The sequence below is a fragment of the Mus musculus genome, chromosome 13 (assembly GCF_000001635.26).
Source record: "Mus musculus strain C57BL/6J chromosome 13, GRCm38.p6 C57BL/6J".
In the NCBI taxonomy this organism is placed as follows: domain Eukaryota; kingdom Metazoa; phylum Chordata; class Mammalia; order Rodentia; family Muridae; genus Mus; species Mus musculus.
This window is the reverse complement of record NC_000079.6, coordinates 41,749,477-41,865,694: the sequence shown is the minus strand read 5'-3', so window position 1 is coordinate 41,865,694 and position 116,218 is coordinate 41,749,477. Positions and strand designations below refer to the sequence as shown.

Genomic DNA, 116,218 nt, shown 5'->3' with positions numbered 1-116,218 from the left:
TTAACCTATTTTGCAAAGACTTCAAAACGCAAGGTTATGCAATCTTGGTTCTAGCAAGGCCTTTCTCTCCTTTAGAAGTTTTTACTTCCTCAAACCTTTGGTTTTCTTTTTTTTAAATGCTCCTGAGTACTTTCCTTTAAAAGAAAAAATTATTTGAGGTTCCCCCACTACAGTATACTTTGACCGTAGTCCCCTCCCCACTTCTGGTCCCCACATTGGTTTCTCCACAAACTTTCCATGCTTCAGTAACTGCTATTGTTTTAACATTTTTACCCAGGGATTTTATATGCTCAATGTCAACTGCAGTCTGAAAGGCTTTCTTTTTATTTATTGATGGAACAACTTATTTAAGTGTTTGTCTTGGACAGCGTCTGTGCTGGGTGCTGTTGGAAATGCTTGCCGTTGACAGAGATCCCCAGGCAACACAGGACATGCTGCGCTTGATCCAGCTCGGCCCTGTTCCCATGGGTTGGTTTAACTCCCACATTGTTGACAACACGGAGAAAGAACAGGAGTCAGGCTGTCTCTGCCTTGGTCTTTTCTTTGGGGAAAGATGAGAGTAAGGAAACCTTTCCTAATAGCTTCCAGAACTTTCCCATCCTTTTTTGTTGTTGTTGTTCTAGGATTAGCTAACAAGTATTTTTATTACAATGTTTGGTCTAGGCTAACCATTACTGATAGAATAGATGTTGGGAAAATAGCCATCATGACTACAACGAGCATGCACAAAAAGTCATAAAATTCCAGGGTGGTGATGAACCAGAAGGCAGACATAACTGACATGATTTGGGCGAATAACTTAGTCTTTAAGAACGTGTTAACTGTTGACTTAGTGACCAGTCTTGAGTGGAGAAAGAGGGGAAAGACACTTTAATTTGCCAAAGAAGCAATAACAATGGGAGAGAATGAGACACATATAAGGTTACAGGCTACATTCTTTGGCTGAGATAAAGGTAATGTGAAGCAAGTAGGCTTTGCTTGTTTGTTTCTGCAAGAATAAAACACTCAGACCCATACTTGTAAAGCCTTGCTCACAGGTGTCCTACAGCCTAGGTAGATGTCTTCTTATTCCTGAACCCAGGCTGACAGACTAACACCATACTTAGGACATAATTTTTCATGGCAGAGAATAGAAATCAAGCATATGAGGTTTCTAGGTGTCCAGTGGACTAGAGAATACTGAGTGTCCCATTTAATATCGAGCCAGATTACTCCATCTTAGCCTTTAAAAAGCAAAGCAGCCCTAGCACCTGGGGGCATGCTTGGGTCCTGGAGGCAGCAGATGTCATCACCAGGTGTGCTGTTGTCTACCAGGCTTTGAGGTACCAAATCATCTTGGAACCAGGAAGTTTTGCAAAGGTCCAAGGGAAAAAGAGCTCAACAACCACTCCCCCCCCCCCCACACACACACACACTGCTTTACAGCATGGGAGATTTGATTTGTGGTGGCTCAAGTGCCTGAGACTTTAAATGGGGCCTCCATTTTGATCCTGCTGTAGATCACTGGAATATAAATGCTTAGCTAAGGTTCTCTCCTGCAATTACTGTCTCTGTTTGTGCCACACAGTTGTTGGCCTGCTATGGATGGAGACTAAATGTGCGAGCATGAGAACCCATTGTCAATGGTCAGAGCACAGCTCATCTCCATACAATCCCGGTCTTTGGTTTTCTGTTCCAAGCCCTGAGTGATGGTTCACATTAAAAAATTCTAACCTAGAGCAAAACAATGTAATCTGTGTTTTCAGCGCAAGGTAGAGGAGGTTCTGGAGAGAGATGGTGGTGAGGCCAAGTTGTCAAGGCAACCGGTACAGAAAAAAAGAGGACCTAAGAGTATGGAAAGAGATCAGGACAGGACTTCCTTATGCTGTGTTTGTCTGATTTCTGGGAAAATAAAAAAATACTGCAGACAATTGGCGTAGGAAAGATATATACGGTGATCAGCTTCAGAGATTTAGTCTCCCCATCGCTCCATGCATTGCTTGGGGCTGTAGCGAAGATGGTACACTACACAGCAGGGGTATGTAGCCAAGAAAAAACACTTTTCTCGTGACCAATAATCAAAAGAAGAGAAGGAAGGGTTGTGGCTGTGGTTCCATTAGCCTCCAGAGACCCAAGGACAGTCCATTAGGTCCCAACCTTCAAAACCTCTAGTTTCTCAAGAGTATTGCCCTGGAAACCAACACTTTAATGCATGTATCCAGCTTTAACAGGAGTCCTACGTGCTATTATTTAAAGAAGATAAGTAGAAAACTTTAAAGCCTTAAATATGAGGTCTTGAGTGATGGGCTCTATGGTTAAAAGCACTGTTGCCCTGGCAAAGAACCCTGAGTTCATTTCCCAGTGCCCACATGAAGGCAAACAACCTGAAGAGAATCTGATGCCTTCTTTTGGCCTCTATGGGCACTGCACATACATGGTACACAGACATATGTGCAGGCAAATAAATAAATATTGAAAATAAATATTTAAAAAAATTAAATGTGCACAAAGTGCTGTGATCATGGGTCAGCTTTGAGCTTTTTCTCATTTTCTGTAGGCAAGAAAGTGAGAGAGACCCAACAGAACCATAATAACACTTCGCCTCTGTGTTTCTTAAAGCTCAGAATGGAAATGCATCTTATTTAATCCTCATTCCTAAGTCCTTTAAACCCCCCCCCCCCTTTTTTTATACTGACCAGGTAGATTTTTAAGAGAAGGAAACTGAGACTCTAAAAGACTATCAAACTGGCTCAGCCTCCCTGCTGCTACTATGTACGGTAACTGGCATCTAATTAGGTTCTCTGGATTCCAGAATCCTAACACTTCCCATTACCTTAGGCCATTTCTCTTTATGAACTAAGGCACAGAAATGGAGTCTTATACCCTGAGGTGGTCCAAGAGGCAAGCAAGTCAGAGGAGATAGCTTCTCCTTTCTTGTACTTGTTCCTTTAGGAGTTCCTTCGCTCAACAAAGGACCTACTTAATACCCAGCAATGTGCCAGCCTCCAAAAGGGATGCTCTTGCTGTAAAAACAGGAGAAGGATTAAGATCATACAGCTCACAGGAAATTCAAAGAGCACTATGTTAGCCTGCCTTTACTTGTGGAATTTGAAGAGTTATATTTAACTTGGATCCAGGTAAATTATATCCAGTCGTAATTACTGATGTGACTCTCACCCACCGCCAATTGCAACCCAGACTCTAAGAGGACAGTGCTAAGTCTGCTTTTGCATTCCTATTGCTTATTTTATGATTATTTCTCAACAAAGATCTGGTGAGCAAATTATCCTGTGACTGAGTAACTTGACTGAGAGAATGGGAAGGATGGCCCTGGAGTAAGAATTAAGTGCTAAGCTTTCCTTTGCCTTGGTACTGGCCCTTTAAACTAGGGACCTCTCCCTTCACTAACTAGATCTGCCAATAGTAGCCTAGTGACCCTCTAACCCTCTTCCGGCCTAACTCTCCCTAATCACTTACCACAGGGTACAGTATCTGAAGCAAAGGCCTCATTCATCATACTAGTCTTCTGATGACAAATCTCCAAAGTTCTTCCATTTGATTCAGAGTTTGATGGTACATCTGAGACCTCAGTGAGAGTGTGTGCACAGCCCAAACTAGAGGTCTATCGCTTAAAAGCCAAACAGGCAACTAGGTGGCCTTGATTGCATACTCTGCCCATAGGGAACCATCTGCAATTTCTCAACTACTTCAAGATCTCCTCCCCTTCAGGACCTTCCCAAATTATCCTTCATGACACAATTCAAATGTCTTGACTGTCCCACCAGTGTGGAGTCACTTGTTCCTTCTTCTGAGATAAAAGGCACTTTGTTACCCTGCTCCCATCTGATTGTAGGTTTTTGTTTTGTTTGTTATGGGGCTTCTTTTTACTCTGTCTTCCCAGACACTGAACTCAGTGGTGTCTGGCTACTCATCTTTGCATGGGTTGTTCCTAGAACAGTACTGTGCAGATCATAGGTCTTCAACACATGGTGGCTGGACAAAGGAAACTGTCAACAAGATATAACGAGGCTGCCACTCATCAGTAAGGCTTTAATCCAGGCTTCTTTTTCGGAGTCTCCACGTGGGTTTCAGATCACTGTTTGGTTCCACTGTCACTGCTGATGAAACAAATCTTCCATGAATGTGGGATGTACAGGTCATGTCTTGCAGTCACAAGACCTCTCCCGAGAGGAGCAGTACATGAAGGTGGTGTCTGAGGCCAGGGAAGTCCTCACAGGCTGTCTGGTATAAATTCTGATAGATTTACGTCTAAGATGGCTCCGCTTGGATCAGCCTAATCCACATTCACCCTGGCTCTGCTACTCTAATCTCCTCATAATAAAAGCTACTTTGTGAACTCAGCACAGAGTTGATCATTATGTGAAACAGGCGCTTGCGCAGTGAGTTGCTCATTGCTGGTATATCAAAGCATGGTCTCAATAGGGAACAGCTACATTTTTTTTTTTTTTTTTTTTTTTTTTTTTTGGTAAAGCCCGGAATGTCAAGAGTCTGACCAGATCTGCTCGATTACAGCTGAGAGCTGTTCCCCTCTCCTTTGTGGCAAGGATGGGGATGACAGCAAACTTTCATCTTCCCCGACAGGATAACTTAGACATTTTCCCCCAGGGAAAGGCGATTGATCATTAGCTTCTTCTCAAAAATAACGGGGAGCACATGAAAGCTCTCACAGAGGTGCGTCCTTTGTAGCCACCTCCTTTGAAAACATATGAGACCCCACAGGATACCCATCATTAGACAAGGAGGCCACTTGTGGTTTTCTTTTTTTTTTTTTTTCCTTTTTTTCTAAAGGCTTTCGGGTAGTTGGTCCTATGACCGAAGGCCCCTTCTTCTTTACAACGAAGCCTGGCAAAGCTCTCCTCGCCCTCCCCCCCCTGCACCCCAGAGCAAGGCTACCCAATCCACTCTGCTTATCACTGATCACCCTTCTCTCTGACATCTGAAAGACTCTTTCTGCTTGCCGCTTACTCTGAGATAGTCATTACTTCTAATATATCAGACCGTGTCCGCTCCTCTTATGTTCCCAGTCAATCAAAGATTTCTCAGGGACAAGGGACTTACAAGATTCTCTATGGAGGTTCTGTAGTGTCCACTGCAAAGCTGAGTGGATAAACATCTTCAATAAATGCAATTGTGCAAGGAGTAAAAGGCACAAGAGATATTAATCATATGAAGGCAACTTCTTGTCAGTCAACTGTGTAAAAAGCAGCCACTGGTTCATAACTGAGTGCTATTTCTTTGAGGCAACCTAAATAACAGAAAATTCTCTATATAGCCATTGACACACTAATTTCCTGGCAACCTGAAGCTGGTCCCTAATTTGTGCTAACAAATTCTATTTTCTGGCTATAAGAAAGAAAGAGATACAGAACTTTAAAAACAAAGATCAATAATAATAATAATAATAATAATAATAATAATAATGTGACCACAGCATTACAAGTCCCAGAATCAATAACCTAAAGCTACTTGGGAAACAACAGAATTTCCTGGAAGATGGCCTCCTGAGCATGCCCAGTAGGTGACTATCTTGATTATCTGATACGGGAAGAGCTATTTTAATGGTGGGAGAGACCATTTCCTGGTCAGAAAGAAGAACCTGACTATATAAGCTGATGGAAGGGGCTAAGCATTATGTGTGTGGATTGATTGCTCCACAAGTAATATGACCAGCTACTTCAAGTTCTTGCTGCCTTGGTTTGTGGTGGTGGACAGCATTTTGAACTATGAGTAAAACTCAGAACAGAGAGTATGATGGCTATTCCTTGTTGTCAACTTGATGACATCTGGGACGAACTACAATCCAAAAGTGGAGAACACATCTGTGATCCAGATCTTGAGGCATAATGGCCATGAAAAGCTTAGGCCCAGGCAAGGTAGTATATGCCTTAAATCTCAAGAGACAGAGGCAACCAGATCTCTGAGTTCAAGGACAGCCTGGGACAGAACAAATTCCAAATCCAAGCATGGTGGTACACACCTTTAACCTGGTCTATACCTTCTGCTGGAGGCCTACATAAAGAAAATGAAAATGGGAAAGGGAAGTGTTTCGTCTCCATCTGCTTGCACTTACTTGCCAGAACATCTGTTGGATTCCAGCTTATATAGATGACCAGCTGAAACACCTAGCCTTGCGGGACTGAGTTGCCCATTGTTGGATTAGTTGGACTGCAGCCTGTAAGTCATTCCAATGATTTGCCTTAATGTATAGAGGCATTCTATAAGTTCTGTGACTCTAGAGAACCCTGACTAATACAGATGGTTAGAGTCAGTGTCTTATAAAGGAAGTCAGGACCATGTGGTATTCTTTCTAAAATAATCTTAGTACATTTTTTTAATGAGTGCACCCATAGGTGTGCTTGTGTGCCACCGTGCACATGTGGAAGTGAGAGGACAATTTGTGGGAATCAATTCTCTCATCCTGTCATGTGGGTTCTGGGGATTGAACTCAGGTTATCAATTTTAGTGGCAACTGCCCTTACTCATTGTTGTTGTTTGTTTGTTTTGTCAGCTTGACACACATGAGAGTCAACCTCGACTGAGAAAATGTCTCTATCAGACTGGCATGTAGAAGAGCCTAGAAGGGCATTTTCTCCATCAGTGATTGATGTGGGAGGGCCCAATCCATAGCAGGCAGCACCATTCCTAGGCAGCACCATTCCTAGGCAGCTGGCCGTGGGCTGGAATAAGAAAGGAAACTGAACAAGCCATGGGGACCAAGCCAAGAAAGCAGTGTTCCATGGTCTCTGCTGCCGTTCCTGCCTGCAGTTCCTTCTTCAGTTTCTGCCCTGAATTCCCTTCGAGATGGACTGTAATTGAGATGTGTCAGCCAAATAAGTCCTCTCCTCCTCAAGGTGTTTTTGGGTCATGGCGTTTTGTTGCAGCAACAGGCAGCACACTAAAACACCCACTGAGCCACATCACTTGGCCTCTGCTGGATATGGTGTGCAAATATAGAGCTTACAAAACTCATATGCAGTGCCTTTTTCAGACTGGCAGTGATGAGGGGCTGAGGAGCTCTGTTATTCCATTATTATATGCCTTCAATTTTTTTTCTCAGAAATTGCACTTTCTTTCTTCTATGGAAAAAAAAATTCACTATAGCTACAATACCAAGCTATTAACTTTGTATATATTAGCATCTATTAACGTTATATAACGGGTTTCATTATGAGGTTTTCATCTATATGTCTGCGAAATATTTCGTTCCTGTTTGCTTTCAGTTACCCTATTTTATTTCCTCTCATGCCCACATATCCCCCTCCTTTCCAACTTATCCCTCTAGAACTTCCATGTCTCTTGTTTCTTGAATGACCTAGTCAGAAACATTATGGCTGCTTACAGGAGCATTGGTAAGAGCTATTTACCACCTTACGCGCACCACCCATAAACTGAATTTAAGTCCCCAGGAAGCAGGGTTAGGGTCTTAAGTCCCCAGGAAGCAGGGTTAGGGTCTTGAGGGCCCCTCACATTCCATGACAGGTTGTTGTCTGGCTCAGTCTCTCCAAGCTTTTGCACAGATGATGGCGGCTATTATGAGCTCTGGACTGTTCGTGTTCATGTCCATGCTGTGGACTTCCCTGTGGTCAGCCTTCCACATGTCTTCTCTGACTCCTGAATCCTTTGTGACCCTTCTTCCTAGCTAGTGCCAGAGCCTTCATGGGGCAGCATGTGATGCAGAAATCATTTACAGCTGAGCATCTGATTCATTTATTCTCATCACACACCAGCTATGAGCCACTAGAACGACTGCTGTTCTCTTCAGAGAACACTGCTTTAGCCAAGCTGGAAGCTGCAACAACATATGAGTATAGAGGCATATTAAAAAGCACACAGTGTACAAATCATGGCCTACAGAACAGTTTTGGATTAATAATATACTATCCATTTTCTGTGTCTTTAAGTTTAATAGAATAACGGAGTTGTTTATCTTATTATGCTTAGAAGCCTTTTCTTTCGAAATCAGTAAGGATGAAAAGGATGATATGGAAGACAAAAACGATGCTAGTGGCTAATATTTATGTTAACCAGCCTTCTGTTGTCTGTGATAGAATTCTTGGGGATAATCAACCTAGAAAGAGAAAGGATTTTATTTGGCTTAAGATTTAGGAGATTCCAGTCTTGGCCCGGATCCTTTATTCTTGTGTGTGTATATGATGAAGTCTGTGGCCGAGGGCTCTGTTTAGTTCATGCTGGCCAGAACAAGAGAGATGGGAAGGAAGCAGGGTCCCAATATCCCTTTCAATGGCTCTGATGGTCTAATTTCTTTCCCACAGACCTCATCACCTGAATATTCAGTCACTTCTTAATCAAGCCTCAGGCTGCTGACCACACCTTTACTATGAGGGTCTTTGGGGAACATATTCAAGATCCAAACTTGAATATATTATGCTCTCACTGTAAACAATTATTTATTAGGCTTTACTGATTTAGACCCATTTAATTTTCATTACATCTGGGTTTGGATGTTGGGTCCACTAACACTAGCCATAACATTATTTGAGAAGTTAGCAGTGATGGGCAACTTCAGTGGTTCGTTTTCCTTTGGGTTAACCCAGGAACATGGGTGGGTCTGAGGGTGATTCAGACACAGCCTTAGTTTATCTTTTCCTTTAATTTTCATGAGCCTGTTTGACCAGTTGGGGAGTGTCAGCTCTTCTGGTGATGTCTTTCTCTCCAGGTCTCTGTGCAGGGATGGCTACCTGTTAGATTCACAGCATGCTCCCTTTCACTTATATATTTTACATTTTCCACAGCCCTGATTGTGAATCAGTGACTTGACATGGCAGTGAGGTTGGGTGAGGGCCACCAAGAGGAAAATGTAAACGTGATGAATGTGTATTCCTTCAAGACCTATAAGGGAACCCACACCACCACCACCACCACCACCACCACCACCACCACCACCATTATCAAAATGAGAAAACCCCCATGCAGTGAGCATGTCCCCAATGAGATTCTTAATGAGTCTGGGAGGTCCTTGATTATTTCCCACTATTTTGTCTATAGCTGTTGTAGGCAGGCATTGTTCTAAGATGCTTGAGTTTGAAATCTCTGAACACTGTAGAAATAGTAAAAGAGAAACTGTGCCACTCCAGTTAATGGCTTCAAAATAAATCCCAGACGTCCTCAAGAAACTCCCCCTTCTAGGGGAATTATTAACTTGTGAATATTGTGCAGGCATTCTCAGCAGACTCCGTCATGTCTCCCAGTGCCCACTGTTCACTTTTTAGAATGAGTCTCTCATATTTCTCGTGGACTCCCAAACACACAGAGTGGACAGAGTGGCCCAACCAAAACAGCTGCTCTCCCTACCATTGTTTTTTGTACTAATCCCCATCTTCCTGATTTCCTCTGGGCTGTCAGCTTCTCAGAGAGCTCACCATTGGCCTGTGGTTATTGGAAGGAAATGATCGAAGGCAATGTGCGTTTAGGGAACCAGAGTACACGGTCTTTGATGTTCATCACACCTTGAGAAATTCTAAAACAGACTAGTTTTCTGGAAAATCATGACATTTCCTCCAAAGACAGCACTGAACTCTGTAGAATTCCTCCCCCTTCTCTGATTAGCACAGGAATCTTAGCTGCTGGCTTGCAGGGTTAGAAGAGTTTCCTGTGGTTGGTGGGCGGGGTAAGCCAAGATGGCTAAATTCCCAAGCTCTCTGGATGTGTGTGAAAGTTCTCGGCCTCTACCCAAGCTTTTTTTTTTTGTCTGCCAAGTGGTATGATAAAACTTGTGAGAACAGGTTTTCCTGAGGTACCTGATGTATTTGCATCCATTCCTGGCAGGAAACCAAAGGGAAAGGGGATTGATTCAAAGCCTTCTAGAACACTAGAGAGGACTTAATCTGAACTTCCAGGTTATTGATTATTCCAAGGAGTGCTATTTATTTTGAGTTTACCTAAGAATTCCTCATGGCAGTTGCATGCAACTCCACCAACTTCAACCGGCTGAGGCTTGCACCAGCCTTGTCCGTCTGGATAGACTGCAAGATTTATTTTTCCCGGTTGAGCATGAGGAGTCCGTGACCCGAAAGGTCCCTTTCAACAATGAAGCTGTTGTAGGAACTCAGCCATCCTGATAGCCATAGATCTTTAGGTGGCCAAGTCCTTTGACCTGAGTGCTTTCCGTCATCTTAGGGAGAAAGACTCCATCTGTTGTAGAAGCATTGATGTGAATATCTTAGTTAAAGCGCATCTTCTCTCCAATAAGAAACAAGAGTTACAAGAGAAATCTGTGTTGTTGGCTTCCTGCAGGAATGAGCTCACTGTCCCACTTTCCAGGGAATGCAGAAAAGTCTTAGTGGCAATACTATGCTAGGCTTTAATCTTTGTTAATCCGTCTACTTAGACCCACGGGAGCCCCGATGAAGGCCGTTCTGCATGAGGAAGCACCAGTCCCCTTATCTTCCCCTTCTCAGTTCTGCTTAGAAAAGCTCACCAGAGTCCAACTGTCCAAAACATATTTTGTGGAGAGCAAGGACTTTTATAGCCCAAACCTTGTCTTTTTGAAAGCCTCCAAGTTACCTTCTAGTACAGATATGTGTATTGTTATGGCAATTGCCTCTCTAAACAATACATTGGTTGGGGGGGGGTTGTATAATTCCTTGATAACAATAACAACATTTCAATGACATTAACTTGACTTTGGATTGCGACCCATATATGTTAGCTCACTTAGAAAGGGGTAAACCTAGCATATCTTTGCTAGTCCAAGCAACATCTGTGAATGTTGGCATTATATGAAGGTTGGTCAATGATTTAGAACCTGGACATATGTCAGAACCAGGTCCCTAATGTCCCACGTGTACATGAAAGTATGTGGGGTCAAGTATTGTTCCTCCACAACACTGCCTCCAGCCAAGGGGAAGCTCTGCTGAGGCCTCAAACACAGTGTGATCCAGTGAGATGGGTCTATCCCCAGACGGGAATACCAGGCAGGCTCAGTTTAATTTTGTATTATCCACCTTCGGTTAATCTCAAGATTCAAATTTCCCCAACTTTTCCAAGTCTAGTGAAAGAAAAACTCAGTCTGTGCTCAGTATATCTCAGGAGAGAATGTTTGTGTGACTATTTTGAAGGTTTCTAATGAAAACAAAGCCGGCCATTATTTCTGTTAATGCAGGAATCCTAGACGACCAAGTTTGGAGGGAGTCCATTTAACTGGAGTGCTATTGGAGATACTCATGAATAAGAGGTTTTTTTGTTGAGGTTGGAGAGATGGCTCAGTGGCTAGGAGCACTGACTGCTCTTCTGAAGATTCTGAGTTCAAATCCCAGCAACCACATGGTGGCTCACAGCCATCCCTAGTGAGATCTGATGCCCTCTTCTGGTGTATCTGAAGACAGCTACAGTGTACTTACATATAATAATAAAGAAACCCTTGGGCCAGAGTGAGCATGAGTGGGCTGGATCGAGCGATCCTGAGTTCGATTCCCAGCAACCACATGATGGCTCACAACCAACTGCACAGCTACTACAGTGTACTCATGTACATAAAATAAATAAATAAATCTTTAGAAAAAAACTGTTGTTGTTGTTGAGCAAAATCTCCTTTTGGTAATTGGTAGTTATAAGGGACCAAGAAAGGGGGAAGAGAGACTGGTGAAAACCCTCTGGGAAAAGGACTGTGTTCTGCTCACTTGCCTGCCTCCACAATAAACAGCCTCTCCCGTTTGGTTTGGTTTGGTTCAGTTTGGTTTGGTTTGGGTTGGGTTGGGTTTTTTTTTTTTTTCTTTAACACATTATTATTTCAATAAAATTGTGTCTGGGATCGTCTTCCCTTTCTGCCTTACAAGTTTCACATAGGTTTCATTCGGAAACCAAATGGCAAGATTTCAGAGACTGGAGAGTCCCACACCCCTGCCATCACCTGCCTTCCTGTAGCAAGCTTTCCATGGGGTCCAGGAATACTGTGACGTTTGAGGAATCTCTTTGTACTTGGTGAAGAGCCACAGGTGCTCCTGGATGTGGGTGCTGTCTTTGGGGGGGAAAATGTAGTCTGGTCCTCAAGTTTAACTTATTTAGCCTAGGCCCCAGAACTTAGAAGTTCAGAATGTACAAGACAAAATGATCCCCCAGGGGTCTTGTGTCCACCTTCCATTGTGAGGGCTCAGGATCCACATAAAATATGATCTGGGGCAAAGGTCAGATTCTTCTCTTCTATGTAGGTTGCTACATCGTGACTCAGAGGCTTGCCTCTGGATGCTAAGCTGACTCTCCTTAAGTGAGTGGGTAATTTTAAGAAATAATAATATCGTTATTTTAATTCTGTGTGTGTGTATGTGTGTGTGTGTGAATGAGGACACGTGCGTGCCATGACCCACATGTGGAGGTCAGAGACAAAGCTCTCATGAGTTGCTTCCCTCCTTCTACTGTGGGATTTTGGATAAAACTCAAATCATCAGGTTTACCCACCAAGCCCCTTTACAGTTCAACCATCTTGCTAGCTCACTTGTAATGCATACAAGATACTTCTCACTAAGTTTGGACTCCTGGAATAATTTTGGTCCATTTTTGTTCGGTATCTCTGACTCTGGTCTTTCTTAGTGTTCAACTTGGTCCTTTTATAAACCCAAATTCAATGAACTCCATTCCTTAGCTCATAATTCATCCTTAATACATTGACTCTCCCTTATGAACCTCTAGGTAGTCTCTAAATATCTTCTAGTCCAAATCTTACGTGTCAGTATAAACATAAATCCCACCATTCCATTTGTTATTCCCAGGCAAGTTAAACACCACCCTGGCTGATCATTCCTTCAGACTGGAAAGGTCATTTAATAGATTCCTATAATGGAATCTGAAGATAGCCAAAATTCTACGTGACACAGAAATCCCATCCAGAAAGCTGGAGACATTTAACATTTCCTTGTCTCAGAATAACATTTACCACAACACACACACACACACACACACACACACACACACATACACACACATGCACGCGTGTGTGTGTGTGTGTGTGTGTGTGTGTGTGTGTGTGTGTCCAAGGCTGGACTTGAACTCTTTGTGTAGCCCTCGTTGTCATAGAACTCAAGCTCCTTCTGCCTCACTCCCCTGTGTGCTAAGAGTACACACTCACAACACTTACAGTCTGCTATCAGTATTTTTTTTACATAATAAAAATAATTCCATAGTTTCTCCTTATCTAAAGTTTGACTTTCTACACATTCAGTTAGCCATGGACAGTGGTAACATGATGAAAACTCATGACATCCTATTCTGTCCTGCCTGAGACATGGATCCATGATGTGTATCCACCCAGGTATTACTTAAAAGCCATCTCAGTTGTTAGATCAATTTCCAGAAGGTACAAGTGCTCATGTCAAATAACTCTTTTATTTCTTACTTGGGCTCCACAAAGCACATGAGTAGGGTTGTTGACAGTTCAAATATGCCTAAAAAAGAAACTGTAAGTTATTTTAGTTTATTTATTTAGGTGCCTTCTCACTATGGAACCAAGGCTAGCCCTGAACTTTCACTGTGTAGCTTCTGATGGCATGAAATGATACCACCACATATGGCTTTGAAGTGCTTCCTTAAAGAGAAAAACTAAAATATGTACATATAGCCAAAATCTCACATATATGTAAGAACTGATACAACCCATGGCTTCAGAGCCTCACTGGGGGTCTTAGGGTATATTCTCTGGGGCTTAAGGGGGGGTGATTATTCTCTGCAAACAGACAAATGATATATTATTCAATTGAATTACATCTCCAGATTTAACTGTTATGGAGGCCTGGTTGATTACCAGCTGGAGTTCACTGTAGTAAGCACCCTACTTGGTCTGAATGGTCACCAACTTGCCAGGGAACACACAGTTGTAGGCATTCAGCAATTATGATTGAATGACTAATTATGTCCCTCTGCTCCTGCCTTACAAGGGTGTGTCTACTAGCTGAGTTGTCTTCCAAAAGTCTCCAAGAAGCCCCAAATGATGAAGAGTTTCAGACCTGAGTCCTAGCAGATGGACCCTAAATTAAACAATCGGGCTGAGTTCATTCTGTCTGCTACCTTGCAACGACTGCTGTCCACAGCGAGATGCTCAGCAGTTCTAAGAGATGAGGCTTGAGCAGAAAATACTTTCAAAGGGAACAAAAACACATAGCATATTTGCCATCAACAACTTGGAGAACCCGTGGGCATTAAACAGAAAACAAAGAGTGTGCATATTATAATATGCCCTTCATTCAAGTACACATGTACATATACCAAAACAAGGCAAACCCCTTTTAGGGGGAATATTTGTGGTAGAAATAATTACTGTATACTTATTGCTGCTGGAGTTGTGGATCAACAGGGAAATAGGGCAGAGCTGTCGGGGAGCCAATGGGCATTAAGCAATTTACAAAGGTCTCAGTGTGTTCTACCTGGAGAGAGGGGTGTATATTTTAAAATATCACATTTAATTAACACTTGAGGAGAGGAAAGAAATGGCTCACACCAGTAATCCTAGGCAGCCTTTGTGTGGAACAGATGAAGGAGAAAATAATCTGATTAGCCGCTGGCCTTAAGTACAGTTTCTGCAGTTGCCTGTTCTCCTCTTTACCATATAATAACATGGCTTAAAATTAGTTCTGACAGCTAATCAGAGTGAGTGGCCTTTTCTTTTCCTGGAGTGGTTAACAAGTGCTGTGCATTGTGCCAACAAACTATACTGCAGCATAGATGTAGGAAGGGAAGAGGGTTGATTTATTCTTTCATGGCAGGAAGCTCTATGGCTCCTTTGTTAGAATCAGAGCCTTCTGTGTTACGAGAGTCTGCTCTGTAACCCAAGGCAGTCTGGAGTTATCAGCACCCTCATCACTGAATAGGACAGCTCTTCCTTCTCCACTGGCTTTTACATTCCACCTCATCCTTCTCCACTGTCTCTCACTCAATTACTTCTGTCTCTGATGGCTCCCTGGCAATCTGGGCTATAGGAACAGAGTGATGGGCTGTTCAGTGACAGAGAGGGAAGAAAAAATATATATATAACCAACTATCTTTTTAAGCAAGGACTTAGGAGCCAAGAGGGTATCTGAGACTGAGCACAGACACCTGTGTTTAACTGGGTTAGGCAGAGATGGGGCGAGGTCAACCAGGAAGCCTCTCTTTCCCCAAGGGATGTCTATCTTTATGTGGATCTGAAGACAGATGTTTGCTTCCCCAAATTGCAGTTCTCCTTCCTGATTTGGGATTTTCATGAGAATACCCTATGCTCAACAAGAAGTGACAGTCTGTAATAGAGAACTATCAGATTTCCCATATAATAAACGTTGGACAAAGAGGTACAAAAATTTCCCCTCGATTTAAGGTAATAGCAATAGCAAAGGTGGCTTTGGGGGTGGCGTCTTTGGGGGTGGCATCTGGGCCCAACATAGTCCACAAGATCCCAAGCCTATGCCAGAGCTAGGTCACATACAAAATCCCAAGCATTTGTGGGAGTAGCTCCTGATACCTCCCCTCTAAGAAAAGGAGCAGGGGAAAGGTTCTGAGCTTAAGATTCAAACAAGGCAAGCTCAGGCCTGAAGTGTGGGCAGGGCTCCTAAGCCAAGAGTAGGTAGGTCAAAGTGAAGAAGCTTAAGGGCACAGCCAAGCCCTAAAAGGTTCCTGGCTGGGCTCATAGAATAGCTCTCCTTAAAGTGAAGCTTCAGTGTGCCACTTAGTACAAACACTCTGACTTCTCAAGATTGGCTGTTACCATGTCCATGGAGAAAGAAAGAAAGAAAGAAAGAAAGAAAGAAAGAAAGAAAGAAAGAAAGAAAGAAAGAAAGAAGGGAGGGAGGGAAGGGAGGAAGGAAGGAAGGAAGGAAGGAAGGAAGGAAGGAAGGAAGGAAGGAAGGAAGAGAGAGAGAGAAAGGCTTTAAATCACTTTTAGAAATGCACGTCTAATATTAATTATAACCAGATAGAATGGTACACACACCTTTAATCCCAGCTCTTGGGAGACAGAGACAGACAAATCTCTTCGAACTTACAGCAAGGCTAACCTCCATAACAAGTTCCAGGCCATCCAGGATTACGAGGTACAAAGTTGTCCCAAGTCAAAACAAACAAGCAGCATCAAAGTTGATCTTGGTGATTCGAGGCCTCAGCAATGCAGGTGCTGGAGTAAGAAGATCTTGAGTTACACATCAGCCTAGACTATTGTATAAGACTATTTTGAAACAAAAGAAAACAAATGAAACCGAAAGTGTAAGTTTTGTCTTAGTTAAATTGATACTTGCCATTTTTTGTTGCATAAAAATGTACATAAAACATATTTCAGTCATCTTCAGTGTGCAGCTTAGTGGCATCAAATGTGTCTGCAAGACCATAAACTGCCATTGCTGTCTTTTTTTCCAGGACAATTTCAATACTCCACAAGAAAACTGTGCTCAGTTCCTCCTCATTCTGTCACTGCCTTCTGGTCCCTGGACCGGACCCATCTGTTCTCTGTGTCTAGTTGTCTGTGCTGGACATTTTGTTGACATGGGCTTCTTGGGTGTATGTTGTTTCCTGTCTTTATTCACAAAGCACCATGTCTTCAAGGTCATTGATGTTATAGAATGTTATCATGAGCCTCACTCCAGTACATGCTGAGAACTATTTAGTTTATATGAGCATCATTCAGTGAGGGTTTGAAGTGGCTTGATTCTGTGAACACTCTTATGAGCATTTGTGAGTAACTTTTATAAAACTATTTCATTTTATGTGTACAGGTGTTTTGGCTGCGTGTATGTCTATGTACCACACATGTGCATGATGTCCTTGGAGGTTAGCAGAGGACATCAGATCCCATGGAACTGGACTGATAGATAGTTGTGAGCCTTCTGTGGGTGCTTGGGTATCAAACCCAGGTCATCTGGAGAGCAGTTGGTGCTCTTATCTTCTGAGCCATCACTTTTTCTGGGCAACTTTGTGCCTAGATTCCTAGTATCAATTCTCTAGGTCATTCCTAGGAGTGGAACTGCTTAGTCATAGGATAACTCTATGTTTAACATTTATAAATGGCCAAACGGTTTTCCATAGAGGCTGGTGTACTCTGAGCATTGGTGTGCGAAGGTGTCAGCTTTTAAGCTCATGCTTGCTCATTTGCATTATTGGTGTCATTTTTTTATCATGCCAGTGGAGCCCATGACTCGGGGCTTCGCTGCCTATAGCAGCAGAGTAAGGATCTAAACCTAGTTCTGACTGATTTGCCAACTCGACCAGTCCATCCAGAGTTTGTTCAGTGTTGTTCTTGGGCACTAAAGTACCTTCATGTGCTGTGAAGCATTTCTGCTCATAGGAAGGAGGGTCAGAAGAGGGTTCAGGTCTCGGGAGCCATCCACACTCCAACCTTGGCAGCTTTGCTGTGATTTCTTTGTATGTGTGGATAGGATGCTGGATTTTGTTTGAGAGACAATAGAAGATAATGGTGCTTTTTAAAAAAGCATTTGGAAAAAAAATGACAATATGACAATGGACTCATGTGATTTTGTGGAACAAATTCCAAAGGCCTTGTAACTTCTCGTTAAGCAGAGGTTTCAAATAAAGGACACTCAGTTCTAAGCTTAGAGACCGAAAGGTAGGATTTATTCACACTCACACCTACACACGTGCTCTCGTGTGGTCAGACATTCCTGTGCCCTATCTTGATCCCCCAATTAATGACCGTTTCTGGTCCAGGACAGTGGCAGCCTTAGAAGGAGTTGCCTCTAAACGCCTATTCACTAAAAGAAAAAAAAAAAAAAAAAGTGGCCACACCCACATTTCCCAGCAGTCCTAGCTGCCACATCATCAGTCAGCAATGCTGTCTGCTCACCTTTGAAAGAAGCAGCCAAGCAACTCTCTAAACCAGGGCTGCCCATCTCTTGCTTTGCCTTTCCATTAGCGAAATGAGTTCCCACCAGCCCCTGAGGGAGGCCTTGGCCTTTCATCATTCCTAGTCATGAGGCTGAAATCCACCAAGAGCCATCCCAAGGAACCCCGGCAAGGTCAAGCCAGGTCTTAAGAGAAATAGCTTGCACGTGAGAGTGTCTCCTCCCTGCTTGGCCTCGGGCCAGGACAGAGAGGGTTGGGTGAGTTCAGGGGAGGGGCCCCTTGATCATCCACTCCCACCGAACACTTCTTATCTTTCAGACAGAGCGTGTCTTAGTAAGGTGGCGATCTGGGCCAGGAAATTTTTCTGGCCACTAGAAATCTGGCTTGATCTCAAGCTCCCTGCGTTTTCCTTGGTAGAAGACCCAGGTAGCTAAGGTGAGTTCTCCGTGTCAGCGCCACGTGTGAGATTCAGAAGTCCATGCAGGTGAACAGTCGCTGGGGGTGGGGGTGGGGGGTGGGGGGGTGAGACTTTGAAGAGAGTGGGGAGGGAGGTAGATTTTGTGTAGCTTCCTAAGACACTATCTTGATTTTTCTGAACGTTCCGATGTGCCAATAAATCACTACCAGATGTCTGCTCAGATATAGTTCAAGTGTGAGATTCCATGAGAAGATTTAATGCAACTAACTGCTTTGGGAAGATTGGGAAAAGGTGCCGGAGTATGTTCCTGCCCACTAGATAAGTTGGATGGAAGGGCAGAATTTCTTTCATCTTCTGTTCCCTACCTTCAATTAAGCATTACATCAGGAATCTTTTCGGCTCATTATCCCAAAGATTCTCCAGCTGGCTACAGGTATCAAGTAACAAACCTCTGGCTAGATGATGCTTCCTGGTTCCTTTAAGAAAGAGCCAAGGCAGACTGGGATTCACAAGTGGAAGATTAAAAACTGTAGAGTCACAGGTGGCAGTGGGGTGCTTTCAAAACCCTCTCCAATGTCCTGCCTGGGCACCACTCCTTTCCTCGTCCACCTAAACTTTCTCCAACCCCCCACTTGAAGTCAGCAGCTCAGTAGCCAACCAACATTGAACTTGTGGTACTGAAGAGGGCCCTGGAAAAATATCCCTTGTATGGCAGGCTCGGCTGCAAAGTGACCAACCGTTCTGGAAGACCTAACTCATGCTGATCAAAGCACTTGGGGTGTGTCCTTCCTTTCACAAGCAGCCTTGGCATGCACCCATACTAGCTGTGCTTGAGAGCAACTGGCCCATCCAGAGTTGCAACTCCAGTCCCCAGGCACACAGAATGAGTTACCCATGGAAAGTCGGATGCTCAGAAGTACAGAAAATGCCCTTTCCTCGTCTTCCTTCTGTGCAAAGCCTAGAGATGCAACTGTAATGTATGTCCTTCCTTCTGATGGGAAGATTCTGAGACAGAGTTAAATGTGCAGCCAAGTCTGCCTGATTTCCAAGACCTCAGGTCGTCTTATATGCTGTGATGTTTGGTCTTTTAGTGATGTGTGATCCATCTGGGAGCATAGAGCAGGGTAGAGAAGGTCACACTGCCCCTCCCCCCGCCCCCAATGGTAAACTGCCTTTGGCTCTATCATGACAGTTAGACATGCTTGGTGCCTATCTGCCACACGCATAACAATTCTTTGGGTTCTTCACTGGGGATGGAATTAGCCCATAGATACCTGCAGAGCACCGGGAGAATGTGCTTGGATCAGAGTCTATGCTCCTAGCCTCAGAAGGAGTGAGATTGCTTCTGAGATGGAGGGATATGGGAGAACAGCCGGAGGCAGGACCAAGAGGCGCCATCATGACATGATGTTTAAGACTGCCCTTGCTTTTAGGATTTCTTATGGAAGGTACACAGCAGACCTCGGGGATGCTGGGTTAGGTGCCCTGTGGATATGGTTTAGTTAGGACCATCTCCCGGATCCTTTGCCAGGTTTCAATAAAAAGCAAATACAGATTTATACTCGAGGATATGTATTATTAAAATTAAGAGAGAAGATCTTCTGTTCACATGAAAGCAGCCTCCTGACGCCCTGTTCTTGATGCTGGGACCTTCATAGCACAGGCTGCAGGCAGTGTGTGGGAGAGAAACAGCACACAGTTGTGCATGTGCTAGATGTTCACAATGTGGTCAGAAGAAACCAACTCACTCTATTGGTTACAGCACACAAATGACTGAGAACAACGAGAAAGAACCTGAACTCACTGACCAATTACACACGTGAACTCTGTAAAAGATCATTTCTCTCAGGAGAAATGAAGCTGGTGGGTGCTTAAAAATTGCTGTAGGATGCCGGGCATAGTGGCCCACGCCTTTAATCCCAGCACTCGGGAGGCAGAGGCAGGTGGATCTCTGAGTTCGAGGCCAGCCTGGTCTACAAAGTGAGTTCCAGGACAGCCAGGGCTATACAGAGAAACCCTGTCTCGAAAAACCAAAAAAAAAAAAAAAAAAAAAATTGCTGTAGGTTTTTGAGACATCTGAGATATTACTTTATTGCTAGTTCATAAAATAATTCTTTGTTTCATCAGTGCAGCATCTGGGGTCCTATTTCTAGGAGCACGTGTTGACATTCGAGTGTAAGCAGGGAGAAATATGTCCTCACTGTGTTTGGAGACCAGTCCTGTTGCCCTCAAAGCAACCTGGCTGTAGAAATCAGCGGAGTAGGCACTTCGAAAAGTGTGATTTCAACATAACAGCACAATCTGCTCCACTAATCGTTCAAATTGTTATCTGGGGAGGGATAAGCAAATCTCTGTGAAAATAAACAAAGTATTTAAGATAATAATTTCTCAGAGACTCTTTCAGAGAAACCCACACTGGTGTTTTCTGAGAGTCATCCTGTATGTCTCTTCTTATGTTAAAAATCTATATTAAAACATGTTTATTAATCATATCTATATATAATATATATTAAAAATATTAACATTAGCTGCAGTGTTTGCCATTGGGGAAGGAAGATTTAATGCTGAGCTGAAGGGTTGGGGGGAGGGTTTCATTTTAATGTAAATACTTTTACATATTTTAAATCACTAAACAACATTTCTTGGGTCCATATCCAAAGGGAAAAATGATTCCTTACTCTTTGTTTCAAGTCACCCTCTTTAGCACAGGCTGCCCTGCAACTTGTTACACGGTTGGTCTGGGTATGTTTCATATCTGGGAAGTAGGGTCAGTTATGTAGGGTCTGTTGCTAAGCCTTAAAAGCTTTAAAAAAAAAAAGTTAACCAAGCCCTGGTCCCCTTGAATGACTTACTTGTGGCAAGTAGCACATCTAAGCATCATATGGTATTTGTACTCTTGGCTTGGTACTTCAGTAAATGTGTCTTGGGATAAAGATTCACACTTGACCTAAGTCTCATTATTAGCCATGAACCAAAATGTCCATCTGAAACATATTTGATATTTAAAGATGAATTCAGAAATAACTCTTGGTAGGTATAACGTTTAAATGATAGTTTCTAAAGGGCTACTTAGTTTACTTAGGATAGGTTCTTCTTTAAGAGAGAGAAGAAAAATTAAGTGTCGCTTTTGAATTTCATGGTTGGAAACACAAGTTTAAACCCTCCACCAATGACCTCATTCGCTCCTGTCAATTCTGGGGCAAAGTTCATACTGTGTTGTAAAGTTCAAATTGTTTTGTTTTAACCAGTGCCAGGGATCACTATATTAGTGACCTGCTAATCTTATTTCTCCCACTCTGCTGGAGTATACAAGGACAGTGTTCATGAGGTGAGGTCAAAATCTCCAGGCAAAGACTAATTCTCCACCCTTTCTCAGACAAGTTAAAGCAGACTTTCAGGTGTGGGATTCGGAATCCTATTTTAAGACAACACTCTCATGTACTTTTTATGCACCATGTGAGGAAGTTTGCTAACCAAGGTCAAAGAGGGAGATTTGTTTGTTAAAATGAACAAAAACCTAGAGCCCCACCCCCACCCCCAACACAGTGAGGTATGCTTGTAATCATAGCATGAAGGAGGCCAAAACAAGGGAAGAAGATTGTTCATTTGAGGCCAATATGGAATTGAAAGCCAGCATGCTGCACAGAGAGAGAGAGAGAGAGAGAGACGATAGATGATGCCTTGAAAGGAAAACAACAAACTAAAGACTTTTGTAACTATGTCAGTGATCATGACTCTGGTCTTCACAACTACCCTCCAGTGACCAAAACCAGAGACTGATTTAGTGTGACCCACACAACACTGCAAGAGATAAATATCTAAGCAATAAAGGCTTTTAAATACAATGTTACCAATCTCTCCTCGGTGGCTCAAAGAGACCCAAGACATCATTACTGATTGGGACCACCGTGCTTCAGGTGACAACTATTGGATTCAGTTAGAAATTCCCTAAACTGTGACATATTTTTTGAGCACACCGGCAGCATGGGCAGAAAGTTTCTGGTTCCAGGTTTTCATGTTAGAAGTTCCCCAGCAGGAAAGTCCAAGTCACATTCCCAAATTGGGAAGAATCCAAAATGCTTCTGGTCCCAAGCATTTCAGAACAGCAAACAAAGAAACACATGGGAAACTTTCAAAGTAATTGGTTCTTCTTCACAATATAGAAAAGGGTGGCTTATTAAAATATGGATTGGTCATAGTTACCCATAACAGTGGGTTTTTGGCTACTCCACTTTAGGCCCCCAGTAAGTTGCATGCTTCCAGCTACCCGCCCAGCAGTTCTTTGGATCTGAGAATGAAAGACACACACACACATTAACTTATTTTTGAAATGCCTTGGCTAGTTCAATGACTGGGCACTTCTAATCCTCTGCCTGCCACCCTAGGCCCAATCGGGGAAGTGGCCAGTGGTCACTTACCCAAGATCTCACATGGCTGGTTGGCTTTATCTCCTGCAGCTCCTGTGTCCATCCATCTGGCAATCCTTCTTTCTCCTCCCCTCTCGCATCCTAGCCCAAGCAACTCTAAGGGTTCCACCCCATCTCCCTTTGCCCAGCCTTTGGCCGCTGGCATCTTTATTGATCAATCAAAAACCAATTGGGAAAAAAGACCTTTAGTGTCTGGACTTGCAGATTCCCAATTGAATCAAAGCATTAGAACCAATCTCCTACAGTTACCAATCAATATACATTTACAAAGAGCAGTGATAGAATGTGAAATCAGAGTTCCTTTTTTCGGGACCCTGATAGTTGGATTCAATGAAAGCAATAAGACATAGTCGCAATATCATACCAGGGCACAGTCACATGGGACCCCTCTTAAACTTATTTGTTATTTAATTGGACAAAGTACTAAAAGGGGTCCATTTCTAGAGGGAGAATTCGAGCTGGTGTTGGGGGGTAGGTTAAGTGTTAGAATGCATTAGCCTCTTGCAAGAAAAAGAAATTCAATTAAAAAAAAACTTGTAGGGGGTTAGAAATTGCCTAGGATCAGGAACACAAAGCTGTTATAATATTTTAATGAGGCAACCAATAGCCTTCTATCCTCCGATGAGCTGAAAAATGACATAATGACAAGCCTGAAGAAAGATTTACTTTTAGCTCCTGGTTTCAAGAGAGTTCAGTCTGTGGCCACTGGTCCCACATGTTCAAGCATCACGGTGATGGACTATGTGGTAGGGTAGGCTCTTGATTTCTAAACAGACAGACACTAGACAGAAGAAAGAAAAAAGGACAGTGGCAGAGAATACAGGTCTGAAAGATGAGCCCTCAGGGCCTACTTTCTACAGCATCTCGCCCTCTGACACTTACTTTTGTTTTCTACTTACCAATAACATCATTGTGAGTTTATCAGGGTATTAGTCCTGTCACTTAGTCAGAGCCTTAAAATCTAATCTCTTTGGCAGAGATTGTCACAGAACGTATAGAGGTGTGATTTCCTGACATCCTGGATATTTCTTCATCTACCAAGTTGGCCAACAAGATTGGCTATCACAAACGCAGTTTACCCAACTGACTTAGTTTGCCTGAGGCGGCTCCCGAATTAGTGAGTCCTGGGTAAACTTGGATTGTTCAGTCACCCTAGTGTTGTACTAGCCAATAAGAAAGATCAGGCACATGGGATTATTTAAATAAAAATTAGTTTTACTTTAAGGTACTGGTCACATTTCAAGGGCCCCAGGACAACCTTGTAGCTAGTGGCAATGTTGATGATCAATGAAAAATACGAAATCTTTACCATTACAGAAAATTCTGCAGGGTAGTGCTGAGCTTGGAGGTTACCTCTTGCAGTTTCCTCCAACTAGCATCCCTGAAAACAGCACACTGGTCAAAGGTTGCGCATGCTCATATGATGAGGATACTGCCCCTGTGAGCACACGGAGCCTGCTGTATCAGGAAACCTGCAGCAAACTGTTTCTCAGAGTTTGGATCAGGTTTTTGTCTCTGTGCCCTCAATCTGCTTAGCTCCCAGGAATGTATGAATACCTACTGGTGCTTAGTGGAAATAGGGGCATGACATTACAAACATTTAATGTATAGGCAAACCAAAACCACTTGACCCTTTTTAAATTGTCCACTAAGCATGAGCGTCCCATTCATTTCCTTCCATTATAGCATCTCCCTTGATGTGCTGCACTGTGGGGCTAATGGCTGATGTAGCTTGCAGCTGAGGATGGCCATTCATGAGGGAAACTGCCCTTTGCAATGGGATGACTTGAAAGTCCATTGCAGTCGTATCCCAAACGTCATTTGGATGATGGGGATGTAGTGGCGATAATCATAGAGAGGATAGCCCTCTTTCCTAGGGCAGAGGCAAATTAGCATCAGAAACAGAGACAAACTGCCTGTCTGTTTGAAGATCCACTCCTGAAGGAGCTGAAGTGTGAGCACAAGGGTTTGTTCCTTTCAGAACGTTTTATTGACCGCTGCTCCAGTTCTTGTTCCTGTGGCATTCAGACCAGGGAGAGAGAGAGAGAGAGAGAGAGAGAGAGAGAGAGACTAACACATTGACTGATTTTAAAGGTATAATGGAAATGAAGATTTGTGGAGGCTGTGTTTGCAATGATAATGGTGGTTATGATGATATCTTATTGTTTGTTAGGAACTTCCCATAAGACAGGCTCTAATCTGCTTTACATGGGAAAGTATAGGGCAATTCTTTGGAAATCAAGTTGCTGAAAGGAGCCTTGGATGAAAATGTGATATCTTATTTCTCAATATTTCTAATAAAACTATCATTTAAGCAAAGACAAACTCTTGTAAATTATTTGGAGAAAAATAATCTTAGACTAATGAAGATGATGGATTTTATTTAATTTCTTAAAATGATCATTTCGGCCAGGCAGTGGCGGGACCTTTAGTCCCTCAGCACTCAGGAGACAGAAGCAGGGAGATCTCTTTGAGTTGAAGTCAGCCTGGTCTACAGAGCTAGTTCATTTTGGAAAATCTACCTCAACAGTAGTATACAGAGTTCCAATGGGATAACAGGGTTCTGAGTTGAGATTTAAAAATTATTTTTATAATAAATATAATAATTTTAAAAATTACAGCTGGCATTTCTGCCAATTGTTCACCCTGTGTGCTTTGATAACTTATTTAGCTCCAGTGTATAATCAGGTGGGCTTCTTCAGTTGTCAAATGATCTAATAATGTGTACTTTAGTGTTATAAAAAAGAAAGGCATGAGACACTTCTTTTAAGTGCTTAGCATGCTTGGGCCATTGGTATGCTTAATAAACATTTCTCTTTATTTATACAAATGGCATATTTGCCTTAATAATTTTATAAAAATAAGACATTAAATAAACATTTATTTAATTCCCTGTCTTGTTCATCCAGGTTGTTTTAACAAATATATTGTAGACCAAGTAGCTTAAACAACAAAAACTTATTTCATGGGTAGTCCAAGGTCATGGTGCCTGTCCACTCAGTTACTTGTGAGGGTGCCAATCCTGGCTACCTCCTCACATGAGGCAGAGAAGGACAAAGCTTCCTATGGTCTCTTCTGATAAGGGCATCAAGCCGATGGTGAGAGCTTCCCAAAGACCCCCATCTCCAAGTACCATCTCACTGGTGAGTGGAGTTCCAACATAGGGATTTGGGAACAAGGAGCACAGATAGCCCCTAGCTCTCATGTCATGTTCTGTTCAGGGGCTCACAGGCAAGGGATGGGAATTGTGTAGCACTGTCTTAGGACTCTGAGCATGGGAACAGTGGCTTTCTTTTTTGTGGAGCTACTAAATGCCCACCATCCAGTTTCCTATTGTCTACTTCTGAGCTAGAGAAAACAGTGGTGTGGAACTAGAGTACCAAGCAACTTCCACAGCACCTGTTTTTCTTATCATCATTAGTTTACTGAAGTCATTAGAACTAATTCCATCTATAAATGGGGAAAAAAATCCCAAGCTTTCCAATCTTTCATGGGGTCTATTTACTTAATGTGTATTTCCTTCATCATTGATTTAACATCATGCCTACTACCCAGTTTCTTAAGAGCAAGAGGAGAATCTGGGAAGAAAGAAAAGCACACATGAGTACAAGTGTGGTCTCCTCAAAGAAGAGTCACTAAGAAGGAAAGACCTTTAACTGATCATATTTTGGGCTATATATTCAAAACTGGTTTATTGAGTTCTGAGAATATGATAGGTTGTTGAATAGATTTTAATTTCCCGTCTTTCTTTCTCTTCCACTGAAAATACTTCTGATTATAATTTGATCTCTGTTTTACCTAAAACAGACGATAAATCAACACTGCTGATTTTTGTACCCTACCCCTTAGTTTTATAACCCCTGCTCACTAGCATGTTAGTTCCTTCTGTCTCTCAGACTTGATGATAATTCGCCAACCTTAGATTTCAGGTCAATTTCAGATGCCCTTTCCAATTCCTGAGAAATGTAGTGGAGACTAGTGGGAAGTTCTGGGTCGTGGAGGTCTTAATGGAAATCCCCAAATTAAGAATGAAGTTTTCCTTCAGTTTGAAAGTTAATGTTGGCCTTAAGACAACATTTACAATATTCTTGGAAATTGTTCCCGCTGAATATTTTCTGGAAAACAATCATAATGCTAATAGTGAGCAGCCTCATGGCAGAACTGTTACCTTCTGCAGAAAACACATCTCTAACTTGTTCCCATAGATGCGCCTCCCAAAGCCAGACACTTCTTGTAAATCACTAGAATGTTCTCCTTAGTTGATAGCCACAAGAGATAACATTCTCGTTCTCAGCCTGTGGATCCCAGCTCCTCGGGGGGTCTAATGGTCCCTTTCACAGAGGTCACCTAAGACCATTGAAAAGCACAGATATTTACAGTATATTTCATAACAATAGAAAAATTACAGTTATGAAGTAACAACAAAAATAATTTTATGGCTGGTGGGGGGTCACCGCAACATGAGCAGCTGTATTAAAGGGTCACAGCACTAGGAAGGTTGAGATGCACTGCTCTAGAAGCTGTTCTTATCATATTGGATATTTACAATATTATTATAATACCATGTTGAATATTTACAATCCTGTGGGTTGTGTACAGCACCAGTATGGTCTAATCTCATCTAATGAGCCCTGCAGAGCTGTGAAAGGGGAGTTATATTACTGCCTTCATTTCACAGTCAAGGAAACACGTGTAAAGTTTTACTGCCTCACACATGACCACACAAGTGGCAAAAGCTGAATCCACGATTTGAAGTCAAGAACTTGACTTCGGAGCATACACTGTTGACTGCTTGTGAAAATGGTTTTTCTCTTTGGAGCCCACACACTTTCAGAAGTCAACACAAAACTGCAAGGCAGCAGTCTGGCCATGCTAACAGACTGGTGTGGTCCAGCTGTTGCAAGCATTCGCTTAGTCCTCGTCTCAGACCTAGAATCTTAGCAGCACTCTCACTGGTTATAAACAGCTTTGACCAGCAGTAGGACAGTAGGCCGAGGGTTAGAGTATCCTAATTGGTGCTTTGACTGCTTGGTCCAGTGTATTCTCCCTTAGCTTCTAGTAAATATCTACTTTGAAAAGATAGCCAGCCTGATAAAAACATGGATGCTCATGTGAATGCCACTAAAAACCCAAAAGACTATATAAAATCTACTTCCTGCTAACACAGTGTTGGCAAAAGTATCTTTGGCAAGAGCAGTAGGACATTGTCACTGAACATAGTAGAGACACGGTTACATCTCAGAACAGAAAAGAAATCATCACGTCAGCTCTTCAACTAAGTGTGCAAGAAAAGCGTCCTCTGGGGAAGGCAACTTGGAAGAGCTTTATCTTTTCCCCATCTGCACCTTTTTCATATCCTTTTTGGCATGACTCCTTTTGAAACCTTAAGAAATAGACAGAGAGGGAAAGGCAGAAAGAAGGTGACGGCAGGGATTTTGATATCATTTGAGACAAGGAATGCAAGGGCTGAGTCAGAGTTATGGGACAAATGTTGCTCTGAACATCTAAGAACTAGCTAAAACTCAATTCTTCTGCTCAAGGAATCCACAGCTCACAAAACATCCTCATGCCCAGGAGGCCACATTTTCAAAAAGCTTACTTTTATTAGAAATAATAAAAGAGAGTTGGATTTGATTTCGTCTAATTGGGGGGGGTGGTACCTAGGAAACAAATTGGAATCACTCAGAGTGCCCTCAGATACCTTGAGCATTCTAGAGGATGTTGGTGGAAAATGGCCAGTGACCATGGGTGCATCCGAGTCAATCAGAAAGCACCTCCATAGAAGTTGAGTATGGCCTCCTATGTCCGTGACCCCAGCACTGGGGGACAGGGGCAGGCAGATTCTGGGAGGTTGCTGGTCAACCATTGGCATCAAAACAGCAAGCTTCGAGTTCAATGAAGATTCTGTCTTAAGGGAATAAGGCAGCAAATGATAGAAGAGAATACTCATTTTCCTTTTCTGGCCTCTGTGTGCATGCTCAATGGAATACACAAGTGCACACACATGCACACATAGCAGAGTCTTCTGATACCCAAATTTTGCATAATATAAGTGCAGTGAAGCAGTCATTCCAAGAATCAGAAAAAAATTACGTCTAGAATAAAAACAAACAACAGTTCAATCAGATACTACACTCATCTGACAATGACTTTAAGACAACTGCTATTTAAAAAAAAAAAATCTTCCATGAGTAATTGAACACTCTTGAAACAAATGAAAATAGAAAATGTCATTGAAGAAGTACAAATTACAAAACAGAATCAGTTAGAAGCAGAGAACTGAGAAACATATTGACAGGAATAAATATAATGACAGCAATAAAATACTGCTCTCACTGCATGAGAGCAACCATGAAGACAAGAGGACCGGCTGCAGAACCAGAGAGGTGTGTGGCACAGCCAAAGAAGCTAGCCAGTCTGAAAACCAGAGAGACAAAGGAGACAGACAGAACAAATGGGAAATCAGCTGGACTGTCAGACAATGATAGACTTTTAAAACATCTCATTGAAAAAAAATAAAGGCTAAACATTTTCCAAATTAAATGAAAAATAGAAACCTACAGACTTAAAAAAAAATGAAAAATCCAACAGGATTAGACCAGACAAATTCATATCTCCGCACATCATCATTAAGTTTCAGAATGCTTTTGACAATGTCTCTAAAAGCAGCAAAAGAAAAGAGACATGCCAACCACACAGGAATGAAAATTAAGTAACTGCACATTTTTTTCCTGCAGCCACAGGGGCCGAAAGGAAGGGGCACACAGCCTTTACCATGTGTTGTAACAATGGCCAAAGATACCTTCAACATCAGAAGTGAATTACTCTGACATGAAATACAGAGAACCCACTCCCATGAGCTGTCTTTTGGCCTCCAGATATGTACCATGGCACCAGAAAGACACACATGCACACACACGCACACACACACTCACACACGTACATACACACACACATACACATAAGTATAATAAAACCTGTACTAAAAATAAAGTAATTGTAGTGGCTATTCCTGGTTGTCAACTTGACTATATTTGGAATGAACTACAATCCAGAGTTGGAAGGCTCACCAGTGACCCTTATCTGGAGGCTTGGAGATAGAAGTTTCTGATCTGGATCATGGTATGGAAATCTTGAGCCATAGTGGCTATGGATTCCAGAAGATTAAATCTCTGAGTTCAAGGAACACACCTTTAATCTGGGCTACATCTTCTGCTGGAGACAATATAAGGACATTGGAAGAAGGGAGTCTTGCTCTTGCTCCTTCGCCTGCTTGCTGTGTGAGACTGAGTAACTGCTAGATCCTTGGACTTCCATTCACAGCTGCGACTGAACCATTATTGGGAATTGGGCTGCCGACTGTAAGTCATCAATAAATTCTTTTACTATATAGAGACTATCCATAAGTTCTGTGACTCTAGAGAACCCTGACTAATACAGTAATGCAAACTGAAAAACATGATGATAAAAGAAGGAATTCAAAGCATCAGGAAAGACAACAAATGAGACGCATGAAAATCAGAGATAACTGAGAGGAGTTGGAGGGATACTGGATGCTGGGTTTCCCGCTCACTGCCCAGCTCCCGGAGTACCAGGAATGGCCTGCTTACAGCCATTAACTCAGCAGCAGCATCCACAAAAAGATTGAAGTGGGGATGGGGACAGGGAGATAGGGGGCAGCATGGGGGATGAGTAGGTTATCTAAAACTATGGGTGAATGAAGCCTTACAGAAATGACTAGTTTATAAGTTAGTTAAGCATTATAATATGAAGGATGTTGAACAGAAATTGACTCCAAGGGTAGACAGTGTTGCTCCCCAAGACTGAGTGAGCACTGCATGGAAAAGCTCAGTGGCAGGCACAGGGTGCCTCCCTATGACTTATTGGTCAGAGAGGCCCAGAGGAACCCAAAGCAACACAGGCTATTGCCCTTGATCTTGGTTGCCCAAGTTAACCAGATCGTAGGACCCTACCGCTGAAGATATCACTAACTTGGGATGCAGGATGTAGAGATTAACCTTAACTGACCAGGAAACTCTCCCTGGATGGCTAGCTTACGTGGTGCTACACAGGATTCTGGGTCAGAAAACATATAAATGACTTCACTCAGCACTGGACCCTGCATGATACAATCCCAACTTGCTTCACAAGTATGTTCACTGTTGCAATAGTGGCATGCAGGTTACAGAATTGACCAAAAGCACATCCTGATTGGATGTGAGGCCTGTTCACAAGATGGATTTCAGACCTAGTTAAAAGTTCATCATTGGAAGACTATAGATCTCAGAGGAGAATCTACTGTTGTCATGTTAAATGGGCTTACTGAATTCCAAATATTTAAGCTTATACTCATAGGTTTGTGCTGCTCTCTACTTTGGTTAGAAAAACTTCTTTTTGCATGCCAACATGGGGCCATCCATGACCCAGTGGTTTCTTAAGAAATTCAGGCTGCCTACAGCTTCAATACCAACCCTTCCTCCACTGTTGGACTCAAAAGAGGGGGTTCATGCAAAGACATCAGAGCCAGTGGTTGATGACAAGAGACAGTCTATAGCCAAGAGCTCCTCCAGTTATGTATAGGATAAGAGTAATTCTACTCTTGTCAGTCCTCTTTAGTAACTAGAGCATGTAGCACCAAGTGAAGCAAGACTACTATATTTAAACATAGGAAAGATAAGGGGGTCAAAACAGGGATGGAAGGAGGCCATATTAGAATTGAGTAAAAACATACACATAAGTAGAATACAATGGTCTCTGTGTATATTGTCATGTCCAGACATTCAAATGGATACAATCTAAACCCTATAAATAAATCAAGATGGAATCTTAAAATGTATTCAAGTCACGTAGAGATCAGTGGAAACATGATCAGAGGAATAAGACACAGCAGAAATGGATTGAAAACAAAGAATTAAATGGGAAATTTGAATCCTGACAGGTAGCAGCTACCTTAAAACACATATTGATAAACAAGCCAACTATAAGGCATATGTGTGCATGATGTTCAAAAAAAATAAGCCAAGAGCCAGCCTTGGTAGTACACACTTGTCATTTTAGCATTTAGGAGGCTGAGTCAGGAGAAATGTGATTTGGGTTGGGAAATCCCCGCTTGGTTTCCGTGTACTTTGACTTCAACTGGACAATCCCACACCCGCAGTTGTTCCAGAACAGTCCTCCTTTCGGAGAGGTGCTATAAAAGAAGACAAGCTGTTACAGGTTCAGAGGCACCAGGGTTTGGGAGAATATGTAAAACAGCAGCAGCTGCCGCCCTTAGTGGTTATCAGTAACACGTGATGTTTGAATGAACAGCAAATCCTTGTGGGAACTAGAATTCGCCTGACACCTGCATAGGCCGGGTGCACAGAGATATATCAGACATCACTAGAAGAGTTGGAAGTTTACTGGCTATCTCAGGATGTTCCATCTTCCTTGGGAAGGCTACTGTTATCCTGGGGAATAGGGGGCCAGAGTTAAACAGCTGTTGAGTCAACTTTCAAGGGAACGATGTATCTTAAAAGGGCTCTTCAAGCAGATCAGGTAGTAAGTTAACCTAGTACGTATACAAGCTCCCATTCAAATCTGGATCCCCTCGCTCTTCGTTCTTCCTGCCTTTTCACAAGGCGACTGAAATATAGGTCATGTATTTATCAGTGTGATGGCTATTCCTGGTTGTCAACTTGAATATATCTGGAATGAACTACATACAATCCAGAATTGGACGGCTTACCTGTGATCCAGAGCTTGAGGCTAGAAGACACAGATTTCTGACCTGGATCTTGGCATGGAGATCTTGAGGCATAGTGGCCATGAAAAGTTTAGGCCCAGGCAAGGTAATCCATGCCTTTAATTCCAGGAGACTAAGGTAAGGAGATCTCTGAGTTCAAGGTCAGCCTGGGACAAAGCAAGTCCCTGATCCACACCTTTAATCTGGGCCACACTTTCTGCTGGAGGCCTACTTAAGGACTTTGGAAGCAGGAAGATTCACTCTTCCTTGCCTGCTTGCACTTACTTGTCAGCACATCTGTTGGAATCTACTTCTACAGAAGACCAGCTGAAACAACTAGCCTCGTGGGACTGAGCAACTACTAGATCCTTAGACTTCCCATTCACAGCTGACCATTGTTGGGGTAGTTGGACTACAGACTGTAACACACACAACATCACAACAAATTCCCTTATTATAGAAAGACATTCCATATGTTCTATGACTATAGAGAACCCTGACTAATACAATCAGGAAGAACTGTTGGTCTTACTACTACTATGGTCTGTAATTTCTCTGTTGCCATGAGTCACTGAGAACACCATAAGGGTCAGGCCCCACGTTGGAGGCTCACCATCCCATTGACTATCTCCGTAGTGTTGCTGAGCAACCCCCTCATGTGAAGGTTGAAAGACGAGGCTGAGGAAGCTGGGAGAGGACCTTCTTCGAATGGGTGGCCCTGGGGTGACTTTCATCTTCTCCTACATAGTGACTGAGTTTCTGATGATTTCCTCAATGCATTCAACCCCAGTTCAATCTTCGGTGTATTTTAAATGACAGAATAATCTTCAGGATAATTTAAACTCCATTACTACTTTACGCATATCCCCATTATAGCACTTATCACATCTTGCTGTAATTGTTTGTTTACATATCTGTCTCCTCTACTTGGCTTTGAGTTCTTCCAGGACTTCGGTTAGATTCTTCATCCTAAATTCTGCCTCCTCCTCTGTACATAGCAGCTTAAGGCTCTGAACATAGTAGGTTTTTAATGAACAAGTTAGCTCTGAGAGGCCCAATAACCAAATGTAACTGCTATTCATACATACATTTATCCATAGATATTTCTACTGTATGATTTGTTTTTTTGAGAAAAAACAAAAATATGTGTACACTTATTGTACACAGCATGAAGTTCTAAGTATGCATATGTATAGATGGTTAAGTCAAGCTAATTAATATATGTATTATTTTCCATACATTTTGTGGTGAGACTACTTCAGATCTTTTGGAAATTTTCTTTTTATTGATTATATTTGTTCTTTGACAATTCTGTACATATGTACATAATGCATCCAGTTTGCTCTTGACCCCCACACTCTCCTACCTCTCTCTCACTGTTATCACATCCTTATCCCTCCCGTCAGGTCCCTTTCCCATATTTGTCTTGATTTCCAAGTCTGGAACTATCCATTAGCATATCATGTACTATGATCCATCATGGTATATAACTGAAGATAATGACTGCCCCTCCCCCAGGTCCGTCAATAGCCAAGAGTTCAGGTCATGTGAACTCCTCCTTGGTCCACAAATGGCTATTGACAGACCCTGTCTTGTGCAGGTAACTGCGGCTACTATGAGATCATGTTTGCAATAGCTGTCATTCTCTAGAGATAGCACTTTATATCTCTTCTCCCTATCTTTGGCTCTTACAATCTTTCCAATCTCTCCTGCCACGGTCCCTCTTAGAACTTGTGCATACTACACTCTTGTTAACTGTAATCACCATGACATACAAGTGATTTCTTGAACCTATTTTCTTTGGAACTGTAATTTTGTCTATTAACAAACTCTAGCTAGTTTCCACTCCTACCTTTGCTTTAATTCTCCACTAACCACCATTCCACACAATGCTCCTATAAACTTAGGTAGAGACTCTTCATATAAGCGAGACCTTGTAGCATTTGTCCTTATGGGCCTGTGCTACTTTAACATATTCTTATGTTATGGTGAGCCATGTTGCTAATGGCAAGATTCTTCCCTATGGCCGGGCGTGGTGGCGCACTCCCAGCACTCACTCCCAGCACTCGGGAGGCAGAGGCAGGCGGATTTCTGAGTTCGAGGCCAGTCTGGTCTACAGAGTGAGTTCCAGGACAGCCAGGGCTATACAGAGAAACCCTGTCTTGAAAAACAAGAAAAAAAAAAAGATTCTTCCCTATGCAAGCGCTATGGCGCACAAGTGACTATTAAATGTAATGTGTCATGCATGCCTTTGTTTACTGCTGGGCATTTGGAATGACCTCATACCACAAGTACTGAGAATAGTGTTGCAATAACTCAGGAGGGCACATGTATGTTTGACATTTGGACCTCATCTCCTGAGGAAGCATACCCAGTTTTGATGTTGTAGGATCATATGGTACACATGGTGGTACCATTTTGATTTTTAATGGAATCTTCAAAGTCTATAGCAGTTGGATCAATTTGAATTTCCACTCAGGGTACACAAGGGTTCCCTTTTCCCCACAGTTTTATCAATACATATATATATATATATATATATATATATATATATATATATATATAATAACCATTGTGACAGAAGCAAATTACTATCTCAATTTTGCTTTTGAATTTGGATTTAATGATGATTAGTAATATTGAACATCTTGTCCATATATTTGTTGGCCATGTGTATGCTTTTTTTGCAAAATATTTCTTTGAATCTTATTTTATATATTTTATCTTATTGAAATAAGTCATCCCTATGTAGACTTGGCTGGCCTAGAAGTCACTATGTAGATCTAGCTGGCCTCAAACTCTCTAGGTTTCACCTTCCTCTATCCACCACACCCAGCTTTTTGAGTTGTTCATTATCTTATTTGACAGACATTTGTAAAGCCCTTACTATGTGCTCAGCACTCTCTAGTAAGCACTTACTATGTGCTCAGCCCTCCAATAAGCGTTAAGAATTACAACGGCATATCTCTGAACCCCAAGAAACAACAGGGTGTTTAGCAAGTTTTGTTCTTGGTCATTATGTGATTTTCAGAGATGCTTCGGGTGTCAGAGAAGAAATAAATGTTAGGGAAGTGGTGAGGACCATTTTATGTGCCTAGTTCAGGAGGGCACAAACAAGCAAAGCGAAATGGGCCCAGTAGGTCTTGCTTGTAAGCGTGATAATTTTTTAAAAGATGACAAACTTGGGAAGGGAGACACTGGAGGAACTGGTCTTAGGTTGAAGATTGGGAGAATTTTCTGATAAGAAGATGAAAATATAAAAGGCCCTTAGGGGAGAGGAAGTACTGAAAAGGGGGCCAGCGGTATGGAGAACAAGGGTTTCCCTGGGCCCTTGAGGTCCACCTTGAGAGTGAGTACCTGTGTGGAACTCACTCTGCCTTCTCACCGCTTGCAGAGCACATCCTTGTAGCCCTAACATCATTACGGTTTTTAGAATGTTCAGAGAACCAAATTGGTAAAGGGCTTGGAGCCATGCTTAACTAGAGGTACTCGTAAAGCAGGAGATGCCGTCGTTATTTGCAGTTTTAGGCTCAGCCATGGAATTCTGCAGAGCCTTGCCCCCATGTCCTGGATTGCTCTCTCCATAGTGAATGATTTTCTGTTTTAAAAAATGTTCGTGCCTTTGCCAAATTCATAGGGTGAAATCCTAACTCTCCAAGTTGATGATACTATTAGTCACAGGTGTGGTTATAGACAAGTCCTGAGGACATAAAGACAAGACAGAGCCTTCTCAGATAGGATTCTGGCCCCAAAGATAATCAAAGGATCTGTTGTGTCTCTTTCCCTTGAGAGGTCATGGTGAGAGAATTGTCTGTGTTGAGCAGAAAATGAACCCTTACCAAACACCGAACTTGCCAGCACCCTGTCCTTACAATGCTAGCCTAGAAATACAGGATAAATAAAATTTGTTTATACGCCTACAACTTTGTAAGATTTTTTTTTTTTATTTTATCGAGTTTCCAGCAGACTAGGAAGTGGTTCCCCTGCAGAGCTGCTGGCTCAGGACCACTGTCCTCCTCCTGTCTCTGAGTCTGAATGTTTGATCCCGTTGGCTTTTCAGAGAGATATAGACCTGTTCTGGATTTGTTTGGGTTCCCATAGCTCCTCATGGGTTTTTTCTCAGTTCTTATAAGCCCTGGGGAAGTCATGAATAACATCAACTGCAGACTTCCTTAATGGCTCCAGGGGCATTTTTTTTTTTCAAGGAATTTGCTCAGTCCTCCAAGAGAGTTGCCCAGGGAAACAAGCCTGTGATGTCACAAGGCAGTTCTCCTTAAGTCCCCTTCTGCATAGATGGAGGTAGGGACCTGTCCTTTTCTCTCCCAATCGGATTAGTCTTGTTCTCCTTGGGGCAGTACAGATGTCCTGCTACCCCTGACATACACCCCCAACCAGCCTTGTCTACACTCTGACTGGCTTCCTGGCCTTGACTCTCTCCTTGTGCTTATTCCCTCAGGGTACAAATGCTGTACGGATAGAATGTCTGAACATCTTTAGTTCCGTAGTGTAAGGGTGTGGAAGTGAGACACCCTTGAGTCGGTGTCTCAGCGGATCAAAGACTTTTCTCAAGCTTGAAAATGCCTCAGATTTCAAAAGTGGAATGACTACACCCTATTTCCTTATCTTTCTTCATGCTGTAAACACATCCAAGTCTGTACTTCCTGGTTTAAAAGGAACCTCCCCTTTGCTGGGACACTGTGGATACTTCTGATCTTTCAGTCAAATGAAAAGAGCAGAGGCGTGACCTTTTACCGAGATGGCATTTGTAACAGGTTATTTAGCAACCTATGCCCTCTGTTCAAAGTGCAACTTCATGGCTTTCCTGGAGCCCTGTTTTGAAATGGGTGCAAACTGTCAGGTTACCTATCGCAGAGATTCCCTCCCACACTTATAAGGAAAGGTGCCTAAGAGCGAGATGCAAAGTCCAGCCTGTGTTGAAATGCTCATGCCCAGAGGGCTTTGTTTCTACAGCTTTCCAGCCTGAACAGAGGGCAGCTGGGACACCCAGGACTCAGAGTGAACGCAGAGCGGGTGCCACTGTCGCTCCGATCCAGGGAAGCCATGACGAAAACAACCACTTGCGTGTACCACTTCCTTGTTCTGAACTGGTACATTTTCCTCAATTATCACATCCCACAGATTGGAAGGAATGAGGAGAAGCTAAGGGAATTCCATGACGGTGGGCGATCCAAGTACTTGACACTCCTTAATCTGGTAAGTCGGTTTATCCACGTCTGGAACCAACCTCTTATCAGTAACGTGAGAGTTTTTCCACGAACCACTTACTAAGCACAAACTCCCTATAGGTCTTCCTTCGTCATGGTTGGTGAGTTTTGGGGCTTCCCCTGCTAATCAGTAGTTTGTTCTAAGGAACTAAGTTTGGAAAAGTTCTGTAGCTACTGGGGTGTCTAACTGTTAAGTGCTCTTTTACAAAGACTTTCCGAGCCCAACTTGGGGACTATAGACTTGAATACAAAACACAGGAGAGATTTTTTTTTTTTGAACCTTGCTTGGGAAAGTCTGTGAAAAGAAGGCGGTGTCACATGTTGAGTAGGAAGTGTGACTTCCAATGAAGGAGTAATGTCATTTGACAGCACGCACCGACTCACAGATTTAGCCAAGAAAAGCAAACACATTTTGCCACCTTCCTCTCCCACTACATTTTTTTATAGGCTCAAGATCCATCTGAAAGGAGAGATCACCCGAGCCAACAGCCAATACACAGCTTCAACTATTATAACCAAACCAAAGTTAAAACACAGTTCTGCTGGGTGGTGGCAGGGCAGGCCTTCAACTCCTGCAGAGGCAGAGGCAAGCAGGTCTTTTGAGTTTGAGGCCAGCCTGGTCTACAGAGTGAGTTCCAGGACAGGAAGAGGGATACATAGAAACCCTTTCTCAAAAAACCAAAATAAGCAAACACACAAATAAGCAAATAAATTATAAATATAAATAAATTAAAAACAAAATAAAATAAATACAGTTATAAAATTATCTGGTTTCAAGCTGCAAAAAAAAAGTTTTTGTTTTTTTTTTCTGTTTTCAAGATTTCATTTTAGTTTTACTTTAAGGGCATGAGAGTTTTTCTCGTATCGCCTTTTGTGCATGCAATGTGTACTACATATGTCTGACTGGTGCCTTAGAGGCCAGAAGGGGGCATGAGATCTCCTGATACTAGAGTTATAGGTGAGCTGTCCTGTGGGTGCTGGGAACTGACCCTGAGTCCTATGAAGAAGAAGCAGCAGCAGCATCCTTAACTGCTGTACCTACTGCTCTATGATCTCTCAGACACCGGGATCAGAATATGCGAATCCCTCTGAATCTTCAAAATTGAAATCCTCATCTTGTGGCTGGAGCAGAAGCACGGTGGTGGGGTGATGCTATGTTGTCGGGGTGGGGGATGTTGAGTTCAGGTTGAAGAGCCCCTTGAGGCCCTGTCCCCTTCCCTCTGGCCTTGTGTTCCCCTCTGGATATTAGCCTGAATATCTTAAGCTCTGGACCTTACTCCCTTGTGCTAAAAAGTGTCAAGGTGGCTGTTGGTTTCAGTCTTGAGATGTCATGAGGGAAAAAGGTGAATCATTAGAAAAGAAAACAAAGACTGATTTTGTAGAATTCTAAGAGCACTATACGTAACTCTGTTGGGTAAACTGAAGGCAGCTTTTATGTACTAATCAAAGGCAGACTCCTGTATGGGCATTCTATCACACATAACTATGGAGCAGGACAGACTTGTCACACAGCTCTATAAGCCACCCCCCTGACCTCTTCTGGCTTCCAATGGCATTTTCTCTAATTTTTTGTCTGCTGGCATGTTCTAGTTTGGTGTTTAAAAAAAATATATATATATATATATATTATACATATATATATGTATAATATGTATATATATGTATAATATGTATATATATACATATATATATATATATAGCACCTTTATTTATTTTGTGTGCATGTATGTGTGTGTTTGGGGGGGGGTCATGTGCACCTCAATGCATGGGGTCGAGGTCAAGGGACAGCTCTCTGGAGTCAGCTCTCTCCTTCCACTATTGGGTCCTGAGGCTTGAAGTCAGGAAGTCGGGCTGAGCAGTAATCTTCTACCAACCTGAGCATCTCACTGGGCTCAGATGATATTCTAGTTTAATCCCATTTCCTGCCTTTCTGGTGAATTAGCCACCAAATCAAAAATCCCATTGGTTGTTACTTCTGTTGGACCCACCTCTCCCTCCCCAAATTTCCCGCCGGCTCCTTCTGAACTCTGATTACTTTGCACCCGAGGACTGCCACCTTAGCTCTGCCCTGTCCTTTCCTACAGGAAGTGTCCACCCTTCCAATACTCAGATTCCAGGTTAATCTTCCAGAGTCCTTTTTTTTTTTTTTCCTTTTCTTAATTCCTTTAAACATTGTGGCCTCTTTTTATATATATGAAACAAATACAACAAATCTGACCAACAAACAAAAAACAAAACAAAATACCCCCTCAGGTCCCTTTTTTCCCAGGAAAGCTACTACTGTCTCTGAGAAAGAAGTCTGTCTCAAGTTTTATCTGCAGTTTCCTTCCTCATTTCTCTGCCCATATCCCCTAAGGCCTATTCGCCTCTGTTCAACACTTTGCTTCCTCATTGCCTTCCATAGACCACCTGGAGTCCAGTGTATGGCGCAGTTTTCTGTCCTTTCCCTCCCCTTTCCGTAAATGTAAAAAGCATTTGAACTCTCACTAGCTCAAAACCAGTTCTGCCTCCCACGCTCTTAGCAGCGCGACCCACTTTAACAGTTCTCCTCTGTGTTCAGAGACTAGACGTCTGCTCACATGTCTGCTGTGGGCGTGGCTAAGATGAATAACTCCTCCTCTGGCTGCTTCCGGCCCCAGCATGGCCCCAGCACGCTAAGGAGACCAATCCCGAGACCTTACCTGTAGTGATTTCCTTTCTATGCTCTTGAAAGTTTGACTTCATAGAATATCCCCCATCTGACAAAGATAGGTTTAGTATATTTTAGGGAACCCATCCAAGGATAGTTTTCAAATAGCTTGACTAATATAGTTGAGCCTCAAAATCTCTACATCGTGAGATCTTGCATGTTCACCTATAGCTATTCGTTCTTAACTGATTTATATTTTCATTAAAATTTAAAATTTCCATTAATAGAATGATCAGGCTATAGATCTCCTAACTTTAACATTCATGTTTATTATTACTAGTGACGTCAGTATCCAACTCATGTTAGCAAGAATTGTAAATTTTATTATATTGTATGTTATATGTTAGTTTTGGCCTAACTTTTACATTAGTTTTGCCTACATATTTGTCTGTGTGCCATGTGTGTGCAGGTTCTGTGGAGACTAGAAGAGGGTGTCAGATCTTTTAGTGCTGGGACTATAGGCAGTTTGATACCATCTGGTAGGTTCTGGGAACTAAACCCCAGTAAGAGCAGAAAATTCTCTTTAAACACTGAACCATCTCTGGAATCCATCGACATAGCACATCTCTCCTCTTTTTATTTATATTTTCAATCAAACACAACTTTTAACGCTTTTGTAATATGCCCTACTAGTCATGTTAGCCTTCTATGTGTCCTTTCATATTAGCATACAAACCAAAATGGACATCATGGAATTTTCATACAGATTTTGATTTTATTGATCCCCACCCACACATCCTTCCTCTGTCCCCAGTAGTCCCCAACCTTCTTGCATGTTACATGCATCATTTGACTTTTTATTTCTTTCTCCCCATGACTTCTTTCCTCCCCTTTCTAGTTTCATGACCTAGAGGCTGCAGCCCACGCATAGAAACAGTACCATCTAGAACTTACATAGGAAGGAAAATGTGTGACTTTTATCTTTCTGAGTCTGATGTACCATTCCTCTCAGACATCCTTAATTTCTAATTGGCTGAGTGCATGTCTGTGTCCCAGTTGAATGGCAAAACCTGTCTTATTACAAGTCAGCTTTCAGAGCTTTGTGCCTTTTTCCTCCTGACACTGCCCCCAGGAAGTCCCAAAAGAAGCCATGGAAGCTGCCAGAGGGTTGGTGGCTGACAGAGAGCTGCTAACTAAGAAGAGAAAGGGTGGTGGGGGTGGGGGGGACAAGAAAGTCACTCCCGACAAGACAGAGAGGTGGCCCCAGGGAGAGGGAGTGTGCTCTGGTGGCTGTGTCCGCTGTAAGGTTCCTTTGTTTATTGGTTACACTGTGACCCAGAGCTAAGGACCTTATGCTGTTCATTCTCACATTTGTTAAGTAGAAACACAAACAGAAGCTAACAGCATGGCCATAAGCTATCACCATGGCGTAAGCAGAAAAGGAGAGAAGATGGAAGGAAGACAGGGAGCTTAGAGTCATCTTGTGTTTGACAGAGATGGATAAATAATGAGGGACATAGTGACTTAGTGGAACACAGGCCTCCTTGATAAGTTTTAAGTGGGTGACCTGATGAGAATCAACCACCTCATACTCGGTACACACATTCTACATACACAGCTCTGGTGTCTGCCTCTCTGTCATTTGCTAGGACAGGATGTCTATTGAGACTCTCCTCTCTCTGCTGTAGCTGCTGGCATAGACATCCCTGACATTGGGGCTTTTGGAGAGGTAGAGCTTCAGGTGTAAGCCGAGAGCAATGAGTTCTACCAAGTGAGGAAACCCTAGCAGCCGAGTATGGCTTAGTCTGCTTGTGCTAGCTCAGTGCACATAGTACCCAGTCCTCCCCAGATGTGCTTCCTGGTTTCCTTCACTCCCTTTCCATCTAAGAACTGGCCCCGGCCCTAAGGGACACACACCTACTAGTGAAGGTGGGGAGCCTTTGGACACTTCTTGATGTGCAGGGCCGTTGAGTTTGCTCAGATGTCCCAATTTTAGGAGCCCCTAGGTGAGATTCTTAGAGTTGATCCCTTTCTAGCCTGTATCTCCTTCTCTAGCAGACATGAACCTTCCCTTTGCTCTCCTCGTGTAATGCTCCCCAAACCTCCTGATCCTCAAGTTCTCGGGATGATAACAATGTGATGTCATTGCATATGTCCCCAGAGAGGATGATTCATGTCTAGAGAAAAAGAAGTCCCTCCTCCCCGTTGGCACAAACTCCAAGGCAGCCTACAAACAGTAGAAGGACAGGGTTCTATTTATATTACAGTGCCTGCTCTGGTACCTAGAGGGAAACCCTTGGTTCTCATCCCCAAGTTTAGATCTTAATCTGTACAGCTCTTTAGTTTTACAGGGTCCAAAAGACACAAGGCTGATGATGTTCACAAAGATGCTTGCAACTCTGACTGACAGGTCTCAGGCAGCTTGAGGGATTACAGATGACAGCACAGAAGGAATGGCCATCAGCAGCATGCAAATAAAGCAACTAGGATGTATGGGTAGCATTTTGGTTCATTCTTTAAACCCAGTGGAGAGATCAGTGCTGAGAAGCCAGGCTTCTGGAGCTAGAACACTGGCTCTCTACCTACTTCCTGTGTGGTTCTAAGAGAGTTACCTCACTTTTCCCCCATCTCAGTTTGTTCCTGTGTGGCACTGAGGAAAACACATCCTCCCACCTCACAGAGCTGAGAGATTTCATTCCACAGCTCCCAGATGGTGTGTGGGCTTCCAGTGGGTGGGTCACAGGTGGATCTCTCCTCCCGGAAGCACCCTCAGCAGGGAGGAAGCTGCCTCCACTAGGGTTAATCCCCTTTCCCTGGGGCTGAGAAAGGGCCACTTGGGGTGGGGGTGGGGGGGAATCTCTGCAAGGCCGCTCAGTGCTCCTCTAGGATCTGCTCTGTCCCCAATCCTTCTCCCTCCCTGCCACAGATACTTCAAGGGTATTATCCTCAATGAATCCCTTCTGGCACATCTCAGAACCACACAAGCTCCTCCTTTTCCTTCTCCTCCTCTTTCTCATTTTTCTTCCCCTTTTCCTCATTCCCGGTAAAGGCAAACTGACACGAGCCACTCCACCCCCCCCCCCAAGCTCCCCCACCACACACCTCTCCACCCCAGGCACGTGTTATCTCTAACACAATTCTGGGTTCCTCACTGGTACTCCAGGGATGTTGGCTGAATGAATTGGTAAGCAGTATATACTTCTAACTGGAGTGAGCCACTCGCCAGGAAACCCCATCCCCCTGCAGGTTGCTCTGTCCCAGGAAATTCTACCACTCACTACCCAAAAGCCACTGTTCCTAGCGACACAGCCTTGGCCAAGGCTTCTTACACTTCTAACCAACACATCCCCACAACTCTTGCTTTCCCTGTTTCTCTCCTCATCATTCCAAATTGTGTTCTTTACATTATTTGTCCTCCTAGTTTTGTTTGTTTAACTCCCTTGTTCATCTTAAGGGAGTTGTATTGTTGTTTTTAAGTTGATCTTTTTAAATTTAATTTGTTTGTGAATGTCACATGAGAGTCCGGTATTTACCCAATTTGACCACTCCCCCCTTCCCCTCCACCTCCCCCACGTCCACTGCTTCTCCCACTCAAATTTAGGACTTCTTCAGTGATCGCTGCTTTACACCCACACACTCTACTGATTCTGTAACTCAGGAGAGCATCTGTTTAGGGCTGACCGCCTGGATTGGATAACTAACTGGTCAGGAAGCTCATTCCTAGAGAACGCTGATGCTCCCTCCCTCAGTAACCATGGATGAATTCCTTGTGGCCCCTCATTGAGGGGTGCAGCCTTGCGAAACGTACCACACCCACCTTGGTGTGTCAACAAGTTGGTAGCATTGTGCACAACTTATTTGGACAACCACCATGTTGTTAAGATTACATGGATGAAACTTCAGCATCTTCTTGTTGTTGCTGTTGTTAACTTTTTATTGGTTCACTGTGAATTTCACAACATGCACTCCAATCCCACTCATCTCTCCCTCCCCTTCTACCCTCCCTCCATCCTTGCAACCCCCCCACGCACACACACACACACACACACACACACACACACACAAAACAGAGAAAAACAAATCTCCCTGCGGAAGCTGTAGTGCGTCCCACAGTATACCCTTTTGTCCATGAGTTTCAGCATCTTTCTTAAAGGCACATGGACGATGAGTGGGATTGTGCACTTCACACAGGCCCAGATAGCCTTGGATGAGAGAGAATGCTAGCCACCTTCTCAGTCAACAGCACCCTCTCCGATACCAGCAGATAAAACATCATTCCCTGTTAGTGCTTGTGTTCTCTTTAATTTTAGAATGGTCTTTCACTGCAAGAGTTGCATCAGGTTGACAGAGGGGTAAGGAAAGTCCCAGGATGACTGAGTCAGGCCCAGAGCCTTGAGCTTGGCACCGGCTCACTACACTCACCCACCAGGAGTCATAATGTCTTCTTCAGGGAACTTGTGGAATCTCCCTCTCTGGAATTATTATTATTATTATTTTAATGGAAGAAATTTTCATTTCCTGGGGTTGTTTAAAAAGGTTTTGGCTCTAGGGCAAGGGAAATAAACTTGATGAGTTGGAGAGGGTAAGTTTCCATGATTTTAAGATCCTAGTGGATTTGTGAAGACATGGAATATATAAACTAAATATCCTTCAGCTACAGTTTTTAAAATTACATTAGTTGTTTTTTTTTAATGTAAATTCAGCTCTGTCACTGGTCATAATTTTGTTAGCTAGCAACAGAAACAGAAAGACAGCTACCAAATATAGAGCAGCGAGCCTTTCAGGAAAAGTCCCAGAACATTCCACTGGAGTAGAGTCAGGGAAGAGCCAGTAGAAAAGATGAATCGGAAACCATTAGCTGTAAATAGCCTGTGATCAACAGGACACCATGAAGCCTACTTTCCTGGGAGCCAATGTCCTAGGATGACAGAAGGGCAGACCACTACCCATTTGGATGACCTGAGGTGATGACCCAAATGCACCCTCAACACCACCCAGGACTCCCTAGAATCTGTGAGTGTGTGTGTGTGTGTGTGTGTGTGTGTGTGTGTGTGTGTGTGATTCTAAACATTGTCTTATTTTTTCCTTGATGGATGAGCAGATCACTATCCATCTGGATAACCTGGTTGATTATCCTCTCGATACCCCTCCAGACTCCCTAGAAATCCAGCTTTTACTACTCCTTATCCTCCAACTCTGTTCAGTGGCCCCTTTAAACCCTAGCTCTAGCCTGTACCTTTACCTTGGCCTGACCCTCAACCTTTTCTCTCCTACACCCATGTGGGACCTGACACTGCCCAAGTATTCCTTGTTAGTAAGGATGTAGCATATCAGTACTCAGATCAGTGGCAGCGAGGCTGCCTCACCCTGAGTTGGCGTCTGGCATATGTCTGCAAGATGGTATGTGTGAACTGGGGGTGGAGGGGGGAGAGATGATTGGCACATTTACAGGGAAGCCAATTTGTATTGATGGGGAGAAACTTCGGAGGAGCTGAGTAATACGCTTTCTTCCCTAATCTGATTTCCATACTCTGTGGCTGACAGGGGCAAGGAAAGGGATGGGCTTGACTCCCTATTAGATGCCCCTTTGGCCAAAAGACATTGGGTAGTATAGACTTCACTCTCTAGGTGGTGGAGGCAGCCTTTCTCTCAGTCTCAAAGAGGGCAGGTCCAAAGAATGGTCAATGTGTATGCATGTGTGTGTGTGTGTGTGTGTGTGTGTGTGTGTGTGTGTGTGCAGAATGGCTGTGTTGATCAACAAAGCTCAGGCCCCAGGGTTGCTTCTGCAAACTGAGGCAGGAAAGGGCTGCTATGGCCAAGAGTATCTGGAACTGAAACTAGGGCTGAGAGCTCTGTGGGAAGAGGAAGGAGAGAGAAGAGGCAACTTCTGACATCCGTGTACAAACGACTGCAGACTCGGAATTCTACAGCTCATGGGTTTTGTGGCAAAGGCACCAGCAGTAGGGCTAAACATTGTGGAGGGAACCTCTGCGTGGCATTTAGAACTGTGGCTCTTTCCCTCCTTCCCACACCGACCCTCAGCCATTGGGAAGCCTCCTCTTCCTCCGCAGGAGCCTTGTGACTCTCGCCCAGCCTGTGATTCTGCCTCTGTGGCCTTGGATAAGCCTTGCCTCATCCTGGGCCTCACCTGAGGTAACTTCCTGGCATTTGTTCCCTGCTCATAGCTCGCTCCCTCAACAATTTCATTCCACCTGAAGACGGTTGACTATCTAGGTCTGCTCCTCCCAGCTGCGTCTCTCTAAGACCACTTGATAGTAGCTGTATTTCCAAGTGTAGATTTTGCTGGACAGGTGGCCTTCAGTCTCAGATACCTAGTGTCAGCATCCCCCAGGGATGTGGCTAGGGAGAAGGCTCAGCTGCTTCAATGCCTGAGCACAAACATCAGGACTGAACGAACTTCCATCCCCAGCATCTACACTTGAGGCTAGGCACAGTGGCAGGACCTTGAAATCCCAGCCCAGAGGATGTGAAGATGGGCAGGTTCCTGGTGATTGCCTGCTGACCAGCCTAGCTGAAGCAGAGAACCCCAGGCCCCAGTGAAGGCCCTGCCTCAAAAACCAAGATAGCTGTTGTCTCCTGGCCAAGGTTGATCCCTGGCTAACCCTACCACCACATATCCAAAAAAACCTACAACCTTGGGGAGATTCATAAACCGTAATATCTGAGCTGTCCCCTTAAGCCCATTAAAGGGGAGTCCCTGGGGTAGGAACAGAGCACTGGTAATTTTTTGTAATGTTGCATTTTATTCTCCTAGTCATGTAGATTGTTTCTTCTCAATTCTGCTCAAGAAATCTGATGTTTCTTAAGGCTGGCTCAAGAACCAGACTCCAAAGCCTTGGGACTTAAAACCAGTTTGTTAATCTCTCTTTAGCCCGTTTTTCTCATCTTTAAGATGGAGCTAATACTGATACATCACTAGGACGTTTGAGAATTAAACGAGTCTCGAGTCTGGCATGTTATAAGCTCTTACACGCATTCACGACCGGCCAGGAAGAACGCAGCAAACCGGAATCTTCTGCAGCAAAGCTTTATTGCTTACATCTTTAGGAGCCAGAGCGCAAGAGAGAGAGCAAGAGCAAAAGAGAGAATGGCTTTATTGCTTACATCTTCAGGAGCAAGAAGCAAGAGAGAGAATGGCGAAACCCCGTCCCTTTTAAGGAGAATTATCCTCCGCCTAGAACGTGTTACTCCCTGATTGGCTGCAGCCCATCGGCCGAGTTGTCGTCACGGGGAAGGCAGAGCACATGTAGTGGAAAACTACCCTTGGCACATGCGCAGATTATTTGTTTACCACTTAGAACACAGGATGTCAGCGCCATCTTGCAACGGCGAATGTGAGGGCGGCTTCCTACAATAAGCCATGACTGAAAGTCAGCTGTTGGAGTTGTGAGTCCCTGGTAAAATCCATGAGCGATGGATGCCCAATCCAGAGGGTTCTGCCCTTAGACCTCCTTTCCAGGGACTGTGATCCCGAAGTCTGTGGGCAGAGAAGAGTCCTGGCTCTCTGAGAAGATCAAGGTAGTGCACCTTCTGCTGATCTGAGGACTCGGTTTCCAATCTTGGATGAATCGTCTGTTTCTCCCCATCCCTCTTCCTGCTCATTCCTCAGCCTACGGAGTATCCTGAAGTCAACTTTAGATCCTTGCCCAAGTCTAAACTTCAGACACTGTTCCCCAACAGCCAGCTTGGATCACTTATTAACTCAGCTCCCGACTCCATAAATTTCTTATCTCATACTCTAGGCTGGAATCCAACTGCCCCTCACATGCCAAGGGCAGAGCCTCTAAGAACTGAGATGGCTTCTAAGGCAAACCTACTTCAAAGAAACCCAATCTCTGTACAGTCACCACCCACCAGACCTAAATATTGTACAAAATACACAAGGCTTGATTTCTGGCTTAGTATCCTGGATCCAAAGATCTGACAATTGACTCTAAAATCAAAGTGTCTCGGTCACAAGTATGATGTCGCAAATAGAAAATTTCACAGTCTAACTTGATTTTTCACGCACAAGATCATTATTAAGAGTATGGTATAAGGTTACCTTCAAGCTATTTTTAAGAGGCGAACATAAAATACAAATTAATTTTGTGTGCATGCTTGAGTCTTCTCTCCATTATGAGTCAATATTCTAAAATCTGAACAAAGAAATCCTCAATCCGAAATACTTCTCGTGCCAAGCCTTTAGGATAAAAAGGACTTCAGTCTTACTGAAGTAAAAAGGCTCTGCTTCGCTCTTGCCCTGCCTCGGGAACCTCACAGAACTCAGCAGCTGCCACAACTCCTGGCCTTGCTTTCTGGATCCCATGATTTAAATCCTTCCAATTATCAGATTGCTTCCCCGAGGCCTTCAGGCAGCCCCTTTAGGTAGGGGGACTGCACTGGCCTCTCATCCTGAGAATGCTGTCCTGATCTGCACTTTCCTCAAACGGGCACAGAGCTCCATCCTGGTGTTCATTATGGCTTTCTTAGTGAGGGTTCAGTGTGTGTATGTGTGTGTGTGTGTGTGTGTGTGTGTGTGTGTGTGTCAGAGAGAGAGAGAGAAAGAGAGAGAGAGAGAATGAATATGTTCATGCATGTATGTGCATGGGTACTTGCCCGTTTCTATGTGTGGAGACCAGAAGTTAACTTTATTTCATGAGTCAGCGTATTTTGGAGGGTCCACCTTTCTCTGCCTTCACCCCACAGCGCTGAGGTGAGGTTACAGACATCTGCTGCACCACACCCTGCTTTTGCATGAATGATTGGAATCTGGTCTTCAGGTTGTGAGGCAACCATTCCACTGACTGTTGTATCTAGCGCTACCTAGTCTTTTACCTTAGCTATCTTTCCTAGGAAGGGACTTCTGACCATGCTCCCCTATGCCTGGCTGGCTCTTCACACCGAGCTGTATATTTGGTTCTTACCTCTATGCAGCTCATTACTTTCTCCCTTTAAAGTCTATTTTCTTTCCATTTTAGCCGAAGACCATTAGACTAAATACTGTACACACTATTATCTCCTAAATGAATTTCCTCAATCAGTTTTAGTGTGCAAGGTCAAGGCCCAATGAGCTGGAATCCCAGCCCTTGAATTGGCTCTGCACCCAAACGACCCACCGCCCCTTCCTTCTCAAGCCAACATTGCTCCCAGAGGGCCGCAGCTTGACATCAGTCAAGGATGTATTAATTAAAGCCAATGAGAGTGCTCATTTATTGTAATGAATTTAGCTCTTGCAGGCCATTTTCTTTGGGGTCGCCTGCCTGGATGATGTGCTGAAAAGAGTCATCGGAAGGAAAGACATCAAGTTTGTCACATCCTTCAGAGATCTGCTCTTTACCACAATGGCTTTTCCTATATCCACAGTAAGTACCCAAATTGTATGTCCAGCATCATCATCCCATACCATGGATGGATACTTCTCCTGGAACAACAAGGTGGTCTGGAGACTAATTACTATAACCAGAGCATCTACATTTCCACAAATTTTCTGTCTGGGGACTGACTGCATTGTCTAGCATCATCCAGGAGTGGGGTACACCACAGATGAGCTTATTATTAACTTTCTAATTTTTTTCAAAGATGTATCTATTTATTTTATGTATATGAATACACTGTAGCCATCATGTGGTGGCTGGGCATTGAATTTAAGACCTCTGCTCCCTCTGGTCGGCTCTGCTTGATCCGGCCAAAAGATTTATTTATTATTATAAATAAGTATACTATAGCTGTCTTCAGAGGCATCAGGAGAGGGTATCAGATCTCATTATGGGTGGTTGTATGCCAGCCACACGATGTGGTTGCTGGGATTTGAACTTAGGACCTTCGGAAGAGCAGTCAGTGCTCTTAACTGCTGAGCCATCTCTCCAGCCCAAAGTCCTTTTCTTTTTTCTTTTCTTTTTCTTTTTTTTTTTTTTTTGGTAAAAGTTTTGTGTGTGGTCCTTGTTGTTGCCTGGTGGGAAAGCATAATCAAAATAAAACCAGCTCTCCATGTTTGTGGATTTTGCAACCACAAATTTAACTGAAGGAAGCTTGTTTTCCGGTGCTGCCACGTGGTTATTCCATTGTCCATGCTGCGTTCATTATCTAGGACTGTAGCCGTCTGAGATCACACATGCTTACTGCATAGCAGGGCCTGGCATTAGAAATGATAACCTCAGCCAGGTGTGCTGGCACACACCCTTAATTCCAGCACTCGGGAGGCAGAGGCAGACAGATTTCTGAGTTCCAGGCCAGCCTGGTCTACAAAGTGAGTTCCAGGACAGCCAGGGTTATACAGAGAAACACTGTCTCGAAAAACAACAACAACAACAACAACAACAATAATAATAATAAAGACAACCTCATTCCTCTGGCCAGTGCTTTCTATGGCTCCAAGACTTCAAAACTAAATGCAGCCTGGAACTCCCCACCTCTGGTGAGCTCAGATGCAGCAAGCACTTAGCCTTCCAGGTTTCTTTGTGGAATGCTTCCTCCTCCACTCACAGGAAATCTCTTCAAGTTCAAGGTTTTAGAAGGAACATCGGAGTCTGTTTATTTGTCTTGCAAATCGAGCCTATGCATGTTCAGAAGGTAATGTGATGGGAGAATCAGTAGCCTGCCCCATCATTCGGCAGGCACAGAACCCAGAGGACAGACGCTGGGGCAGGACATACAAAGGATACAGCAAATGCAAGGAAACCCAAAGTTCTAAGCGACAGAGAGATCCAACTCCCACGTCAGTAGCTTATGCATGATCTCCTGCTCAGCAGCACCCTAAGCCTTCCTGTTGTTCTCTGCCGTGACTCCTTAAAGGGAGGAGAGCCCAAGAACATATATGCATATGCATAGACACATGTGCACATACATGTACACACACATACACATCCATGCACTAATGACAAAGAGACCATTGATAACAATGAATGGCTGGTGGTCTATGCATCTTTTATATTATGTCTTCTCTTCCTGCCACGATGGTCATCATCATTGCTTTCTAACACATTGCCCTCACTAAAGAATCCCCAGAGAGCCAGGATACAACTGTTCTATAGTAAGCATTTCCTCTTCCATTTTATGTTTCTAAAATGTATGTGCGCTATCCTTCAAATCGCCATCAATTTTGATGTTGCTGTTTCATTGGTTGGCTTATAAACCTCTGCTGGAAAACCAAACCTAAGGCTAGTATTTTTGTGTTTCCTTTCCAGTTTGTGTTCTTGGTATTCTGGACTCTCTTTCACTACGACCGGAGCCTCGTTTACCCCAAGGGCTTGGATGACTTCTTCCCAGCATGGGTTAACCACGCAATGGTGAGTGGGAGAAAATTAATGAACACCGAAGCCAGTGGCTTCTGTACTGAACGCTGAAGTATCTGGGTATGTTTCCAAACAGTTCTTCAGTGCTTTCCAGTTCACTCCTGCCTCTCCACCTTGTCACTATCTTAAAAAGCATCCTGAGAGGAGCTAGGAGATAGATGGTTAAAAGCACCCGTTGATTTCCCAGAGGCCTGGGGTTCAGTTCCCTTCCCAGAACCTACCTGGTGGCTTGACACTGTCTGTTTCTGCAATTCTAGGGGATCTGGTGCTGTCTCTGACCTCCGTGGGTGCCATGCATGCTTGTTTTGCACACACGTACATGCAGGCAAATACTCATATACATAAAATAAAAATAAATCTTTTTTTTTTTTTTTTGGTTTTTCGAGACAAGGTTTCTCCGTATAGCCCTGGCTGTCCTGGAACTCACTTTGTAGACCAGGCTGGCCTCGAACTCAGAGATCCACCTGCCTCTGCCTCCCGAGTGCTGGGATTAAAGGTGTGCGCCACCACGCCCGGCTTAAATCTTTTTTTTAAAAAGCCTACTGAGGATGTAAGTGAGTAAAATCTAGTACCACAGCCCAGGGGTCTACTGAAGCCGAGAGGAAGAGCTGAGCTGTTGTTATGTTGCTTAGGAAAGACATTAAAAAGTCATGCTACCAGGAAAAATGACCTTTGCCAGTTCTGAAAAAAAAAAAAAAAAAAAAGTGACTTTTGCCCATGACTAATAATGAAGTTCATTTCCAGGAATGGAATAAAGGAAGGTTGAAACAAAATTCTATCCCCATGTCCAAATAACACACTAAAAAGGGCAACGGCGTGACGGCTGGCTCACCAAATTTTCCCGGACTGTGCATCACTAACAGGACTAGTATTTAAATATTTCGATCGGTTTTATCCAGTCATGTATTTTTTTTTTCCCGTTGACTCCAATGTTTTTGAAGAGTTAAGCAGAAGGCAGAACCTCTTCTGAGATGTTCAGGTTACAGGAGTTTGGAATCAGCTGTGACCCAGACAAGCAGGGCTAGCAAAGTGTCCAGGTTTCCACTGCAGTGCTAAGCCTGAGTCATTAGAGCTGTGTGTATAACATCTCCCTGGGCAATCGTGGCTCAGCTCTGCAACACTTACAGGTGCGTTTTCGTATGACTGGGAAGTTTAAATAGGAAGACCTCAGATTCTAGGAGACAAGATACGTAAAAATCAGGAGAACCCACCCAGAGACTCTCTTCCACCTTTCAAAGCTCCTGTTGTCTCCAAGTTCATGACAGTCAGTGTGGAAAAGCTTCCTGAACACTAATACTACCTCATGCACCCCAGAAAAAAAACAAAACTCTTCAAATGTTTTTCTGAGAGAGATACCATTGGCTGAGTACTGTGCTCTGGATTCTGATCCAACTTAGTGTACAAGATCCAAATCTATGTTAAGGAATTCCCCCTTTTTCCAGTGTCTTGTCTTTGCTAGGTTTTTGTTAGTATTCATCTGGGATGACTTCATAGCGAATATTCCCAATGTAAGTAGGAGGGTAGGGGTGTTTGTCTTCAATATATATGTAGCTGGGTATTCAGGAGTATGTGTGTGTGTGTCTGTGTCTGTGTGTATCTGTGTGTATCTGTGTGTGTGTGTGTGTGTGTGTCTTTGTGTCTTTGTCTGCGTGTATGTGTATATGTGTGTGTATGTGTATATGTGTCTGTGTGTATGTGTATGTGTTTGTGTGTCTGTGCATATCTCTGTGTGTATTTATGTATATGTGTCTGTGTGTATGTGTTTGTGTGTCTGTGTATAACTCTGTGTGTATTTGTGTATATGTGTCTGTGTGTATATGTCTGTGTTCCTCTCTGTATGTGTGTCTGTGCCTGTGTATGTGTGTATGTATGTGTCTCTGTGTGTGTCTATGTCTGTGTGTCTATGTGTCTGTGTATGTCTGTATGTATGTGTCTATGTATGTGTATCTCTCTGTGTGTATGTATTTCTGTGTATGTTTCTGTGTATGTGTGTATGTTTCTGTGTTTTGTGTATGTATGTCTGTGTATATGTGTCTCTGTGTGTGTCTATGTATGTGTATGTATGTGTGTGTGTGTCTGTGTATATATGTATGTGTGTGTATATATGTATATATATATGTGTATGTGTGTTTATGTGTGTATGTGTGTATATGTATGTGTATATGTATATCTGTGTGTATGTATGTGTGTTTATGTGTGTATATATATATATGTCTGTGTATATGTGTCTGTGTGTGTGTCTATGTATGTGTATGTATGTGTGTGTGTCTGTGTATATATGTATATATGTGTGTATGTGTGTTTATGTACGTATGTGTATATGTATATCTGTGTGTATGTGTGTTTATGTGTGTATATATGTATGTATGTGCATATGTGTATATCTGTATGTGTGTATGTGTGTGTGCCTGCCTGTGGTGGCAGAGATTGATACTGAATCTCTCTATCAGTCACCCTTCACCTTATTTTTGAGACAGGGTCTCTTACGGAACATGGAGTTCACTGATTTAGTTGGGCTGAGAGGCCAGTGAGTTTCCCCGGATCCCCCAGCCTCTCAGCCCCCAGCGCTGAGGTTACAGACCTGCCCAGCTGTGACATGGGTGCCTAGGAGCCAGGCTTAGATCCTCATGCTTGTCGAGCAAGCTCTCCACCATCTTGAGCCATCCCCACCCCCATTTTTTAATGTCTACATTAAAATTTTTACATTATACTATGTAAATCATGTTTCTTGAATTTGATGTAATTCTCACACCCTTCTTTAGATAAGTACCACAACTTCGAGTTTTACAGACCGAGAGGCTATTACCTCATCTGCCCGGGAGCCAGGGAGCTCGCCCTCCACAGGCCCGCTCTGGAGGTAATCCCGGAACGAGACTAATTTGCTGATGCCTTTTATCAGTTAAATCTAGAACTTGGGCTTTGAGTCAGCTTTACATTTCACTGGAAAATCAAGGGGATTAATTAATATGACAAAGGGAGAGTTTTCACTTAGACTCTCCATCTGTATGCCAATAAGCCAAAACCTGGAGGAAAGCGAGGGGTCAGAAAGCAGTCACCCACTAGGGCTGGACACTACTCCCATAGTTTAAAAGACAGAATCTTGAAAGTTCATTTCATCTGGAGCCAAGCATGCTTACCAAGCCCACTCCGCAGGCTTCGTGAGCTCAGCCGCTTTTTCGACAATGACTACCAGCTCCCTCCTCCACTGAGCCCCACTGTCTGCGTAGATGCTTGGATTTCCTCCAGTTAGCTGTAATGGTGATGCCCAATCCTAGTGACCTTGATAAGTAAACAGCCATATGGATGGTTGATCATTTGGGAAGTGAAGATCTGGATAATACTGTACATCACATCCATGAGCCAATTATTAACAGCAAAACAAATACTGTACTGTGGAGATGCTGAAGTAGTCTGCTGCCTGCGCCACCTGGGGTGGGGGATGTTAGAAACTCTGCCTCCTTGCCCTCCATCCAGGTCACCTCATCCCTTGAGGAGACCAGGCCAGAGTCAAGGGAAATGGACTCCAGATTAGGGAAGAGGAGGAGGGGAAGGAAGCCTGCCATGGGTTAGACTCGGATGTTTTCATGTTTCTCTTTGCTTAATTGGAGAAAATCCCTGCATGTCATCTCTCAGGGAAAGAAAAATCAGCAAACCCACTTGGGGTTTCCTAATGGAACCATCTCCAAACACCCTGCTTCTCTTCAGTGTTGGCTCTAAATGGAGAGTGTCTTTGTGGCTACATCTCATCCCCATACTCCAGACTCTTGCCTACTCCGGCTATTCTCCATCATTACTATTAAATCCTTCTAGCTTGATGCTTCAAGGATGCTGTTCCTACAAGATAGTGGTTGCTTAAGGGCTAGAGAGATAGCTCAGTTGGTGATGTTCTTGCTGGACAAGAACAGAGATCTGAGTTCCATCCCTTGCTCCCACATAAAAGCCAGGCACAGTGTATGCTCCTGTAATGCTGGTGTTGAGGAGATAGAGACCAGTGGGTTTCTTCCAGCTCATTGGCTAACCAGCCTAGCTGAATAGATGACCTCCAGGTTCTGTGAGAGATTGTATCTTAAAAAATGAGGTGGTGCACTGGCTAGTTTTATGTCAACTTGATACAAGCTGTAGACAGTGACATATGAGAGGAGGGAGCCTTGATTGGGAAAATGCCTCTATATGACTGGCCTGTGAATCCTTTTCTTGATCAGTGATTGATGCAGGAGAACCCAGCCCATTAGAGGTGGTGCCACCCCTGGGTTGGTGGTCTTAGGTTCTATAAGAAAATAAGCTGAGCAAGCCATGAGGAACAAGTCAGTATGCAGCACCCCTCCATGGCCTCAGCATCAGCTCCTGCCTTTGGGTCCCTGCCTGCTTGAGTCCCTGTCCTGACTTCCTCTGATGATAAACAATGACTTAGAAGTGTAAACCAAATAAGTTCTTTCCTTCTCAAGTTCCTTTTGGTCATGGTGTTTCATCATAACAATGATAACACAAAGACAATAAAGTACAAATGAAAAAAAACATGCCTACCATGGGCCTCAAGCTTCTACATGCATGTGCATACATGTGTATGCTCACATGTACATATATATGTGTGTATATATATATATGTATGAATATATGTATGTATGTACATATGTATGTGTATATATTTACCTTCAAGATAAAAATTTTTTAAATATTACATAAGTATGAAGAAATAGCTGAGCCAGTAAAGTGTTTGCCATGCAAGCATGAAGATCTAGTTGGTTCCTCAGACCTATATAGTAAAACCTGGGCACTGTAGCACATGCCTGTAACCTTTACTCGGAGGGTTACAAAGATGGGAAGATTCCTGGGACCCATCCAGCCAATCAGTGAGCTCATCACAGAAGACTGAGGTAGAGAACAAGGGAAGAAGGCAATCTTATACTGACTTCTGTTTCTATACATATGCGCCAACAGGCGCACACACGCAACATGAGGGTAGGGGAAGGTCGGTATTGGGTGCTATAGTTTGTATGTGGAATGGTTTCCAAGGCCCTGAGTGTTAAAGCCTGGGTCCCTAAGACCTTTCTGTTGGCAAAGTATGGAACAGTGAAGAGATGGATACTAGTGAGAGGCCTTGGGGTTACTTGTGACCGTGTTTTTAGAAGGGATTGTAGAATCCCAGCTTCTGTCCTCTTTCTTCTGTCCATGAGGTATATATATATATATATATATAGTCTCTTCATGCTCCCTGGTTTGCTATGCCACTTTTCGATGGGTCTAGAAAGCAATGGAGCGAAATGACCATGGAAAGAAACCCATGAAGCTGTGAACCCCAATAAACCTTTTATCTTCCACAAGCTGCTGTCTTGGGGGCATTTGTTATCGCAGTGGGAAGCTGAGTACCTTACAGGTCAATTTGTTAACACTTCCCATTTTGCCAGTGCCCATATAAGACAACCTAAAGAAAATGATTCAGAACCAGGAAACTGGGACCAGAAGGATGATGGGCAGTCTCCTGAACATCTGGCCTAAGTGCTTCTGTGTGAGGCAAACTATTCCCTGGAGTGAATCCTGCCCTATACTGCCATGCTTTTCTCTCTGCCATAGAATGACTGCAGCATTAGCAGCACATCATTGTCCTGGCAGGTCCTTTTTACTTTACAGTATCCCTCCTGCTGACTGGAGGCTAGCTTTCTTTTCTTTTTTTTTTTTTTTTTTTTTTTTTTGGTTTTTCGAGACAGGGTTTCTCTGTATAGCCCTGGCTGTCCTGGAGCTCACTTTGTAGACCAGGCTGGCCTCGAACTCAGAAATCTGCCTGCCTCTGCCTCCCGAGTGCTGGGATTAAAGGCATGCGCCACCACTCCCGGCCGGAGGCTAGCTTTCTTCTTGCAACTGTTTATCATCATTATCTTTGGTGTTGTTCCCAGGTTTATGGCACTCTATTCCGATGCTGTATATTTCTAGATGCTTTGGAACTAATTGAGTCTTTGCGATCTTCCTGCCCAGTGCTTCTGACTCCCTTGAGATGTGTGGTTCCCATAGGACCCTTCAGAGCTGACTGTCACTGAGTGTTCAGCAGACATATTCCTGTCCCCCCATCACATTTTTGGTCCAAATAGTCCTCTCCATCCACCACTGTGGACAGACTGCCTGAGCTGGTGAGAGCCTTGCTGCCTTGAGTGAAGTAGATCAACCCGACTGTGTTATTGCTGAGCAGCAGTTCTCTGGCCTTCTTAAAGGAAGAAACAGAACAGAGTACTCATACTTCAGGGCTTGCCAGGAAAGCATTAACTCCTCAGGTCCTATCTAAATGCTTACTAAAGATAGAACCAGAGCAGACAGATTTAAATAGCAGGAAGAGGATTCAGGAACGGAGAAATAATGACCCTCTCTTGCGTGTCGGAGGGAAGCAGGAGAAAGGATTTCTCTGGAAATCAACCTGAATTGTTCAAGTTGGAAAGAGGGCTGGAATAGATCAGAGTTCCTTCTAAGCTTTGCTGCGTTTGAAAAGCATGCATAATTATCGAGAATGGGCCCAAGTACTTTAAAAACAGCCAAAGGCAGCATAAATGGAAGTCATTATCATGTAAAATATACGAATCCCAGCCAGGACCCCCTCATGCTTCTCTGAATCCCACAACCACAGCCTGAGACCCATCAAACTCAGTAGGTATGAATGGGACCTTAGAAACAACCTCCAATTAAAAGACAAGAAAGCTGGCTCTTTGATTAGAGGAAAGACCCAATACAGCGGCTCGGTTACTGGCCCCACTGTCCTTTGTTCATTGGGAAATAATTATTAAGCCCTGGGATGTGTGTGGTGCCTGAAACTACCCAGTCCCTCTCGAGGGCATATGTGTTCATGGATGGATGGACTGGCCCTCAGTGCTGGTGCTGCTGAGGGGTGGCTGGATCAAGAGATTCATAAAGTCATGGCTGTTAAGAGCTGGGCTGACTTAGAGGAAGTGGGCCAGGGGTGTGTGCCTTTGAAGAATGTCTCGTGTCTAGCTTTCCATTCTCATGCTTCCTGGCTGCTGGGGGAAAGCAGCCTTGTTCTGCCCCCTCCCCAGCAACTTTCTACCATGATGCTTTGCTTCATCAGCAAGGACTAAAAACACAAGCCCAAGTCAACCCTTCATCTTCCAAATTGTGTCTCTCCTATAGTTTGTTATAGTGAAGGAAGTTAGGTAACACAGATGGTGCGAGTAACATTTGACAAGAGTTTTCGCACCCAGTGATTTTGAAGCCTGATTGAGCCTGTAGAGAGAGAGAGAGAGAGAGAGAGAGAGAGAAGAGCAGTAAATATTAACACATAACACTGGCTTACATGGTAACATGCTCTGGTATTAGCATATGATTCTTACCTGACAAATATGTCCTGGGAACCGGAAGTACAGCTGGATAACCTACAGGCATTGTCTCGGATTTCTCTCTCCCACCCATTAGCTCTGTCGGAGTTGTTTGGGCTCAGTGTCAGTGTGTGAATCCTAAGGAATAAACTAGATCCATCCTGGACATGTCAGCCACTGATGGCTGACCTTGGTTTCCAGGCCTTGTAACCCCTGTGTCTCCCTCCTGATTCCTCATCCTCCACCTGCACTCTTCCCACACAGTAACTCACAGCCTAGACATGTCTCCATGTCTCTGTGTTTTCAAACTTTTAGGGACATCTCCTATGAATATGAGTGAGTCTTCAAGCCATTTCTCAGGGCTAACACAAATATCCATTAAATTAATGCACTATTTAAGAAGGCCTCAGACCTTTCACATTCCAGTGAATGTTGTTCTCAGGATAAGAATAGCCAATATAACTATACATAGGTTCCTCGTTCATAGGCAATATGTTGTAGCTCAAAACAAAAGACAAAAATCAATAGCTATGCTATTCATTTTTTTAAAAATCAAATTTGTGTGCTTAGCACTTTTTTTTTGTCTTCATGGGATAGCATGAGAAGCATGAAGTAAAGCTGATGAATATTTATTTATTTATTTATTTCGGTTTTTTGAGACAGGGTTTCTCTGTATAGTCCTGGCTGTCCTGGAACTCACTTTGGAGACCAGGCTGGCCTCGAACTCAGAAATCTGCCTGCCTCTGCCTCCCGAGTGCTGGGATACAGACTTTGTAGCCAGGCGTGGTGGCGCACACCTTTAATCCCAGCACTTTGGAGGCAGAGGCAGGTGGATTTTTGAGTTCGAGGCCAGCCTGGTCTCCAAAGTGAGTTCCAGGACAGCCAGGGCTACACAGAGAAATCCTGTCTTGAAAAACCAAAAAAAAAAAAAAAATAAATAAAAAAAAAAAAGAAAGGAAGAAAGAAAGAAAGAAAGAAAGAAAGAAAGAAAGAAAGAAAGAAAGAAGGAATAAATACAGACATCATGCTTAGCAACTCCATACCTTTTAGATCATAAACGAAATGATGAACAAGACATTTGATTTTTCAATGTAAGGAGGGACTGAAGAATCCCTGAGGTGAGCTGCTTTTTTAAGAAGAGGTTTGTTTAACACACAGTTTGGGAGACTGGACATCCAAACAGCATAGCAGAGACTCTGGGTGAAGCTTCATGGAACACGATGAATGTGTGTGCAGAAGGAGATGACATCATCCACCGGAAGCTACAGAGAGAGTCAGCAGTCAGCCTAGGCTTTTATAGCCACTTGCTCTGGAGAGATCTACCTTAATTCTCCCAAAGGCAGAACTGCCAATAACACAGGAACCTCTGCCTTCTAGGCCCCACCTCTTAAAAGTCCCTCCACTTCCCACCCCTACATCCGTGGGACCAAATGTCCACCATACGAAACCTTGAGGGGCACATTCAAATAATAAATATCTGACTCTTAACAATCACCAAAGACCTTTGACCATGTGAAGTAGTCCTCCCAAGGAAGGCTTCCAGGAAGTGGGGTATAGACATCTTGATGGGGGGAGGGGCATCATTCTGTTGCTATGGTTTATGATGGCAACACTCTTACTGTATATACTTTCTCCCGTTTGCAGAGCTCCTAAACCCTGAAGACAATAAGGGATTCTGTCCATTCAGCTAGACAAAGGTAGCGATGTTATTGAAGCTTGCGGCTAGCAAACTGTGGTCCAGTACTGTCTTTAAACCCTCATGGACCACCCATGTAAAGAAGATAAGGTACTATGTAATTTGGCAATGACGCCATGACACAGGTGAGACAGTGGTGACAGAGAAAAGGAACCTGGCCTGGGAAGGAGAAAGTTGGATCTTGAGAACCACAATCTCACATGTTGATAATGTCACTTCCTAATTTTTCTTTTTGCTTTTTCCAGAAGCTTCTACTTGCCTTCTTTCCTTCTCCCCCCACCCCCCCCACCAGCCCCTGCTCACTAGAGGGAACTGTGGTTTGTTAACAATAGAAACCTTTCATAGCATCCCACTAGTGTCTTAAGAGGTGGCCTCATCCATCCTACTTTACCTCCCCTGTGCGCAGGTGCCTCTGAACCTTCTCTTCTAAAAGGGCACTGATCAGATTGATTTAACAGCGTCCTGAGACCCCAAGAAAAACACCAAGTGGATACTATTTGATCTGGCAGGAACAGGGGGATCAAATAAAGGAGTGGGAGGCTGGCATTGCTCAGTAGATCTCTATTCTAGAACGTGGAATGCTTGAAGTTGGAGTTGGGGCTGAGAGACATAGGTAGTAAGTGCTGAACAGCTTTAATGCTAAGAACTCGTATTCTTGGTGTTGATCATTGGTTGGCTATCTTGTAGTCAAAGGAGATGGATAACCGGTTTTGAGCTTAGAGTTTTTTGTGTCCATGAGTATCAGTAATTAGATTTTTAAAAAATTAAATGGGGTTACTTAGGAGCTCTTGTTAGCATAGGCAGTTAGCTGCAGTAGGGAAATCTCACCAGACCAGGTAGACAACTCAGAAACCCACAAATCTCTTTCCTAGTGGGAATTCCGGGAAGAGACACTACATTATTTTTATCTCATGTTAAATCCAGGGAAAAGAACAAGAGATTAAAAATCTATTTGTATGACATTCTTAAAATAGCAGTCTTGACTCTATTCTTACACAAACATGACGCTTGTGACCACTTGCTTATATTCAGCTGGTGACCTCACAGCTGCTTGCCACTACCAAGTAGTAATGATTCATCATGCCTCGCCCTGCTGCTCCCCAAAGACACAAATGTGGGCGTAGAATCAGAACTAAAATGCTTCCAACTCTCCGTGCTGAACACCTTGCAGGGGAACAGAAGAGGAAGGAAGCCGAAGCTGAACTGTGACAAGCTAGGTCCAGCTCGTGACCCTGAAACTGTAAAAATACATTTTCTCCGACATCTTTATCCTTAATACAGTTTTTCCTCCAGGCACATCAATTACTAGACAGAAGGGCTTGTTTCCCTGCCCTGCACAATCTTTATGTGCAAACATGTAACACCTACTGTGTGCACGGTTTTCCTTTATTCCTTCTCTGGCTCTCAGTTAAGCTATTTTCAGATACTTACAGATTTGCATACAAGTGCAAGAAATAAATCCTCAGTGTGCTTTGACCAGTTCCATCAGGGGTATTGTTTTCTTTCTCTCTCTCTCTCTCTCTCTCTCTCTCTCTCTCTGTGTGTGTGTGTGTGTGTGTGTGTGTGTGTGTTTTCTCTCTCTGTGTTCTCTCTGTGTGTGTGTGTGTTTTCTCTCTCTGTGTTCTCTCTCTCTCTGTGTGTATGTTCTCTCTGTGTTCTCTCTCTCTCTGTGTTCTCTCTCTGTGTGTTCTCTCTCTCTCTGTGTGTGTGTTCTCTCTCTCTGTGTTCTCTCTCTCTCTGTGTTCTCTCTCTGTGTGTTCTCTCTCTCTCTGTCTGTGTCTGTGTGTGTGTGTGTGTGTGTGTGTGTGCGCGCGCGCGCGCGTCTCTTTTCTCCCTGTCTCTCTCTGTTTCTCTCTGTGTGTGTTGCTGTGAATTCTGTGGATACATGTGCTGTGATCTACCTGCAAAGCTCAGAAATCTTCGGTATCAGTTCTCAGCATCGTCTATAGGCTCCTGTTCAGCTTGTTGGTGCTGAAGATAGGGTTCTCCTCCCTCTGCCTCCCATCTTCTCCTGAAAATGCTAGGATCACAGATGTGCTCTACCCCTGCCAAGCTTGTACAAGTGTTCTGGAGACTCAAGCGCAGGTCCTCACTCTCTAGCAGTAGTAACTTCTCCACCAAGTCATCTCTCCAGTCACCCCTCTGCCGCTATGCATTTTTAATGTGTCACCTATTGAAGGATATGAAGTATCTTTGAGTCATAAGCTCAGGGACAACCATTTCACATCACCTCTGATTCCAGTCCGTTGTAGCATGAAATTCTAAAAACGTTTTCTGGCCATTTTCAACTCTTGATTAGCATCCTAGTCCATTTGCCCGTGTTATGACCGAATACTGGAGATGAAACAATTTATAAAGAAAAGGGATTTATTCAGCTCAACAGTCTTAGTGACGGGGAAGCTCAAGATGAAGTGGCTGTACCTGGTGAAGGCTTCACACTGTAGTATGCGGGTGGCATCAGATGCTAGATCTGCATGAGAACTTGTCAACCCAGCATATGGAAGGGGGCAGGGAAGGAGACCCCTTTGTATAAATGTGTGATGATTCCATTGTTACAAAGGGCAGACTAATGTCCTCTTGAAAGATCCAGTCCAGTTCCTTCAGAAAGGCTCAAATCCTTCTCAAAGGCCCCAACACTGCAACAAAGTTTCAGCGGGAATTTTGGCAAGAGGGGGCCATATTGAAAGCACAGCCACTGTGTTTACATTGTGAGCAGAAAAACAGTGCTGGAGATACAATTTCTCCTGTGACTCCAGAGAGAGGGGGAGGGGGGGGCGTTTGTAAAGGCAGTAGATGGACAGGTAAAGGCAGTAGATGGACACTCCTGTGGACACATGGTGGGGAAGAGCCCCAAGCTGCTGCAAATGTTTAGGAAGCCCCAGCACAGAGAAGCACAGCTATTAACCCTGCCCCTAATTTGGACAGGATGGCAGGCCTAATTACAGGGGTGTGGTTGAGCGGGTTGAGCAAGTGTTGCTTAGAAACACCATCGAAGTTCTTGCTTTCTTCTGGACTTCCTAACCTAAGGTGGGTCCCTCTGTCCTCCCAACATTCACCAGAGTGACCCTGAGAAGGCAGATGAACACTTAAAAGCCCAGCAGGGAAACCAGAAACAAATCTTGGCTTTGGCAACAGTTACTTGCTGGACAAGAACTTCGCCATACTTGCAAACAGAAGGGCATCTAATAATGACCTGCCTCGGGATTGCTATCCACTGCAGGCTTTTTGTTAACTAGAATCCACCAGACTCTCACTAGGCCTGCTTTCTTCATTTCTGGAGAACCTGGATGACCTCAGCTTGCCTGGTTTTGTTGGATTTTGGGGGAGTTTTTGTTTGTTTGTTTTTTCTTCTTTCTTTTAATCCCAATTCAGAGACATTCCAATTTGTGCTGGACTGGCCTGCTTTCAAAGTTCCATTTATTCTTGGTGCTTTATCAATAGACTGTTCTCATACAGGTCACAGATTTTTAAAAATGCATCTCGATTTCTAAATCAAAGTCAAAGGTATTCATACGTCATAAAAAACACGTAGATGTCTTCTGAGAAGCTGCAGGGATTTAGGTAATTGAAATCATCCAGTGTGCTTGAGGGCTTGCTAGTGGGCCCCACCCCCCTCCTGTGTGAATCAGCCAGCCCTCACTTCCATGGCAACCGGCAACCGAGTATAATACCCCAAAAGGAAGCATGACTTCGCTGAGGCAGACACTCAAAACAGCAGATCCTGGACTTCTCTGAAATACCAAGAGACAAAAATAAAAACCTAAGTAGGTAGGAGAGACCAAAAGCCCCTGGATTCTGGAACTGAATGAAAGTGTCCTTGATCGCTTGATCGGTCGCCTGGTGTGTGGCCTGGGTAGACTCCCCAGGCAGATTTAAATGGACGCCCAACCCCCTTCCTGATAGGCAGCCAGATTATTCTCAGTGCCCAATAACCCCACAGGCAGCCACTGGGGGTGGGGATAGGGTGGGAGGGGGGGTGACTAATGCAGAGACCCAGCCTTCAACGCTGCTGCCAGCCAGCCCTTTCCCCATTCCCCATAGCGCTCATTCCCTTGCCTCTTCACCTCCTCTGCCCATCACACACCACTTTTGTGCTACTTTCTCCTCTCCCCCGGGGTGGATTACCAGCCAGTAGAATAATCCTTGTGAGCATTACCCAGTAGCCTCCTGGATGGTCTAGTAAAAATGCCAGAGGCTTCCCACGCCTGCATGGATTCTCAGCTCTTCATGCTTTGTGACCTGGCTTTTCCAACTTCCAACTCTTCCTTTCCATCAGGTCTCCCAATCCATGACTTAAAGATCGCGAGTGTGTGCAAAGGGCCTTGTTTTGCCATCCCTGCCCGAATCTCACCAACTCTGTTGAAATCACTGTTCACTGGTGCTGTGGTTTGAATGTTCCCTCACTAAGTCCAGTGTTGGAAACAGTCTCCAGTCCTGCAGAATTGAGAGGTAGAACCTTAAGTGGTGATTATTAGGTCATGAGGGTGCCCCTCTTTATGAAAACATCAATTGGACTTAGTAAGAGCACAGTTAAGTGAGCTGTGAACAGGGTCCCTAATAAAAAGATGAGTCTGACTCTCCTTTCTCTGCCTTCACCATAATCCTTCACCACGAGAGCATCTACTTTTCAAAGCATGATATAGCAAGAAGACCCTCACCAGATGCTGAGCCTTCAATGCTGGACTCCCCAGACTCTTGCACTGTAAGAAATATGCTTCTTTATAAGTTACACAGACTCTGGTATTCTGTTACAATGATGCTAAGCAGGCTAAGGCATCTGTCTGGTTTCTTTCCCCTCCTACCATCTTCACCTATTTGCTGGATTCACCCACTTCTAAAGTAGTTGGTACAAACAAAGCTGAAGACTGAGGAGAGGGGCATAGGCAGGGACTTTCTCCAGGAAATGTTGTGCCAGGGAACATTCGTGGACCCCAAAAAGACCACCAAGGAGCTGATTCTGATACAATTATATTAGGGTCTCTTTACTCAAGCTCAAGCTTGGGCCACACCACTGTCCATGTTGCAGGAGGACAGGCCCTGAGCCCAGTATCAGGCAAGCATTTATAGAGGCAAGAACTCCGTGTCTAACCTAGTACACATCTGATAGGGGGCGCCATTATGGCCTTTAACATAATTGGCTGGTGCTGGGAGCCAAACCATAAACTTAACTTCTGTTTTCCTCCTGATTGGTGGTTGTTAGGAAGTGAAGTGTCAGGGGCGGGGTTGTAACCGGAGGTATAGATTTTTTGGGGGGAATAACCTGAAAACCTGGGGCTAGACATGGGTCTTGTTAGGGGGGGAGCCTAGCAACTGGTGCTAGGCACTGGCCTGTTAGTGAACTTGAGTTCAATCTTAGGTCAGGTTTTCTAAGATGGATGGAGACTGAACCCAGGATCTGGTCTTTCCGAAGTTTAAGCATGCTAAACCACGGGAAAGACAGGTGTGTACAGCACAGTCTATGAAGTGTGAGTGAGATCTGCTCCAGTTAGGGGTTTTGGTTTTTTTTTTTTTTTTTCTTACTTCAGAAATTATTAGATTACCAAGGATACACCTGCAACCTTTTAACAGCCCCGGGCAGCTAAAAAAAAAACAAAACAAAAAAAAAACAAAAACAACAACAACAACAACAAAACGACTAGACATCAATATTGAGTGACTCCATGAATGCAAAACCTGAAAGTAAGTGGTGAACTCGCCAGTCAAGGAATCCGTCATCAAATCAAAACAACCCTGAGATTCCACCTCACACGAGTCAAAATGGCTAGGATCAAAAATTCAGGTGACAGCAGATGCTGAGGAGGATGTGGAGAAAGAGGAACACTCCTCCATTGCTGGTGGGATTGCAAGCTTGTACAACCACTCTGGAAATCAGTCTGGCGGTTCCTCAGAAAATTGGACATAGTACTACGGGAGGATCCCGCAATACCTCTCCTGGGCATATATCCAGAAGATGTCCCAACCGGTAGGAAGGACACATGTTCCACTATGTTCATAGCAGCCTTATTTATAATAGCCAGAAGCTGGAAAGAACCCAGATGCCCCTCAACAGAGGAATGGATACAGAAAATGTGGTACATTTACACAATGGAGTACTACTCAGCTATTAAAAACAATTTATGAAATCCTTGGGCAAATGGATGTATCTGGAGGATATCATCCTGAGTGAGGTAACCCAATCACAAAAGAAGTCACTTGATATGCACTCTCTGATAAGTGGATATTAGCCCAGAAACCTAGAATACCCAAGATACAACTTCCAAAACACAAGAAAATCAAGAAGGAAGACCAACTCGTGGATACTTCATTCCTCCCTAGAATAGGGAATAAAATATCCATGGAAGGAGTTGCAGAGACAAAGTTTGGCACTAAGATGAAAGGATGGACCATCCAGAGACTGCCCCACCCGGGGGTTCATCCCATAGTCAGCCACCAAACGCAGATACTATTGCATACGCCAGCAAGATTTTGCTGAAAGGACCCTGATGTAGCTGTCTCCTGTGAGGCTTTGCCAGTGCCTGACAAATACAGAAGTGGATGCTCACAGTCATCTATAGGATGGAACACAGGGCCCCCAATGGAGGAGCTAGAGAAAGTACCCAAGGAGCTGAAGGGGTCTGCAACCCTATAGGTGGAACAACAATATGAACTAATCAGTAACCCCAGAGCTCGTGTCTCTAGCTGCATATGTAGCAGAGGATGACCTAGTTGGCCATCATTGGGAAGAGAGGCCCCTTGGTCTAGCAAACTTTATATGCCCCAGTACAGGGGAAAGCCAGGGCCAAGAAGTGGGAGTGAGTGAGTAGGGGAGCATGGCGAGGGGGAGGGTATAGGGGACTTTTGAGATAGCATTTGAAATCTAAATGAAGAAAATATCTAATAAAAAATTAAAATAATAGAAAAATCCTTCATCAAACTGTGATCATCTTAATCCAAAGTAAACAGTAATGCCAGCTGCCCAACTAGGGAAGGTAGCCAGACAGGGACTTCTGCTAGCAGATACCATTATTGCTTGTCTTGTATCTTCAGGTCACATGACGCTATCAGATAATCATACCTTGAGATTTTCTTTCTTATCTATTTCACACTCAACAATGAGTATTCTTCCGTAGGAATGATTGGCAGAGATATTAAAACACTTAGCCTGTCAAATAGCATTTAATAAAGGCCTTTTGTCTCCAATCAGCACAGGGAGTCGAGTTCAAGGCTGGTATGTGGGAACATTTTAATTAATATGCAGAGTTATAGTGACATATTTTAAAATAATACTTCATAATCCAGTGTCAGAGTTGGTAGCATTAAATTGTCACTGTGAGCACAGAAGGTGTAAGCCTATCAGGAAAAGCTGCTCAAGAAATGTTTGTTGGAGGATATTTGACAACGGTAATATGGGGTTATCTGTCCAACTGAAAGTGGACATTGATTTTAATAGCTTTTTTCCCCCATTTGTATTGAGGTTCTAGAACATGAGGTAAATGTGGGGGCACTGTTACATACAAGCCATTAGGAAATGGCCATGTGGTAAATGGGTTTACATCTTTACAAACGCCCCCCCCCCCTGTGTTAAAGGTATATTTAGGCTAAGTGGTTGAAAAGGATACATCACTAGGAATGAAACCCCTGTAGCTGCGTCATTCTTTAAACCTTACATCAAGGTCAATGAAAGCAATCCCTCTATGTCTAAGCCTCTATATCGCGAGCATGTACAAGTTTATTTTTTATATCATGGGGGGGGGGCGGGAAGGGAAGGGGGGGAGGAAGAGACCAGTACTAGGAAACCTTGATTTTTATCTGTTTTTTTCTCATTGCTGTAACCAAATACCTAACTGGAACCATTTTAAGGGAGGTAAGGTGTATTAGGGCTTCCAGTTTGAAGGAACATATAACGTCATTGTGGCGAAAGCATGATGGCAGGGACAGGAGGACAGATGGTCACCTTCATTGGCAGTCAGGAAGCAAAGAATGAACAGGAAGTGGCATGTGGGTATAAACCCCCAAGGTTTGTCTTCTGTGTCTTCTTCCCCAGCAAGACCCCACCTTCTAAAAGTTCCATAACCTTCCCAAATAACGTTGCCAGCTAAGGACTATGTGTTCACAAGAGCCTATGGAGGAAGATTTTTGTTGTTGTTTTGGTCTTTTTTTTTTTTTTTTTTTTTTGTCCGAGACAGGGTTTCTCTGTGTAGTCCTGGCTGTCCTGGAACTCACTCTATAGACCAGGCTGGCCTCCACCTCAGAAATCTGCCTGCCTCTGCCTCCCAAGTGCTGGAATTAAAGGCGTGTGCCACCACGCCTGGCTGGAGGAAAATTTTTACAAACCACAACAGGATGGTATTTCTTCCAGTGTCTTGTCTGGTTTCAAGAATGTTAAAAATTTGTCTGAGTGCTGTGTTCTTTAGAACAAGGAAAGTATGTTAGCCCTCTTTAAGTCTCAGAAATGTTATTGAGAGCAAATGAAATGTTACATATGGGACTGGGGAAATGGCTCTGTAGGTGAGGTATTGTGTAAGTATGAGGACCTGAGTTCCAATCCCATAGCACCCCTGTAAAAATCTAAGTGGTATGGCTGCAAATTCTATAACCCCAGTTGTTAGGGAAGGGAAGAAGACAGAGGCAGGCAGGTCCCTCTGCCAGCCACTATAGCTGCAATGAGAAACCTTGTCTTGATAAGTAAGTAAATAGATGATAGACAGACAGAAGTAGAGTGAAAAAACAAGGTGGCTGTTGTTGAGCCCTGACTGCATAAGTGCAGACATGGACAAACATACCCATACATATATACGCATATACCCTCTAGCACACATAACACGTCATATGTGTAGCACTTGAATTATAGTTGTGTAATGAATGAAGTCAAACTGAGGCCAACTTGGAACTGCCCAGCTTCCTCCCTGTCTTCTTCATTGCTCAGAGAGCCCCAAATCACACAGTTCCAAGATGCAGGGTTCACAGTTATCTGGCAGAAGTATACAACAGCTGTGTGGGAAGACTGTAGACTTGGGGCTAGACACGGCTCCTGGATGAATATGTAGGGGTCATACACACTCCACACAGTGAGCAACGAAGGCCATGGTGGCTCGTTTACAGCATCTGAGAGAGAGCTCCCTGTTCCTTAGGAGTTTCTCCGATTCTCCGATGTCACCATCCCGTGTTTTATGGTAGTCACCTAAACTGCCAGTCCTTGTAGTGTTGGACTCCTTGAATGCACCACTTTGATTTTTTTCCTCAATGAATCCTGATGCCACATAATCATAAAATTCATACTTCCTTCTGAATCATGTTCATAATGTTTAAAAATTTTTCATACTTTTCAAAACCTTGTGTGTATGTGTGTGTGTGTGATTGTGAGACATGCATGCAAGTATGGCTACACATATACAATGGTGTGTGTGTAAAGATGACAGCTCTAAGTTTGGACCTCCCCTCCTATCTTGCTTGAGGCAGGGCCATTTGCTCATTGTGCTAGATGAGCTGGGTTGAAAGCCCCCAAACCTCCTGTCTCCTTCCTATTCCATTGACGGAGTGCAGGAATTGCAGGCACCTGCTTGCCAGTCTGACTTTGTAAGGGGTTCAGGGGATCCAAACTCAGCTCCTCAGACTATAGAGCCAGACACTTTCCCACAGAACCACCCCTCCCCACTCTTCATCTACATGTTTAAAGTTAACCTACAGAATAAAGGTGGCTTTTATTACCGCATGGAAAAAGGTACCCACAGTCAAAGAAGTCAGAACACAAAGTGACTTTCATCCCTGCCGTGTGGTAGAAAAGTGGTCCCCGAAAGGAAGAGCTCTCATTAAGAAAAAGACACCTCAAATATTGAATAAAACATTTTTTTTAAAAAATCTTTTAAAATGCTTGGCTTACATACAAGAAAGGAATGGAAATTTCCCAAAGTTAAAATAAAATAGAGGGATAACAAAAATGTGAGATAAAGGCAATGTTTGAAGCGATAATTACTGTTTTTTTTAAGAGTTTAAGAACAATGAAGCATCAGATTCAAGAAGTAGGAAAGTTCCACGTGGGGCTAAGAAGTAGAAGAAAAAAAAACCAAAACACTGTCTCTTGGCCACTTGTGTGACACTAGAGACAGACACCTCAGATGAAAGAATCCTGGGAAATTGTTAGCAGGGCACATTTTCTAATGTATTCCAGTTTTGGAATCCGCAGACTCAATTGATGATAACAAGAAATAATTGGGGCAAACGCTTATGTACCAAACACATTCAGACTTTCTTCTTGTTGTTATCCTGTAAGTAATCAGGGTAGCAATTATTTACATAGAATTTATATTGTGTTAGCCATTGTAAGTGCTGTCAGGGTGACCTAAAGTGTGGAGGATGGTTACACAGGTTCTAAGTAAATGCCATGGCTTTTGAGCCAGCCAGATGGCTCTGAATGAAAGTGATTGCCACCAAACTTTATAACCTGAGCTTAGCCCAGGTCCCAGCCGGTAGAGAACTGGCTCCAACAAGTTGTTCTCTGACCCCCACATGTACACCACTCCACATGTGAACATGCATACACAGAGAGAGACAGACAGACAGACAGACAGGCAGACAGACTAAATAGATTGTAAAAGCAAAAGAAAATTTTATCATGTTTTAGACTAGTGGTTCTCAATTTTGGGGACTGCCAATCAGATATCCTACATATGAAATATTTACATCACAATTCATAACAGTAGCAAACTTATAGTTAGGAAGTAGGAATGAAATAATTTTATGGTTGGGGTCACTACAATATGAGGAGCCGTGTTTAAAAGTCATAGCACGAGGACTGCGGAGAACCACTGTTTTAGACAAAGGACTTGAATATCCAAATATTTTGGTATTCAAAAGGATCCTGTAGTCAGGCCTTTGTGGATACTGAGGAATCAGTGTGGATACTGAGTCTGTCTGTCTGTCTGTCTGTCTCTCTCTCTCTGTGTATGCATGTTCACATGTGGAGTGGTGTACATGTGGGGGTCAGAGAACAACTTGTTGGAGCCAGTTCTCTACTGTCAGACTTGGGGATGGATTTCAGCAGCAAATATAATAGCTTCATGGGTTTGAGAAAGAAAAGAAAAAAAAATTTGATTTAAGACAATACTAGGATGTTTGAGTCTCCCATCTTGGGGTCTTGATCTGGCCTCCGTCTAACAATGTACTGGGCAGACAAAAGAGAGGACTCTGAGATGCTCAACTGCAGGAGGATGCAACCAAGAGAGCCTGTGGGTATCATAGCCTGTGCTGTCAGCAGGCTTTGGGTGCCAGTCAAGAGAGGTGGTAGATATAGCAGTTTTCTGCTCTCAGTGAGCCTCATGGTACCAATAGAGAGACTCTTGGCAGGAGTCTATTCTGGAGTGATCTCAGAGGGCTTTGGGTTGTCAACTGAGAGCAGGCCTACAGAAAACAGGTTAGCCATAGCTGTAACAGGCATGGCAAGCTTACATCAAGGCTGGAGACAGCTGCAGGAACAAATTCTCTTCTGCAGTCAAAGCTCGGAGTCCGGAAGGCTCCCCCTACCTGGGTGGCTGCAGGCTAAGTCCTAGAGCCTGGGCTAGTGGGAGCCTGGGCAAGTTCCTGGCTTGGAGCAGAAGCCTCTAGTGCAGCAAGCCTCTGATCTGCTTGTTCTAGAGGGTCTTGAAGTCAGCATTCCTTCCCTAGAGAGCCTCTAGAAGTCAAACTCTAGGATCCTGGCCTCCAGCAAAATCCAGGATTTAAGACTGGATTCTACCAGGAAGTAGGGGTCTAAACTCTTTCTCCTCTGTTGTGTATGTAAATGAGATTGCCTCTCTAAGACTTCTGGGTTGAGCTTTATAGAGCCAAAAGGATTTTGATTAGATGAATGGGATTGCATGCAAATAAGGTGAAAAACAGGACCAATCAAGGAAGAGATGTCAAACCAGAAGATGAGTAGAGGAAAAAAGCAGTTTCCAAACAAATCTTGGGGGTGGGGGGCAGCCTTCTGCCCCTGCTGTGGTGGGGTGGTAGGTACTCAAGGTGTGCAAAACAGTATTTCTTTTCTAGTTTTTGCGACTCCAAAAGAGTTCTCCTTGGTTCTATAACTCTCTGATCACCTTTGTACCTAGAGCCCCTGCCATTTTCCCTCCCAGGAGCCGAGGCACTGCTGTTAGGGAAGCAGTCTGACCTCAGCCCTTGTAGGCTGCTTCCTATTTCCTGCCGCCATCATCCTGTCTGGGTTATTTCTTCACTCCTGGCTTCTGTTTCTCTGACAACTTGGATCACAGCTGTCTTCTCATCTGCGGAGCTTACGCCTGTTCTTCCATTTTGGGATCCTGTTATCATTGACACGTGATGAACTTGGGAGGCTGAGGCAGGAGGGTTGTTAAGTTTGAGACCAGCCACACAGTGAATCCTTGTCTCAAAACCAAAACAACACAAAGCCAACAAGAACAAACCCCTGCAAGGTGTCAAATCACTGAGAGCCTCTGCTAAGAAAAGGAGCACAATAAAGATAGCCCATGGGCACCGACATAGACCTTAGTACTCACACACTCCCACCAAAGGGTGTGCTTATGGAAAAGGAACGAGATATCAGAAGGGAAATTTGGGAAAGCTCCACAGGCTTCTGAGAAGAATGTGCATTTGTGTTTAGATGGAATATTCTGTCGACGTCTGTTAAATCTGTTTGATCTGCCAGTTTGAACCCTGATGTTCCTTTGTTGATGTTTTGGCTGGATGCTTGTAGTATGGGTGAGGGAAGTCTTGGTGTGACCCACTGTTCTTGGATGATGCCAATCTGTACTTTTACATCAAGGAGAGGTGAAATTTGTCACATAGTTGTTCCATATACCCATGTTTTGGATAAAAGGCCTCTTGATGGGTTGTTCCAGTCATCAATATGAAGTGACTTTTTTTCATCTCTTCTCATTTTGGTTTGAAATCTGTTTTGTCCGATGACACCACGGTGGCATCTGCTTGCTTTCTGGGGTTGCATTTTCTTGAAGCTCACACCTTTCCACCCTCTTTTAACTCTTGGGTTGGGTTCATCTTTAAAATGGAGGATGTTTCTTGTAGGCAACAAATAGAGATGCCTGTTTTAAAAAGCCAGTCTGCTTGTCTGTGTCTTCTGTTGGGAGAATTGAAATCATTAAATGTGGAGTTATTATCGGAAGGCATGCATTCATTCCTCTCATTTTTCTTTTTGTAATATCTGGGGCTTTCCTGTGTTTACTGTTCTGGGATAGGTTTGGCTTTTCTGTGACCTTGTGGATGGTCCCACTTTCCTCTCTTTCTTCATTGTGTAGCATTCCTTCAAGTGTCCTCTTCGATGCTGCCTTAATGGTCATGAGTCCTTCTTCCTTCTTTGAGTTGATGTGTCCAGAACTGAGCATTTTATTTTCATAGCCAAGCCTATCGGGGCTTTCCAACTTGGGAATTGGAGCCATGTTCTAATTGCGTAGGACAGAAGCCACAACTGGAACTGTGGTTTTAAGGCTATCTGGAACTATATTGTGAGACTTTCACACTATAAAATCCAAAATAAGCTGAGTGTAGAGGCTCCTACCTGCAACCCCAGCACTACAGAGGCTGAAGCAGGAAGGTTTCTGTGGACTTAAGACTAGTCTTGGCTACAGAGTGAATTCCAAACAAACCTGGGCTATAATATGTCATTCTATCTGGAAAATGAATGCTGTTTGATGCCATCATATTTTGTAAAATGAGCCAGACTTGGAAAGACAGGCATAGCATATATTCCTTAATTGGTGGGCCCTAAATTTTATATAAATAAAAGCTATATACATATATGACATGAAAGCAGAAGGGGAGACGGGAAGGAATAAGACACATTGTGAGGCAGGAAAGACGCACAGGGGTGGTGGGAATGAATATGGTCAAATCATGTGACATGTTTGAAAGAAATTCTTTTTATGAAACCCAGAACTATGCTCAATAACTATATAAACCAAAAAAAAATTATTTAAGAGATAAAAACAGCCAGTATTGTCCTTGCCAGTTCCTTTGATATCTTATCCATTCTACCCAAGGAAGTAGATAGCATTCCTGGGCACCTTCTAGAGCCACTGCTGATGTGCTGGGGCTACAACCACTTCCTAGGACCCATTGCAGAGCCCTAAACTGGTCATAACTGTTGCTATTCTCAACTTTCTCCTCATGATAGTAAAACAGATGAACCATCTCGCTTGGTTCTCCTCCATGGCTTCCTAGTTCATTTCAACTATGTTTATCAGGCTGACTACTGACAGCTCAGAGGGGCCCCCCTCTCTTCTTGATGTGCTGAGATGAATTTGTCTGCCTGCCTGTCTGTCTGTATTGAGGCAAGGTCTTAATATATAGCCCTGGCTGGCTTCAAACTCACAAAGATCTGCCTGCTTCTGCCTCCAAGTGCTGGTATTAAGGGTATATGTCACCAATGTCTGGTGAGTTTTAGGTGTTCTTGCCATTTCTCTGTCCCAATCAACCTTGAAGTCTTTCCTACACTAGGACTTGCTTATACTGTCCTTCTTACCTGGAAACCTCCTCACCTGCTCTTTTTTTTTTTTTTAAATTAGGTATTTTCCTCGTTTACATTTTCAATGCTATCCCAAAGGTCCCCCATACCCACCCCCCCCCCAATCCCCTACCCACCCACTGCCCCTTTTTGGCCCTGGCGTTCCCCTGTACTGGGGCATATAAAGTTTGCGTGTCCAATGGGCCTCTCTTTGCAGTGATGACCGACTAGGCCATCTTTTGATACATATGCAGCTAAAGACAAGAGCTCCCGGGTACTGGTTAGTTCATATTGTTGTTCCACCTATAGGGTTGCAGTTCCCTTTAGCTCCTTGGGTAATTTCTCTAGCTCCTCCATTAGGGGCCGTGTGACCCATCCAATAGCTGACTGTGATCATCTACTTCTGTGTTTGCTAGGCCCCGGCATAGTCTCACAAGAGAGAGCTATATCTGGGTCCTTTCAGCAAAATCTTGCTAGTGTATGCAATGGTGTCAGCATTTGGAAGCTGATTATGGGATGGATCCCTGCATATGGCAATCACTAGATGGTCCATCATTTCGTCACAGATCCAAATTGTGTCTCTGTAACTCCTTCTATGGGTGTTTTGTTCCCATTTCTAAGAAAGGGTAAAGTGTCCACACTTTGGTCTTTGTTCTTCTTGAATTTCATGCGTTTGGCAAGTTGTATCTTATATCTTGGGTATCCTAAGTTTCTGGGCTAATATCCACTTATCAGTGAGTACATATTGTGCGAGTTCCTTTGTGATTGGGTTACTTCACTCAGGATGATACCTTCCAGGTCCATCCATTTGCCTAGGAATTTCATAAATTCATTTTTTTAATAGCTGAGTAGTATTCCATTGTGTAAATGTACCACATTTTCTGTATCCATTCCTCTGTTGAGGGGCATCTGGGTTCTTTCCAGCTTCTGGCTATTATAAACAAGGCTGCTATGAACATAGTCTCACCTGCTCTTATATGGCTCTCTTTATTGCTGCAAAACAGTATTAATCCTGACCTCTGAATGGCCATCCCTAATCTGTCCATACTGTGCATTTCTCTGTGTATTTCCAGGCATAGTTTCTCAGTCTCCCTTCACAGTGCATACAACACATCATGTTAGTATTTGTGTTTTTCTTTTCTTTTTTAAAATATTATTATTATTTATACGAGTATACCATTGCTCTCTTCAAGCACACCAGAAGAGTTGTGAGTGCATCAGATCCCATTACAGATGGTTGTGAGCCACCATGTGGTTGTTCGGAATTGAACTCAGGACCTCTGGAAGAGCAGTCAGTGAGCCATCTCTCTAGCCATCTCTCTAGCCTGTGTTTTCTTGATTATAGAAAATTTTGTCCTTCGGTGAAGTCTTCAAGAGTAGAGTTTGCCTTTGGATCATAAATGCCTTATAGATCTCATTGTATCTAAGAAACAATGAAGATTGCATGAAAGGACCAAGGTGTCACTGCTTCGTTTCATTGCTTCTTTGGAATCTTGACTGACCCCAAGATTCTTTCTCTTTAGGGACACAGTAGTATATGATGAAGTCAGGTGGCACTGGAGGCAGAAGAGACGTTTACTGTGGAAGCAATTGATACTTTTGAAATTTGGTGTGGGTGTGTTTTCCTTTTCTACAGAAAGTTGTAATGAAATTCCACTGAATTCCCTAGTGCCTTGAAATAGCTATGCAAACTCTGTTTCTACTTGAGTGAGACATGGTATACTTGAGGATGGTTTAAGACAAGCACAACGCCATGGTTAGAGCATCTGTTTTATTGAAGGACGCATAGCATCCATCATGGCTTCCATTGTGGCTCAAAGGTAGACCTTTCAGTGGAGACTTTCACTGATCTCCGATTTCCTTGGTTATTTCCATTGCTGGGTGTGCATTAGACAGCAACATTCCTGTAGCCAAGGAGAGTTCAAAAGGTCATTGAAACTGGGGAGAAGTGTGGCTGAAGATGAAAGGCAGAAGAGAAACAGACACACAATCGTGGAAGCCACCAGATTAATGAGATGTGTTCAAAAGAAAGCGAAGAATACATGGTTGAAAATAGAAGCATCCTTTCTCTGTGAATGAACATGAGTGAAAGGCCCCTTGGGCAATGGCTAGTCAGAGCTTGACACTGAGAAGTGGACTCCATATATAAGCAAAGGTTCCTACAGAAGGGTGATGTGTGGGGTTATCTTGTACGGAAGAAGCGGACCCTTGTTCAAAGCTTCACCAGGAAGAACCACTTCTTTAATGGTCTTCACCAAACCCAGCATTTCTTCTGCTGACTGGTAATCATGGCTGTCTTATTTTAAGAACAGAATTTTAAGAAAAACCTCAAAGGAGTTCAGCCTTTCACTTCCCTTCCAAAGAACAGATGCTGCCAGCAAGAACTCAGACCTGAAAGCTAAAACGCATCAACATGCAGAGGACTGCAGGGGAGTTTTTGCTGTATTGTGTTTCCTGCATTGGGAAAGTGAAAGGTGCTGAATCATTCCAGAGGGGTATTCCAGACACCTCACCAATCATGTTTTGGGCATATTATCTCCAGACACAAATTCAGACTCCCAAAAGCCACATTTTACTGTTCTTTGTTGAGAAGATTTCTCATAACCTTTAGAGCCCTTTTGATTTTCTTTTCTCTAAGAAAACAAGAAGAAGGAAGTAGATCAACTTTCTGGGTAAGGGGAAGTTGGTATGGGTGTCCCAGGCATGCTTTCTCAGGAGTGTGGAGGGTCCTGAGAGTGACCTTGCTATCGATTTAACCTGCACATAGGTCACCAGATTTTATACTCACAAGTGAGATTTTAAGTCAATTTCAGGGTTTGGGGAACAGCTGGAAATGACAATATGGCAGTGTGCCATGTCTAAGAATACCATCAACAGGAGGTTGACACTAGTGGTCCTCTGGGTGAGGAATACAGGGGTCACTGTGGGGAGCGGGTGTGGCGGCAGTCCCAAAGGCGCCAGGGACTGTAGCTAAGTCGTATGACTTGCACCTGACTTCCTCATATAAGACACAAACATCTTGAGTGCTGCGCAGGTGTACCAGGATACAGGTGAATCCAATTTGGTGGAGATTTGCCCCTGCTGCCCTGATTAGCTGAAGCCTCGTGACTGGCGAGGGGGCATGGCCTGCGGTTCGTGGATGAGAGAGAGTATAAAAGGAGTGAGAGGCCCAGGGTTCGGGGGAGATATATAAACAAGGGGGAGATATAAAAACAAGGGAGATATAAAAACAGGGGAGATATAAAAACAAGGGAGATAAAAACAGGGGAGATATAAACAGGGGAGATATAAACAAGAAGAAATAGGACTGAATAAACGTGTGCAGAAGGATCCTGTAGCAGCGTCGTTCTTCCTGGCCAGTTGGGCGCGCGCAACAGGTCACTGTGAAAGAATGATCAACATGGGAATGCAGGGAGGAACTGAATCTTCTTGCCTCTAAACCCAGTCAGTTTGCTGCTGTGTCTTTGTGGCGTGTGCATGTGTGCATTTGAGTGTACATGTGCATATGTATACACATGTGTGGATCTTCAAGTGTAGATTCAAAACTGTGTCTTTTGAGATATTAGATGGATAGTGAGTGAGGACATTTCTCAGCCCAAATTCTTATCCATCTTTTCCACTGAGACCTCAACAGAAGGTGCATAGAGAGACATTAATCCTAAATTGTGTGTACTTAGGGAAATCACCAATGATCAACAGCCATCCACACAGAGCAGCTGGTGAACTCTTTCAAAGTAGGATGATGGGTGTGCACGAGGAAGGAAGGAGAAAGCAGGGGAAATGGTCCCTCATGGGATCTGCCTTGAGGAGGGCCTAGAACTGTGCCCCCAAACTTGTGCTTGAGGGGTGCTTCTTGCATCACCAGTATCTTCCAAGGAAACCAGCTGTCTTCACATCCTGAGGTACTTGCTGATGTGGTAATGGGATACTGGAGAGGAAATGATGTTGCGTGGGGGTACATAGTGCCTATGAAGCAAGTCAAACCCAATGCTTAACTAAACCTCCTCTGTGTTGAGAACAACCTCTCATGGAGTTACAGTCTAGAGAATGTCCTGTCTGTCTCTTTACGTGTCCATGTGACCAGTGGAGCCTAGTAGAGCCAGACAAGGGGTCATGGAGGAAGTATAGAAGAAGACAGATAAAGACTTGTGGGAGGGCGGGGGCAGAAAACTATTCAATAAAGCTGTAGGAGAGAGGGTTCAACCTGGCCCAGCCTTGGGATGGAGGTAAGCCAGGTAGTCCTAGGACAGACCAAGGGCTGCAAGAATGTTGGTTCTAAATGTCATTCTATTGGTTGAGCCTGCAGTATACTCGATCATGGTGTGAGCCCCTGTTGGTCATTCCCAGGAGCCTCACTTGCTCATGGGCTTTCTTGCAGTGCCCGAGACATAATTTTAAGACCTAGCATGCCATCTCGGGCCATGATGAAGTTGTCACTATCTAGTTGTGAAGTTGACGGTACCACTCTTCCCACAGGCACACTTCCTGATACATAGACACTCAGGTCTATAAATGCCACTCTGGGTTCCTTTCCAGGCTCTGCAGAAGGACTCTCCGCCTGCCCCTTGACTATTTCCTTGGCCTCACTCTTTAATGTTATGGATATTAAGTGACCTAGGAGGCCTAAGTTGCTTCAGTCTCAGGAAGATCTCAGCTTGTTGTATACTGTGGTGGAAATGAGCACAGAGGCCTCCAGGCAGGCCATGAAGAATATTAACTAGAATGCTGGGACTCACCCAGGAGTCACTGGACCCCCCCTCTAATGGGAAAGAGGTGACAAGGATGAGAAAGTGGAGGGACAAATAGGTGATATATCAGTGCTAAGAGAGGACAAAGAGGTCTTTGAGTGGAGTGCAGAGTGACCCGGGGAAGGAGGTGGGGATCCTGGGCATAGAGCTTAAGAGAAGATGGGTGACTGTACTAGTTAAGGTTTTATAGCTGTGAACAGACACCATGACCAAGGCAACTCTTATAAAGGACAACATTTAATTGGGTCTGGCTTACAGGTTCAGAGGTTCAGTCCATTATCATCAAGGTGGGAACATGGTAGCATCCAGACAGGCATGGTACAGGAGGAGCTGAGGGGTCTACATCTTCATCTGAAGGCTGCTAGAAGAATAATCACTTCCAGGCAGCTAGGATGAGGGCCTTAAAACCCACACCCACAGTGACACACCTACTCCAACAGGGCCACACCTTCTAATAGTGCCACTCCCTGGGCCCAGCATATATAAACCATTACAGTGACCAAACCACACTTAGGACTCTACCCTCCTCTGAAACAAGAAAGTCAGTCAAATATTTACTTATGCAGAAAATAGTAAATTAGATCTTTGCCCTCAAAGCATGTGCAGTCTCATTGAGGATAAGAGTGGGTCGCGCAGCAGAACACCTGACCTGGTGTTGAGGGAGGCAGGGGAGGGGAGGGGAGGGGAGAGGCTCTCTGGACATACTGTAGAGGAGAAAGAGGTGGCTTTATTTGCTTGGGCGGACTTACTACAATACAAAGATATCAATATTATTATAGCCTTTAAAACAATCCCTCCATGTTTTTATATCTGAATCACCAACAGCAGATCATTCTTGCGGTCTGGCTTTATATAAAGAGGCTGGCTGACATCCAATGCAAAGTTGAAACGAGAACACCCATGAGGAAAGGGGTACCTCTGGTCTGCTGCTCAGACCACAAAATGCCGCTCGGTGATGTGTATGGCAAAGGCTCTCCACCAGAGTCTTGTTATGCTGTCTTCCAGTGATGTTGGCTCACAGATTCAGGAACCCTGAACTATTTGCTAGGGGGATACAGTTAAATTCTCTAAGTCCCTTATGGCCCCTAAACAAAATACAAAGATAAAAATTTCTCTTAGTTTTCTCACAAGAGGAAACCCTTCATTTTCTCCCAAAGAAACCCCAAATTGAGCCTCATCAGTCCCTTCTCCTTCATATCAGCTGTCTGGAAACACGGTGCTCAGGGACGCGAGCCTTGGCAGTCTCACAGTAAGCTTTCTGGCTGGTTTATTGTGTCTGTTCTCTCGAGTCCTATTTTTCCTTATGTCTTCCAATGCTAATTAACGGACTTGAGATGAAAGGTGTCTCAGAGGTACATAGGGCTAGTTAAGGGGCGGGGGTGGGGGGAGACTTACTTAAAACAAAGGAAAGTGAAGAGTTGCAGGAAGTGAGACAGGCAGAAGCAAGCAGACAGCAAGAAGCTGATTTGAATGTGCAGACAGCCTGCTGACACACCTTGGAGAATAAGGGTTGGGATTTGAGAACGAGGACATAGATGGGAGAATCACAGAATGGTAGTCATATGAGCAAGGGGTAGTCATATGAGACTTGATTTAGAAGATCAGTGCCAATACGAAGTACCAAAATATGCTCCCAATAGGAGTACTCCTTACTTTCTTGTTACTATGACAAAATGTTGTGACCAGAAGCAAGTTAGATGAGAAAAAGGGTTGGTTTAGTTTAGCTTACAGTTCCACATGGGTTACAGTCCATCATGACAGGGAGGCAGGAAGCACTCGGATTCCATGTACACACTGGAGAGAGAGAGAGAGAGAGAGAGAGAGAGAGAGAGAGAGAGAGAGAGAGAGAGGCAGAGAGAGAGAGACAGAGAGAGTGCCAAAGAGCAAGAGAGGTGTGGGGAAGAAGGAAGTGAGGGCAGGAGATAAAACCTCAAAGCCTACCCCCACTAATACACTTCCTCCAGCAAGGCTCTAACTCCCAAATGTTCTATAATCTCCCTACACAGCACCACCAACTGGGGACCAAGTATCCTGATACATGAGTCTATAGGGAGCCTTTCTTATTCAGACCAGCACAATAGGGAAAAGCCAGCAAGCTGAAGCTTGCGATTAAAAAGCTAAGCAGCTACAGGAAATAAAAAATTTAGATGTAAGGTCTAAAGGAACGAGTCAGTGGTTATAAGACAGGGTATAGGAAAATACAGGAAGAGGTCAATACACTGATAATATCGTCCTAGGATCTCGGATGTGTCTGTTTTTTCTGACCCTAACTAGACAGACTCCAAATCATCACCACTTCACCAGGGCAGACTCTTCTAAAACCAACCAGCTTCCAGGTAGGAGACTGGTGCTTGGGTTAACTACAGGTTAACCTAGAGGAGAACAGTCTATGCATGGAAGAAGGTTTACAAAGCTTTCCAGAAGTTGTCACTCAGTTACCTAGTCAGTTAATGTAGGAACACATTGTTTACAAATAACCAGCACACTTCCTTCCTTGCTTTACAGGAACACCAATGAAGGCTACTCAACCCTTTTAGTGGCTTATTAACAAAAATTTTCAGCATGACAATGAAGAAATCTCAGGGTGAACTGATGGTTCTGTACTTGCTGGTTGGCTGGTTTGGTTTTAGCATCACTCTGTCCATCTCTCGTGCATTAGTTCATGGGATCATTTCAGAGCAAACTGGGCTAACCACGATGGCCCTTTCCCAGAAATGAGACGGATTTTAACTTCTCTTTGTAGGTGGCCAACCTGTGTCAGCCTACCTAGCCGGAGCTCTGTCTGTGGGTGGCTTATGTGCCGCCATCCTCCACCCCTCGCCCGAGGCGATTTCACAGTGACTTTGTAATTACAGTGAGTCTTGCCAGTGAGTTCCTAGAAAGTAAGAGAAGTTTATTTTCCAAGTGCAGTCTTCTTTTAAAACTAAGATTGAGACTGGGGAAGAAGCTTGCAGATTGCAGAAACACAAGAGTTAAAACCAAAAATCTCCTAGAGGTAAAAACTGACTGACCTGTGTGTGGACTTCTGAATTACCCTATTATTAGATTTACTTCAAGCAAAACTGCACCTTTAATAAACAAAACAAAACAAAACAACCCCAGAACTATAGCATTTTTATTGTTACTTATTTAGAGTATGAGTACACTGTCGCTGTCTTCAGACACACCAGAAGAGGGTGTCAGATCCCATTGCAGATGGTTGTGAGCCACCATGTGGTTGCTGGGAATTGAACTCAGGACCTCTGGAAGAGCAGTCAGTGCTCTTAACCACCAGAGTCTGCAATGCAGATGGCTTCAGTTTGGGAATAGAAAATACTCACAGCTGCATGCCTAAGACCTCCACTGGTTTTTTGTGGAGATTTGAGGCAGAAAGTCAGCGAGGGCCACTAGTTGAGGAAGCATGTCAAAGCTGGGGAATGTATGGTGTTGGCAAAACTGCCCTAACAGGATTAACCAACCAGCTCTCACCAGTGCTGTAATGACGAGCCATGTGACAAGCCTGGGAGTAACAATTCTTCAATAATGCTTGCTTGGTCTTCATTTTTCCATCTTTTGCATTTATATTTAAAATTGTGACTTGATGTTTTGGTCGCGTTTTTCCCCAAGGAGTTTTTGTGCTGATTCCTTTTATTCGTTATGGTGAGTCTGGTTTATCATAAGAGTCATCTTTATGTATCCAGAAATGAGGTCTTATGAGCACACTAAAGTTCGTTTAAAAATATCCACGCTTTAGCACCATAACAAAAATTAGTCACTGTTCCTGTCGCTACAACCAAATGCCTGACAGAAGGAGTTGAGGAAGGAAGGGTTTCTGTTGGCTCACAGTTGAGGGAGACACCAAGCCTGGGAAACCATGGTGGCAAGAGCTTAAGTCACATTGTGTTCACAGTCAGGAAGCAGACAGGAAGAATGGGAGGGCTCCGACTCCATTTTCTTTTCTATTTAATGTGAGACTCCTGGAACAGTGCCACTCACATTTACAGTGGGTCATCCATCTCCAGTTAACCTAATTTGGACATGTTTTACTGTTTGGGGAAAAATTAGCACTGATAGTTGACTCTTGGATAATAAGCATTGTTTTAACAGAGGAAATGTCGCGAGCTCGGAAGCCCATGTGAGATAGCAGTCTGCCATCCTGGGTGGGAAAGGGCATCTAAGGGAGAAACTGCAGGAGAGCTGCCCAGAGAGGACAGACGTTGGCTCATTAATCTTAGTCGAGTCAACTCAATCAAGGCAAGATTCTGGCAAGGAAATGAAATAGAGGCAAGAAGCAAAGATAAAACACTTTTAAAGGCATCATCTGATTTTTAAAGTATGCAGTCTCCCTAGTAATTTCCCCCCAGGGAAGAAAATTAAATGTCCTACTCAACGCCATCCCATCCCCCAGAGTCATAGTGATCAGGTGGCCTATAGATATAGCCTTTGGGACCTCAATGACATGAGCAGGCTAGAATTCCTGGGCTGATAAGTAAGACCAAAAACAAAAACAAAACAGAAACCAAGAAGCTTGTATATAAAAAATGATTATTAATATTCTGTATATATTTATTAATGCTAAAAATTAATATGGCGGCAGTTATTCCTTAACTAGCTAGTTCCCCCAAATAATCACATAGAGATTTTTTTAATTTTTCAAAGCTTAGGCCTTAGCTGGGCGCCACTCTCTACTAGGTCATCTAAGTTAACCCAACCACCTAATCTTATTCAGCTGTTTGGTTAGCTATACCTTCCAGGTCTGAAGTCACGACAGTCTCCTAACATCTCTTGGCAAAAGGAACAATCTACTTTTTGTTCCTTTCTCCCTCCCAGGAAGTCCTGCCTTAATCTCTCCACTGCCCAATAGCAGGCTTATACTTAGCCGTATGTTGACCAATTAACTTGGGGAGCAAAGTTGGCACAACAAAAGCTGGCGAGTGTAAGTAAGCTGCTTACTTCATTGGCTGAGGATGGCTTGAGAATGAAGCAGAGTAGGCGTCCATTGTAGGTTCAGTTCCTAGTCAGGGCCATGGCAACCGCTGCTTTTCTGCAAGTAGGAGGTGAATAGGAACGCACATGCAAACCATTTAGAAAGAACGGTCTATGAGCCAGGGCATTCTGGTCCTTGCTCACAGCCCCAGAGAATCTAAGGTGCAATTGTTATACTAAGACTTAAAGTAGTATTTCACACACATCGTTCCGATTCCAAGGCACTCTGATGGAGGTTGGCATTATAGAAAGAATAGGGGAAGAGGAGCAACCAGGAGGGAATAATAGGAAAATAGCATTCTCCTCAGTTTTGGAAAGCCGCCTTGGAAGAAGGAATCCACCCAAGGATAACTTCATTGACTAGGAGAGATAGCTTGGCTCCGCCCACTGTGTTTACATAATGCCTATTGTTTCAGCCTGTGATGTTTTGTTTACTTTCGAAGGAAATATTTTACCCCCTGTGAGATAATTAATTTTTGTCAGCTTCCCTGTTTATAAGGGAAACTGAGAAACTGTTAATTGAAATACAGAATGAGTCACTGTTTTCTGTAATTTTTGGCAACGTTCTAATTTGTGTCAATCCCAGCCTAATTATTAGATTTTGTTGGAAGCAGAAAGCATATTTGATTTTTTTTCTCTTGCTGAATTCCTTTTCTTCCCCATTTAAAAAAAATATATGTGCTCTCTGGCAAAGGTTATGTAATTTATTTCAGTATGAGGTGAAACACGGGTACATCTGAAATACTGAGAGGTTTACTGTGTCATGCTTGGCTCTCGTCAGTAGCTCGATATTTACAAAGCCTATAGATTGGAGTCTCCCTGCCTTGCTCCTGCCTATCTCAAGCCCCAGTGAGAAAGTGTGATTCTTTTAAAGACCTTTCTCACTGGGATGGAGCCACAATCTATGGACCATCGCTAATGGTATCACGGAAGTGAATTTTCCGAGAAGCCATCAGGGGAGAGTTCATTTGGAAATCCAATTGAATGTCACTTGCAAAGGGGCAGGCACCTCGGTAGAGGTGACCAGCCATGCATTCCCAAGTTGTTGGTTGTAAAAGCATTAATCACCATGAACTCATTTACTCCTAATGCAAACATACTGCACTATTCCACAGGAATTCTGTTCCCAATGATCATTAGTGCGGACAACAGGGAGCTTCTGGTTGTGGGCGAGGTTAATAAAATCTGTCAGCTCAATGGCCAGCATAATGAACCTGTTAATGACTCTTAATAGAAGCTGGATCCCTCCAACTACTGCAGAGGAAAGGCTGGAAGAGAGGCAGGTGTCTGTGCAGAGCAGACAGATGCCTTAGTTCCTTCTAGATATAGACGATATTTAGATCAGTCACTGTTTGATCAGGAATCAGACTCTGCTGTGTTTGGGGGTGTTGGTACCTGGGGGTCGGGAGCGGAAAGGGTAGGGAGTCCCCAGAATAACCCACAATGGCTCGGCCCCCATTCTCAAAAATGAATGCTATAGCTGCTCACAAAGCACAGGCTAGGGACATCCATAGACTCAGAGCTATGGATATCTTAAACATCTACTCCACCCTGAGTTTCCATATAAGAAAGATAGAATTCACAATAATAATAGCGACAGCCATGGTAGGTGGTCACCAGATGCTGTCAAGGACTCATGTATTGTCCCCATTTGACAACAAGAAAGCCCAAGTGGAGAGGGCTTCAGCTACTTTAGCAAGGTGGTATTTAGAAGCTTATGCCCAGAAGCATCAGGCTTCTTCACTGGAAAAACACACAAAAGCAGCAAACTATAAAGTCAGACCCATCTATCTTGCCAGTCAGTACATTCAGGTCCAGGTTCAGGAAAAGTACATAAAAGCTATGTTACCTGCCATGCCTTGTTACTACAACAGAGGATCCCAGGCCTTTAGGATGCTTGGCTGTTCAGTGTTATCCACATGTGACCCTGGCTGTGACATTCCAGCCAATGATGCTCCTACCCCATCTTTGTCATTTTCTCCGTATTGACCTAGTCCCACTTGTCACAAAACTTGTCACAAAACTTGTCACAATTTGTGTCCCCTGAAGCTCATCTTGATCTCCCAATGAGGCCATAGGTACAAGGGACAAAAGAAGCTGCCAACTCTTAATGACTCCTCTTGAGCCCAAGCCTTTTGGGACTGACAACAAGGAGTGCCCGAAGCCAGAGACCTAAGTGCCAGCCCCACAGGCTAGGCCGGAGCACACAGACGCTCTCAAACCCTAAGGTCTCTGTGATTCAGGTGGTGACGGTCATTGGGGCTCAGAATCGGGAGGATCTGGAAGCAAAGGGGCTGAGAAGAACTGTGTAAACCGGGGTGCAGAGTGACTGAAGGGCTTTGTAATGTCTTCAGCAAACCAAGGGAACATTGTCCAGGGCCAATCCTAGAGTAGCTTCCAAAACCCAGGAGGGAGCAGCCCCAGTAGTTTTTGCCACCAACCATCTCTAAAGGTGCATTTACTTGACTGTGTGTGTGGTTTTTGTCCTGTTTTGTTTTTGAAGTATTTGAAAGATACGACAAAGCAGATGGTTATAAAAAGGGAAGACTCAGGAAAGATCTGGTGGACTTTAGGAGTTTCAGATGGAGCCGTATGGATGCTCCATATGCATAATTCACAGTACCTACCATCCCTGGCAGGACTGAACTCAGTGCTGGCGGCAGTAGGGAACGCAGAGAATGTGGAGTGTTGTCTGCTCCACACCCCCCCCCCCCGGCTTATGGATGCACAATATAAGTGTGAGACTACACGGCTCCAGACAGAATGACAGCAGACTAAGGGAAGTTAGCAATGGGGAATTCACAGATAGCACTATAAAGGATTGCATTAGTTTTAAAGAGCATAGAGGATCCATCCACATACACAGAAAAGACCCAGCCCACTTATGGAGACGAAGTACAGTCTGATGAGGTGTCTGGATTGAGAACAGCATGCAGAATACAATGGAGAATGAGGGACATTGCCCTGTCCAAGTGGGAAGGGAAAGGAAGGTGGTTAGGTGTAGGTATACACATAAGAGAAAGTAAGTGTGTGTAGATGAGAGGGTATGTCAGTGTATGTGCTTGGTGTGTGCACATGTGCATGCGTGCATGCTTTTATGTGTGTGTGTGTGCGCGCGCGTGCGTGCATGCGTGCGTGCGTGCGTGTGTTAGGAAGGCACAGCAGGCAGCATGTAAGGTCAGAGAGGATGGTAGTACATTTCCAAAGGCCTTAGAAACCAAACAGAGGAGTCTACACCAACATAGCAGGTAACAGGAGGGCCTTGGGCATCCAAGAAGAATGATCTGACTCAGGTTTTGGAAAAGCCAACCTGGCGATGCCTAAATGGGTAGCCTGGAATGGGGCAAGGGAATTGTGGGTACTATGAGCCTCTGGGGAGTTCTGCCTTACAGATTGTCATATTTCCTTCTACAGCATACCTCCATATTTCCCTTTTCACTGTTTGAAACCATCCTCAGACCACACAACTATCCATCGAAGAAGCTAGGACTCACCTTGCTGGGTGCTTTTAATTTTGCCTACATCATCAGGTAAGAACGGCATAGAATGGGTCAAATGACACTTGTCGTTTGTGACCCAAATCAACATTCCATAGAGGATACCATTAAATCAGTCCTTTTGTTGGTTTAGTTGGTGATCTAACCCTTTAAATTTCCAGGAGAGCCGGGTTCTTATTGTTTGATTTTAATACTCATTTTATAAAAATATCATATTCAGAGGACACGTGGGCATGCCTGAACACACACATACACACACATACACACAAGCATTTGAGCATACACATACACACACACACACACACAAGCATGCATGTGCACAGGCACACATGCACACACATACACACAAGCATTTGAGCACACGCACACACAGGGCAAGCCACAACTTCCCTGTCCCCCCACCATGAAAAGTAATTATTGTTCAGTAGTATACAGGCATACGTATGGGAAAATGTTGATTTCAGTTTCATTTGCAATTAGAGTTTGAATGAATGAATGAATGAATGAATGATCCAAGGCAACCATACACACTCCATCTAAAAAGGCATTTGGTGGGAGGAGCCAGATGCTACTCTCTTGTCACATCTTAGGCCTCAGAGGTAAGGCCCAGAGGGCCGTCACCAGAGACCTGCAGAACACGGAAAATGAATCCAGTAACGCCTTGACATCATCTTCCAGTCAGCTGGTGCCAGTCACTCTTTGTAATGCTGCACTGTGGTCTGCAGTCAAGGGCATGGGCATGGCTTTGTGTCTGTGGCTTGAGGATGATCTGGTTCCCTTCCTTCTGTAGCTTGCTTTCTTCTTGTCTTTTGTTGCTTGTCTATTTTTTTTGGAGACTAGATCTTATGTAGCTCGTTCTGGCCTCAAACTATCTATACGACCAAGAATAACCCAGTGATCTTCATTTTCTCTTGATTTTCCTGTCTCTACTTCCCAGTTGACGGAATTGTGGAAGTGTATCATTATCTTAGTTGGGGCTTCTGCTGCTGTGAGGAGACACAATGACCATGGCAACTCTTATAAAGGAAAACATTTCATTGAGGCTGGCTTACAGGTTTGGGGGTTTAGTCCATTATCATCATAGCCAGAAGTATGGGGGCGTGAAGGCAAACATGGTGCTGGAGGAGCCTAAAGTTCCACACCTGGATTGGCAGGCAGCAGAAAGAAAATGACACTGGGCCTAGCTCAAGCATCTGAAACCTTAAAGCCTACCCTCGGTGACACATGTTCTCCAACAAGGCCATGCCCACTCCAACAAGGCCACACCTCTCAATAATGCCACTCCCTACGTGGTGGTCATTTTCATTGACACCACCACAGTCACCTTGCTCAGTTTTATGATGCTGTGGTTGAACTGAGGACCTCATGTATGGTAGGCTAGTACTCTACCAGTGCACTGTATCTCCAGCCCTACATTCCACAGCCTTTGCATATGGCACCATTTCAAGCCTGAAAGGGCCATACATCCATGTAGAGGACCTAAATACCAAGGCCATAGGACACTCTGGATCATTGCCACAGTCTCTCTATAGGAAGCCATTTAGTGCGGTGCTCTGTTAACAATGAGAGCAGAGCACAAGATGACATTTCAAAGGACATGGGAGATTTCATAGAAGTCACCAGCTTGGTACCCAGAACTTCATGGCCTCATTTTCCGTCCCATAATCTTTCTATCTTCCTCCTACCCTTCCTCAATTTCCCCTGAATGCTAAAGTCTTTCTTCCTTTTCTCTCAAAGAAAGTCCTTGCATAATATAATTTCCACACTGTTCTCCACTACTTGGGGGGGGGGGGTCTTTGAATTTTAACAAAGGAACACATTAGGAGATTGAAACCTTAGCTGAGGACCATTTGTAGTGGACACCATTAAGAGGGATCCTGAAGCCATATTGTATGACTTAGATACTGAGCACACAGGATGGTACAAGAAGCCTGTGGCTCTTAGGGGCTGTCTGGGAATGAGAAGGGACAAAGGACAAAGAAGACACAGAATGAAATTGGTGGAAGGGAGACCAGGGTACTCTATCTAGGCTGATGGTCAGGGCTGGCTTTCTAAAGGGAAGAATCATTTAAGCTGAGGTCCAGAGAAAAAGTAAGATGATCTTGGAAGAAATGCGAGAAAAGATGAGGTAGAAGTAATAAGAGCTCTGAAGGGCTAAGGAGGCAGGGGCATAGCAGAATTGGAGGACAGGGAAAGCTAGGTCATGAATACATGTCAGTGAACTTGCATTTGCAAACAGAGTGCTTTTCTGCTCTGAAAAAGTTTTAAGCAGGGCTGGAGAGATGGCTCAACAGTTAGAGCACTGACTGCTCTTCCAGAGGTCCTGAGTTCTAGTCCCATCAACCACATGGTGGCTCACAACCATCTGTAATGGGATCCAATGCCATCTTCCGGTGTGTCTGAAGACATCAACAGTGTAGTCACATACATGAAATAAACAAATCTTAAGAAGGAAAGAAAAAGTCTTAAAGTCAAAGTCACAAAGTCAATAAGTACCTTGAGTTAAGTAGGAAGGAAAGTCAGGTGACCACGGCGGAAGTGTGGAGATGGGGCTGAGGAAATGGAGAGGTAGAAACTCAGGAGCGTCCTATCATCCAGATGTTCAGAAACTACGCTAGATTTGGGATCACAAATGGAGGAAGGTGACTTAGATTTCAGCTGGCCTCTGAACATCGGTGGTGCATTGGGTTAAATACCTTCCTCAAGGTCATGAGGTCATAAGGTCATGAGGTCATAAGGTCATAAGGTCATGAGGTCTTAACCCCTGTGGGAGAAGGAATGAGGTTCAAGTAGAAATCTTGGAAGAAACCCTTAAGAAAGATTTTAAAGTGCTGAGATTAGGACAAGCTTTATGGCCGCCCATTTACCTCCAGCATGGTGGTGGTTTTACTTACTCTGGGAATGGAGCAGACGCTTGGCTAGTGTGCACACTATGGAGAAAGAGCTAGGTTTGGATACAAGAGACCACAGGTACAAGTAGCTTTAGACCGACCTTTGTCCTAGAATAAATGGAATACAGTATAGCTGAGGGCATTTTGTCATTGTCTCAGGGTAGATACTTTCACAGTTCAGTTCAGTCCCCAGTAAGAAGGCATGTGACTCTGTTGCCTGCCATCCCTGCCCCGCTAAACACAATGCATCTTCAGACCCTCATGAGCACACGGGGCCATAGTAAGTTCCACAGCAGTAGACACCCATGGAGAAGTGCTATAGGTCAGCTCCAGTGGAGGGGGTTGGTTACCAATTGAGATGGTCAGATGGAGAGGTTGCATAGCAAGAATGAGATTCTGAACATGGACTGGGCCATAGGGGGCATGAGAAACAAACTTGAGTCTGTAAGGAGGTGCTAACTCTGCACCAGAGAGACACCATTCCAATAAAACCACAGTTTAGAAACCTAAATATATCCACATAGACACCTGGGGATTGCCCCCTTACCCCCCTCCCCAGGGTGTTGTTCACTTTCTGCTACTACTTTTCAGGTTGCAACATTGGCAGTCTGGCCCTGCAGAGGAGTGAGGCTAGAAAATCTTTCATTTCCGTTGGAAAGTTTTAGTCACCTATAAATCTGGTTGCTTGCTCATTCCTTCCCGCCCCCTAACCGTGAAACACCTCACCCTACTCTGTCTGAAGCAATGGTGAGGGGTAGGGAAAGGAATGTCCTGTCTCGCTGGCCTTATTCCTCTTTAAAAGGGGGATTTGAACACATATTTACCCTGGTACAGAACTGGTCCTTAAAAGTGAACTCATATAAGGTCAGGCTCCAGCCTGCAGAGTACTGATACTTACTTAGTGGAAATGAGCCGTGCGGACAGACTACAGGAGGTCGGGCTAGAAAGTGCTAAGATGAAATGAAAACATGGAGCTGTAAGAACACAGAGAAGGAGGGAATGGTGTGGGAAGGCATTGTGGAAGGCATATATAGGGTCTGAGAGCCCAAAGACCAAGCAGGTTTAGAAGGGCAACAAGCTGTCCACGCTGCACCCCACAACCAGCAAGAGGGGGATAATAAATACTTGCGAGCCAGCTAACCTTCTCTGTTTTGTACAGTGTAGTTTTCCAGACTAGTGGATGGTACCATTCACTTTTAGGGTGGCTGTTCCCACATCATTTAACCTAATCAAGATAATCTTTCCTAGCCATGCCCAACTATGGTGATTTAGAAAAAAAGCAAAACAAAACAATTAGCCCCATATGCTCACAGAAAGCGACACTATTAGGAGGTGTGGCCTTGTTGGGAGAAATGTGTCACTGGGGGTGGGCTCTGAGGTCTCAGATGCTCCAGCCAGGCCCAATGTGGCAGTCTGCTGCTGTGCATCTGGAGGGAGAACTCTCAGCTATCTCTCCTACACCATGTCTGCCAGCCTGCTGCCATGCTTCCCGCCACGATTACAATGGACTGAACCTCTGAACTGTAAGCCAGCCCCAATGAAACGTTTTCCTTTTATAAGAGTTCCCGTCATTGTGGCATTGATTCACTGAAATAAAACCATAACTAGGCCATAACCAAGTCTGAGTGATCCATCACAGGTATTGATCAGAGGCTTGCCTCCTAGGCTACTCCAGATCCTATGAGACTAACAGTCAATGCTAACCATCGCGTTCCTCAAGAATAATAGTATTTAAATCCCCTCTTCCTATGTAGATCATATCCCAAGAAAACAGTACATGTTGCGAATGCTGAAGCAAGCCAAGTCCAGATCAGCTGGTCATATTCTACACTTAGAACTCTCTCCTCCTCCAATTAATGCCTCACGCTGAAGTCTTTCCTACAGCCACTGTTTGCTACTTCTGAAATGCAACTTTCATCTAGAACAATCATGATGGTCAAGCAAGGTTTTTAAACTCCAGTCTTAGCAAGGGTTAGAATCCCTGCCCTGTTTCCCACAGCCATGCTTACCAGCCTTCGTGTTGATGGATTAAAATAATGACCAAGATGTCACACAATGTGCTTCTACTATCAGCATTCAGGGGTTGGCCACTGGGGGACCAATTAGAAAGCAATCACAATGCTTATAACAGAAACTAGAAGTATTAACAGTATAAAGAAGGTGCCAGATTCTTCCAAGTGAAGACTCTACCAGAAATGCATTGTTGAAGGAGTGGAATAGGTTTATGAGTTGATTGGCATGTAATGGGTAAATGTAAGGGACACATTCAGGATAAGCTTAAGAATCGTCACATAGTGGCCAGGACAGTGGTTTTACTAATAGAGATGAGAGCGAATGGTGAAAGAAATAGTTTGGGATATAGTTTTTAAAATAGTCAGTTTAAAAATCCCATATTTAGATTCTATTAAAATCTAATTCTAGGAGCTGGAGAGATGGCTCAGTGGTTATAAGGACCTGGGTTCAATCCCCAGCACCCACATGGTGGCTCACAACTGTCTTTAACTCTAGTTCCAGAGGACCTGGCACCCTCCCAGAGACATGCAGGCAAGGCACAAAAAACATCAATGCACATAAAAATGCATAAATCTTTAGGATACATCCTCCCCTAGAAAAGCAGTTCCTCTCTACTGGAAAGATTGAGACCCACCCACCAAGAGGAAAATCACTGCCTACATTCTGAAGGGATGCGAGCGAGGGGATACAGATAGCTGACCCCTCAGGATGCCATTTCTGGAGTCAAAGGAGAAAGTAGGGGAAGGATCAGGAAGCCCACACTGGAGAAATTCTCTTGTCTTCGTGATTAGATGAGGTAGGAAGATGGCGGATGTAGCAGACAGCTGAGGCCAGGCAGACAAGAATCCCCATGGTCTTTAACCAGGAGGAAGCCTCACACCCAAAGAAGGTATATCAGGATGGCCTGGGTGAGGTTCCAAATTCAGCCCATGCAGGAGACAGAGGTGAGATGCAAGCAAGGTGTACTATTCTCTCTCTCTCTGTCTCTGTCTCTCCCTCTCTCTCTCTCTCTCTCTGTGTGTGTGTGTGTGTCTGTCTGTCTCTGTCTCTCTCTGTCTCTGTCTCTCTCTGTCTCTCTCTGCCTCTCTCTCTGTCTCTCTCTGCCTCTCTCTCTGTCTCTCTGCCTCTCTCTCTGTCTCTCTCTGCCTCTCTCTGCCTCTCTCTCTCTCTCTGCCTCTCTCTCTCTCTCTCTTTCTCTCTCTCCTCTTTCTCTCCCCCTCCCTACTTCCTTCCTTCTTTTCTCCCTGTATTTAAGCAATCCACAGAGAAATGGTTCCAGCTGCCCTGGTGACTCTTCTTAACTCACTGGATGTTGAATGGCCTTCAACAACCACTACATTCTTGCCCCTGACTCCACTTGGCTTTCTTCTGCTTTTCCTACTGTCATCTAACAGCTCTCCCTTCTTGGGCATGTTCTCTGTGGAAACGCACAGTTGATTTACTAACCCTGGGATCAGAAGCTTCATGCTGAAAGGAGACAAAAGTGAAACAAAACAAAACTTCTCAGGTCCTTCAGGGAATGCCCTTGTGTGCAGACTGCCTCACATAAAAGGACACGGGAATTCGGAAGCCTTGATTTCATGGATTTAAAGTAAACACCGTGAACTAACTAATACAATCTGTTCCTCTGCTCGGAGATGCATTCCTGCTTTGGGGATATTGGTTTTCTGCCCCTTGTTCCCATTCTGATCTGTACCACAAGATAGCCATGCAGGCAAGAGGCACTGTGAAAAGCCCACAACGCATCTCTGCCTTGCACATCTTTATTCTAGTGTCAATGATGATGATGATATTATTTTGTTACAGTCATCGCAGCATCCACATAGCAGGGAACAGCTGGGTGGTTTGGTAGACAAATGATCACAGCAGGGCAAGACTAGGGACCAAACACCAAAGCTACACTTGCTTGACCCTAAGACTGATGCTGTCCATCTTAGGTAGGATTTATGTTGCTTTGATAAAACACCACTGTTGGGGGTTGCCCTGGCGTTGCTATGTATTCTAATGCTAAATGCTGAAACCCCCCAAGATCTGGTTGTCCACCGACTAGAAGATACTCATGTACAGCAAGTGATGCTAAGTAAACTTTGCTCCCCAATTTAAAACTATTGGTTAAATAAAGGTGGCTACAGCCAATTACTGGGGAGAATAGAAGAAGCAGCAGTTTCAGTTACCGGGCTGGAGGTCACAGGTAGGAACCAGGAAAAGAAAGGAGAGAAAGTGAAGGAGAAAGGAGGGTGAAGGAGGAGGAAGATGGAGAGAACAGGAGGTCTCCACAAGATATGATGGACCAGGAACACGCGCCCAACTGAAATCACCACCACCCCTCACCTTCCGCTCTGCCCCCATCCCTAAGGACAGATTGCTGGAGCTGACGCAACCTGAGCAAGATTCAAACAGCAAGTACTTGGAAAGTAGACAGTCCAGTGATTAGAAAAATAGATTTAGGGGTAATCCCCCAGTAACTGTGCAAAAGCTGATTAAATCATCCATAGGGCTCTGCCTTGGTTATTGTAGTCTGGCTGGGTCATTTTAATAATTAATAAAGTTTACTAAAACCAAAGCTAGGGTAAGAAAAGGGTGCATTTCACCGTACAACTCCCAGGTCACCGTCTCACGGAAGAAAGTCGAGGCAGGAACCTGAAGGTGGGAAGTAAGATGCGATGCTACTTACTAAATTGCTTGCCCATGGTTTTCTCAACACCTGCTTCTTAAAGAACCAGGACCACCTGCCTAGGGGTGGCACCACCCACCGTGAGCTGGGCTTGACCACATCAACCATTAATCAAGAAAATGCATTACAGGCTTGCCCACAGACCAGTTCAGTGGGGGCATTTTCTCTATTGAGGTTCCCTCTTCAAAAGTGACTCTAAAGGAAAAAAAATGACTCTAGCTTGTGTCAAGTCGACATAAAAGTAGCTATCACAGTGGCCCTAAAATGACTTTTTAAATGTGACAAAATATACATGGGATAAAATTGACCATTTTCCTTGTTTAAAGTGTGTACTTCGGTGGCATTAAGTACGTTCATGTACAGCCACCAGCACCGTTCCCCACCACAACTGAGCCCACTCAACATCTCTCCATTCTCTTCTCTGCCGCCTCCTCACACTCACCATCGACCCTTCTGGCTCTATGACTCTGACACCACGGTCTCCTCTTATAAATGGAGTTATATGAGTCCTTTTCTTACCATAGCACCTTCACAGTTTACACCCATGTTGTAACCTAGGTTCAAATTTTTCTTTTTTAAGTTACATTTTGTTCCTCTATTCACCCATCAGTGGACTCTCTCTACCTTTGGGCTATAAACCCTACTGTTCAGATATTGTTGGGTCCCTGATTTCAAGTCTTTGAGTGTATAACCCAACAGTAGAATTTCTGGGGCAGTTGAAAACCTTTCTTAACTCGCTGAAAAACTTCCATAGTTTTCCTAGCTGATGGTAGAGAAAGGCCCCAACTTTTCTATATCCTCAAAATCACGTAGCCACTGTGGTTTGTTTGAGTTTTTATTTTAATAGTAGACAATCTGTGAAATGATGTGGTAGCTCATGGTTTTGATCTGCATTCTCCAGATATTAGGGACACCTGATACCTTTTGATGCTGTCCTATTCCTTGCGTATGTTCTTTGTGGAATGTCTATCCAAGACAATCATCTATTTCTAATTAGGATTTTTGTGAGTATTTTTGAATTAGGCAAAGTATTTATATATTCTAAATGTTAACCATTTAATATACATATGATTTGCACACATTTTCCGGCATCCTATTGACAGCACCTCTACACTGATGACAGTGTCTTTTGATGCATAGAGATGAACTTTTGAATTCCAGACTCCAGTTCCCCCTTTGCCTCGCCCTAGTCCTGGTCCCAACTATTAGCCCTGGTCCACAAAACACTTACCAAACTGAATGTATTTGAAACGTTAAGAGATTGCATTCAGGTTTCTGATGGCTTACATAAGCACAAAGCTTCATGTTTCTGTCTGAACTCCAATAACCACACTGGAGTTCCGTTTCTCAGGCCGGGCCTATTTTCCCTCTTATAAGAGAACTCTGCTGACCTGTCACTCTGTGAACATGGCCTCTTAGGAATGCTTGTTAAACTCCCTCATGCCAGGCACTACATACTACCTTATGTATCTTACACAAGACATACACCGGTAACAAACACATGTTTCACTCTGGTAATTCTTGCAGCCGTTTGATGAGGTGTGTATGTTTGGAGCCCCCCAACCCCCGGCTCCTGAGTCTACACCAGCAGAATTAATAAACCACTGGAGGTAATTCAGCTAATAGGTGGCAGACTGAACATTTAAGTCACAGGATCCTCTTCCAGATTGAATTCACTTAACAGCTGTAAGCTGCAGCCGAGGTGGCATCGTCCCTTAACACATATTCTGGGTTTTAAGTTATCCCAGACTTTGGCATCTTCAAAGCTGTTGGCTTCCAGCAGAGTGCAGTTTTTAGGCTTCACTTAGACATCATGGCTTCTCTCCCAGCATTTCTTCTCATTCCTTTGGCTCATAGAAACAACTTACATCCTATCCTCATGTGAGTGAGGTGTGAGCCTCCCCGCCCATTCATCCATTCCTACCTAGTGCTCGGTCCCTAAGAACTCCTGAGCTAAAGTCAGAGATAACACATAACCTCCAGGCATCCTGTCTAAGGGCTACAATGCACCACCTCTTCCCCTCCTGTGCCAACAAGACGTGGAGAGCTGAGAGCCACGCTGCCCTCTTAGGTACCAAAACCAACAACAACACACACCATTGCTTTAGCTTACAGATCCAGTGTCTCAGCCAGCTGTCCATCTGAAAGAAAGCAACAGTACAGTCATGGACTCACATACCTTCCTTCGCTGATGATATGTGGGGGCTTCTCTTATCCATTCACCAAGATGGGTTACAGAGTATTAAATAGGGAGAAGCTCCCCTCATTCCATGAAACAAGATGACTTATTAAAACAACATATGATGCTGGGAGATGACTGATTGACTCCCAGATCTGTGGGGACACTTCACATGACGGATGTTCCCCATGCCTGCTTTTCACCTGCCGTCTTCCAGTGTCCCGCTGAACCTGAGGTGAAAGTACCTTGCTGGCTTCCGTGATGCTAACAGTCATCTTGACTTCTTGTTCCCGCAGGATCCTGTGGCGCTACGTTCAGACTGGAAACTGGGTGTACCCCGTGTTTGACTCCCTCAGCCCACTGGGTATTATCATCTTCTTCTCAGCCGCTTACATCCTAGTCGCCGGCATCTACCTGTTTGGCGAGAAGATCAATCACTGGAAATGGGGTCAGTGCTTCTTTCTCATCCGCAGTCCACAGACACTCCTTACCTGTTCTCTGCTCTTCCCCTAAACCAGAGGAAAACTGAGTCCAAACCAGAAGGCCACACTACTAGGTACCTTTGTACGTAGGGCTCAGGTGGGTCCTATGAACACTGGCAGAACAAAAGCCTGGTGCAAATTGGCATTCCCTCAGAGGACTCCAAGTGTTTCCTCTCTTCCTTCAAATACCATCTAATTTAACTCAAATACCAAATCTTCTTTACAACTTTAGGACCCAAAGTGATATCCCTCCCAGCATGAGAGGTGACATCCTATAAGGGTCTTTGCTCACCCCAATGGGGGCTTTGAGGGACATAAACTGTGAAAATGTGAATTCCTTCTGTCCATAAAAAGTGCGATTCTCCTTCTAAAGTACAAGACATAGTTTATTCTGTGTCAAATATGAATGAGCATGGCCCCAGAACCATGGATTCAGGTTGCCCGAGTGATGTATAATCCTCTTCTATTGAAGAAGTTACATGAACTTACATAGTCACAGAACAAAGGACAATGACAGATCATTGCATCTAACCAAATACTGATGCTTTGGTAGGGACCACAGATAGGCAGGCCCATGGGCTACAGCAAAACAGGGGAAACTCGGCTGTAGGATTCAGATGTTATCAGATGAGTCTTAGCTTTGGGAAGAGTGGAAGCCAGTAGTTTGCCAAGTTCATCCATTCCAAAGGCCTTGTGTGACAGGCAAAGGAGATGATGACAGGCCAGACACATAGGTAGGCAACAAATGGTTATATTCTCAGCTATAATGTATATTTGTTGAAAATACACGTGCAGGAGGTGGCCATCTGAAGGATGAATTCAGTCTGGGACCTTCTTTGTGTCTGTTTGCTTTTGAAATAACATACAGCACACTGTGCTTCATTGTGACATTTTTATACATTCTTCATTCCTACCCTTCTGCCATCCCTGGCTGGGGCCTTCTGTCATCCCCATTCCACTTCCACGTCATATCTGTCCTATTGCCCTCCTCCATCTCCCCTCCCCTGATCACCTTTCTGATTTCAAATCCTATACCCACACTCAAACAACCCACTAATATACACACATGTATAAAAATTAGAAACTAGGATCTACACATGAAAACTTGTGTGGGTCGCTCACTAGAATTTACAATCCATGTATTTTTTGGCAATTTTACAGCTGAGTAGCTTCCCACTGAGTATGTGTGCCTCGTTTTCACTATCAATTCATCTGCTGAGGACATTTAAATGCAACCATCTTCTAATTTGTGATTAGAACACCAGTCAGCGTGGATGGATGCCCAAATAGTTCCATGATAGAATATAGTCTTTTTTTGTATATGCCAAGAAGTGGTACAGGGAGGTTGCATGGTAGTTATAGTTTTAGAATTGCTATGTTGTTATTAAGAAACCTTCATATAGATGTTCATAGGGATGATCCCAGTTCACATTCCCATTAGAAGTGAGCAAGGGTTCCTCCCCAACACTCTAACCAAATTTGTTGTTGCTTGTTTCGTTGATTATAGCCATGCTGCTGACTGGGATGAAATGGAATTTTATTTTGCCTTTCCTTGATGGCTGAGAGAGTTGAGCAATTTTTAAAATATTTATTGACTATGTTTCCTTATTTGAGAACTATTTAGTTCATTAGCCTACTTTTGAGTTGATAGCTTTGTTTAGGGGGAGTTTAATTTTCTGAGTTCTTTATATAGGCGAGGTATTAACCCCCGACTGAAGCAGGGCTGGCCATGCTGGCCTCCCATTCTGTAGGCTGTCTGCTCGCTCTCCTGCTGTCTGCTGCTCTGCTGGAATCTGGAGCATGAGACACTGCAGACCACAGCCGCCATGGCTCTGATTCCCACGAGGAGGAAGAGTCTGAGCTGAGAAAATAAAATTCAAAGTAGAAGTGATAGCATTTGGCAAACAGGCACAATGGCTAATGAGCTACAGAGAGGTCATCAACTTCAAAGCTTGTGCCAACACTGGTGACCATGAAATATGGAGCTGCCAACTTGTTGGCTAAGTGGAACCCATTCTAGATATGTCATACTACAGTTTCAACAGAAGAATGATCCTATAATGTGCTTACCTGAAACCAATCCTGTGACAATACTGATAGAAACTGATTTGGGAGAAGCCATGGAAGACCCCATTTAGGAAGACTGCCATTTTTCTAGTTCCTCTCTAACTTGATGCTGTCTCTTTATCTCCCTCTGTAAAGTCTCTGCATTTTCCCATGGATGCATACAGCACACTGCACTCTTACAAAGCAGCAGCACAGGGGAGCTGATTTGAGAGTACCATACAGACCAGTAGCATTACTGAGTATCTGGCTAACCACACACTGACCCACAAGGCAGGGGACTAGCTTGCTTCTTGTCTCTGAAGCAGTAATGGTTGTTTATCAGAGTTTTTCCTCCCCGTGTGAAAAGGTGTTTTTGATTTACCCCATCAGTGTGAATCACTACCCACTCAAGAATACTCCTTAGGGAAACCTCTCTGAGGTGTCTCTGTGTCTGTCTGTCCAGGTGCCATAGCAAAGCCACAGATGAAGAAGAATTGATGACGTACTATTTTCCAAGAGCCATGGAAGAAGAAACTTAAGAACCGGTCATCTTTCTATTATCCTCATTATTATTATTATTATTTCTTTTTGGATCAGGGGTGGACTTGCTTGGGGAGATAGAAAGGACGGAGAATGTTGCATAGTTTTAATAAAGGATATAAAGGGAGCTTCTCTTGGGATCTCCTGGTTTTCTAAAAGGCTGACATCTCCTGTTACTTTTGATTGACCTCCACATTTTGTTTCTGACCAAAAAGGCTCAACAAGCTTGTCTAAACTTGTTGCTGGACCATTTAGAGAATGGGTGTGGGGACAAGAACATGGGGGCATAAACTCTCTTTACCTTCTAGGGGTATGGGGAAGACACAGATGACATGCTCCAAACGTCAAAATCATGACCAAGCTGGAGTAGTGGTGCACACAGGGCATTCCCTGCATTCTGGAGGCTAAATCAGGAAGATCGTGAATTCAGGGTTGCCCTGGACTGCAGAGTAAGACCCTGTCATTAGAAGACCAAAAATAATAATTTAAAAGTAGTTGTTGCTGGGTGGGTAGGGGATTGGGGGGAGGGTATGGGGGACTTTTGGGATAGCATTTGAAATGTAAATGAAGAAAATACCTAATTAAAAAAAAGTTTAAGAAACACTAAAAAAAAAAAAAAGAAAAAGTAGTTGTCGAAATGAAGACAGTGCCGGCTTCTTCTAGATCTCCCAATACCAAATACTGGGCCATTTTTCAATAATCCCCACTTCTCTTTAAAAAAAAAAGTACGTATTTTTAATAAGCTAATTGTTTTCAGTGATTTCTGACCTATTTTTCCCTTGATTTAGAAGTGTACAGAAATATAACCTAGCGGCAGCTAACTTTATAATAACAACTAATAAAAAAAATGGCAGCAAACTCGCTGGGGCAGTGAGAATAATTTATAACAAGTGGTGGGAAGTCTACCCCTCTTCAGAGCAAACATTTGGGGTGGGAGTTACCAATTAATGTGGAACGTAAGGGGCTGTCAAATGGCTCTTCCATTTGGATACTGGTTTGAAGGGAGGCACAGATGAGTTATTGGGAAGTCAGTGTGTATACCATATGCAAGCAGGACTTTAGCTGGGACAAAGGCTAACTGAGGGAGCCAAGGGTGCTTCTATACAAGCTCCTCAACTGATCAGGTGACTCACAAGAGCTCATGAGCCCTTTCCTTTCTCTGGGGGCTTTTAAGTCCAGCTTTGTCACTGCTGTATATTTGTTTTACACAGAACAGGGTCTTGTAAAAATAATTCATGTGTTTTAACCATATTTGCCTCCCAAGACCATCACCTCCCCACCCTTGCCCAACTCCTGCTCCTCCTACCAGCTTCCCTTCTGATTTCATCTTCCCCCACCTCTCAGACACATACACACAGACAGACATGCAGACACACACACATGGAACATGTACATGCATGGGTCCATGTATCTGTAATATAATCTAAGATCTACATATGAGAAAAAAATAAACATTTGTATTTCTAAGTTTGGCTTATTTCCCTTAATTTGATGGTCTCTGCGTACCTCCATTGTCCAGCAAAGGATGTAATTTCATTCTTTATGAGTAAATAAAACCGCATTTCTATAAAGATTTTTTTTTCATGTTTCTTGTATTCCTGGGTTAGGGTTTAGGGTTTGCACATGTGGGACTAAAGCGCTTGCTTAGAGATTTGGTTATAATCACCCATATCCTTTTTTTTTTTTTTTTTTTTTTGGTTTTTCAAGACAGGGTTTCTCTGTATAGCCCTGGCTGTCCTGGAACTCACTTTGTAGACCAAGCTGGCCTCGAACTCAGAAATCCGCCTGCCTCTGCCTCCCAAGTGCTGGGTGTAGAGGTGTGCGGCACCACTGCCCGGCTCTCACCCATATTCTTTAGGGGGAAATGGTTATTATGCTTAAGTGGGCATGGGATCTACTTGCACCACAGTACAGTTCTTCCTCAAGATTCTTAGTAGTTAGACCATCAGCCCCAAGCTTAGGGCACCAGATTTCATTCTCTGCCTTGTTAGTTGAGTTTTGTCAATTTTTATTTGATACACACCGATACATATCTAACAAGAAGGAATCTTAACTGGGAAAACACTTCCATGAGATTAACCTGTAGGCTAGTCTACAGAGCATTGCCTTAATTAGGGACTCGTGGAAGCATACAATCATTGTGAGTGGTGCCACCTCAGATGGGTAATCGTGGGCTGTACAGGAAAGGCTGAACAAGCCATAGAGAGCAAGAGTTGTATCCCAACTTCCCTCAGTAATGGATTGTCACCTGAAATATACGGAAAATAAGCCCTTTCCTCCCGGAGCTGCCCTTTGTCATGGTGTTTTATCACTGCAATAGAAGCCCTAAGACACGGGTAGATGGCTATCAGATTCAGAAGTAGCCACAACTGATAGACAGGCTCATATGAAATCACAGCAATAGCCAATCAAAAAGCCTACTTCTGTGAAGTCCCTCAGGAGGGCAGGCAGCAAGTGCTAGGCCTCCATCTGTATTGTCTCTTGTGGGTTTGTGGCTGCTGGGGCCACCTCTGTACTGGTCCATATATGAGTGGACTGCAGTTTGTCTCTATATAGACCACGGCTAAGATAAGGTTTCTGCCTCCTGCAAGTCTTCTGTATAGATGCCCTGAAGGTCATCAGTAGATCTGATGACCTTCTGTGACATTTCCCAGTTGAGTCATGCAGGGAGGGACCTTTGCCTCTAAAGCTGACTAGTAGTTTTTTAAAATGGCCTATTCGCTTCATTATAGCTGGTACCAAAAACAGAAGGCTTTGTCTGTAACATCCCTGCACCCCCTCCTTCCCTCCCCCCCCCCCCCCCGGGGTTATCAGAGCTTCTGTATGCCCCTCCCCTTCTGGTCTTTAAATTATCTGTTGTGGATAGTAAGATGTAAATTTTCTGAGGCTCTCTGTTTTTGGTTTTTAGAAGTATGTGTAAGGAATTATGTTTACACACACACACACACACACACACACACACACACACACACGGAATGACACAGCATGGCCGTGGTGAGCATGAGCACAAAGGCACATAAGTGATGTGTCCCCAAAGGGAGGCCTGAAGAGGACCTGAACTCCTCTGGCCTTGGGGTTACAGGTGGTCCTGAGCCACCTGACTTAGGTACTGCAAACTGAACTCCAGTCCTCTGCAAGAGAAGCGTATGGCTCTTAACCAACCCCTGAGGCATCTCCCTGATGATCTCTTCATCTTAAGTCATGGTTACCAGCCTGTGTGTAACCTCACACGGGGAGGAGAGAGCCTTCCTGAACAGATGTTGGCTTCTCCCTTCCCATTCTGTTCCCCAGAGTTTTTCCTTCTTTAATCGTTACTGAAATTTGTGAGAGTTTTTCCTGCCCACACCCATCTCATACCGGGATTGCTCTCGACACTCTGCCCAGGTTAACTGCTGATGTTTCTAGCCATGGGTATTATCTGCCACAGTCCTCTTAGGGTCACGTTCTGAAAATACAATGACCAGTGTCTGGGGGTGGGAAAACATGATTGAGTCCTCTAAGCTCATATGGGTTGGGAGTGGGCGCCGCCGTGGAGTGTACCTTGACTTCCTGGCCTAACATTACATAATAGAGGCTGGGTAAAAGTGGACACCAAAAAATTCCTTAAAAGCTTATAAAAGTATAGAAGAGCACAATAGTCTGATATTTTGAGGGCACATCCCAAGGGAAGACTACCAGGCAAGTAGCAAGAATCCTGTTTTGTTTTTTCTTTCTTCTCACTAAGGTGGGAATATGAGCCTCCAGTTTTTTGGGTTTTTTTGTTCCCTGAAACGAGAGCTCAGCCTCCTGCTCACACCTGCTGCTGCTCCTAACTGCCCAGGGCGCCTGGTCCCAGAAGAGGCCTAGGAGCTTTGTTTGCCAGGATGGAAACTCCCTAACGAGGCAGCCCGCAGGGGATCGCCCAAATTTTCCACACCCTGAAGATGACCTGCGCTGCTGCCTTCTCACAGACACAGTGCACTCCGGTGTCAGTTGAGCCCATTTCTATTTGTGGCTTGACTGTCCTGGCACCAAATTAAACCTTGATGGCAGGCAGCATGGCTGGCCGCTGTGTAATTCTGTTCTGACACCAGAAATACCTCAGCTGGGTGTCCCACTGGGCACATGCATAATGAGCAGACAGGTGCTTCCCGGAGCTGGTGTCGTTAAATTACCAGCAACAAGACACTTATAATGAACGCTGATTAAACATTCATGAAAAAGCCATATAGCACTCGCTACCTGCAAAGCTATGTTAGGGAGCCTTGGTGGTTGGAATATGATAATAACAGGAGCCAAATGATGCCCCCAATAATGTTTGAATAGTGAAAATTCCTAATCATATTCACTTTAGCCTACATATGCGGAAAATGTATTGGGTCCCATCTTACAATGAGACAAACTGACCTCGTGTTAGTGAGTGGCGTGCTGGTAAATGTTTAACGACCAACAACAAATTAAATTCCTGATTCATGATGTTGGCTCCTTTCCATAGTGTAAACACTCCCCTACACACACACACACACACACACACACACACACACCACCCCACCCCACCCGGCAATCTCTTTTTAAGCTTACCATGGTCCTACCTGAGTTGGCTAGAGATGTTCTCAACCCTTTGGTTCCAGAGAGCCTGTTTCCAGTAGACTTCTGGATCCAGAGGGGGTTGGGTGGGCCAGGACAGGGTAAATGACAGGTCGGGGTTCACACAGGCAGCTCATTCCCCAGCCCACTTTCTTCCCCCTTTGTTGTAGAGCAAAATGGTAACACTGCTAAGACAACTGATCCCTTCTTGCAATGCTAGACATGACAAAGTGACCAAGTGTCTCCAGAGTAGTTGGAGACCCTTATCCAGGCTGGGGGTAGGGAGCAGAGAACAATGGCTCCTCATAGCTAACCTCACACCTGATTGGCTCATACACAAGCTAACATCCCTTGCTAGCTCTCACAAAATGAAACCGGTTCCCCACTCTCCCTTCCAAAGGGTTATACGTTCCACAATCTGTATTCAACAACCCTGCGTCTGCTTGCCTGAATTATTTGTCATAACAGGAAGCCAGTTTCATAGACAGTGATCCTCAGACATGCTGAGGTGCATGTGAGGAACATGAGGGGGAAACTGGGGATGCCAGGGCACCTCCAAATCCCTGAGCCCTGAGCCGCGGCCCCAACCCAGGATATCAGCTTCCTTCCCAGGCCCAGAGACTGGGAAACACAATTTATTCCATAGTCAGGCAGCCTGGTTTTCCTTCCACATCAAGTTGGTGGTGGCTTTTTTTTTTTTTTTTTTTAATAAAGGATTTTGAGTAGGCAGCTAAGCCAGTCAGCTGTTTATTTATAGCTGCAAATTTTCAATGCTGTATAAATTAGAAATCACTGCTGAATGAGGCCCGCGCCCACTCACACACGCAGGGCCCCTATCTGTGAGGCCTTTCACACAGTTTGACTGTACACAGTCTAAAAACGGGAGAAAATGACACGCTCCGAGTCAAATGACGGAGTCACAGCTAAACGGCAAAGCAGAAAACCAGCAATTATTTTTCCTCGGCACAATATGGGAGGTACGACAGGTGCAATTATCCAATATTATTTAACAGCACCGGTTTGTGGTGTACAGAGAAAATAAAGGTTTCCGTGTCTTGGAGAGGAAAAAGAGAGAGAGAAAGAACCTGCCTTGCAGCTCCTGTTACTGCGGATTAAGCTGTGTTATGTAAATTGAAGCTGGCCACGATTCTAAATCTGGGGAGGGAAAGCCACCTGGCTCCAGGTCCTCCCTCAGGCCCTAGAGACTGGCAAGCAGCGGGTTTAGTTGGAATTTCTGAGGAAAGACCCCAGACCAAGGAGCAAGAGATAAAGACCCATCCCCCTGAAGACTGCAAGGGGCAGGGCAAGGCTGATTTACTTCTGTTCCTTTAAGGAGACTTGCCCTACATCTGACTCCGACAGTGAAACTGTGATGAAATTCAAGGGAGCCCACAGGGACCACTTTTGTTTGGTTTGCATTGTGCAATGCCCCCATAAACTCATGGGTTTGAACACTTGGTGCTAAGATCTTGAACGTTGCGCGCCTTCAGAAGGACTATACCAAGCCAAACAGTTCCACATGAGGTTTATTGGGAGAGAGAGGGGCAAGGTGGTGGCAGAAAGAGAAGTGGGGAAGAGAGAGAGATCAGGGGGGCCTTTCTTTATATATGGGTGATGATGTAACACAGGTAAAGGTGGGAGGTGAGCCAAGTGGATTCTGAGAATAAGGTGGCTGTTGCTTTGGCAACAGGTCTGCGGGTCCGCCTATGTGATGTCAGGTCCTGATACCAACACTTGGTCCCCAGCTACCTTGTTCTGTTTTGAAAGGCTATGAAACCTGTACTTGGGGGGTTTCCTGGAGGAAGTGACACACGGGGGGGGGGGGGGGGCTTGAGCTTTGATGGTCTGTTCCCATTTCCTATTGGAAATCAGTTTCCTGATTGCAGATGCAATGTACCACACTCTACTCATGGTCACTTCTCTGCACCGATGAACGGTGTACCTTTTTAGACTGTAAGACAAAATAAAACCTTCCTCCCTAAAGGTGATTTTTGTTTGGTGTTTGGTCATAGCCACTGCTTTCCCTCTAGCCTCCAGCCTCCAGCCTCCAGTGCTTCCTAGGCCTCACTTGAGATCATCTATCTGGCGCCACCATTGATTTCTCAGAGGGCCATCCCCAAGCTCTACAAAAAAGCCTTTTTGGATCAACCCTCTCTAGGGCTTCTGATCCTCTGAACACCCATAGTCTCTGTTTCTCTCTCTGTCTCTGTCTCTCTGTCTCTGTCTCACACACACACACACACACACACACACACACAGAGTCTTTTCTGTCTCTCTGCACGTGTCTACCTGGTATTTGTTTCCACATTAGTGTAGGGTACTGAAAACAGTAACACTCAGACCCTGACAAGAACTGACCTTAAATTCTAACTCCATGATCACAGTCTGCATTAAAGCTAAAGAAAAAAAGAGGTTTGCTTTTCTGAATCTTTATTCCTGGTCTGTGCAGATAAGATTGTAATACCTTCCAAGATTAGATAAAATAAGATTAAAATATCTTGTACACTCCTTTAGTCCCCAAACTAGAGGTATAATAGGCAGATCTCTGTGAGTTCAAGGTCACCATAGAGAGTTCCGGCCAGTTATGGCTACATATTAAGACCCTCTTTCAAATATTATACACACACACACACACACACACATCATGATTAATAAGCATTAAATGGTGGGTCCAAGTACCTGGGCTCTAAGAACCCATCTTGTCCTGCTGATTTCAAATGCCTGAGGTAAAGAGACATGTCTACCTTTGTCCTCACCAAAGCCTAGTAGCATACCAGTATAAAACAACAGACATATAAACAGATTTAGGGTTGCACAGAGTTTCTTCATCTCTTTGTCTTCTTTATCCAACTCTTCCTCGAAAGCTGAGACCACTCCCTGACATTACAGACAATTATCTCATGTAAGATATCTGTCACCAGTGACATCCAAAAGAATTCCTTTCAAATCAATGGTCAAATGACAATTTCCACCTAAGTCTAGCTTGGTGAACTAATGAGTTTATCTTATAGGAGCATGGGTGAAGGAGAGCCTACAGCAACATAGGTAACTCAAAGGCAGCTTTGTCACAGAAAAGCCTATTCCCAGCAGGGACAACAACTCATGAAAGCTGCAACTCTGGAGCTCCCCGAATGACACGCAGACAGTGTAATAAGGTTGTCAAGTCTCTGTCCCCAGCAGTCCTTACTACTTATGTAACGTTGAGGAAAGACCTCATGAATCTTGTAAATTTCAGGGACTCCTTAGCCTTTTGAGTTTTCTTTACCTCCTCAGTCTTTTTTTTTTAATTTATTTATTTTTATTTATATGAGTATACTGTAGTTGTCTTCAGACACACACCAGAAGAGTGCATCGGATTCCATTACAGTTGGTTGTGAGACACCATGTCATTGCTGGGAACTGAACTCAGGACCTTTGGAAGAGCTGTCAGTGCTCTTTACCTCTGAGCCATCTCTCCAGCCCACCTCCTCAGTCTTAATGAACCTTCCTCAACCTTAAACTTACTAGTGTTTAAATTCAGAGGAAATTTCTACACAACAGAATTGTCTGTAGAACAACTGGATAGCCTTGGTTACCCAGAGGATCCTATAGAGTGCAGGATTCCTTAAAAGAGACGGAAAAGGAACATTAAAGACAAACTCTTTTTACATAAGAATTGGGCTGGAGGGACTGGAGAGATGTCTCAGTCTTTAAGAGCACTTCAAGACTGCTCTTCTAGAGGTCCTAAATTCGATTTCCAGCAACTACATGGTGACTTACAACCATCTGTAATGAAATCTGATACCCTCTTCTGGTGTGTCTGAAGACAGCTACACTATACTCATATACATAAAACAAATAAATCGAAGAAGAAGAAGAAGAAGAAGAAGAAGAAGAAGAAGAAGAAGAAGAAGAAGAAGAAGAAGAAGAAGAAGAAGAAGAAGAAGAAAAGAAGAAGAAAGATTTGGGCTGGTGAAATGCCTCAGTCAGTTATGTGCTTGCCATGCAGGCACTAGGACCTGAATTTGGATCCCTAGAACCCACATAGAAAGCTGGTGTGGGGTGGCCCAATTGTGGCTAGACTCATAGCCCAGTAGGGCCTAGAGGACAAGAAAACAGAAGGATCCAGTAGCATGCTGGCCAGCCCAGCTAGCCAAATCCACAAGATTCAGGTTCAGTAAAAAAGACCTGTCTTGAAGGAAGAAGAGTGGCCGAGTACCCTTCATGCCAACCTCTGGCCTCCACTCACATTCATGCAGACAGACAGACAGACAGACAGACAGACAGACAGACACACACACACACACACACACACACACACACACACACACACACACATAACAAAGCTCATCTTACTATAGGTGGCTGTTTGCTTCTTCCTAAAGGATGTGCTGCTGTTAAGGCTTTATCTAGTGAGATTCAATTACATCATTTCCATCCTGATCTCCAGAGGTCAAATCTTTTAAGTCCAGATTCCATTTGAGAGAACCTGACTATAAGGAACACAAGGCCCCAGAAGGCATTTTTCCCAGTGCTACAAACCAAGCCATAGCGTGAACGTGTGGATGTGATAAAGTTGGAGTAAGGGGGGTAATGTGTAAATGCCTTAGTTATGACTGGCTGAAATTAGTTTTAAAAACTCCTGTCTGGCCACGGCAACTTGCTCAATCATGGAGTCTGGCTGAGAAACGAATCCACGAGGATGCCCGGTGCCAAATGAGAACATGCCCCCAAGTGCGGGTCCAGCTCCAGCGGAATCCAAAAAGCAGCAAGAGACGCTGTCTGATGTACCTTATACACCGGCACAAACATCAGCCAGATCAGAGGTTAGTGAGGTGTGTGTGTGTGTGTGTGTGTGTGTGTGTGTGTGTGTGTGTGTCTTGGGGGGGTGGGGGGTGGGGGGGACAAGCTAGCTTGAATAAAGACTCTGCTGTGAATTGCATCAGATTGGCTCTTGTCTGTTTTTTGTTTGTTTGTTTGTTTTTTAGGGGTGGGGGCAGATCAAACACTTCCTTAGCACTACAATCTCATCAACCTGCCCCATGGTCTGATTCTAGAAGAGTTGAGGATAAAAGACCTCTGATCTTACTGCCAGACCGTATATCTTGCTAATGTTGAGGGAAGAAAATAAAAATCGTTACTGAGAATAAAGCCTTCCATGATCTCTCGAGAAACAGTTTGTGTTTGTAACTACATCCTATGTTCACCTTCCTCTCCCAAAGATTGCTGGATGATATTTATGGTACCCAAAACTGAGCTGTGGCTGGGAATCTCGGCAGCTAATGGGTCAACAGAACAGTGCACTCCCTTGGAAGTATAGATGGAAAAGACAAAGCTGTCTTAGGCTGTTGGAGTCCCCAGTCTTGAAGGTTTGGCTTAGATTGCAGGAATTTAAACTTACATCATGCCTGGAGAGAGAACTGGTGTTGGGTTATCAGCATCGTAGGAAGAGGAGTGACAGGCAGAAGAAACCTGGATCCCATTGGCTCCTTTGGATCCTGACTCAACACTGAATTTTGCCATAGTCCTCCCTCCCAAGTATCCATGATATTGATCAATCAGAGAACCTCACGTGCTTGTAAGAGACCAGATCTTGGGTTCAGACTCGATCTAAGAGAACATGACCTCAGGTTGAACATGAGTTAACCAACAAGCAGGGCTCCTAGCACCAGTTTCCAGGTTACTCCTCAATAAGCCAGTGTCTAGCACCAGTTTCCAGGTTACAAGCCTGACCCCCTGTTATTTCACTTCCTAACAACCACCAATCAGAAGGAAAGCAGAAGTTAAATTTATGGTTTGGCTCCCAGCACCAGCCAATTATGTTAAAGGGCAACAAAATTCCATAATACCCCCCCCCCCCACACACACACACAATGAGATGTGTGCCAGGCTAGAGACCTTCCTCACTTGCTTGCCATTTGTTATAAAGCTTTGTCCAGCTGAGAACTCAGGGCTGCACCCTCCAGTTCTGCTGCATCAGAGACAGTGGCACGTGGCCAAAGCTCTAGCTTATAATGAAGACCCTAGTGTGACTGCATCAGAGTCAGCTTCTTGGTGGTCTTTTGGGGTTCACGAAACAGGCACAACACTTGAAATAATGGACACTGTGCTTATGGGGAAGGGTAGAAGATGTCTTCTTTATCCTCACCCATCCCTGCCTCAAAGCATAGAGCCTCGTGCATGGCACACGTGAAATACATGTTTGGTACCTAGTCAGATTTAAGTAGCACGCTCAGTGATTCATAAGGAACCAACATTCAGCTCCTGGTCCATCTGCAGAGCCTACACGCTCCTGTAGTTTCCTCTCCATCAACATCATTCAATCTTACTGAAAATACACTCTCAGAAATGAATTTTTGGTCAGGTTCTCAGAAGAAATACACATACAACCAAATTATATATGCCTGCACATAACTGAAATAAAACTTTTATAAAATCACATTCATTTTAAAATACATGTGAGGCCCTATATTTCCCACAAATCTTTTATTTCGTTATTTAAACTCTGCAACTATTGCTGATTTTTCTAACCCAATCAGTGTTATAGATATTATGTATTTTGTAGTCTAATAATAATAGTAATAATAGGGTTCAACTTAGTGTTGAGCCACATGACACTCTCTTGCTCTCTCATTCATTCATTTAACAAATAATAATGAAATGCCTGTTCCATATATGGCCCTGGCTGTCTGCAGCTCATGGTTGTTTAGAGACTTGGGATCCTCTCCCTGGGACATTTTCACTAGGGTTGAATGTTCACATCATTTCCTCCAGTGGCCCCATAGGAGAGGCAGAACACAGCCCGTGGTCCCCACCTCACACCTACAGCTGCTCTACTGCTCCAGCAGCACCTCTGAGATGTTGACAGTCTCTCCATGACAGCTTCCACACAAGAGCTTCCGGACTGTCCTCTGAGGCCTCAGCCCGGCTCAGCAGACTGATTTCGTTTCACTTCAGGGAGTTGCTCCCACTCAGCACATTTTTGTTGTTGTTGTTGTTAAGTATCGAATGATGGAATTAGTTGATGCTAGGTTAGTTTTACCTGACTGGGACTCTGCTATGTGATCCTGAGGGTGTGGGAGGGAATGATAGAGACATGCTTTTGCGTGTGAAATTTCTATGTACATCTAAAAGTCATTCATGCTGTCATTTTATGTATAGCACTAACTTGACCTGTCTGAATTACAAAATCACTTCATTAAATCAAATTCTCTTTGTTGTATAATAGATTATATTGGTGTTTGCCTCTGCCAGATGCTTTCTGCCACTGTGACCTTTGACTGTCACCATACATCACCAAACTAAAAGAGAAGAGGCCAAAGTGAGCCACGGGCCATCAAGACTGTCATGTTTTTCCCCATACTCTATGCAAAGGCTATCAGATTCAGAAGTAGCCACAACTGATAGACAGGCTCATATGAAATCACAGCAATAGACAATGAAAACCATGAGCCAAGCCTGCCTCTGTGAAGTCCCTCAGGAGGGCAGGCAGCAAGTGCTAGGCCTCCATCTGTATTGTCTCTTGTAGGTTTGTGGCTGCTGGGGCCACCTTTGTACTTGCCCATATAGGAGTATGTGTTTCTGAGTAATAATCAAATCAAAAAAAAGGAAAGAACTGTCACAAAATGGCTTTGGACCATACAGAGAACTCTCAGTCTACCAGGGAGCCACCCAGGATCTGGGCATATAAGACCAAAAATTATTCATCCAATGCATAGTAGTTCTCCCTTGGAAAAGACATTCCAAGACCTGCATTGAGTATCTGAAACATCTAAGGGTAATACAAACCAATATATACACTATGTTTTCTCCTGTGGTAAAGTTTAATAAATTGGACACAGCAAGAGATCAACCATCATAAATAATAATAACAGGATGATTGTAGACTATAATAAAAGTTACCAGCTAGGTTGTTTATTTCTGGAATGTTCCGTTTCGTGGATTTGGGATGGCAGTTAGAGGTAAGTAAATGAAACTTTAGAATTGAGACAGTAGCTAAGAGAAGACCAATGTACTTTAATGAAAGGAACTTGCACACTCCTTAAGCTGAGCTTAACGGAAATTTCTTAAGTACACAAACCTAGGTGCTGTGGGTGTTTACTGAGGAAGAGATGGAACGTGTAACTCCAGGGAGGGGCCCATAACAGGTAACTCTAAATGATTCGTGGTCTAATGTGTTACATGCAGTCAAAGAACAGCTCCAACCCCCTCCATGGTGGATGGGTGAACACATGGAGATGCACCTCTTGCATGTTGACTGACCACCCTGCTGTAAATCACTTCGCCTTCACTCAGCACCTGTCATTTCCCGGAGTCACAGAGACAGTCACAAAAGACCCATAAGCACCAGCAGCCTTGATGGCTGTCATTACCTTAGTATCAAATAGTCCCGAAGTATATTTAGTTAAAATGTTATCATTACTAAATCTAATCATATTTACCATATGAATTCATTACAGTCTCAATACCTTAGAAGAGCGTAGCTGTTAATTGTTTTAGAGCTTTATAGTTACTGTAACAAAATGCCACAAGCTGGGCACCTTAAACACTATGAAAGTATATTTCCCCACAGATGAAGAAGCTAATCGTCTTACGGATCAAGCATAGTAGCTGTATGTCTCCTTAGAAGGTGGAGAGGAAGACCCTTCCTTCTGCTGGCTCCTGGCGGCACTTGTTTAATCACAGCAATGCTATCATCTCTGCTTCCATTTTTCTTCCTATTTGTGACTCCCCCACCCGCACCCCGCACCTTACGAGAATCAGGACTCCAGATCCAAATGTCCCTCTCTTTTCTCATATAAACCAGAGTCATGGGAGGGACATAGTGACTCCTCCAAGTCCAACATAATTCACTTCAGGCTCCTTAGCACTTCACAGATGCGAAGGTCTTAGGACAAACTTAGTTCCCTTTCTGATGGTCTGGGAGTTTGTGAATCCTGGAGGCTGCTCTTCAGCTCAATGTGACCAACTCAGCTGGAGAGGACAGGCAGGTGAGCTTCTCCCTTCAGATACAGAGACCATTGAGCAATGGAACCATGGAGCTGGAATTTCCCCAGAAGAAGGACAGGGGGAAAGGAAAGGCTGGGGCTCTACTGCCAGGCACAGGGGAGCTTGTCTTCCCCGAAGAAGTTTTTGTCACCATGTCGACAATTTTCCAGATAGCAAGAACCAGTAGCCACACTCCATCTTTTCCCTTCTCTGCTCTTGACTATTAGGGCTATTGCGTCGGCTTATTGAGGGTGAGTGGAGACAGTTTTCCTGTTAGAGCTGCAAGGTTTCAGACTTGTACTGTAAAAGCTCTAGTGTTACCACCCGATAATTCTGGTTTATTAACTGAGAGACTGGAGATTCAGAAGTCATAGATACCGAATGGTAGCTCTTAACTCTTTTCATTGGTCTGTCCCAGTGATGACTCAGTGATGAACCCGTACAGTCTGCTCCCCTTCAAATGGACATTTGTTAGTCATTATCCCAGAACCTTCATTCACCAGCGCACAAAGAGACTGACGTCATCATTCTGGTAGCAAAACCCCTGAGGGTCAGTAACATTGATGGGTTTTTCTCAATGAAGAATTACCCAAGAGAAAAAAAAAAAAGTCAGACAAAGCTGTTTCCTGCATGCCATATGATTTTCTTAACAAATCCAGTTTCTGTCTCCTTTGTGAAGACTGAAAAAAATCCAATCCTTCCTCTGTGTCTTCAACACATTAGACATTTTTCTTTCAAATCTTTTAAGCCAACATGTGATGAATGCCAGGGTAGAGAACACAGCATCGTTGTGGAAACACCTGCTTTTCTGGACCCAAGCGACTTTAACAAGTGAGTTAGGGCCAGTGACACAGTTCAGTAAGGCACTCTTTTTTTTTTTTTCTTTTAAAGATTTATCTTTTTATTTTATGTATGTGAGTACACTGTATCTGTACAGATGGTTGTGAGCCTTCATGTGGATGTTGGGAATTGAATTTTTTAGAACCTCTGCTCACTCTGGTCCCTGCTTCTTCTGGACCAAAGATTTACTTATCACTATACATAAGTACACTATAACTGCCTTCAGACATGCCAGAAGAGGGCGTCAGATCTCATTATGGGTGGTTTTGAGCCACCATGTGGTTGCTGAGATTTGAACTCAGGACCTTTGGAGGAGCAGTCAGCGCTCTTACCCACTAAGCCAGGCACTCTTTGTGTGGGTACATGTATCAGACCTCAGCACCATCAGAGAGAAAAAAAAAAAAAACATGTTTTTAATCAGACGTTGAGGACAGCCCAGAAAAGGAAACACTGAGAGCCGCTAAGGGTGGCTATGGTTTGAAAGTGTCACCCAAGAATCCATGTGTTAAAATGAACTTCGAAATTTACATGTTAGTGGTAACCTTACCTTTGTGAGGTGATTAGGCTAGATGACACAGCCAGGCGCTTACAGGAATACAATTTTTCGGATGTTCTCTTCACCCCCAGCACAGAGATTCTGAATTTGTCTGCACTATGAACCCCGCGCTAGGTGTTTAAAGATAGTTCTAATACGCAGCCAAAGCTGAAATTCCCCTCCACGTAGAAGAATCCTGCTTAAATTGTCTTCGAACCACTGGCTGCTTTCCTAGCTGCTTTGAGCAGCCAGTGCCAAACCAGATAAGCAGAACTGGAGACCTGGCCTCACTGGGTACGCAGCAGAGGTGAGCTTGAGGCACAGCCTGGAG

General features: G+C 43.9%; 1 protein-coding gene across 6 annotated transcripts; it reads left to right on the top strand.

Annotated features, from left to right (window-relative positions):
* The first annotated feature begins 18,078 nt into the window (after nucleotides 1-18,078).
* Nucleotides 18,079-102,550, top strand: Adtrp (androgen dependent TFPI regulating protein). Of its 6 annotated transcripts, XR_003950421.1 has the most exons (8): nucleotides 36,617-36,637; nucleotides 37,310-37,552; nucleotides 49,423-49,557; nucleotides 51,379-51,480; nucleotides 54,249-54,343; nucleotides 88,072-88,187; nucleotides 98,208-98,359; nucleotides 100,903-102,550. XR_003950421.1 is itself a non-coding variant. In NM_001145875.1 (7 exons), exons 2-7 carry the CDS (start codon nucleotides 37,400-37,402, stop codon nucleotides 100,935-100,937), a joined length of 693 nt encoding a protein of 230 aa, NP_001139347.1. In that variant the 5' UTR covers nucleotides 18,079-18,204; nucleotides 37,310-37,399; the 3' UTR covers nucleotides 100,938-102,547. The 6 variants fall into 6 exon arrangements, 5 of the variants coding, with proteins under 5 accessions (NP_001139347.1, NP_780626.1, XP_030102986.1 ...); NM_001145875.1 differs by lacking the exons at nucleotides 36,617-36,637; nucleotides 54,249-54,343 and adding an exon at nucleotides 18,079-18,204 and having other exon boundaries at nucleotides 100,903-102,547; NM_175417.4 differs by lacking the exons at nucleotides 36,617-36,637; nucleotides 54,249-54,343 and adding an exon at nucleotides 18,207-18,253 and having other exon boundaries at nucleotides 100,903-102,547.
* The last annotated feature ends 13,668 nt before the right edge of the window (nucleotides 102,551-116,218 follow it).

Bases quoted from the DNA above. Each gene is read 5' to 3' on its own strand.
- Adtrp (XM_006516835.2), top strand. The intron at 49,558-51,378 runs GTAAGTACCCAA...TTTCCTTTCCAG, and splicing joins TGGCTTTTCCTATATCCACA to TTTGTGTTCTTGGTATTCTG. The intron at 88,188-98,207 runs GTAAGAACGGCA...TTGTTCCCGCAG, and splicing joins AATTTTGCCTACATCATCAG to GATCCTGTGGCGCTACGTTC.